Here is a 144,179-nt window from a genome sequence, read left to right on the forward strand (position 1 = left end):
TTTTTTTACCGTATCTGGGAGAGGATAAAGCGGGAAAAGATAGGATGGGATAGGTAGAGGAAGATTGAGGTGGAGTTTTTGTGTTTTTGTTTACAGTAATTGGTTATATGGGACAAATGGTTGTACTTAGTGTAGAATTTAGAAGTACACACACACACACACACACACACACACACACACACACACACACATATATATAATCATAAATACAAAAAATAATTTAAAGTGAAAATAAATTTCGAAATCGAATAAATTAAAAGTAGTTTACTTAACAAAACAGTAGAGTTAAGTTCCAAGATAAACTCTTAACCTTTTTTTTTTTTGGATTTTGGAAAAACAACATATTTGTTTTAAAATATAAAAAAAATTACAATAATTATAAAAGTTTTCTTTTTAAAATAGTTGTCTGTTTTGCATGCATTATGTCCCTTTAACAGTTAACTCCCTTGTCCGGACATTTTTCTTTTAGAGTTTCCTCTGAGTCGACACCGGCACCAGCAGTTGACCGGTGTTTCATTCCCTAGTCAGTTCCCTTTCTAGTCTCACGTGTCTCTGTCTATTATCTTCTGTTGTCCTTCGCCGTTTTAAGCCATCTCCGGTAAGAAACATTATATATCTCCTTCTTAAAGACACTTTTTAAATACTTTTAACGTTATTTTTTTAAAAATATTATTTCATCTTAACTACGAACTTTGTTTATTTTCTTTACCCACATGTCCGACCCCCTTACTTCTAGTTGTGTTGTTCATTTCCTTACGCATACGACTCCCCATTAAGTCTTTATAACTTCTTGATTCTTTTTTTTTTTTTTTTAATTTCAGTTTTAGAATATCTACTCTCAATATGCGCGTGTTAATTAAAAGGATTAAAAAAAATCGAACTTACTAGGGAAGATAATAACTTCCGGTGAATGCCGAAAAAATATCCAGTAAATAAAACGTCGTTTAGTAAATCGTTATTTGTATTTTAAACTAAATATTTTATCGTGGTTTATTTATTTTTTTGTCATTTCATTTAACTTATATGAAAATGGATAATAAACTTCAAACTATTTTTGTTTTCTGCGAACTTGCTCTTCCGTTCGTCATCTTGAATTTATATTTTAAAGGTTTATTTATTGTTTTTTTGTCATTTCATTTAACTTAATATAAAAATGGATAATAAACTTTAAAATATCAATTACTGAATGAATTTTATTATTTCCTTTTCTTTAAAAACTAAGTTTTATTTTTATGGATACATGTGTCGAGTGACACCGATATGATGACTAAAATCGCAAATTAAAAATAACACATGAATTTCTGTTTGCTTTTTTAAATAAAAATAATGCATTGGAGATGTTAAGAATTAAAAATACTTTTATTATTTCAGGAACATTACGATAAGCAGTATTCATTCAATATTTTCACAAAAAAATTATATTAAAAAATATTTAATGTGGTTTTAATGACAAAAATTATCACATAAATTTCGATTACATAGTTTAATAACCGTGTTTCTCTCAGAGTGTAACACTCTGTTCATAAAAAAATACATTTAATATTTCAGAAACATTACAATAAGTAGTTTTCATTCAATATTTTCCAAAAATAATGTAATTTTAAAATTATTTAATGTGGTTTGGATAATAAAAAAAAATCACAACACATTCATTTACATGGTTTAATGACCGTTTTTCTCTCAGAAAATATTTACATTCATTTCAAGCAACGTGTGACACTCTTTTCATTAAAATCAGTAATCATAAACTTCATGCTATTCTTACGAGATCCTCATTTAGCTAAGCCTGTATAATGAACACTCGTTACAAGAAACATTTATGTTGGAGCGATTTGAATTAATATTTCTTAACATGAAAATAAATGTTGTTATTTGGCATGAATACATTGATTTCGAGTTCTATTTCAAGTGTCGTTATTTTCTGGAGTTATTTCTATATTTTTATTTTATGTATGTAAGGATTACCTTGGTTGAAACCTTCTATTAATCGATTTAGTTAAATTTACCTTTGACGGTCCTACTTTTGACTTCAAGAGATTCCTGCAACCTCGGTCTTAAAAATTGATAGATCCCAATTATGAATGGGAAAACACAGAGTCACACATGTAGAAGTTAGTGACTCCACGGTCAGTTTTTACAAATTAACATCACTTCTATGAGTTTTATGAGGTCAGAATTAAAACAAAAATCGTAATACATTTTGTACATTCATCTTAGTTTATTTTTAATAAGTTCATATGCGTGTTACGTTTGTACAGTGGTAACGTCACCAGCTTTGGATGTTACAGTTTTGATGTTGGTTTCGATTGTAGCTGGTGACACCCAAATATGTTGTGTCGTGTTTTGGTTGTGTGAAGCTAGATCTGTTACTAAACTCTCGCTTTGGGATGAGCGGCTAATAAAGATATCTTTTTTTTATTCCATATCCTCAACTTTACTTTATTACTTATCTTTGAAGCTGCCGTGAAAACATTTTTCATTATAAACTTTTTTCATATGTAATTTTTTCCAATACAGAAATTAAGTTTCGACTTTAATCTTTCAAAGACGATAAAAAAAATAAAAATGTCTATAAAAATATGATAAGCCGGCTTTTTAAACCATGTTCACCTATCAGTTTCAACCATTAAATTGTACGTACCATGCAATTAGTTATAGAATTAATAAAGGTAAATTGTACGTACCATGCAACTAATTATAGAATTAATAAAGGTAAAACTTGTAATCTGTTATCTCTCATGTAAATATTAAAATGTTAAATAAAATAATACTAATTTTATCCGTGATATTCACCAAATAGATCGGCTCTATTTCGAAATGATTTATTTTTTATTTTTCTTCTTCAATTCTCTTTTCTGCAAACTTGCTCTTCCGTTCGTCATCTTGAATGTTAAGTTTAGCTTGTAAAGTCAATCACATTTGAAAAATCGTTTCCCTTATAAAAGCAGATAAAGTTAATCGAAAGCAAATTATAAAACAAAAACGTAAGTATTACTACATGAATTTAGTATCGATTTCTGCGCATTTGCAGAATGCATTAAAAATGTAAGGGAGATAACTACATTTACTAAACGAATACTCCTAATGAAAATGTTGATTTATTGTTGAAAATGTTTCGCTGTTGAATGTTTTTTTGTTTTCAATACTGACTTAAACATAAAAATAACTTCTTTTTTGTTTACAAAAAAATTATAAATTTTAAATGTTTTTAACTATTTCACAAGGTTTAAGTATAAAATTTGTCTTTTGTTTTTTTTTCAGCGGATTATTTTATTGTTTTTCGGGTGTGCTAAAAACGAATATATGCTTTAAAACTTGCACAGAGAATTAGTTTTCATTATATGAAGAAATTACTTTTTCAAAAAGTCGGGATCATATTTCTATATAAATTTAATGTAAAATGAGCACCCACTTTCTGGCCACATGGTGATAATTTGTTTTATTTTTTTTTTGTTAACCTGAAATTGTTAATCGTTATTTATTTTCCACCTTAACAATCACCTTTAACATTACAACGTCGATAAGTTTTCAGGTATGCTGAAAACAAATATCGCATTTAACTTTGCTGCAAACGAGTAAGTATCTGGATATTAATCAATGTAATTGTTTGTTATCAGTGGTGGCCAATTAAGTATTAACTTGCACATATAGAATTGGCTACCACCGATAACATAACGAATTACATTCCTTAATATTTGGAAAACTACTTGTTTGTGACAAATATATGTGCGCACTTACATATACAAAAATGGACATCAATGATAACATAAGGAATGATAGTGTCTGTATACAGATTATACTTTATTTTTGTTCTTTAATGTCCTCGTATCCTTATTGAAAGAGGAAATCAAAATAAAAAACAAAAAATACTTTTTGCCAAAAAAAAATAAAGGCAAAAAATGACCCCCTCTCTGCATGGCCATGAAGTAGGTGCTCATTTTAGGTTAAATTTATATTTAAATTTGATCTCTCTCTTTTTGAAATAGTAAATTTTTCATATCATAAAACTATTTCTCTGCACCATTTTTGGAGTATATATTCGTTTTTAGCACCCTCAAAAACTTATAAAAGTCGTCATTGTAAAGGGGGTTTTTTGTGGGTTCAGAAAGATTCTAAACATTAACCAAAATAACAAACCTTATAAATAGCTTTAACTTAATTAAAAAAAAAATAATCATGATCCTTAAACAAATTACAATATAATGGTTCTGATTCTATTTTTTTATTTAATTATGTATTATTTAGATGAGGAATGACTCTTTGTATTATTTAGATTATTAAGACTACTGTTCTCATCTCGAGTGTTATTTATTGGGCAAACATTGTAAAAATAACACCTGTCGCATATTTACTTGCCAGATTGTGATGGTATGTTTAAACTTTAATTCTGTTTTGAAAAGTAAAGGCGACATAAAATTAAATTATTTCGTATTTTGGGAGACATTAAGTGTGATAGATGAAAAGATTGGAATTATTATTAATAGGGTTTTCATAAGTGGATGAACTGCATTTGTCATGTGCTAAGCTTGACTTAGAAATAGCCTTTTATTTGGTAAAATCTCAAACTTGCTGATTGTTGTCATCATGCCTTTTTCTCTTCTCCTTCACGTGACATCAGCATGTGCTATTGTTATGGACTTTTATTTTTCTTGCAGTTATGACTGAAAGTAGTCTTGTGTCCATAGAAACTAAGTAAAAGTCCATGGAAATAAAGTAAGGAACTGTTATCTCCCTCTTGTTATTTGTATGAACTTTTATTTTTCTTTCGACTATGAGTAAAAGAACCTGCGTATCTATCTTTTAGATCCCTAGCCATGTGTTTATTATGAAATTTGAATACGCTTCACATGTTATCTATGATAATCATCTGGGAGGATGTAAGCAAGTAAACTTTTAATCCCATTCCTCATCTTGAGATCAGAGAGGGTAAACTCCTACTGATTGTCACAAGGAAGAGATGCGCTTGTTAGTTCTATTTGGATATAGGGCACCTTATTTACATTGGTTGCTAAAAGGACGTCAGTTCTCAGAGTAGCATGAAAAATACTGTTATTTATTACTACTGCTGTTACTCCCCCTTTGCTATTGTTATGGACTTTTATTTTTCTTCTGATTATGACTGAAGGTAACCTTTTGTCCATGGAAATAAAGTAAGGAACCGTTATGCGCCTCTTGTTATTTGTATAATCTTTTATTTTTCTTTCGCTTATGAGTAAAAGAACGTATGTATCTAACTTTTAGATCCCTAGCCATGTGTTAGTTATGAAATTTGGATACATTTCAAATGTTACCTTTGATAATTATCTGGGAGGATGTAAGCAAGTAAACCTTTCAGCCTCTTCCTCATTTTGAGGTCAGAGAGGATAAAGTCCTAGTGATTGTCACAAGTAGAGTAGAGGTGCTTGTTAGTTCTATTTAGATATAGGCACCTTACTTTTAATGGTTGCCAAAAGGACATGATTTCTCAGATTAGCATGAGAAAAAGCTGATTATTTCATAAGGAGGAGACGTGATTGTTAGTTCTATTTAGATATTTGATTTTCACATCTTGAGATCAGAGAGAATAAACTACTAGTCATTCGATTTGGATATGTTTGGGCAACTTTTATCAGTTGCTAAAAGGAACCTTTCTCAGAGTAGCATCAAAAAAGCTGATCATTTCCTGACATATTTCCCCTAAAATCATATGAAACTAACAAAAATTGCTTCTCTTCTCTACCTGCATAGGTAAAAGGGCTTTGTCGATATATGAAGAACAAGAGAAAGAAAAGACAATTAAGGATATGCAATCAAAAATCCAAATTAAACAATTCTCCTGACAATGCGTTAGGTCAATTATCTCGCAATCGAGTTACTTAACTTCCTGGAAGCTGCATAATTGGTTCTAATGATGAGGTTTTGGTTGGAGTCTAAGAGTATATGAAACGTGCTACAGGAGGAAAATGTTGGTTCACATATATTTTTTCGATTTCCCCTCTGTCTCAAGGCTTTCTAGTTCGTCATCAATTTACACTTCTTTTTTCACAATTCAACAAAACAATTATTACAATAAAAAACAAATACAATAATGAAACTTTCCAAAATCAGTATAAAAACGAAATGTATATTCTTTTTCATATCAACAAAACACAATTATTACACAAAATAACCAACAACAAACATTGTACAACATTTAAAATCAGTGTCAAAGGTATTCCATAGGTCAATTACCCTTTCAGTATGATATTTGCATATTAGTTTTTCTTTCTCCATTTTTAATTAATAATCAGAAAACTTCTGTGTGGCAAAAATATGCATATGCTTACACATACAAAAATGGTCACCACTGATAACATAAGGAATGACACATATTTGTATGCAGATTTTCTTCTTTTTCTGTTTTTTAATGTCCTCGGACTTTATTGAAAGATGAAATTAGAAAAAAAACTTTTATCTCCACTCACTAGGTTGCCATAAATTTATAATGAAAAGTGATACCCCACTTTTAAAAAAATACATTTTTCATATCATGAAAACTATTTCTCTGCACCACTGTTAAATCATATATTCAGCACCCTCGAAAATTTTAAAAGTTGTAAGCATAAAAGTTTTTTGGGGGGAAGGAGGAGGTTGAGGAAATTACGTTTTCAAAGTTCTTTCAAAAATACATTCAACAAACCTTACAAATTACTTGAACTAATTTTCAAAAAAAATAATCATGATTCTTAAAAAAATTACAATATAACGGTTCTGAATTTTTTAGATAAGGAATGATTCTTTGTATTATTTAGATTATTAAGACTGCTGTTCTCATCTTGAATGGTATTTATTGTGAAAACATTGTAAAATTAACACTTAAGATGAGAACAATAGTCTAAATAATCCAAATGATAGGAAAAAATCACGTTTTTTCTTTACATGTATTTTTTATATGTTGAAAACTTGTTTTTGTTTTTCCAGCAATAATGGAGATTCCATAATTACTGGATTGTGATATGACCCTTTAATTTTAATTCTGTTTTTAAAAGTGAAGATGACATAAAATTTTGTATTTTGGGACATTAACTTTGATATATGAAAAGGAAGTTATTATAAATGGGGCATCATTTCTCGGATTAACATGAGAAGAAGCTGATCATTTTTTGACATGTCCAAAATTATCAAAATGGTTTCTAGTTTCCTCTCAACAAAAAAAATCCCCTAAAATCATGAGAAACAAAGAAAAATTGTTTGTCTTTCCTCCCTCTGTTCACAGCCAACTTTCTGCATAGGTTAAATGGCTTTCTTCAAAAAGGAAGAACAAGAGGAGGAAAGAAAATTAAGAATATGCAATCAAAAATACAAATTGACTAATTCTCTTCTGTTCTAATTAAAATACATGACTACTTTTACAAAACGTTAAAACTGACACCCATTATAGGTATTGGTGGTCAGTCCTAGTGTGATATGATCACTGTTAAAATGGGCCAATTTTCTATGCGATATTTTATTGATATTCTTAGCCAACTCAGATCAGCTCGTATGAATGAGGAAGACTTGATTGTCGGATTTTGCAGGTTTTGAGTGTCAGTATATTTGAAAACATACTCGAGTTATACTTGAATTGACTTTAAACGTGTCATCTTGAGGAACTTGCTTTATATTAAGCTTAGGTGCACGTTATCTACGGTCTTCTCTGTGATCCGTCCAAACTGATGTCTGCCACTATCCAACTTAGAGCAGCTGTCACTTTGGGATGATAAAATGATGTGCTCACATGTTGAGGTCCTACAATGCCTTCTTCATCGATTTGTTAACATTTTTGGACCCATTGTCTGTTAACAACTGGAGGGTGCCCCGAATCTGAGGAAAATTTAATCCAACAGCAGATGAACCACTGTTTCAGCCTTCTTGTAAGGGATTGCAAAAACATCCGGCCAACCACTATACATATCAAAGAACATCACTATGTACTGTTTATGCAAAACTGTAAGGTAGAGGCCAGAAATATCCATTGCCAGTTTTGCAAAAGGAAAAGGAAGCAAATTGTACCCCTGCATTCAAGGTTTTTGCTTGTTTATATTTCTAGTTTGGCATGGAATACATGAGTCATCAACATAAATGGTTTTGGTTCCATTTTAGACGATTTACCATTCTTCATCTGCATCTTTAAATATAAAAATGTCCTTACCTGCCTCTTGTTTTCTAATTAAATCAAAACCCAATAACGTATGATGTTCGTGCGATACTGATGAACATTTAACCTTCACTTGTGCAATGCAGACTCTTTCTATTTTTGAAAAAAAAGTGCTAAAAAGCATCATTAGAATGAGAAGAAGCTGATCATTTTCTGACATGTCAAAAATAATCAAAATGGTTTCTGGTTTCCCCCCCACAAAAAAATTCCCCTGAAATCATGAGAAAGTAATAAAAATTCTTTCTCTTCCCTCACTTTTCCCACAGCCAACTTTATACATGCATATGTTAAATGGCTTACTTCAAAAAGAAAGAACAAAAGAAAGAAAAGAAAATTAATAATATGCAATCAAAAATGCAAATTGAACAATTCTCTTGCAGTCGTTCAATCATAATGAAATCGAGTTACTTTAGTGAATCAAAATGTATCGCACAAACCGAGTAATTCCTACCATCTATTTTTACCAGAGAACGTCATTGTCTCTGCTCGAATTCATGGTGCATAACAAAAGATCCACACAAATATTTTTGCTTATATAATGTAAATTATATATATATATATATATATATATATATATATATATATATATTGTGATCATATGCTAGTACATATAACCTTCACAATTGTTTGTCATCCGGTTGCAATAAGTAAACACTATCTCGGTCATCACCATAAACATTTTTGTTTCATTTTCGATGATTTACCGTTCTTCATCTGCGTCTTTAAATCTAGAAATGTCCTTATCTGCTTCTTGTTTCCTAATCAAATCAAAACCCAATAACGTATGATGTTTATGTGATACTAATGAGGATTTAACCTTCTTATTTACCATGTAATTCCTACCATCTATTTCTTCTAGGGAACGTAATAGTCTCTGCTCAAATCAACGATGCATAACAAAAGATCCACACAAACATTTTCCTTCTCTTTTTAAGCCCATCCCTGTATTTTCCTATTCTATATAGGCGAGTTTGATATTAATATTGAATAAATATTCTAGAGGTATGTGATTTTTATAGATAGTGACCTTTATACTATGAAAATATTTATTCAATTTATTATTGATTGGGATAAGCCAGTACAACAACTATCATCAATGGACCTGAGGTAATCTCGTCAGCATCAGAAAAAGCCAAACTCTTTGTCAAGAACTTTGCAGCTAATTCTACCTTTTGCGATCAAGGCCGCCAACCCCCAATATTTCCTCCTGTATCTGAAAACACACTATGTGATATACGTATATCTGTATGTGATGTTGCCAAGCTAATCAAAAACCTTGATTCCAGTAAAGCAACTGGCCCGGACGGTATTCCAATTATAGTACTCAAAAAACTTCAACCTGAACTAGCGCCCATACTTACAAAACTATTTAAACGTTGTCTTAAGGAGAATTGCTTCCCATCCCCCTGGAAAATTTCATCAGTATGCCCTGTATTTAAGAATTCAGGTGATCGCTCATCTCCCTCTTAGTACAGGCCAATAAGTCTCCTGTGCGTCATGAGTAAGTTGCTGGAATCTGTGTTAAATACAGAAGTAATCAACCATCTCAACAAAAATAACCTTCTTAGTGACACTCAATATGGTTTCCGTTCTGCTAGATCTACAGCAGATGTGCTTACAGTTATATCTCATAGGATTAGCAAATCTCTCGACAAAGGCAACCTTTCTAGGGCAATTGCTCTTGACATATCTAAGGCCTTTGATAGGGTATGGCATAAAGGTTTACTTCATAAGATCTCTAGCTATGGTATAGCTGGAAATGTCTTCTCAATTATTAAATCATTTCTTTCTGATAGGTTCATAAGAGTAGTAGTTGAGGGGCAAAAATCAGAAGCCCACAGTATTAATGCCGGTGTCCCTCAGGGGTCCATCCTGGGCCCAACTCTTTTCCTGATCTACATTAATGATCTTCCAAATCACATCCTTACATCATTTGTAGACATTTATGCTGACGACACTACCATTTATGGTAGCACATCTAAGTTAGTAAATGACCAAGTTCTCTCCAATTCTCTCTCCTCTGATCTTGAGCATGTAGTACAATGGGGAAAGGAGTGGCTGGTTACTTTTAATGCATCTAAAACCAAGCTTCTCTCTTTACATCATCAACATTCTGATCCCCATCTGGCATCAATTGAAATGAATGGCTCTCGTCTTCAGGAGGCCTCAAGTTTTGACAAGCTTCTGGGCTTGACCATTACTCCTGATCTTAAATGGAACATGTATATCAAATCTGTTGCCAAGGCCGCTGGAAAAATGGTGGGATCTTTCTATCGATCCAGTAGATATCTCACTGCTGATGCAATTCTCTATTTATATAAGAGCCAGGTACGTCCAAGGATGGAATACTGTTGCCACATCTGGGCAGGAGCTGCTAGAAAGGACTTGTCCTGCCTTGATAGAGTTCAAAATAGACTTCGTAGCCTCGTAGGAGATGTCCTTTTCTCTTCCTTGCAACCTCTATCTCACAGAAGAGATGTTGCGAGTTTGTCTCTGATGTATCGTTATTTTCATGGAAAGTGTTCGACTGAGCTTCAATCTATGGTCCCCCCTCGCAAAACTTTCACAAGAAACACTCGTCTAGCTGTAAACACTATCAATAATTCCCCCACTCTTTATCTGTGCCTAAACCTAAACGTAGATTCCATGAACAAAGCTTTTTTATTAGAACTGCACGCCTGTGGAATTGTCTTCCGTTTTCCTGCTTTCCGGCTGACTACAATATGGTTGTCTTCAAGTCTAACGTAAATAAGTTCTTGATGAGCCGTTCCATATAAGTTATCAAATTTAACAAATTTTCATTACTAATGATTATTATATTGTCCAATTTCTACTGTACACTCTTTAACCCTTATCCTTCAGTGGCCTATTGGTCTTGATAATGTGGTGATACCTATGAAAAAAAAAAGAAAAAGTCCAATGTGAACAAGTTCTAATTGAATCGTCCCCCTAAGTAATCCAAGTTACAAAATTCCCACTGTTTACTATGCTAAAATCACAATGATTAATGTATACATATTAACCTTTATCCTTGAGTGGCCTGTGGGCCTTGATAAGTGGTGACATCCATGTAAAAAAAAAAATCTGCGAGCTTGATTTTTAAGCCGACTTTTTACCCTATCGGGGATTTAATTATTTTGTTTATCAAGCATAATTACTTGAGGGGCATGGTATTCCGTTTTTGAATTGGCCTGCACAATCTCCAGACATCAATCCTATCAAAAACGTATGACATTATATCAAGCTACAGCTACATAATGATAAAATTTCAAATCGGTTAGAATTTTCGACAAAAATGAAAGAAAAATATGATACCCTTTTACCAGAGTATTACTGAAGACTAATTCAAGGAATGCCCAAAATAAAGACTCGTAATTATTTTTAATTAAATACTTGACAATAACACGCAAGATGACACCCAAGATGAGAACAGTATTCTGAAGAATCCAAATAATATGAATGATCAATCGTCATCTCTAAAATGAAGAAACGTAAAGATTTTTAATTAAATATTTGATATTAGAAGCACATTAATTTTTTGACTGACCAGTATTGCATAAAACTATACTAATTTTCTTTTTTTTGAATTTCATTAATAAAAACGTTTTGAATATTTTTAATAAAAATCAACATAATTCAAGTTAACAACATGAAATATTATTTTAAAATGTATTTTATATTTAAATAAATAAATATTTATATTTTAAATAAAATGTATTTATATTTCCAGAATTTGCGACAATGAAAAAAATGAATTTATGGACGAGAATGACATTTTCTCATTGGTGATTTACAATAATTCTTCAGATGAATTTTTGAAAGATACAAGTTACTATCATTACATTACATAGCAAACATGGGAGACAAATCGCATTCTTGTGAAGTATGTGGTTCTTCTTTTACACGGAAGTCACATTTGTTGATTCATATGAACACACATACGGGAGACAAACCACATTCTTGTGAAGTATGTGGTTCTTCTTTTGCACAGAAGTCAAATTTGTTGCGTCATATGAAAACACATACAGGAGACAAACCACATTCTTGTGAAGTATGTGGTTCTTCTTTTACACATCAGGCAAGTTTGTTGTGTCATATGAAAACACACACGGGAGAGAAACCATATTCTTGTGAAGTATGTGGTTCTTCTTTTGCACACAAATCAAATTTGTTGTGCCATATGAAAACACATACAGGAGACAACCCACATTCTTGTGAAGTATGTGGTTCTTCTTTCCCACATAAGTCAAGTTTGTTGTGTCATATAAAAACACATACAGGAGAGAAACCACATTCTTGTGAAGTATGTGATTCTTCTTTTGCACAGAAGTCAAGTTTGTTGCGTCATATGAAAACACATACGGGAGAGAAACCACATTCTTGTGAAGTATGTGGTTCCTTTTTTGCAGAGAAGTCAAATTTGTTGGATCATATAAAAACACATACAGGAGAGAAACCATATTCTTGTGAAGTCTGTGATTCTTGTTTTGTACGGAAATCACAGTTGGTTAGTCATATAAAAATACATACGGGAGACAAACCACATTCCTGTGAAGTATGTGGTTCTTCTTTTGCACGGAAGTTTACTTTGTTGAATCATATGAAAACACATACGGGAGACAAACCACATTTGTGTGGAGTATGTGATTCTTCTTTTGCACAGAAGTCGCATTTGTTGCGTCATTTGACAACACATATCGGAGACAAACCACATTCTTGTGACGTATGAGATTCTTCTTTTTCAGTCATACACTCTTCACTATGACTATGAAATTCCTATAGGTACATAACTAGAAAATATGGCTATTAATCCTGACATAGTTATATGGAACAAGAAGGGGAATGTGGCAAACTTAGTTGAAGCAAGCGTTCCTAATAATGATGATCCTAGTTGAAGTAATCATTTCTAACGATGCTGGCCTTAACAGAGCAGAGAGGGAGAAAATAACAAAATACCAATGACTTATGTACGACATAAAAAGAAACTGGAATCTTACGAATGTATCAATCATACCTGTCATTATAGGATCAACCAGCTAATGAAAAGGATTTTAAAAACTATCTGGCAAATATGCCGAGTGAACTAAGTGCAGTACAAGCAATAGAAATTTTAATATTTTGAAAAGGGTTGGTGTCAGGAAAATGATAAAATCATTTTTATGACCTTTTGTTTGTGTTGTAAGTCCAATATTTCACGAAAAATAACTTAATCAGGGTAGTTAGTTCGTAGTTTTTTGTGGGATTTTCCTTCATTTTGTTAATTTAACTCTATATATATGTATGTTAGAGAGAAAGTAAGTCCCAGAGAAGAAATGTAAAAGTGCATTCGAGCAGGAATATGAAATAAGAAAATAGTTGCACACTATTTGAAGACACTTGTTTTGAATAGAAATTTGAATATTTTGAAAACTTTAGGTGTCAGAAAAATGATAAAATCATTTTTATGTCCTTTTGTTGGTGTTGTAAGTCCAATATTTCGCTAAAAAATAGCTTCATCAGGGTAGTTAGTCAGTTCATAGGTTTTTTTCATTTTATTGTTATAGAGGAAGTAAGTACTGGAGAAGAAATTTAAAAGTGCGAGCTGTACATTTTTAACGTGTGCGTTTGCTCCAGTTTCGAGCAGGAATATGAAATAAATAATCTTAAAAACTACCTGGCAGATGTACTTAGTGAACCAAGTGCAAGAAAGATTCAAACAATTGCTCAGAAAGAGACTTAGAATCTTAAAATGATTGTTCGTTGGAAATGTATAAGATAAAGGGTGAATGCCTGGCATCCGATAGGGTATGCCATCACCAGCTTAAACAAAAACATTAAATTAAAAAACAGCTAAACAACATTCCGTTGACATATGTGGTTCTTTGCATAGAAAGAACATATAGAGTTTAATTCGAGTTTCATGTAAGAAGGCCATTGATTTCTGAGAACTTCGACTGATCAAAATTGAAACAAAAGAGAAAATTGTATGAAATATACTAACAGGTTTAATAATAAATATTAAAAAATATTTGCACACAATTTCTAGAAAACCAAAATTTTGCAATGAAGCGATAACAGGGATAACAACTGTCTATAAATATCTATATATTCTAATAAAATTACGTGTAAGTTCCAGGAGAATCTCTTCAAACTAACTAAAATGTATGGATAAACTAACTATTTATCACTTAAATTCGACACTTTGTTGTCACAACTTTGAACTCCAAAACTCGACACTTGTTTCAAAACTTCCCACTCATAAACTCAACACTCTTTCAAGTTGAGTTGTACATGTAACATGCCTTCTTTTTACACATCCATCAACATCAAAAAATTAAGTTAAAAACCATATTCTTGTTATGTGTGTTGTTATTCTTGTGGTAAAAAAACATGAGAAACGAATATGATACTTTGATTATGTAAATTTTCTTTTAAAAACAAGGTTTTTATTCTCATGTAAATCTTTAAAAAAACCCAAAAGAACTGAGGTCATGTCTTAACAGTTTTTTTACTTTTATTTTTAAATTTAATATATTTCAATAAAACATCTATTTTATATCAAGTTTTCAAGATTAAATATCTAATTCATGTTTTAAACTTTTATCATTGTTATTTTCATACAAATCTTTATTGTGCAAGATTTTTTTAAATACGATTGACGTTCAATAAGTAATGACCCTAAACAACTTCCGTTGTCTGATCTAGTAGAAATGTTGCATATGCAATGATTTATATCTCTGTGGATCATGTGGCAAAGTACAACTCTAAACAAGTTGTTCTTGATTTACAAGTGTTTGAAATCAATTAAGTGTGAAATGGAACCTGTCAAGTGTCATGCAGTGATCAGTTCTCTTTTTGCAACCAGACACACCACAGAATACACTGTAGAAAATTTGATGAAATTAAAAGAAACCATGTCACATCATATTCTTGTCAAAATGTTGACATTGTGAAATCTGTAGGAGCAGCACCTAGGTCTTATTGCCCTCCATCCGTCATTAATGAGACAACTGTTAGCCATTGTGAACCTTTTTTGAAGATCCATGCTTGACTATTTGTCAGATCGCTAAAAACTCATGACTAGTGGAGGGTCTGTGTAAATTATCTGATGGATTCATAGGTTGCTGACAAATTACCCTACTGTACTGAAGTATTAACTCTAGGTGTCTTAAACCGGTATCCACAATTTACAGGAGCTTATTACGCTTCAGTTTTCAGAAAATATATTAAAGCTATCAAAATCCAGAGCAGTGGGCAGATCAAGAAATATCTCTCCTGCAAGATATAATTCCAATCCACAACACATTGTTCGAGATCAGAATTGAAGATGTCTGTGAAATCCTCTGCGATACTCTTTGCCTCACCTTGCACGATCTAATTTTCACATTTTTATGCCTGAAAATTGTTTTTGAAAGGAACGCCTTTGCCAGATGATGCAGCTTCGTTTCTGATTTAAAAGATGCGAGAAATGTGTAACTCTCTGACGTTCTTATCTAGAAAACAAACTAATAACTGACAATTTTCGTTGTTCTACTTATATGAAAAATTAGATCACGGCATTACGGTTAATTTTATATTTTTTGCGAACATTTTTAAAGACAATTATTTTCAATCAGTAAGGATTCTTTACTAAAAGTCGTGTTTGGTACAGAAATGAAAGTAAGTAATCACAAATCCTTGTAGATGTGTGCGTCAATATGTTCATAGTGTGAATAATATGCACAAGTAAATAATATATGTATGTGAGTGCATGACAATGTGTATGTGTGTTGATTTACCTTGTTTTTTAGTTTGTGTATAGCTATGTGATGATATACACTTTTTGAGAATTTCAGCCCAACCAGCTTAAGAAATCTGAAAAAATCCGATTTTGTTTCCCAGGGTACTAGTTATATAGGCTTTTTTAATTACACTTACTGTTAAATATATAGCATTTTCCTGTTTAAAGCAGTTGTCGAAGTTTAGAAATATTTTGAGTTAACACGTTTTTGTGAGAACTAACTTCCTTTTGGAAATGACAAATAGAATCAATCACCACTACAAAGTATACGTAGGCATTATGCTAAGTTTTTAAAAAAAATCCGATTTTGTTTCCCAGGGCACTAGTTATATATGCTTTTTTAATTACACTTAATGTAGCATTTTAATATTCAACTAAACTTCGTACACAGTTTTTTCATGAACGTATGTTTTTTCTCTCTTGTGTTTTTGCCTTGAAGTGATCAAGGTCTTTGTTTTATAGTCGATTTAAATACTGTCCCTGACTTGCCGTTATATTCTCGTAGTTCTTGACCTCTGGCCCTCACTGTAGTAAAGTACAATAAATATTTGCTAGTTTTAAAGGTTTTATTTAAAAAGAAATTGTTCATGGGAGGAGAGACTAATTACTTCTTTATCAGTTTTTTGTTAGCCTTAAGGATGAGAAGTAAGAGACGCAGATAATCAGGCATTTTGCCTGTCTTGCTTGCCAATTCAGATTTCAGCCTGAAAACTTTTATCCCCTCATTTCCGTTTGCCAACACTTGCATTTCCCATGCATTTATCTGGGGAACTTCCAATTATTCAATCTGCCGCGCGGCATATTTCTATTTGCCAACATGTAATCCTGAGATGTACGACTCTAACCTCGCCAAAATTCATACAAATTAACAAAATTGTTACGGGCGTACTGTTCAAATATATAGCATTAAAAGTGATATTTTTACTGTTTAAATCAGTTGTCGAAGTTTAGAAATATTTTGAGTTAACACGTTCCTGTAAGAACTAACTTCCTTTTGGAAGTGACAAATGGAATTAATCACCCCTACAAAGTATATGTAGTTATTGTGCTAAGTTTAATCTGCAATCCTCAAATATAGCACGCTCATCAATACAGCAAATAAAATTTAATCACCGTAAGAAACTCCTTGGTAGTAATTTTGTAGTGAAATGTGATTCATGTTTATAGCTAATATATAGTTAAAACCTTCTAGCTTTCAAAAACGGCAGAACACAAACATCACTGAAATGCTACCACAAAATGATGATTCGTTTATATGCATTTTACGGCATCAGTTAAAGACGATCAATTCTTATTCAGAATTAAGCTCCTAACAATGTCAAATTAATCAAGTTGTAAAAAGACTTCTTACTACCCTCGCCATACTTCACACGATAAGTAATATAAAATTTGTGATCCGAAATAAGTTGATAATGCCTGGGATAATGAATTCATGAAACGAAACAGATACTTCACTTAATCTTCCCAGACATGTTTTTCAGTATATGGGTGAATTATGCCATCACTGCCTTAAGTTTATCAGTAGGGAGGCGGCGAGGGCGTGAGAACACAGGAGCGCTTGTGGTTTCGATGTGGTATTTTGTGGTGTGCATGGGTTTGCTTACCACAAACTTTTTGTCAACTCTAGGTAGGAGTGTAATAAGGTCTGCTGCGGGTTATTGGACGTTATTGCAATGAAGAATACAAGAATGATAGAGGGGGTGTTAGTTTTCACACCAGTGACAGAAATTTAATATTCGCATCTATCAGCTGACGTCTGTGCATATCCATTATCAGGTTGAAGTGATGCAGGAAGTCCGCACCTAGTATTGGGTAGGGTAAATCCTCTATGGTAAAGACCCATGTAAATCTCTCTGTAATTCCAAGTCGGGGGAACAAGAATATTGACCATACGGAGGAATGGAGGAGTGATTTTCCGCTAGTAGTGTGATTGGCGACATTGGTGGGTTGTTGCGGAGAGTTTCAGTGGCCATATACTGCAAGCAGCTCCAGGATCAACCAATCAATCTTGAGATAAAGTAGGCACAGTTGTGTGAGTTTTGTGGAAAGTGCGCCGTGCTCGTCCTTCCACTATTTAGTGTCCTTGGTTAGAAAACGAACAGGCCATTTTACAATTTTTTGCTTCCGCACCTAAGCGACTGTGGTAAGAGTATAGTTTCGGTTTGTTTGAGTAGCAACGGTAGCGGCTTGAAGATAATATTAAAAAAGGAATTTTGAAAAAATGATAAGAAGTAAACATTTGAAAGTGGGCCATCAATTTCCTTTATCAACTAAACGTAAAGTGAGCACTCACTTCTTAACCAGACAGCTATCAATTAGACATGTAAACGCTAACATTTTTTCAAGTTTTCTAGCAGGGAAGTTGTAGGAAGGACCAGAGGATCATGTTTGGCAGCAGGGAAGGGGTAGGAAGGAACAAAGGATCATAAGTTTGGTAGCAGGGAAGGGGTAGGAAGGAACAGAGGATCATAAGTTTGATAGCAGGGAAGTGGTAGGAAGGAACAGAGGATCATAAGTTTGATAGCAGGGAAGTGGTAGGAAGGAACAGAGGATCATAAGTTTGATAGCAGGGAAGGGGTAGGAAGGAACAGAGGATCATAAGTTTGATAGCAGGGAAGTGGTAGGAAGGAACAGAGGATCATAAGTTTGGTAGTAGGGAAGGGGTAGGAAGGAAAAGAGGATCATAAATTTAGTAGCAGGGAATGGATAGGAAGTAACAGAGGATCATAAGTAAAACATTTTTAAAACACGTAGAAACTTTTTCCACGTTTTTAAATAATGTAGCGAAGAGAGTCTATTAGAACAGATGCCCACTGGAGGTTTTTTAAACTTTGAGGGGGTGTTGCTGTTAGGTTCTTGAGGCAGATTATTCCCAAAGGCTTGTAGTCACTCTCAACTTCAAAAGAGCAGCTGTAGATATATGTTTGAAAGCGTTCACAACTAAATATGACAGTCCGGAGTTCGCGCTCGATATTGACATAGCGCGGCTCGGTTTCAGTGAGTGATTTTGTGGCAAAAGCTGTAGGTTAGCCTTCTTGTATTAGTGCGGCTCCCAACCCTCTGGACGATGCATCAATTGTATGGTAGATTATCTTGATGGGTCATAGTGTCGGAGTAGCATCTCCTTGCATATTATGTCCTTTATTTCCTGCAGTGACTTCTGGTGGTTATTGTTTCATTGGTAGTCAGCATCTTTTTTAAGAGTTTACTGAGGCTTGTGAGGTCAGAAAGCCTCGGAATGAAAGGTGCCATGTAGGTAATGATTCCTAATACCTTCTGCAGAACGGTAACATTAGTTTGACTCGGAAGTGATTTTATTTCCTCCACTTTTGGGGGATTTGGGTGTATCCCATCCTCATCAAAGTATCTGACTTGATTTTGATTTATATCACATTTGCTTCTGTTGAATGTGAGGCCAGCAGTTTTTGAAGTCTCCATTAATTTTCTCAGCTTGCGGTCGTGCTCCTCTTTGGTTCCTCCATGGATGATCACGTCATCAATTACCGATAATGCTCCAGGCCATTTTTCTATGATCATATCCATATTTTGCTGGAAAACATCCTGAGAAAGGCATCCTCTTAAAGCAATAACTTCCAAAAGGAGAGTTAAATGTCGTGAGTAGCTGTGACTCCTTTCAAGTTTGACCAGTAGCCGTTTTTGGCGTCCTGCTATGAGAAGAATTTGGCACAAGAGAGTTTGTGTGAGAGCTACTCCATGGTTGGGGTTTTGTAATGGCATTGCATTATGTTTTTGTTTAAATATTTAGGGTCTAAACATATTCGCAGTTTGCTGTTGCTCTTCCGCACATAAACGATGCTGCTTACCCAGTCAGTTGGTTCATCATTTTCCCCAGAGACGCCATTAGGTCTAGTTCCGCTTTTATCTCGTCTCTCATATTGATGGGACATTTCCTCGGTGCATGGCCTATGGGTAAGTTGTTAGGGCGAAGTACGATGTGGTACTCTCCTGGAAAGTTTGCAATCCGGTCGAATTGGTCCGGATAGGCTTCCATGAGATCTCTCGTAGCATATGGTGGTGTTTGACAGAGGATCAACTGGGGTATGTGATAGTATGAACCATTACCTCCCCTTAAAGAACTCTTCAGAACTCTAAAGAAGTCTCGGATATACCTTCACTTCCGTTTGACACGGAATTGCAGTTCAATAAAAAATGGAGACCGTATTCCGCTTCTCATAAATGAATCTCATGTTTTGGTAATCTTTCACATAATGTTTCATGGTGGCAAGCGGTGGTGTTTCCCATTTGGGAAACCTTACGAACAGGTCGTCCCTATTATATACACACGACAGTAAAAGGAATATAAAAAAATAAAATAAATGAATAAAATTGGCCACGTTCAAACCGCATGGGAAAAATTAATACTTGGCGCCAAGCTTTAAACTGTGAGTAAGCATTGTTTTTCATGTTTCGTGTTTCAAATGCAACGAAAATAAATAAATAAGTATATATATATTTATTTATTTATTTTCGTTGCATATATATATATATATATATATATACATTACTGTCATTAAAAAATACATATATTAGGAAGTATATGTATAAGTTCTCAGACGTTTAAGTCTTCCACGGAAAACACATCTACATGTACATTTGTTCTGTCAGTTTATTAAAAAAATAAAAATAAATAAACGGAAGACTGAATTTTATATCGTCTGGAACTAAACGAAATCAATAAATACAATGGCTACAAACGAACCGTCGATCAATTGGCCGTCCACAGACCTAACCGAAGAATTTCGATAATTTAAGCAACGTTGTAATCTTTACTTCTCAGTTAAAAATATTTCTTTGGAAAAACAGGTCGACCACATCCTGCTACTGTCCGGAGAAGAAGACCTTAAAAGATACAACACTTGGTCATTCGAAGACGAGGCCGACAGGAATAATCCAGAAATAATTTGGGAAAAATTCGAGGAAAGACTGCAGCCGCAATTAAAATTCCGAATCGCTCGTTTTTACCTGCGCCAGTATAATAAAAAAATCAAAGATTTTCGATGACTTTCTGGCCCGGTGTAAATCGCAGGCATTGAAATACAAGTTCCGGGATATCCAGGAAATGGAGGAACGCCTCATCGAGCAGGTTATATCAGGAACAAAGCACCCAGAACTCCAAAAGCAGCTTCTAGCGAAAGGCTAACAATTGACACTGCCGGAAGCTATAAACTGTGGTAGGACACATGAAGTTTCCATAAGCATTATGAGACAGTTGGCTGAACTAGAGCAGAATAAGAATGAAATAGATGCAATCAAGTACAAACAGTGTAACAGATACGGAGGCTCCCATTCGAGGCAAACATGTCCAGCATGGGGTACCATATGTTCCGCGTGTGGACAACAAAATCATTGGGCTAAGGTCTGCGCAAGCAAAAATAAAAATGCAGCAGGACGTTTTCCGAAACGCACAACATGCAAAGATGGAGGTAATAAACCAGGACACGGAGAAGCACAAAGGGACCAGTACAAACACTGGAAACACGGCAACCGTATTCACTCGGTAAATATCTTTCACAGGGACAATTAAAGGATTTTTAACAAGTTTGAACAAATGTCTTTCGACTCTATTCAAGAACAAGGCGCAGTCGGACAGAAGTTTTCACAGACCTTGTAATCAAGCTTCCCAACCTCCCAGACACCCATTTTCTGAAAGCTAAGGTTGACACAGGAGCCGAAGGCAACATACTTCCATTACGTACATTCCGGAAGATGTTCCCACACCTAATAAGTGCAGCAGGACAGCTACTCCCCGGTGCAACAAAGGATGAACCAGCGGTTCTAACAGCCTAAGGAATATGGAAGACCATCAAATTCTTTGTGGTGACAACAGAGGGGCCTACCATCATAGGACTACCTTCAATCAGAGACCTGAGCGTGGTAACGTTACACTGCGCAATCCAGGAAACACCAGTCTCAGTACGTTCAACACAGGATCTGGTAAATATGTACCCAAACCGTTTTGACAATATCGGCAATTTTGAGGGTGAATATCACATTGTTCTGAAACCAGACAACACCACTGTCATACATGCACAAAGAAAATGTCCTATACATATGAGGGAGGAAATCCAGACCGAATTGGAAAATATGACAAAACAACGCATCATACCGAAAGTAACCGAGCCTACACCATGGGTCAGCAGCTTGGTTTATGTGCGGAAAGGCAATGGAAAGCTCCGTCTGTGTTTAGATCCAAAAGATTTAAACAAGGCCATCATGAGATGCCATTACAAGACCCCAACAATGGAAGAACTTGCACAAAGACTCTCTGATGCCAAATATTTCTCTGAGTTGGATGCCAAGAATGGATATTAGTCCATCAAACTAGATGTAGCCTCACAACTGTTGACTACCTTCAACTCCCCTTTTGGAAGATTCTGTTTCCAGCGGATGCCTTTTGGTCTGGTGATGTCTCAGGATGTGTTTGCCCAGAGGATGGACATGATTCTGGAGAAGTGCTCTGGCACCTTAAGGCTAGTGGACGATGTCATTGTCTTTGGAAAAACCGAAGAGGAGCATGATAGGAAACTCCACAATCTAATGAGAATTTCTCAAAATAAAGGACATCAATAAGAAACAAATTTGTTTTTTTTGCGCAATCTATGATCAGAATGGTATGCACCCTGATCCCAGCAAGGTAACAAAAATAAAAATGTTACCTAGTCCAGCAAACAGTACCGACCTGCAGAGGGTGTTGGGAATCATCACATATATGGCACCTTTCATTCCACACCTGTCCGATCTCACAGCACCTTTGAGAGATCTCCTAAAGAAAGAAGTGGAATACCAGTGAGCAGAAAGTCACCAGAGATCCCTCCAGCAAATCAAGGATCTAATTTGCAAAGACATGTTGCTATCATACTTCGACCCTTTCAAGCAAATTGTTATCCAAGTAGATGCATCAAGTAAAGGACTCGGCGCCGCACACTTGCAAGGAGGTAAACCCATAGATTTTGCATCCAAGTCCTTAACAGAAACTGAACAACGCTATGCCAACATAGAGCGGGCGCTCCTTGCAGTTGTTTACGGCTGCGAACGATTTCGGACTTATATCAATGGAAGTGCGTTCCAGGTGGAAAGTGATCATAAACCCTTGGAAATGATCAACTTAAAAAATTTGGTTGCAGCTCCACCTCGCCTCCAACGCATGCTACTATGTTTGCAGGGGTATGATATGACAATTGTATATCGCCCTGGAAAAGATATGGCACTAGTAGATGGATTCTGAAGGTTACTAAATAAAAAAGCTAAAGAAGTTTTTGACTTGGATGTGAGGGTTGATTTTGTTCAATTTTCAACCCAAAAGTTAGCTCATCTAAACCAAGCTACAAGTGAAGATGTCACACTATGTGAATTGAGGGACATTTTGGCCCGACACTCTCAGAGAAATGGGCAAGAATATGAAACCTTATTGTCCCTATCGAGACGAACTTCCATTGAAAATGGCATATTATTGAAAGCTAACAGAATAATAATACCTAAATCGATGCAACAAGAGGTATTACAGAAAATACATTATGGGCACCAAGGAATGGAGAAATGTAAACTCTGAGCCAGAAGTTGCGTTTTTTGGCACAACATTAACAAAGACATCGACAACATAGTACAACAATGTACCATTTGCCAGCAGCACCAAAAAATGCAGAGTGCTGAACCCCTGATGCCCCATGAGATTCCGGTGAGGACATGGCAGATAGTGGCTACCGACTTTATGCTCATTTCGGACTATCATTCCAAGTTCCCATTTGTGCGAGTGTTGAAGGAGTTCTCCAGTCAGGAAGTTATTAAACTGACAAAGCAAATATTTGGAGAACAAGGAATTCCAGAGAGAGTTATAAGTGACAATGGCCCACACTTCAGCTCGATACATTTCAAGCAATTCGCAAAATAATGGGGTTTTGAACACCACACATCCTCACCTAAGTTTCCGCAGTCAAATGGCTTTGCTGAACGTTGTATCCAGGGAGTGAAATCTGCATTAAAAAAGCTGCCTCAAGCAGTCATGACTTGGATATGGTACTATTATGCTTGCGTTCGACTCCTTTAGATCATACCCTTCCCTCACCAGGTGAACTTATATACCAAAGGAAGTTAGCAGGGAACATCCCAGTCAAATGCACCAACCAAAACGCTAACAAGGAGAAAATAATGGAATGACTGTATCAGAAGCAAGAAAAACAGACGTACCATGATCAACATACAAAAGAGCTGCCCAGACTGCCCATCGGACAACTTGTACGTGTGTTAAATAAAGAAGCAGGTGAGTGGTCTCCTGCAGTTGTCACACAATTGGACCGAGAACCAAGGTCGTACATAGTACAGACCTCCTCCGGAAAAACTCTTCGTTGAAATCGACAGCATCTAAGAGTAATCCCTTCCAGAAGCATAGCACATCCAGAGATGCACTCCACTTAAATTCCTCAGGAACCTACCAGGGACGGTTCATCGAGTATAGACACGGACAGTACACAATGTCAACAGGCACCTTTCAAACGTACACTCCATGGCGTGTCAGACACGGGCACTTATAGCAACCATACAACAGTTCAAACTACCAGATCTGGACGTGTCGTCAGACCCCCCCCCAAAAAAAAGATTCAGAGATGACGCAGTTACTAACTGACTTTTTATTTTCTTTTTTATCTCATCATTGTAAATAAATTCCGTTTTTTCTCTTTCCATTTCAATTATTGAAAGAAGAGGGATATGATAGTATGAACCATTACCTCCCCTTAAAGAACTCTTCAGTAAAGAAGTCTCGGGTATACCTTCACTTCCGTTTGACACAGACCTGCAGTTCAATAAAAAATGGAGACTGTATTTCGCTTCTCATAAATGAATCTCATGTTTTGGTATTCCTTTACATAATGTTTCAGGGTACCTGCTGTTCTCTGTATGGAACAGTGTACCATTGCCAATTTAAAATCTTGGATGGAGGGTAATCCTTATATGCTATGACCATTTGATGTGACCACATAAATTTTACTGCTTTCCATAGACTCCTGTACCCACATTTTATATCGATGGATCTGTGCTGCGGGATATCAGAGCTGTTGTATGCTGTAAGGATTGCAGTTTCTTTGTTGGTTGTGCCTGGATGTGGATGCCTATTCTGGTCCACATGTTTGGGAAACATCTGTCGGAACGTGCGTTAAGAGAGTGTATTCCTTTCTACTTTGATTTTCACCTAATGAATGCCTTTTTTGTTTTGGAGGACGATATTCAGGTTGGCAAATGCTTCTATTCGGGAGGTGTTGTCCCCTTTCTGATTTATATGATATAGAAACATTCTTTCAACATCACCTGCCATTTCATCGTGCTGTACGTTTATACATTTCTGCTGGTTTTTAAACGTATCCCGTTCTGGTCCGAAATTTCTCTACTTGGTTAGCTTGTTTGCTTGTGGCTGCCTATTAGTGTTTTTAGTTTTTCGGGTCTGGCACCTTTTGGCCCAGTAGTTCTTACGACCACATGCTGAGCACGTATTGCCGCGAGCAGGATGATTTCCTGGTTTATGACGGAATCCACATCTTCCACAGACATCTGCACTCTCAATTCTGTGTTGATAGAGCTATTCTGGCTTTCACATTCACCCTTTATTTCGCTCATTTTTTTCATGAGATCCACTGAAGCTTTGTAGCTTTTCCACATGTTTAGAACTTCAGGCATCGCAAGTTTTTCATTATTGAATAGTAGCTGCTTTTGCACCTCTGGGAATCTAGTTCCCGCAATTATCTGGTCGATGATGGGTTTTTCTGTTTCAGTTTCGTCCCGGAACTTGCATTTTTGCGCCTGCAGCCTGCATCTGACGGAGAAGTATAACTCACACTGTTGTTTAAAGAATTTAATAGACTCCACTAAGTTGTTGGTATCCCAGCACATGTCTGGTTCCAGTGAAGGATTGGCCATTTTCTTATAAACGATAAACGATAAACGAGAATGCAAAGAAGATAGTTAGGGAAAAGAGGAAAAAATCAGTTTTACGAGTACGAATCCAATATGGCGCCTTAGTGACACACGTGTTCTCAAAAGTCTGGTAAGAAGACTGAATTTTTGTCGGGCTGTTTTCAAAGTTCTCTTTTTTATTAGTTTCTTCTTTTGTTTTTTAAATAGTACTAGCTAATAGTCGAGTTTTATCGTGCCACCATGTTGTACCTTTTTTGTAATATTATTGAAGAAGGCGAAACGAAGCGTGTTAGATTACGGCAGACATCTTTATTTTCTAAGGGAAGTAACTCGTACAGCACAAATTACATTTTCAGCACAAGGCAATGAAACGACGTCCAATATCCTCGTCGCTGGAATTTCAAAACAGGCCGAATTTTGCGCTGGGCTCTTAATGTTTATCAAGGTGCTAGCATTTCCCTTTTCTCAAATTAAAGGGAGTCTCGTACAAACCCAAAATATACGAAACTAAGAATCATAAAGGATACAGAAAATCAAATTTAAGAACTAGAAAAACAAAGAATAAATGTAAACAGGGGATGCACTATTATTGGTACAAAAAATCCAAAATTATTGCTGGTAGACATGTGTTAAAATTGGATCTTCATTCTGTGTTCTATTATTTTATATTTCCACCGAGTCATTACTTTGATTTACATGTTTTGCATGCTTGTGTTTTGAACGTATATAAATAAATGGATGTGTTGCCATTCTTTATCTGTTATTGTCTTAACAAGTTTTGGAATAAAATTACTTTTCTAATGCGTTGTCAAGTCTGTTTCGAACATATGGGGGGGTTGTCAAGTGTTCAAACAATTATTGTGACATCTGAAAACTTCCATTTTTTAATCTTTTATTGTTTTAATAAGTTATTACTTTATTTTACATCGGCATGACGTGTTTTGAACGTATATAAACATATGTCAAGCGTTCAACCAATTTTTGTGCCATCTGAAAACTGTCGGCCGAAAATTCCTCAATCACTGGCCATATTCCACAGCAGTAGGAGTGTCAGAAACAGTGATTAATTAGACTTGCTATCTTTCGAATAATGTAATTTAAACCCTATTTTTTTCATAAAAGGAGCAAAGACCAAATTTTAAAATAATAAAAGGTTTACTCGAAAAATATGCAATATTGTTTTTAACTCGTTTTTTTTAAAGATTTCTCGAAATTTAACGAATTTTAACTTATCTAAATATAATAAATATATGTAGATTTAAAAAAAATCACCTACCTATATAAATACTAATCAATGGGTGCTTCCATTCTTCATTTATAAGAATTTGTTCATACTTATATATTATAATACATGAACTTTTTAAATAAAATAAATTTTAAGCAACCATTTGAAAACACCGCCATTCTGTAAGTGATTACCCAGTGTAAACTAACCGGTTTTTCCTTTCTTTCTTGCAGTTGTCAAATACGGATGCCTAAAACATTCATAATTATTTCAAAAACGTAAAAACACCACATATGCATGAGCCATCGTGCCTTGTGCGTTGAAAATATTATTAAAAAATGATCACATTTCACTTATCAGTTTTTGTCGTCTAAACGCAATTCACTTAACCAATTTTCCATTTTTTTATTCTCTTAAAGAAATACATGAGCTTTTGATTTAATATATTTTATTTCTTCTTTATGCAGCTATTTTTTTTAAATATAAAAAACATTGAATGAAACAGAAAAAAATGTTGTAGGCGTTCAATTTTCTTAGGACAATATTCTACGAATGTGAGGTTTTACTTAAAAAAATAAACGTGGTTTTAAAAAAGATTGTAAACTTTTGACTTTACAGGTAAATTTATACAAAACTGTTCTTTTTTGTTTTCAATTAGATTTTTTTATTGATCTTGAAATATTATTTATTGCTCTTGTATTTTCATTTTTTATATATAAATCTGAGCTGAGAAAATTAATTAGTTTCATTTTAATAAACATTTCAAAAGGGGAAATAAAAAACGTTTGTCTAAAATGTTATATTCAATTTATTAGAAAAAGCATAAAATTTTACCGTAAAACTGCAAATATTGAAAAAAATGAACAAATAGAAAATTTTTGATAGATTTTTAAATTGAAAAAATTGAAAAAAATTTAGCAGGTAAAATTCAATTAATTTCATTACGTAGAAAAAATGGCTGCATGAGCGCGCAGGCACTTTGAAAACATTATTTTTTAAAAAAAATTACAAAATAATATATCTAAAAAACTTTAAAAGTTTATTTTGGAAGTATATTTCATAAAGTAATTGAACAAACCACTTTAAAAAGAAAAATTACGAGTTTTGTTTATTTTATTCGCAGTTTTGTGCTAATGGTTTCAAAGATTCCCCTCAAATTCTGACACATATAGCGTAGTGTGTTCTGTCTTTTTTGAAAGCTAGAATGTTTTAACTATATATTAGTTATAAACGATGAATCACATTCCGCAAAAAAATTATTACAAATGATTTTTTTTGGGTGATTAAATTTATTTGATGTATGAGATGGGCATGCTATATTTGAGGATTGAAGAAGAAACTTAGCATACTACGTACGTATACTTTGTAGTGGTGATAAATTTCTATCGTCATTTCCAAAACAAGTTCTCGAAAGAACGTGTTAACTCACAATATTCATAACCTTCGACAATTGTTTTAAACGAGAAAAATTACACTATAATTGTTATATATTGCAACCGTACCTCCGTAACAATTTTGTTAATTTGTATACATTTTAGCAAAGGTTTGAGTCATACAAGTCAGAATAATAACCTGTCGACAAATATGCTATGCTGTAGGTAGCGTGATTTAAAAGTTTCGTTCCCTAGATAAACGCATAAGAAATGCAATTGTCATATGATATGGCAAATAAATATCTTTCGTCTTTGAGGATAGAAGAGTGTCTCCAGGCAGTCTGAATTGGGAGGGGAGACAGGCAAGATGTCTGGCCGTCTGCATCTCTCAATTTCCATTTTTAAGAATAACTTAGAAAAACTGAATATGAATTAATTAGTTAATTAGACATTGGTCTTTTCTCCCATGAACAATTTTTGTTTAAATAAAACCTTTTAAATCAGTAGATCTTTATTGTGCTTTACTACACGTGTTGTTTTTGTTTGTTAACTAAATCTAATTACATGAGCGTCAGGAGGAAAAATCCTGGGATTATGACGGCAAGTGAGGCACAATAATCAAATCGACTATAAGACAAAAATCTTGATCGCTAAAAGGTGAAAACGCAAGAGATAAAAAACATTCCTTTATGAAAAGACCGTTTACAAACTTTTGTTGAACACTAAAATGTTACATTAAGTTAAATTAACCAAGCCTATATAACTAGTACCTTGGGTAAGAAAATCAGATTTCTGCAAATTTCTCAAGCTTGTTGGACCGAAATGTTATATAGGCAGGTGTATGAATATGTATATACATAGTTCTATAACGACATACATGTTTAATAGTTTGGTTTTATATTTTATCTGCATATTCATGTACGTGTAAATGCATGTATGCATACACGCCATATCATTTAGTTGATCGTCTAGTGTGTATATTTTAACATTTATGCAACAGTTCTAACAAGGAACGATTAATGTGAACGTATCGAAACTGTTGTAGACGAACAGCTTTGTTAAAACGTTTTATTGAGATGCGTTACATTTAAACATTTTTAAAAACTGTTAGAACGTTTTATTAAGATGTCTTACATTAAAAAAATTTAAAAACTATTAAAAGTTTTATTGAGATGTGTTACATTTAAAGAAAAAATTAAAAACTATTAAAACGTTTTATTGAGATGTGTTACATTAAAAAAATGTAAAACTGTTGAAACGTTTTATTGAGATGTGTTACATTAAAAAGAAATTAAAAACGGTTCAAACGTTTTATTAAGATGTGTTACATTTTAAAAAAATTAAAAACTGTTAAAATGTTTTATTGAGATGTGTTACATGAAAAATTAAAAACTGTTAAAACATTTTATTGAGATGTGTTGCATAAAAAATTAAAAACTGTTAAAATATTTTATTGAGATGTGTTACATTTAAAAATTTTCTTAAACTGTTAAAACGTTTTATTGAGATGTGTTACATTTAAAAAATGTTAAACTGTAAAAACGTTTTATTGAGATGTGTTACATTAAAAAAAATTAAACTGTTAAAACGTTTTATTGAGATGTGTTACATTAAAAAAAATTTTTTAACTGTTAAAACGTTTTATTGAGATATGTTTTTTTATCAAGGCCCAATGTCCACTCAGGGATAAGGGTTATTGTGTTTACAGTAATCAAAGGGATAGTGTAACAATAGTATTGAAGAATTGGTAAGGTGTCATTAATTAGGGGGGCGGTTCACCAGGAATTTGTTTGTGTTGGACTTGAAGACATTCAGGTTGAAGTCGGGAGGGAAACAGGCAAGCGGAACAGAGTTCCACAGGTGTGCAGAAGCTTTGTTCAAAGTCTCAGACAGCATAGATATAGCACTCTCCCTCGATACTAGCCCACAAATACATGTATTTGGTGACTTCAATGTCCACCACAGTAACTGGCTAGGATTCTCTAATCACACAGACGTAGCTGGTAGCGCAACACATAGCTTCTCTATATCCCATTCCCTATCTCAGTTGGTTACATTTCCGACACGGTTTCCAGACCAGCACGATCAACATGCCTCACTTCTAGATCTCTTTCTGACAACGGTTCCCAATGACTGTACAACACATGCCCACAGCCCACTCGGGAATGCTGATCACGCTGTGATAATGGTAGAAATCAGCCTAAATTCTCGCCCTAAAACTGAAGACCCACTACTCAAAACAACGAGGTATTACAAAAAGGCTGATTGGGAAACCATAAGGGAGCTCATCAGAGATGCCCCATGGCAAAATATCTTTACTCTTCCAGCGGAACAGTGTGCAAATGAGACAACTGAATGGTTCAAAACTGCTATTGAACCACATATTCCCGCACGGAAATTCTATAGCAAGCCCCACTCTCCCCAATGGTTTACTTCTGCTTGTGCAGCTGCCATTTGTCAAAGGCAGCATGCGTTCCGCAGATTCAACCGGCTAGAAATAATTGTAAGAGAGTGATAGAGACAGCTAAGACAGATTACTCTGAAACCATCAGAAAGCGCATCGAAGCACAGAAATTAGGAACTCGGGATTTTTGGAAAATCTACAACAGCGTAGTTAATAATGGACAGTCAACTATTCCCCCACTAACAAACAATCATGAGGTTGCTTGCACGGCAACTGCTTGCCAGTCGGTTTGCCTCAAACTCCACACTGAACTCGTTACACCACTCACTCCCTGATTTTTCTCTGCGAACAGACGCCACACTTGACGATTTGAAAATCACCCCTTCTCAGGTACATGCTATTATAAAAAACCTAGACACTTCAAAAGCATGTGGACCAGATCTCATCCCGGCTGTGCTATTAAAAAAATGCTCTGCCGAGGTTGCTCCAGTTCTGTCCAAACTTTACAATAAATGCCTTAACGAATCTTGTTTTCCCGACTGCTGGAAAACCGCCTCTGTGGTACCAGTCTTCAAGAATTCTGGTGAAAGAACTGACCCACTAAATTATCGCCCCATTAGCCACCTCCCGCTTTTCGCCAAAATATTTAAGTCCTTAGTTAATCAAGCCCTAGTCCAGCACCCAACAGCTGCTAAACTCTTGACTGACAAACAATATGGATTCAAGCAAGCCCGTTCAACAGCAGATATCTTAACTGTAATTTCTGAACGTATATACCGTTCATTGGATAAAACAGGGGAGGGTAGAGCGGTGGCCCTTGATATATCTAAGGCTTTTGACAGGGTATGGCACGATGGTATTCTAAGGAAAATTAGATCATATGGAATCACTGGAAGAATTCATAATGTAATTAAATCCTTCTTAAGTAATAAAAAAAATCAAAGTTGTCCTCGACGGTCGTACATCCAAACAATATGACATAAATGCGGGAGTACCTTAGGAGTCTATCCTTGGACCTCTATTATTCCTGATATTCATAAATGACCTCCCTGATAAAATTGTTTCGGAGATGGGTATATTTGCCGATGACACCACTCTCTATAACAGATATGAGGGGAAAACAAATGAACACATATCCAAGGAAATGGCAGAAACACTAGAGGATGACCTCCAATCCGTAGTGGAATGGGGACAAAAATGGTTGGTCACATTCAATGCTGCTAAGACTAAGCTTGTTTCCTTTCAATAACTACAAGAAACCTTCTCTATCACCAATAGCAATGGCCAAAAACACATTGCCTGAAAGTACTTCTTTTAAACTCCTCGGCCTAACGTTTACAGGGAATATGAACTGGAATAGATACATTGAGAGCATTGCCAAGGCTGCTGCAAGGAAGGTTGGCTCCCTCTACCGTGCTAGAAAACTACTTACGCCTGACAGTATCCTATACCTCTATAAGGCCACCATTCGCCCATGTATGGAGTACTGTTGTCACATCTGGGCTGGTGCATCTGCTGCTTGTCTCTCGCTCCTGGACAGGGTTCAAAAGAGAGTCGCCAACCTGATAGATCCTGAACTGTCATCTAGGCTTCAGCCTCTGTCCCATCGACGAGATGTTGCATCCCTCTGACTGTTCTACAAATACTTTAATGGTGAATGCTCTGACGAACTGCAAATACTTGTACTTCCCCGACGTAACTACCCCCGACAAACCCGACAAGCTACTAAGTCTCATCCCTTTACAGTAGAGATCCCTAGGTGCAAGAAAGCCTTTTACTCCAATAGTTTCTTCCCCAGAACTGCGGGTCTTTGGAACTCCCTTCCGGGATTCTGCTTTCCCAACTGCAATGATATGCAGAAGTTCAAGTGTAATGTAAACAAACATCTTTCTACTCTTCTCCCTTCATAATGACCCCGCTAATTAAGTCCCTAATAGTAGCCCCCTGCTTCAAAGTGGCACTGTGCCTTGTTTGGGGTGAAAATTGAATTTAAAAAAAATCTACTTTTTGATTTAGGCACAGATAGGGAGTGGGGAAATTATTGATGGTGGTTTCAGCTAGTCGAGTGTTTTTTGAGAAAGATTGGCGAGGGGGGACCAGAGAATGGAGCTCAGACGAGCACCTGCCATGGAAATAACGATAGAACAATGACAGCTACGTCTCTTCTGTGGGAAAGAGGTTGCAGGGTAGAGAAAAGGGCATCCCCCACTAAGCCACGAAGTCTATTTTGTACTCTGTCAAGGCAGGATAGACAGTTTTTAGCAGCCCCCGCCCAGATGTGACAGCAATACTGCATCTTTGGACGTACCTGGCTCTTATATAGATAGAGAATTGCATCATTAGTGAGATATCTTCTGGAGCGGTAGAAGGATCCCACCATTTTCCCAGCGACCTTGGCCACAGACTTGATGTATGTGTTCTATTTAAGATCAGGTGTAAAGGTCAAACCCAGGAGCTTATCAAAGCCTGGGGCCTCCCTTAGACGAGAGCCATCCATTTCAATTGATGCCAGATGGGCATCAGAGCGTTTATGATGTAGAGATAGGAGCTTGGTCTTAGATGCATTAAAGGTAACCAGCCACCTCTTTCCCCACTGTACCACGCGCTCAAGATCAGAGGAGAGAGAATCAGAGAGAACATCATCATTTACGGCCTTTGATGTGTTGCCATAGATTGTCGTGTCATCAGCATAGATGTCAACGAAAGATTTTAGTATGTGTTTTGGGAGATCATTGATGTAGATCAGGAAGAGAGTTGGGCCCAGTATGGACCCCTGAGGGACTCCAGCATTAATACGGTGGGCCTCTGATTTCTGCCCATCAACAACTACTCTTATGAGCCTATCTGAGAGAAATGACTTAATGATAGAGAAAACATTTCCAGTTATACCGTAGCTGGAAATCTTGTGAAGTAGACCCTTATGCCAAACCTTATCGAAGGCCTTTGATATGTCGAGAGCAATTGCTCTAGAAATGAAGCCGTTGTCGAGAGATTCACTAATCCTATGAGATATAACCGTTACCACATCTGCTGTAGATCTAGCAGAACGGAAACCATATTGTGTGTCGCTAAGAAGGTTATTCCTGCTGAGGTGGTTGACTACTTCTCTATTTATTGTGGATTCCAGCAACTTACTCATGACACACAGGAGATTTATTGGTCTGTACTGAGAGAGGGATGACTTATCACCTGAATTCTTAAATACAGGGCATACTGATGAGGTTTTCCAGGGTATTGGGAAGCACTTCTCCTTAAGGCAACGCTTAAACAGTTTGGAAAGTATGGGGGCAAGATCTGGTTTAAGCTTTTTTAACACTATAATGGGAATACCGTCGGGACCAGTTGCTTTACCGGAATCAAGGTTCTTGATTAGCTTGGCGACCTCACGCAGAGATATTTGTATGTTGCATCGCGTGTTGTCTGTTATAGGAGGAAATATGGGGAGTTGATGGCCTTCATCACACCGTGTAGAATTTGCCGCAAAGTTTTTGGCAAATAGTTTGGCCTTGTCAGATGCTGTCGACATTGATAATGGTTGGGATAGAACGCACGTTTCTGTTCAAGATCCTATTTGCTATTTACCAGAACTGGTGGTAACCAAGCCGCTGCTCAGCTACTTTGCGCTTAACGGATTGCGCATATAGTTCTCTTGCATTTTTTATTACTCTTTTACAGTGGTTGCTGGCGGTTCTGAAAGCAGCTTTGGTTTCAGTGCGTCTATTACGTTGGTAGCTATGAAAAAACTGATTTCTGTGTGCGATGGCAGCAGCACATTCTGGAGAGAACTATGGCTGGCTGTTAGGTTTTTGTTGGAATTTTTTGGATGGTATGAATTGGTCTATGTCTACAAGTAACCATTCGGTCAGGTCTGATACTATAGAGGACACGTCCTTTTTAAACATGAAATGGAGAGGGAGATCAGATATAAATGTACGAAAGCTATCCCAGTCCGCCATAGAGTATCGATATACAGTACGGTGGAGAGGTACGTCTGTAGATTTATTATATTTCATTTTTATCTTAACTGATACGACGCAGTGGTCGAAGGACCTCAGAGGAGATAGAACGGAACATGAGCATAGTTCAGGGGAAGTGGATAGAAAAAGGTCTAGGAGGCTTGCGAACTGATCGGTACTATCGGGCACACGGGTGGGTTCGCAGACAATCTGAGTGAGGTCATAGGCAATGGCAAAATCATGACAGAACCTCCCCTCATCATCAGTCTTATTTGAGTGGGTCAGCCATTCCACATTATGGACATTGAGATCACCGCAAATGTGAATGTTAGCCAAGGGATGAGCAGACAGGATGTGGTCAATTTTTTCTGATATACTCTTAAAGACACTAACTCCACTGTTGTGGGGACGATAGAGGGCAAATATAAATGCGGTGGTGTAAGCAAGTGCAACCCGGAAGCATATATAAGGTAGATTGGGGTCTTCTCTGGAGATATCCCTGCCACATGGGAAGCCATCTTTAATGTAGGCACATATTCCATGCCCATGGCGATCTTGGGGTCAGATTTAGCTGTTAGGTTAGAGTATCCTTTAATTATGAACTCATCTAGGGAGGTGATCGGCCCTATTCCAGTTTCGCTTAGAAATAATATGTCAGGTTTCGTCTCCTGTAATGGTTTCAACCTCTGGAAAGTTAGAATGTAGACCACTGATGTTGGAGCAGGAGACATGGTAGTAGGGGTCTACGTAGGAGGATAGGGTTCTAGGTTTATTCGTGTTTTCTTTTTTGAGATATTTCATGTTGAGGATTTGGGGGTTTGTGGAACAGGTCAGCATACTTGGTTAGAGCAGAACAGAGAGGGAAAGTAAGAGAGGAAAGACAGGAAATTTTTTGTAGCACATGTTACATTAAAAAATTAAAAACTGTTCAAACGTTTTATTGAGATGTGTTACATTTATAAAAAATAAAAACTGTTAAAACGTTTTATGGAGATGTGTTATATTTAAAAAAACACACGTATAACAATAATACCAACACACATACACATATAACAAGAATACCAACACACACGTATAACAATTATACCAACACACACATATAACAATAATACCAACGCACATATATAACAAGAATACCAACACACACACATAACAATAATACCAACGCACACATATAACAATAATACCAACACACATATAACAATAATATCAACACACACATATAACGATAATACCAACACACACATATAACAATAATACCAACACATACATATAATAAGAATACAAACAGACACATATGACAAGAAGACAAACGCACACATATAACAATAATACCAACACACACATATAACAAGAATACCAACACACACATATATAACAAGAATACCAAAATATGGTTTTTAACTTTCTCAAAATGTTATCATTTGTGAATAGAACGTACTACCAGATGCCAGACATTCACAAAATCTCAAAACAGTACAATTGTGTGTTCACATGTTTGTCTAAAGCTGATTTCATATAAACAGAAGAGCTATATTACAAAAATTATTTTCAGTTTTTCTTATTTTACTTTGTAGGGAGAATCGAACTTACTTAGCTTGCATGTGTGCATGATTCAAATGGTCAGTTGTGTAACAAAAATATAGAAAAAAAGCTAAAAATGGTTACATCCGATTGATTTTATGGATAACCGACATGACCGTGATTCAGAATGTCGCCAAAAAAACAGGTGAATTTAAGAAATACGCGTACAGAATAGAGGACGAGTTAAAAATATGTGCTGCGTATGTAGGCATGTCCAAGAAAATTTGAAATGTGTTGATTTTTTGAGTTAATAGTTTTGACAACAGAATGTCGAGTTGTGATGTTAATAGTTTTGACAAAATGGTGTCTTGTGGATTTGGACGATTTGAAAACAAAGTGTAAAGTTTTGGAGTAGCAAGTTTTGATAACAGAATGTAAATATTTTGAATTGGAAGTTTTTAAAAGTGTATTATTAACCTGATAAGTCAAAGTACTCAGAAATCAAAGGGCTTCCTATCTGTGGCTCACACTCTATATGAGATACATAGATATTTGTATGTTCTATTAAAATTCTTTTGATTCAGTATATTTTTGCATATGACACAACAAGTTCCTTTTATGCCAATCTCTCTTGTACTTGGTTCACCAAGTACAAGAAATATTTGGCTGGCAGTTTTGTCTAATAAAACTTCCTGATAATACAGATTTTCTAAAGATTAGTTTCATACATAAAACCCTGGTGGTTCATTATATTTTTTCTCACTCTGTTTAACCAAATTAACTTCTAACGTTGATCCTTTCTAATTCTTGTCTCATTTTATTATATCAGCTTTAATAGTTCCGTTTTCCAAGCACGTAGCTGTAGGAATCGTAGAGTCATAGTCGATGGTGTATGATATGTCCAACTGTTGTTCCCATGACTTGCTGCAGCATTCAATATTCAACATTTTACAGATGATATGGATATATTTACACAATCCATTGTATTTCATTGTATAGTAGCCATCCTATAGCAAATGCCAAATGGTTCAAACTAACTTCTCTGTTGCACAAATTACACTTGTCCTACTGAGATCCTTCATCTTATTAGAAGCATTGGACATAAAACCTTGATCATGAGCAGTCATTATAATTCTGTCCTTATAATAGTGGCGCTATCCTCTTTTAAACCAGTCTATAAAACCTTCCTTATTCGTAAACTCCTGGATGAACAAATCCAGAAAAGATTTGTCATGCTATTGTTTGGCTCATTTGTTCAATTTTATGTAATGAAAGTTCTGGAGTATTTTTAAAGATTCATTTTGGTGATTTCTGTAGCAGACATGTCATATTTGTAAAATGGTCTTGTGCAAAATAGTTGGCTGATGACTATGTGATAGAGGTTGTACTACTGGCTCTTGCTTCATGATGCTGGTATACAATTTTGAGGTATGGAATTTGGAAGATCATCAGATATTGTTTCCCCGTATGTGTTAGCATATGATGCAATAAATCTGACTTCTGTCCAAAGGAACCACGTACTTCACAAAAATATGGTTTGTCTCTTTTGTTTTAATTTTTTATCACTTTGTTTTTTCTGGGGATGGGGCATTCTACCGAATGCCAAATATAATCCCATTAGTTTAGTTACTCCAACCAAGAGATCTTTTAAAGATTATAACCGTCCCTTTAAGTGCTATTATTTGTATTTCTTTTGCACTTGGTTCACCAGGTATATTCGCCAGATAGTTTTTGAAATTCCATCCCATTAGCCCGATTGCTCCTACAATGACTGGTATGAGTGATATCTTCTTAAAATTCCATTTTCTTTTCATGTCGTACATAAGTCCTTGGTATTTTGTTATTTTTCCCTCTGTGATCTGTTAAGGCGAACATAATTAGAGACGCTTACTTCCACTAGGGGTGACACTTTCTCCCTCTTGTCCAATATCACTGTCAGTCTTCCGTATGTTTTTTCATATGACGTACCAAACTTGACTTGTGTGCAAAAGAGGAATCACATACGTCACAAGTATTTGGTTTCTCTCCCGTATGTGTTCTCATATGAGTCAATAAATTTGACTTACATGCAAAAGGAGAACCACATACTTCACAAGTATATGGTTTCTCTCTTGTATGTGTTTTTGCATGTCTAAACAAACCTGACTTCCGTGCAAAAGAAGAACCACATACTTCACAAGAATGTGGTTTGTCTCCCGTGTGTGTTTTCATATGATTCAACAAACTTGATTTCCATGCAAAAAAAAGACCACATACTTCACAAAAATGTGGTTTTTCTCCCGTATGTGTTTTCATATGACTCAACAAACTTGACTTCCATGCAAAAGAAAAACCACATACTTCACAAAAATGTGGTTTCTCTCCCGTATGTGTTTTCATATGACTCAACAAAGTTGACTTCCGTGCAAAAGAAGAACCACATACTTCACAAGACTGTGACTTGTTTTCCGTATGTCTTTTCATATGACTCAACAAAGTTGACTTCTCTGCAAAAGAAGAACAACATACTTCACAAGAATGTGGTTTGTCTCCTGTATGTCTGTTAATATGAGTCATTAAATTTGACTTCCATGCAAAAGAAGAACCACATACTTCACAAGAATGTGGTTTTTCTCCCGTATGTATTTTCATATGACTCAACAAATGTGACTTACGGGCAAATGAATAATCACATCTTTCACAAGAATGAGGTTTGTCTCCCATGTTTGCTCGAACCAAATTCCAGAAAAATGATATGCAATGGAACGTATGATAAGATATGCTAATAAATTTCGACTTTAGAAAATTTATATGAATAAATTATATTATTATAAACTTATTTACGTCACCAATGATGTAAGATCCTTCATTTTCATTAATATATTTCTTTTCAGTGTTGCAAATTCTGAAAATAAATAATAAATTTGGAAGAAATAGCGTTTAGTTTAATTGAATTTATTATGTTTATTTTTATAAATATAAATTTATTATTAATAAAATACAAAATAAAATAAGTATACTTTTAATCAATACTGGTTTGTTAAGAAAATGGGTTCTTTTTTTCAAATATTTAATAAAAATTTTACATTCATTTATTGTAGAGATGAGGATTGATTATTCATATTATTTGAATTCTTCAGAATACTGTTCTCATCTTAGGTGTTAGTTTCAAAACGTTTCTATGTTACCTCTGAATATCTTATTTGGATGTATTTTCTCGAACTTGGGAATCTTTCTAAGGAACAAATATATACAAAATTCTGATGTTTGTTTGTTTAACCAGCATATCAACATTCTTTGGGTCAATTAATTATGTTAAAAAATTTTGATACTTCTGGAGTCGATTTTCGCTGGGTATATTCAGGTAATGTTTTGGAATACTTTGTTTTTTGATCGCATTTATATTTTATAGTAAAAGCTTGCACTTTTTAGAAAATTTACAATGGTTTAAGAGTTTTCTTTATCGAAGAGTTCTTTTAAGTTTGGGGCATTGTAGTAGTGTTGCCGGCTTTGAGTGTTATTTTCCCAACGTTTCTATGTTACCTGCGATTTTATTCAGGTGTATTTTGTCGGAATCTTTCTCTTCAACGCACTAATCTATACAAAATTCTTATGTTTATTTGTGTGTTTGACCAGCATATCGACCGTCTTTAGGTCATTTAATGCTGTCTATGAGGTTTTAAACTTTTTGAGACTCTCAGAGTCGATTTTCGCTGGATATATTCGGGTAATGTTTTGGAATAGTTTATTTGATGGCATTTATATTTTATGGTAAAGGTTTGTTCTTTTTAAGAAATTTTGAATAGTTTTTTCTCATAAGTTTGTGGCCTTGTAGTAGTATTCATGACGTTTTATAAATTAAAGATTCTTTCAATTTTTTCTGACAACTCCTTCATGTATGGTGTACAAACTGTTATCCACATAACATGACAGCAACATTCAGGAGTGATTTTTGATATGCATTGTTATTAGTACATATTGCTTTTGTTCAGTGTTGTAGGAAACAGATTGTTACTTTCTTTACATAATATACATTGTGAGAATTGAAGTTTTGATACTGGTTACATATTTGAAGATATTATATATTATTATTGTTGTGTTATGAGAGTCTTTTAATGACTCTCTTGCACTTTGGGCAAATGGAAATTAGGAAGATAAAAAAGGAACAGCAGCTGTTTGACACCGGTTGAAAGAATGCCATTGATTGGATAAAGAAATTATGACGTCATTACTATGAAATATTGATAAAAATTGAAATTGTTGAAAAAGAATTGGAAAAGAATTTAATAACTAAGTATTAAAAAATTTATAGTATTTTTTAGAATTTAAAAGAAAATTTAAGTTAAGATAGAATTTAAGAATTGAAATTATTGTAAAAGAATTTAATAAGAATTTAATAATAGTATAAAAATAATTAATGTAGAAGTATTTTTAAAAGTTAGTCATTTAAGTTTAAGTAACGATTCGATCGCTGATTTATAGTGAACTATTTTATTTTTATTTTAAATTTAAAAAAACGTTAATTAGCTCTCCAGTGAAAAGAATTTTTTAAAGTTCAGATAGAATTTAAGAATTGAAAGTATTGTAAATAAGTATTTAAAATAATTATTTATTTAAAATAATTAATGTAGAAGCAATTCGATCGCTGACTTATAGTGAACTATTTTACTTTTATTTTAAATTATATTGTGTATTAAATTAAATATTTCCGCGTATAATAATATGCATCAGAGAACAATATCAGTTATAATTATCTTTGGTTGGTTAAAAAAAATGTTTTATACTAAATAAAAAAAGTACTTTTGTATCATGCATGTATTTATTCATTTCTAAAACTATCATTTATTTTTTAAAAAATTGTTTTCTAATACTGTCAATTTCAATATCGTAATGACAGCTGGTAGCAAATGCACTGAACGATGGGTTCAGGTTGTCAGAATTGGTATTGTCAGTGGTGTACAATTTTTTTTATGGCTGACGAAAAATCCACGGCACATTAGCTTCTTGGTGCCGTTTTTCAAAAAAATTTTTTTTTTTGACTAGTTATTCTAACAAAGAAGAAAGAAGCCTGGATGAACAAATGATAAAGAAAGGCCATGTTAAGTTGTTCGAAAACAATAAGGTAATATTCTACTCTTTTTACGCTAAAAACTCTTTTTACGCTCTTTTACGTGTGTGTGTGTGTGTGTGTGTGTGAAAATATTGAATGAATACTACTTATTGTAATGTTCCTGAAATATTAAAAGAATTTTTAATTGTTAACATCAACAATTCATGCGTTAATTTTTATCTAAACGGACCATAATTTGCGATTTTAGTCATCATATCGGTGTCACTGGACACATGTATCCATAAAAATAAAACCGAGTCTTTAAAGAAAAGGGAATAATAAAATCCATTCAATAATTGATATTTTAAAGTTTATTATCCATTTTCATATTAAGTTAAATATTTTCATTTTCATATTAAGTTAAATAAATAAATAAACCACGATAAAATATTTAGTTTAAAATAAAAATAACGATTTATTAAACGACTTTTTATTTACTGGATATTTTTCGGCATTCACCGGAAGTTATTATTTCCCCTAGAAAGTTCGATGTGTTTATATTTTTAACACTATTAATTAACACACGCATATTAAGAGTAGATATGATAAAAAAAAAAAACTGAAAGAAAAAACAAACAAAAGAAATAAATGTTGAGAACACAAATTGAAAAAATAAGAATCGAGAAGTTATAAAAGGCTGAATGGGGAGTCGTATGCGTAATGAAATGAACAACACAACTAGAAGGAAGGGGGTCGGACATGTGGGTAAAGAAAATAAACAAAGTTCGTAGTTAAGATGAAATAATATTTTAAAAAATAACGTTAAAAATATTATAATGTGTCTTTAAGAAGGAGAATGTTTCTTACCGTAGATGGCTTTAAACGGCGAAGGACAACAGAAGATAAAAGACAGAGACAATGAGAGACATGTGTGGATAAAAAGGCTGCTGACTACAATTAAGGAACAAAAACACCGGTCAACCTGCCGGTGTCGAGTCAGAGGAAACTCCGCAAGAAACATGTCTGGCCAAGGGAAATAACTGTTAAAGGAATTAATATATATATATATATATATATATATATATATATATATATATATATATATATATATATATATATATATATACTAGCAAAAGCGAATTTGGGGAATTTGGGGGTATCAAAACCAAAGCAAAATATGATGAAAGTAAAAATAAAATAGATAAAGTCCATAATTTATTATACCATACCTGTTCACACTGAAACACTTATCACAATATACTGTGGATCTATATTAAAAAAAAAACCTTGTTAAACTTTGTGACATATTTTCATTCTATGGAGGTCAGGTGCAAACGAACTCCCCATAATTTTATTATACCATATTTCTTCAAAGTGAAACATAAATATCAAAGTATACTTACGCAGATAGATATGAAAAGTCTTTATTAAAGTTTGTGCCTATTTCCATTCTATGGAGGTCAGGCGTGAACGCAGACCCCACAATTTTTTTTTACACCATCCCTATTTAAGTTGAAACATACTTATCAAAGTATTCTTATGTACATCTTTATCAAAAACACTTGTAAACATTTTTTTTTTTCATTTTTCAATTTCTTATTTCCATACTTTGTGGACCAGGCGCGAATGCAGACCCCACAATTTTAATGAAACCCGTTCTGCCAGATCAAATATACCCATTTCTGTGTCGCGATACATCTTCTATCATTATATGTAATCAGTTTTTTTTAAATAGTAAACCATATAGGGGCCTATTCGTGACCAGGCACGCACACACACACACACACACACACACACACACAGGCATTCAGCTTTATATATATATATATATATATATATATATATATATATATATATATATATATATATATATACATATATATATATATATATATTCTTTTTATTACCGTATTTTTCTGTTAAGTTACATTATTGTTTCAGCTACCCAGCCGATTTTTTGGCCGTCTGTAGCATCTTCAGACTTTTACAGAAATGTTCGCATTTGGAATGTTCCCTGAATGAAAGAGTGGATGAATGATGTCAGGGAAGGAGTGCGAGAAAAGCGGAAAAAAGAAGGAGGGAACAAGGGGGAAGGTGGTAGGAGGATGCTTGGTATGTCAGTAATGTTTTAGTTTTGGGGTTTAAAGGCGTTTTGTGGTTGTGGGGGGTCTGGGGAGTTCATTTCTTGTGTGGCTGAGGGCATAGGGATATATGGAGGGGGAGGGGGATATGTGGGCGTATGAGGAGGGGGGTTACTTTAAGATTCTAGTTTTAATGTTTAATTTGTTTGGTGTCTCGTTGGTGAGATGATTTCTTGGTAAATATGTCTTGACCTGTTGGGTGTTCGCGTTGGTTAGGAGGCGGGGGGAGGGCTATGATTCGGTTTATTTATTTTGTTTTTTATTTTTTATTTATTTGTTGTTAAGTGCTTGGAGAGGGTTAGCTAGCGGCCCCACATATGCGTACATACACATATCTACATTCATCTCCGCTCTGGCGTGTAAGTACGTACACATAGGCGTGCATGCATGTATATACACCCGCACTGCTCTTGCTGACCCAAATTTTCCTTAAGGTGGTAAATTGAGTATGTGTTCGTAAGCATGGATCCATACATACATAGATACATACACATCGACAACACCCAGGCAGGCGCATCTATGGGCTTACATGCACATATTGATTCAGGTATATTTGCATCCCTACGTATACATGCAAGCACACGCGCACATACAGATATTAATACTCATGAATACATATATCGACATATACACGGCTGCATGCTCCCACAGGCAGCGGGCACATATACTCTCACATCTACACACGTATACATAGGTACATATGTGTGTACATTGGTGCCCGATGCATACACGGATACAGACATGGATGCACATGTGCGCGCATACAAACACATACATACCAAGACATACAGACAGTTGTTTGTATAGACATATTCGTCTATGTAGATGTTAATCTAAGTTCATTTGTAGGTACATAGATGTAGTCTTTTCGTTCGATGTGGACATGATTATACATAGGTTTGAGCATAAACTCATTCCGAGGCTCATATACTTAATATTTTCATTATGGGGTTTTAATGGTTAGATGTTGGTGTACACAGGAGCGCCGACGGATACTCCTGTGAGTATATACATAGCAACAGATGCACGTTCCCACACGTATGCATGCACACAGATATGCATGCATACACGCACACAGATATGCATGCATACACGCACACACGTGCGCACACATACATGCACTCATATATACATCTGCAGAGATACACAGCCACACTCACTTACGTACCAATATCCGCGCATGCAGTACATACAGATATGTAGCGTGATGTGCCTTAAATATGGGCACAGGTTCCGCACAAATATATTAACATTCGCATGCGTACCTGGGATAGTGATCCTAGGTAGTCATGCTTATAGATTTTTGGTGAGGAGTTTAAGGTAGTTTATATGGGGATTAAGTACTGTAGTTATTGTTCTCAGTTGGGGTATTTGGTTATTTAGGGTATTATTGATCAGTTTAGGTGGAAGGCTATATTTGGCGTGTTATATTCTAAGATATGCGTATATATATATATATATATATATATATATATATATATATATATATATATATATATATATATATATGAATTTAGGAAAACCCGCCCCCTTTTGCTAAATAGGAAAACTGGTCCCTTATTGAATGAATATCGATTGAAAACACATTTTATGACCATTCTTGAATGAGATATTGTTTTTACAAGAGAATACACATCCCATAATATTTTTAAAAATATTTTTATTTGTTTACTGTTGTTTTAAAAAAATTAAATTATTTTTTCTAAGTTTTCATTTTCTACCTAGCTTTGAAAGTTTTTGGTCTTTCCACTTATTTTAAAGAGTTTATTTAGTTTAAAAAATGTCGAGTGTTACTTTTGAACAAAAAATGTCCGACATAAGAGGATCACGTCTTAGTGGTCTCGATAATTGCTCAAAAATGATGTGATACGTAGGGTGAAGAACATAGGCGAAGATGGGTTAGGAGGGAACAGAACACGTGTGTTTTATTCAGGATAATTACATAGAGAGTAAAGCTATTATTAGTTTCGTACTAAGTTTGTTTGCATGTAGTTGGTGTTAGTTTCGTATCATAACATACTCTCTGTCTAGTTATGTGTTAGTATGTGTGTTTTTTTGTTTTGTTTAGTCCTTGAACCTTGTTGGGGTTTTTATGACTCGTCCAGATCGATTATGGGTTGAACTTTCTTGGACTGGTTCTTCCTGTGTGCCTTTTGTATTGTTGCAGTGTACGTTAGTGTGTTTTTGTCCATTGTCTACATGGGTTTGTGCCGTGTTCTGCATTGTTGTTGTGCTGGGTCGTCAAAGCGGACTCTCTTCATTGTCGTCCATATTGGTACAGCAGGAAGGTGGGCTCTGTTGCGGTGGAGTCTGGTCCCGTTTGGAGTCTTTACAATGTAACTCTTTGGGTTATCCTCATCCTTCCGAACAATTTTCCCGGGGTACGATAGCTTGTCATCTTGGTTTGCTATCGTCACATGATGACCTGGGTATAGTGGTGGTGGGTCTCTGGTTTGCATCATACCGTCGTGGTTTCTCTTCATTTCATCTGACCTTGCTTCTAGTTGCTGCTGGTGCTCTTCCTTTCTTGGCTCTACTCAGCTGGGGAGTGTCGTGGGTATAGCTCTTCTGAATAGTAGTTCAGCGGGTGATGGTAGGTTGCTATCTATTGGGGTTGCTCTGATATGCAGTAGTGCTAGTTGTATGTCACCCTTGCCTTTAAGGCATTTTTTCGTTACTGATTTGACATGTCGCACATGTCTCTCAATAAATCCGTTGCTTCTAGCGAAGCGTGGTGAGCTGGTGATATGTTTAATACCCAACGATGTATTGAAGTTCTGGAAGGCTTGCCCGGTGAATTGTGGGCCATTGTCCGTCATGATTTAGTCAGGTCGCCCGAATAGGGATGTATAGCTCTTGATTTTGTTAGCTACTGCTTTGCTGGTAATGGGTGTGGGCATTTCGTCAACCACTGGGTATTTTGAGTACCTGTTCACGGTGATGAGATATTGCCGTCCATTTATTCCGAACATGTCCGATGTAATGTATTGCCACGGTTGTGATGGAATGTTGTGTGGCTTGAGTGGTTCCCGTCTGTTGCATCCTGGTGTTCCTGGCAGAGTGAGCTCGACTGGTACATTTTTTCGACGTCCTTGTTGATGTTAGGCCAGTATATGCTCTCTCTCTCTCTCTCTCTCTCGTCTGGCGACGAGTTTTTCCTATGCCTTGATGGGCCTTGTGGATGAAACAAAAATGTCGTAGGCAAAAAAAAATAAATAAATAAATGTTCTGTCAGCAACAGTACAACTTCAAAATAGTCAATATCGCCCACCTCCAGAAGAGAGGGAATTCCTGTCCGTGATAACCGTGGTAAAAGAAGACACACTCCAATCGCCAGAAACACTCACACACACAGTTTGCAGGACACTGCCGACTCGTCTCTAGCCTCCTGCTTTTATAGTGGCCGGGAATTATCCATTTGCATAATCACATGAGACAGAAACGTGATTTTCCGAGAGTTGCATGGGGTAAATGCTAATAAAAACCCCCGGACGCCATCTTGGAATTCTCTTTTTCCCCCCAACTGGTGACACAACAGACGTACCCGAGGTAAGCTCTTTTCCCCCTCATTTTAGTTATTGCTACTTCTGCTACACTCCCCCCTGATCTCATGATCACAAATGGGGCAGGGGGGCAGTCGTCTCTGTCTGGTACTTCTCCGAAGAACCGGAGGCAGCACTTCCTCCCTGCCATCCTCCTCATCGCCATTATTGCCACCAGTCTGCTCCATAGGCGGTGTTTCACAATCAGGGCGGGGGGCAGTATTCGTTTCTGTCGGGTACTCCTTCGTAGAGGCAAGACGGGTGGTCCTTCCTCCGTTTCTTCAGTATGTACATTATATGGCTCAAAATCCTCTTCGTCGTCCTGCATCATACTCTCTGTATTTTCAGAAGACATCATACTGTCTGAGTCTCCCTCTTCCTCCGATGTAACAACATAATGGCGAGGGCGCAAATCCTTCACGTGACGAGGCACACCGTCCACCAAAATCGACTGAGGGCTGATCACCTTGGTCACCTCACCCTTGCCGAACCTCGTGGTACATCGATTTTGCGGTCTTATGACCCATACGCGATCTCCAACCTGGTAAAAGCTGTTCTTGGGACCTGGGGACGCAGTTGCGAGATTGGTCTCCTTTACTCGAACTTCGTATTGATAAATCCTGTTGGCAGGCGCAGTGGAGGGAGATGTGTCGTCTCTTGGTGTGATGTTATACCAGTAGACAGCTTCCTGTATGGGACAACACATTCTAGCCGCTATTCGTTTCACTGTACGATGACATCGCTCCGCTATGCCATTCCCGGCTGGAGCGTATGCACAACGGAATCGCAAGTGAACTCCCCATTTACATGCAAATGCTTGGAACATATTGCTGCAGAAAGCTGTGTCATTGTCTAAAAGGAGTTCATGCGGCGCGCCACGCTCGAGGAACACTGCCTCCAACTGATGAATCACGCTTGCCGAGTCCTGCCTTGCCAATTTCCTCCAAATGGAGAAACGCGATGGACCACAGTCTGTTAAAGTTAAAAAATGGAAGGTGCCATAATGCGTGATATCCATTCCAATTCTCTGCCAATTCTCGTTAACTTCCAGCTTTCCCTTTTCCCACCTGACTGGCGCTGGGTCAATGGACTGACATTCCTCGCATTTCTGTATGACCGTTCTGACAGTTGCTTTTGTCGTGGTTGGACATCTTCTCCTGACAAAGTAGGTAGTGGGTCGCACCCCCGGATGTCCACTATCTTTGTGAATAGCCATGATTTGACTCTCATCCAGCTCGTCTGTGTGGACCGCGCCTATCACTGGGTCAAGACCGTTTTTCTTTTTCATTGCCTCAAACCACCGCTGTGGCACTCGTGTCAGTCGGTCAGCAATGTTTCGTGCTGATGGAACCAGCGTCACATCCACTGTCAGCCCGTACTCTTTCACAAGCTCCTTAAGAGTGCTTAATCGCCTCCTAATAAGCATCTCGCTTGCTGCTTTGGTGCGTACTCGCGCCTTTCCAGTTAGCGTGTCCGAGACCCAATGGTATACGCAAACAGAATCTGTCTTTATGTGTAGCACCTTGCTCTGCCACTGGAGAGCCAAATTGATGCCTTTCAATACGGCATCCAGTTCAGCCAAGTTGATATGTTGAGAGTCATCTTCAGGTCGCAGCCAACATGCATCTTCCAGCACAGTTTCACACATCTCCAAGGCTGCCCCAATTGCTAGGGAGCTAGCATCGACCCATACATTCAGTTCTTTGCCGTCCACACACCAATTTCCCTGTGCCGGATCGTTCTGCTGTGCAGATTTTAAGGTTTCGAACATCATACGATGTAGTACGGCATCCCTTGCTTCATCATCCCAGCCCTTCGTTACCGAACTTACTCTCCTTCTGAGTATTCCGCAAGCCACACGAAGCCAACCGCACACCAGAAAGTGCCCGACAAGTCGACCACACAGGGAAAAGATTGTTCGTCGCGTAACAATACTGGGAGCCTCCGGAATTGCATTTCCTCGCTTCCACCGCAGTTCATTGCGTTCCATCCTGACTGCCAATACCAGCACCCGTGCACCGTCCTTCAACTGCTCCGGGTTCTTGCACTCCAACCCGAACTGTGCGAGGTGTTCTCTCACACGGGTCGCGGGCACCACGTCTTCATTGACAAAAATGTCATCGATGTAAGCAGATGCTGCGCGGCTTATAACTTCTTCCTGAGATAGTACTTCGCTGACAATTGCTCTCATTATCAAGGGAGCCACATTCAAACCAAACCCCAGACGGGTCAGATAGTATTTTTTCCCATCGATTTCCACAGTCTGGTATGGCCACAGTGTCTCATGGACTCGGACTTGTAGGTATGCTCTTCTGAGGTCCAGTAGAGACACGTTAGCACCTTTTTGTCTCCACTCACGCAGCTTAGCCGCACAAACATCTGCGTTGGCCGTAAATGCGTCTGCGTAATGATTTAGCTCCCGGTAGTACATTACCGGGCGCACTTTGGCTTTGTTCTGCTGTATCACAGCCATCAGGGGAATTAGACCTTTGGGGGGTCCCAATTTATCCTCTGGGTATGGCACGAGCCAACCATTATCTATCCAGGTGTGGAGCTCCTGCGTGTATTCTTCACGAATTTCTGCTGGCACTGGGTACTCTGACACTCGATTATGCAGCCTTTCAGTGGAGTGGTCCACAGACCATTTCCACGATGCGGTCCACGTTCGGTTTTGATGGTCAAAGGTAGCAGTGAAATCTGGTTCATCGATAGAAATGGCTGCGCATTTAATACTTTTCCTGGCGCCCAGCCGCACTGATCCTGTAGGCTTGACAACGACACCTCCTAGAGCTTTTATGGCGTCGATCCCTAGAAGCAAGTCAAATCCCAGTGGCTTGCCATGCACCACCAACACATCGACTCTGGCAGACACACCTTCATCAGTGGATACAGAGACCGTTCCAACACCGCAGCACGCATGGGACATTCCACCAATTGTGTTGACATTTACGTTTGTTTTTCTCCAAGACCGGCACCGGTCTGCATGTAAAATTGTCCTGGAGCATCCTGTATCAATAAGCGCCAAACATCGCGTCCCGTCAACATGGATGCTTATCACCGGGAGCGTCGTGTTCACATCTTAGTTGGGAAGGAGACTGGCGCTTATGCGTCCTCCCCTTGCTCGTTTCCCGAGCAGTTCCGAGCCCAGTGTCCACTCTCACCGCAACGATAACACCGTGTTCCACGTTTTCGACAGTCCCTTGCAAGGTGGCCTTTAACATTGCATTTGAAACAGGTCACGTTAACAGGATTATTCTGGGCCCTGTTGTTGGGTGAACGTGTGGCCGCAACCACATCCTGATTTTGGTCGCCAGTCGTCGTCAAAATTCTCGCTCTCGACATTAGCTCCCCCATGGTCAGGGCTTTGATGTTCGGCACCTGTTGAAGAGCAATTGAGATGGTGTCAGGGAATCCAGTGACAAAAATTAATTTTGTGAGTCCCTCTGAGCTTTCTCCTGTGAATCCGGCCAATCCAACCAACTGCCTGATCTTGTTGGCGTACACATCCACACGTTCACCAGCCCATCTAACCATAGTTATTTTTCTATATGCTGCAAACGCGTCATCAGTAAATGCCTCCTTTAATCGAGCCTCACTCTGGTCTATTTTCTTTTGATCGTCCTCCTCCATTTCCATGTAGAGGGCCAGCGCATCGCCTTCCAGGTATAAAGGTAGCAGACTCGCTACGTCATCCACCTGCTGAAGTTGTGCGACAAGTCTCACTTTTTTCAGCCACGCTACAACGTCTCCCTCGCCAGAGAACGGCTTGATAATATCACTGCTTATCCGCACCTTTGCCATATTCGGGCCGAAATAGCTTGAAACAAAAATGTCGTAGGCAAAAAAATAAATAAATAAATAAATGTTCTGTCAGCAACAGTACAACTTCAAAATAGTCAATATCGCCCACCTCCAGAAGAGAGGGAATTCCTGTCCGTGATAACCGTGGTAAAAGAAGACACACTCCAATCGCCAGAAACACTCACACACACAGTTTGCAGGACACTGCCGACTCGTCTCTAGCCTCCTGCTTTTATAGTGGCCGGGAATTATCCATTTGCATAATCACATGAGAAAGAAACGTGATTTTCCGAGAGTTGCATGGGGTAAATGCTAATAAAAAACCCCGGACGCCATCTTGGAATTCTCTTTTTCCCCCCAACTGGTGACACAACAGACGTACCCGAGGTAAGCTCTTTTCCCCCTCATTTTAGTTATTGCTACTTCTGCTACAGTGGAGTTGGCACAGGATGCCACTTCTTATAGATTCTGAGATCAGAACCTGCCTTCCTTTAAGAGTATTCCTCCCTCGAGGGCTAGTTCTTCACGGAATGACCAGTATATTCTGATGTCAGTTGGGACATCCCGGATAGTTTCTGGCCTTCCCTGGAATACGATCTCTTTCAGAAGGTTTAGAGTTCTGTCCCTTGTCTCGCTACAGAGCAAGGCTCTCTTCTCCGCCGAGAAATTGATGGTTGCAATGGTGAGGTGTCCATCATCGACTTCTGTGTCTATGCCATCAATTTTTTCATATAGTTCGACGACACTGTTGTTTTCTGGGTTGGGCAGTCGGCTAACTGTGTCTGCAAGGATCATGTCTTTGCCTGGGCGGTAGACTACCCTGAAGTTGTAGCCTTGTATCTTTAAAAGCATACGTTGTAGACACGGTGGTGCTGAGTATAGTGGCTTTGAACATATAGTGACTAATGGTTTGTGGTCGGTCACTACGGTGAACATACTTGCATAAAGGTACATATGATAACGCTGGATACCGTGCACAATTGCGAGCATTTTGCGCTCGATGTTGCTGTATCTGGATTGGCATTCGGTCAGCGTTTTAGAACCAAATGCGATTGGCTTGTCTTCCTGTGTCAGTGCTACCCCCAGACCCTTCTGCGATGCATCCAGTAGGATAAAAGGGCGTCGGTGGTGATCATTTGTTTTAGGTCATCATAGCATTTTTGGTGGTCTGGATCCCATCTCCAGGGTGTTTGTGATCTCAGGAGATTGCGCAGAGGGTGTGCTTTCTCAGCAAAGTTTGGTCTATATTGGGAAAGATAGTTCTACATTCCTAAGAAGCGCTGTAATTCGTCCTTGTTTTGCGGCTGTGGCATCTGTTGGATGTCATGTATTTGGTAGGGGTTGGCTTGATGCCGGTGGGTGTGTATATGTTTCCGAAAAATGTGATGATGCTTTTTCTGATGGCACATTTCTTACTGTTAAACACAAGCCAAGTTTTAGCTGCTCTTTCCATTAGGTTTCGCAGATTTCTGTCATGTTTCTCGTCACCTTCTCCATATACTGTCACATCGTCAGCTATGCTAGCTACACCTTCCAACCCTTCAAGGATCTGGTCCATCTTTGTTTGGAATATGTCTTGCGAGACACTTACACCAAATGGTAATCGTTTCCAACAGACCCTTCCAAATGGTGTCCTACAAGTTGTCAGTAGCTGGGATTGTTCATCCAGGTGAATCGACCGATATCGTGCTTTGGCATCTAGCTTACTGAATATTTTGCTTTCGCAAATTTCGGGTTCAGTTCTTCAACCGTGGGTATTTTGAACGGATACCTTTTAAAACTTGAGTTAAGTTTCTGAGGGTCGATGCATATCCCGAGACATCCATCCTTTTTTGTGCTAAAAGCCAGGCTGGAACACCAGTGCTCCTCTACTTTTCTTAGCACATCCTCTTATATCAATCTCTCAATTTCTTGTTTGATTTGTCCTTGAGATGGATGCTGCATTTACAAGGAGGGTCAATGAATGTCTCTGCATCATTTTTTAGCAAGAGTTTAGCCATTCCGCTGAAGTTTCGATTCTGGGTATTTTCCTTAAGTTGCACGACATCACTCTTTATAGCGTCAACATTTATCGTGATGAGGTTGAGCTGTTCACTTATAGGCAGGCCTTGGAAAATCTACCACATCGAATATGGTGTTTATCCATTTGAAATTCTTGTGTCGGCATGGAATGTTGATGGTTCCTGCGCAGGTGATTGTGTCGCCGCTATAAGATGTGAGTCTTATGTGTGGTGATGGTCATAGCATGTTTAGGGCGGCTTTGTGTGTTCTGTACATTTGTCGGAACGTTCTCATTGGGAGAGTGTCCTTAATGCTCCAGAGTTAATCTTCAACCGGAGTGTATGTGGTGAGTTGGGAATGTAGGGAGGCTTGATGGTTAGGGTTGTGTATGCCTCATTCCTGGGTTCCTTGCCGATGCCTTCCATACATTTGTCACTGATCGTGATCGCATAAAAGTGTTTGTGATAGTTGTCACTTTCACTATCAATGTCTATGTTGTCCACATTTTTGTTTCTTTTCCACGTTCCGGTCTTCTTTTCTGATTATGATGCCGGTAATCGTGAGGTTGCCTTTCCTGGCCTCTCTGTGCTGTTTTGTGGACATACAGCATTTGGCCCAGTGACCCTTGTTCCCACATGCGGAACATTCATCGTGATATGCAGGGCACTACCGTGGTTTGTGGCATGTGTCACAGTTCTTGCACATTTCCTGTCCATGTGTATGCTATGGATATTCTCTTTTTGCGACTCGCGGATTTGTTGAAGTTGGTCGTTTCCGGCTGTGAGGGCTTTGAATTTTCTGCCTTTGGTGAGGACATCAGCGATCCTGTGTCCTTTGGGTTTGCTGTATATGTAATGTGCATCCAGGAGACAAGTGCCCGTGTGTTTGTGTGTTGTGTGAGTGCGTAAGAGAGACGGACAAAAAGGAAAGACTTACCTCAGGACCGGCTCGGCATCGCTGACCGAAAATAGATAAAGAAAGGTCAAGATGGCGGCCGCCGTCTTTTGTAAAGGATGATATCTCGCAAAGTCACACGAATTCTCGCAATATGCAAATTTAGCCGGCCTACAAAAGCCATAAAAGCGGGTGATTGAAAGACGTTGGGAGAGCGATGATTGACTTGGTCGGGAATCGTGTTGCTGTTGCTTTTCGTGTCGTGTGAGGATATCTTACCGTTGTTTGGTCCGGTCTGAGTAACTGTTCGCGTCCGTCTAGGCACCTTGCTAGTTGGATTCTGTGCAGAACCATTGTTTACTGGTTATTGAATTGCTCTATGTTGCTGCAACATTATACATCTACAGAGGGCGCAGTTCTTTTAAAGGATTTTCCTTATACATCTACAGAGGGCGCAGTAATTCTTTTTAAAGGACTTTCCTTACACATTTTTCTACAAGCTATCTCGGCTATTTGGCCTCTGGGACTATGAAATTCGACTTAAAGCTCATACCCGAGTTTGACGGGTCCACGTCCATTGTCGACTGGGTTGAAAGGGTCGAGCTAACGTGCGACCTTTGTGAGGTAAAAAGGGTACACACTGTGATTCCCCTGAGATTGGCTGGGGGTGCCTTGAGTGTATATCAGCAACTCAGTGCTGCCGAAAAGGAAGATGTCACCGCAATTAAAGCTGCGCTGTACAAGGCATTCGCCATGGATCCTTGTACGGCCTATGAAAAATTTGCTTCCCGAAAACTTCTACCGGAGGAAAGCGTGGACGTTTTCTTCGCGGAGTTAAAGAAACTCGCAGTCCTATTCGGTGGAGGGGTGTCGGAGCGGACGCTCGCGGACGCGTTTGTGGCGGGCCTTCCCACTCGGGTGAAGCAGCTACTGAGAGCCTCAACCAGCGTTTCAACAACGACCATGGAACACTTGATGGAACGTGCTCGAGCCATCATCAAAGATGAGGAGGACCTGGGGGAACCAGTTGTGATGGCGACACAGACAGGCCAGATTGGCGCCCGGGAGATTCCGAATCAGAACCCTGCAAGCAATGGGAAATATTTTCGCTGCGGCCGACGCGGACATTTTGCAAGGAATTGTACCAACAGGGGGCGTGTGCGCTGTTTTAATTGTGCGGGAAACGTATCAGGGCAGAGGACGTCAGCACCACCCTGCTCCCCGAGCAAAATTTGAACAAGGCGCAACCAGCGATGACTGTCTACGTAAACAGGATACCCTGCTCAGCACTTCTTGACTCAGGCTGTTCGCATACTATAGTGAGCGCCAGGCTGTGTCCAAGTTGGACGAAGAGAAAGATCAAAGTCACCACGATAGGAGGCGAGACCCAGACATGCTGTGGAGCTGGAACTGTCGAGATCTATACGGACACCGGTGCAGCCACTAAGATCAATGTGCTTGTGAGCCAAGGAAATCTCCTGGGGTTTGACCTGTTGCTCAGACACGATGCCATCAAGGCGCTGGGGGGAGTCGCAATTCATCAGGATGGAAAAGTGCGATTCTTGGAGGCCCCAGTGTGTGCAGCGCTCCAAATCCATCAGCCGGATTTTACAGTGGACTACAACTCTCGCAAGAGGGCCTAGATTGCATCTTGGAAGTGAACCGAGGGAATGGCACCGGCTAAACTCAAGAATGGGGTTCCAGACTACCCTATACCCAGTGAGGCCCGAGCAGAATACGAAAGGGAACTAAAGGCGTGGATCCAAGTTTGCTGGTTAATCCCCTACCCTGAGGACAAGCTTGGGCCTCCCAAGGGTCTAATACCCTTGATGGCAGTAGTCTAGCATAACAAGTCGAAAGTACGGACCGTGCTGGACTATAGGGAGCTTAACAAGCATATTGAAGCCTACACTGCCGATGCTGACGTATGCGCCAGCAAGTTGAGGGAATGGCGTCAGAAAGGCACTAATGTCTCGATATTGGATTTGCAAAAAGCCTATTTACAGATGCGAGTTGATGAGACGTTGTGGCCGTTCCAGACAGTTTGGTTCCAGGGGCAGAGGTACTGCCTTACACGCCTCGGCTTTGGCCTAAATGTGGCACCACAGATCAGGAAGACTATTGTCCCAAGAAAAGCCCATGAGGGACTCAACGTCAGCTTACATTGATGACGTATACGTCAATGAAGATGTGCAGTTTGTGTCGTGTGTCAAAGAAAAGTTGGCTCAGTTTGGTCTGGAATGCAAGAATCCCGAACGTTTGAGGGAAGGAGCACGTGTATTGGGATTGGATGTTTATGAAGAAGATGGCACCCTAAAATGGAAGCGTGGCAGTGAAATTCCAAGCATCCCCAACATCGTTACAAGGCGGACCGTTTTTTCTTGGTGTGGAAAACTTGTTGGTCACTTACCGGTCTGTGGCTGGCTCCGCGCAGCTGTTGGTGTAATTAAACGCAGAGCAAATTTAACAACCACAGGTTGGGATGACATATCCGATGATGTCCTACTAACTCTGATGATTAAAGAGACACTGAAGATAGTGAACAAGAAGGACCCTGCCTGTGGGCGGTGGTGTGTTAACGGAGACAACGTAGGTGTGTGGGTTGATGCCAGTTCTTTGGCCTTGGGAGTATCGTTGGAGCAAGGAGGAAATGTGTTCAAGGATGCATGTTGGCTGCGGCCCGTAACAGATTCTCAGCATATCAATCTGGCAGAGCTAGACGCTGTTGTAAAGGGGATAAATCTGGCCCTGCAGTGGCAGTCTAAGAAGTTGACCTTGTACACAGATTCTCTCTGTGTATACCACTGGGTGTCTGACACACTTTCAGGACAGACACGAATCCGTACCAAGGCAGCAAGCGAAATGTTAATATGGAGAAGGCTAGACACGCTAAAAAACCTGGTATCTGAGTATGGGCTATCACTGAGCGTCACTCTGGTGCCATCACGTTGTAATCGTGCTGACCAACTGACCCGAGTACCTCACAAATGGTATGAAGCCGCGAAGATGGGAATAGAGATTACTGCTCGATCTTGTGCAGTTGCAATCGACCCATGTCAAATACAAAAAATTCATGCACAGAGCGGACATCCGGGTATCAAAAGGACCCTTTATTTTGTGAGGCGTGTATACCCAGCAGTGACCAAGATGGATGTCAGACAGATCATCAGAAATTGTGAGGCTTGCCAGTCTATTGATCCTGCACCAGAGCGATGGCAGAAGGGTCGATTGGAAGTTGAGAGTGTGTGGCAGTGGCTGGCCATGGATATTACCCATTACAGTGGCAAGCCCTTTCTAACTCTCATTGATACGAGATTTGCGGTGTGGCGGCAGATGACCAGACAGGACTCAGCAAATGTTGTTCGCCACCTATCATCCATTTTTTCTGAGCAAGGTGCGCCGGAAGAGCTCCTTACTGACAATGATGCAACGTTTTGTAGCCAGCAAGTCCGGCAGTTGTTAGATGAGTGGGGCGTCTGACTACGGTTGCGATGTGCGCATGTGCCATCAGGAAATGGCATTGCTGAAAGAAGCCATCGCAGCATCAAGAGAATTGCTGCCAGGAAGCGATGTACTATTACGGAAGCCACATATTGGTACAACATTACGCCAAAGGACGGGACGTCTCCTTCAACCGCACCTGTGAATGCTATTTACAAGTACCGAGTCGGAGTAAAAGGAATTAACACTACGCAGCCAGCCGACAAGGGAACATGTAACAGATATGAAGTGGGTGATCCAGTGTGGGTGCGGCCCCCAGGAAATCGGTTCACCGACAAGTTTAAGCGAGGACAAATATCTGGAGTGATTAGCCAGCAGTCTGTTTTGGTCGATGGAACCCCACGACATGTGCGAGATCTTCGCCCAGCTAACTAGGTGCGTCACACAACTACAGAAGAAAGCAGTGAAGCGTCTAGTGATGAGCTGCCGATGCACGGATTCAGTGAGCCCCCTCCAGAGACTGATAGCGATACTTCATCTGATGAGGCAGAACCAGATCCAGAGCCCGAATCTGAAACAGTGAATGTACCTCTTTGCAGAAGCACATGCACTAAAAGGCCACCCCACAGTGCTCTCTATGTGATCATCAGATCAAAGGGGAGTGTAATGTGCATCCAGGAGACAAGCGCCCGCGTGTTTGTGTGTTGTGTGGGTGCGTAAGAGAGACGGACGAAAAGGAAAGACTTACCTCGGGACCGGCTCGGCATCGCCGACTGAAAATAGATAAAGAAAGATCAAGATGGTGGCCGCCGTCTTTTGTAAAGGATGATATCTCGCAAAGTCACACGAATTCTCGCAATATGCAAATTTAGCTGGCCTACAATGGCCATAAAAGCGGGTGATTGAAAGACGTTGGGAGAGCGATGATTGACTTGGTCGGGAATCGTGTTGTTGTTGCTTTTCGTGTCGTGTGAGGATATCTTACCGTTGTTTGGTCCGGTCTGAGTAACCGTTCGCATCCGTCTAGGCACCTTGCTAGTTGGATTCTGTGCAGAACCGGTGTTTACTGGTTATTGAATTGCTCTATGTTGCTGCAACATTATACATCTACAGAGGGCGCAGTACTTTTAAAGGATTTTCCTTATACATCTACAGAGGGCGCAGTAATTCTTTTTAAAGGACTTTCCTTACACATTTAAATGCAGTCTGTGTATTCGGAAGTGCACGTTAGTGTTTACTTGTGCTTCATAAAACTTCCATATTTTTTTTTGGTGTCCGTTTTTCTTCGTCTGTCAAACCACTGGTGTTGAGCCGTTTCAGACCCTCGTCGTCTATGCCACGACAGATTTTTCTGGCTTGCTTCACTGTGTCCGTTATTTCCTCGTCCTCTAAATATAACGTCATTTTTTGTTTAAATAGTGATAATGCTTCACTAAGGTCAGGGCAGTCCATTGCATTTCAGGTAGACGGGTTGCCATTTTGTTAAGGTTTTTTTTTTTTTGTGTGGTAGTTTAACTTTTCTAAGCATGAGGCTTTCTTGTTGTAGTACCGTGTAATAGACGGGGGGGGGGATTACGCTTGGTCTGATATATAAAAAGTTTAAAAATTCCTGTCGTCAACAGAAAACTATCCAGTAGACAGTACATATTTGAAATATTGTTAATATCAGTAGTGTAAATTTTTGTACTCATGAAAGAAAAGCATTTGGTTGCAAGGGACAGTTATGGCTGACTGACGTTCGTTGTCATAGTTTTTTTTTCGTGTTAGTTTAATTTTGTTTTCTCTTCCGTACGGAGTTTTGTCCAGGCTTTTTAGTGTGTACGGTACGGGGTCTATCTTTGTTCGTGGTTGTTTTACCGCCTGCCACCATGATGTGATAGGTAGGGTTAAGAACATAGACGAAGACGGGTTGGGAGGGAACGGAATACGTATATTTTATTCAGGATAATTACATAGAGAGTAAAGCTATCATTAGTTTCGTACTAAGTTTGTTTGCATGTAGTTGGTGTTAGTTTCGTATCATAACTAAATTAATTATTAAAAATAATTTGAATATTTCAGAAACATTACAATAAGCAGTATTCATTCAATATTTTCACAAAAAATAATATAATTGTAAAAATATTTAATGTCGTTTTAATGATAAAAGTTATCACAAACATTTAAAATGTAATATAATAATATTTTTCTTGCGTGGATGATGGTGTAAACATCAGCGCAAGAAGAATCTTTTTTATAATCCTGAAAACAAAAACAACAAAAAAAGAAGAATTTAAAGTCAGGACCATTAAGAAAAATAAATGAAAAATGGTAATAGTTTTAATAAGGAGTGATTTATTATTTTTTTTAATTACTGATTTAGAGAAATACGGATGCGTTGATTGATTGTACTAACAGGGGGGTGTCTAATTATTATTATTATTTTTTTTTTTTTTGCCTAAACAAGATGTATTTTTTAACCAATATTTTAAGACTTTACTTATTATCTCTGAAATAGTCCCAAAAAACTAATATTAATCTTCCAAGTTAAGTTTAAGTTTCTAACAACGCCGTAAAAACATTCACGTATATATATATTAACAATGGTTCTTTTTCAATGTATTTTCTTTTTTTCTCGTATATATATTAAGTACGTTTTTTTTAAATATCTTCATTTTTAATGTGTTTAGTAAACTGCACAAGCATCAAATTAAATTTAAGCTTAAATGTTTCAAACATAATTAATAAAAAAAGCAGGAATCTAAAAAATAAATAAATAAATAAAAATACGAAAAGACGACTTAAAAAACTATCGGTTTCCGCCATTAAATTGTACGTGCAACGAATTAGAGAATTAATAAAGATGAAACTTGTAATCTGTTCTCTCTCATGTAAATATTAAATAAAATAATACAAATTTTATCCGTGATATTCACCAAATTGATCGGCTCTATTTCGAAATGATTTCTTTTTTTATTTTTCCTCATCAATTTTGTTTTCTGCGAACTTGCTCTTTCGTTCGTCATCTTGAATGTTATGTTGAGCTTGTAAAGGCAATCACATTTGTAAAATCGTTTCCTTTATAAAAGCAGATAAAGTTAATCGAAAGCAGATTATAAAACAAAAACGTAAGTATTACTACATGAATTTTGTATCGATTTTTGCGCATTTGCAGAATACGTTAAAAATGTAAGGGAGATAACTACATTTACTAAACGAATAATCCTAATGAAAATGTTGATTTATTGTTGAAAGTTTTTCGCTGTTGATTGTTTTTTTGTTTTCAATATTTACTTGAACATAAGAAATAACTTCTTTATCGTTTACTAAAGAAAAATTAATTTTATAATTTTTAAATAGTTTTAACTAATGTTTTTTTTTGTTTACTAAAGAAAAAATAATTTTATAATTTACTGCAGTTTTTTTACCACTTATTCTAACAAATATTAAGGGAGCCTGGACGAATTGTAAGCATACGACAAAGAAGAGTCCTGTAAGCTTGAGGAAAGCAAAAAAAATAAAACAATAATTTCTTACCCCTCCTGTTTCTGCTCGAAAAAAACAACAAATATAAATATTAAATGTTTTTCCTTGTTTCAGTGGATTATTATCATTAATCTGTTATTTTATTTTCAATACTTAAACAAAAAACAACGATAAAAAAAAAATCCAAAAAATCTTTACAATAAAAACTTTTATAGTTTTTCGGATGTGCCGAAAACGAATATATGCTTCAAAAGTGAATTAGATTTCATGATATGAGGAAATTACTTTTTCCAAAAGTGGGGCTCACTTTTTTCTATATATAAATTTAATGTAAAATGAGCGGTACTAGTGCACTTATTGGTCCATGCTGAAATAATGTTATTTTTAGAAAGCCATTCTTAACATGGGGAGAGGAGGGTGTCTTGTACCTATGCTGTAATTTAACATTACAATTTAATAAAAACAGATATCATAAAACTTTAATTAAACTTGGAAATACTATTTAAAAAATAGTGCAGATCAGTAAGTGCACTAGCACCAAATAGCACCCACTTTCAGGCCACACGGTGATAATTTTTTTGTGGGGGGTGCTGCCTGAAAGCTGTTTTTTTTCATTTTTACTTACTTTCCACGACTTGTTTGCGATAAAGTTTTTACTTACTTTCGACCTTAACAATTACCTTTAACATGAAGACTTCTATTGTTTTTTTGTATGCTGAAAACGAATATCCCATTAAACTTTATCGCAAACAAGTCGTTTTTCGAATATTTCACAATGTAAACAATTGGCCACTAATGATAACATAAGAAATAACACTGCCTGATCAGAAAACTACTTTGTGCAAAAATATGCATATGCTTGCACATACAGAAATGGTCACCACTAATAACATAAGGAATGACACATATCTCTATACATATTTTTCTTTTTTTTCTGTTCTTTAATCTACTCGGGCTTTATTAAAATATGAAATTAGAAAAATAACTTTTACCTCAACTCACTAGGTGGCCATAAAATGGGTGCTTATTTTGCGTTAAATTTTTAATGAAAAGTGATATCGTACTTTTTAAAAAAAGTACATTTTTCATATTATTTTTCTGTGCCACTGTTAAAGCATGTATTCGGTTTCATCACCCCCCCCCCCGAAAACTTATAAAATGGTAATCATAAATCTTAAATGTTTTTCATTGTTTAATGGTTTTTGTTTTCATCTTTTTTCTATTTTCTCAGTGAATTATTGTCATTAATCTGTTATTTTATTTTCAATACTACAACACAAAAAACAACGATAAAAAAAATCCAAAAAATCTTTACAATAAAAACTTTTGTAGTTTTTCGGATGTGCTGAAAACGAATATATAATTCAAAAGTGAATTAGATTTCATGATATGAGGAAATTACTTTTTCCAAAAGTGGGGATCACTTTTTTTATATATAAATGTAATGTAAAATGAGCGGTACTAGTGCACTTATTAGGTCCATGCTGAAATAATGTTATTTTTAGAAAGCCATTCTTAACATGGGGAGAGGAGGGTGTTTTTTTACCTATTATGTAATTTAACATTACAATTTAATAAAAACAGATATCATAAAACTTTAATTAAACTTGGAAATACTATTTAAAAAATAGTGCAGATCAATAAGTGCACTAGCATCAAATAGCACTCACAGGCCACACGATGATAATTTTTTTGTTTGGGTGCTGCCTGGAAGCCGTTTTTTTTACATTTTTACTTACTTTCAACCTTAACAATTACCTTTAACATGAAGACTTCTATTGTTTTTTTGTATGCTGAAAACGAATATCCCATTAAACTTTATCGCAAACAAGTCGTTTTTCGAATATTTCACAATGTAAACAATTGGCCACTAATGATAACATAAGAAATAACACTGCCTGATCAGGAAACTACTTTGTGCAAAAATATGCATATGCTTGCACATACAGAAATGGTCACCACTAATAACATAAGGAATGACACATATCTCTATACATATTTTTCTTTTTTTTCTGTTCTTTAATCTACTCGGGCTTTATTAAAATATGAAATTAGAAAAATAACTTTTACCTCAACTCACTAGGTGGCCATAAAATGGGTGCTTATTTTGCGTTAAATTTTTAATGAAAAGTGATACCGTACTTTTTAAAAAAAGTACATTTTTCATATTATTTTTCTGTGCCACTGTTAAAGCATATATTCGGTTTCATCACCCCCCCCGAAAACCTATAAAATGGTAATCATAAAAGTTTTTTTGAGGGGGGAGGAAAGGTTGGGGAGGGTTTGAAAGATTCTAGACATTGCCCAGTACAACTTCTTTATGGTTTACAATGAAAAAAAAATTATGAATTTTAAATGATTTTCACTGGTCTAAAGTAAAAAACAAAACGCTCGACACATGCATGGAAGTAGTATGCTCCTGTGTACTTGTCACTAATCAACCAGATAATCCCCCCAAAATTCAATACTTACAATTTTTAAGTTGTGCTCTGATTCTAATACAAAGTTCTAGTAAATCGATCCCCCATTTTGGAAACATCGACTTTTTCAGCCAATTTTGAGAATGTAGCCTTTTTAGCTTTTTTTATATTAATTTTCATTTTTTCCTTTCTTTAAATGTTTTTATTCTCGCCTAGTAGTTTCAATAAGAGGGATCGATGTATTAAAAACTGTGTACATTCGAATCTCTTGTAGAGTGATCTCGTGTTATTATGTACTGACAATATCATGTATCTATTGGAGAGCCTGATGAGAATTTCGTAATTTCACTCACATTGAATCTGACAACCGCCAACATTTAGTTAATGTATATATCCCATGAGAGTTCATTGTTCCCAACTTTTCACTAAAACGTTCTACTTTGCCGTTAGTTTGGGGTGATAAAATGATGTGCTCAAATGATGTATGTTGAGGTCCATCAATGCCTTCTTCATCAATTTGTTTACGTTTTCTGTTAACAACTAAAGTGGTGCCCCGAATCTGGGAAAAATTTCACCCAACAGCAGATAAACCACTGTTTCAGCCTTCTTGTAAAAGATTGAAAAAACCTCCCGCAAACCACTATACATATCGATGAACATCAATATATATTGTTACGCAAAACTGTAAGGTAGGGGCCGGAAATATCCATTGCCAGTTTTGCAAAAGGAAAATGAAGCAAATTCATTCAAGGTTTTTGCTTGTTTATATTTCTAGTTTGGCATGGAATACATTTGCCTACATATTCATAAACACGGTCAGAAATATTTTTGCTTATGTAATGTAAATTATATATATATATATATATATATATATATATATATGTTTTGTGACCATATGCTGTGGTACATATAACGTTAACAATTGTTCATCATCGGGTTGCAATAAGTAATAAACTATCTTTTAGACATAAACGTTTTTGTTTCATTTTTGACGATTTACCATTCATCATCTGCATCTTAAAATCTAAAAATTTCCTTATCTGCCTCTTATTCTCTAATTAAATCAAAACCCAATAACGTATGATGTTCGTGCGATACTGATGAGCCTTTAACCTTCTTATATGATGCAAATTCTATTGATCTTAGTTTATCTGAGTAGGGAACGTCATCGTCTCTGCTCAAATCCATGGTGCATAACAAGAGATCCACACAAACATTTTCCTTCTCCTTCAAAGCCCACCTCTGTATTGTACTATTCTAGATGGTGACCTTCATATTATGAAAACATTCATTCAACTTATTAAGACCATTGTGTAATTATTAAGTGTATTGTGTATGCTATTTTTTGTATAGTCGGTAATCTTGTCTGCATATCATTAAGTTTATGGCATAAGAAGTAAATTGGTTTTAAAACCTCTATACTGCCTCTGATCGTGTACAGTCTGTAGCCTTTCTCAGGATTGGGATAAGCCAGTATAACAATATCTGCAAGCTTCATTTTTAAGCTGCCTACCCTCTCGGGGATTTAATTCTTTTGTTCATCAAGCATGATAATCACAGTAATTTTGCAAGATACTCTACACTTAGCGATTTGGCAACCCGTTCTCAATGTGACTCGTTGGTATTTTTTATCTTATGTGCATCACATATATTTATATATATATATATATATATATTTGTTGTTTTTTTCGAGCAGAAACAGGAGGGGTAAGAAATTATTGTTTTATTTTTTGCTTTACTCAAGCTTACAGAACTCTTCTTTGTCGTATGCTTACAATTCGTCCAGGCTCCCTTAATATTTGTTAGAATAAGTGTTAAAAAAACTGCAGTAAATGAAATATATGTTCCGCTGTCATTGGCTATATGTAGGATCTGCTTTTTGTGATCACCCTCGACTGTAATGCGTGCGTTTGCATGTGTGCACCTTCACGCTGTATCAAGAATTAAATTCTTTTCTCTTTTACTTTTCAAGTCATGTGATGCCACGTGAGGTTAACATCATAAAAAGACTTTCATAACAGCCAAATATTTTTAATATATTTAAGTATGTAGCCAGTCAATTCTCACAATCTATTTAATCTAAACAATGTAATAGTTTATTTCCTACAACATCAAGCAAAATCAATCTGCATTAATAACAATACATATCAAAATGAGCTGGAAAATTTAAGAGAACCGTTCCACCAGAGAGCTAGATATGAGAGTATTCAAGGGTGATTTGAGTCTCCAGGAATATGTTCATGTACAGATGCTTATGGAAAATCATGACTAAGTGATTCCATGTAAATGTGGAACATTATAAAAATGTGAGCCATGTCATTCACTAAGAATAAGGTTAGAAAAATATTGAAAAGCTGTAATATGTGGAAAGATTATACCAAACAGAAAGAAATAATTACTGTAAAGAACAGAAAGTGCCGTTGGATTCTGTCAGATGCATTGAAGATCATGACACTTCATATCATTCGATAGTGATTTTTAGCAATGAACGAAAATCCAATATGCAAGGCACTGATTAAAGACACTACGTCAGTTGAAGAGAGAATGAAGAATTTAATCCTAGGTGCACATTTCCAACGCTACAAGGTCGTTGAGGTTCAGTATTAGTGCCAATAGTTCGCCTTGCAAGGTTGAATTCATTCGACCAAATACATTAATTGTTGACTGAGCATTTTCTACCCTACTTTAGCCGAAAGTTGGATGATAATCCAAAATTTATGTAGGATAATGCTTCCATTCATGCAACTCACAGTGAAATGCGATGCTTTTACAATGGAGTTTCTGCTGAAGACTAATTCAAGGAATGCCCAAAAGATTGCAGTTGTCAAATTGCAGAAGGGCTATACCACTAAATATTAACTAGTTCATTGTGTTCATGATGTATTTGTGTTGCAGTAATATTCTAAAATTATATTAAATACAATTTTCTATAGTGCAGAGTTTCTTTATGCCTTCTTAATTTGAAGTTATTTTTTAAATTGATGTGAACACTAGGATACTTCAGTAAAAAATCAAATATGAACAGGTAAGGTTATAGAGGAGTAAAAGATGACTCAAATGAGGTATTGGACTTTTAAACTGTTACATTGAATTTAGTTGTAATTTGCAGCATTTGAAAAAATGATAAGTGCGAACTCTTTTATGCCATTATATATATATATATATATATATATATATATATATATATATATATATATAGTCCTGGTCAAAATCATAAGACCACTTAAGAAAGTAATGTTTGTTTTTTAAAAAATAATTATTAGATCAGGGTTAAGGGTTCGAATGAAGCAGATTTCTTTATTTTTCTATCATATTTTCCTTTTTGGAAAATGTTTTCAACCATTTGTTGGATTAAAAATTCGATATGTGTAAACGCTTTTTTTCTCAAGTGGGCTTAGGATTTTGACCAGGACTATATATATATATATATATATATATATATATATATATAGTAATTTATAAAATATATATGGCGATTAAGCTACACTGAATATTCCGTGTTTCATCCAGATGACGAATCCTATAGTTGGATGAAACGCGGAATATTCAGTGTAGCTTAATCGCCATATATATTTTATAAATTACTAACTAGCTCTACCTACGTATTGAGCACTTTTGAAGTAAATACTTAAAGTTTATGCATAAATCTATACTTTCATATATTAAATTTATGCGAATAAATGAAGTAGTTATATATATATATATATATATATACATATATATATATATATAATAAATTCCACAGCCAAACAACATCGAAGCCCACAATAGCCATGAAAGTCAACGAAACAGAAGTCCAAGACTCGAGCAGGCTGCACTCATGTACTAAATAAAGGGTTCCATTGAGAATTCTGTACATATTTCTTAGTTCAAGAGAAAGGTTCCCAGGTTCGACAAAATGCACCTAAGCGAGATCGGAAGTAAGATAGAAACGTTGTGAAAATAACACCCAAGATGAGAACAGTATTCTGAAGAATCCAAATAATATGAAAAATTAATTTTAATCTCTAAATTGAGGAAACGTAAAAAATTTTAATTAAATATTTGATATAAAAACGCATTAATTTTGTTAACTGACCAGTATCGCATAAAACTATACTAATTTTCTATTTTTAATTTCATTAATAATAGATATTTTGGATATGTTTAATAAAAATCAACATGAGAAATTCAAGTTTACCACATGAAATATAATGTATCAAATTTATTTTATATTTTCAGACTTTGCAACAATGAAAAGAAATTAATGGATAAGAAAGAGCTTTCTTCATTGGTGATTTAAATTTATAATTATACGTTTCTTTACATAAATTTTCTAAAGTAAAAATATAACAGCTTGGTTATCATCATACACTACATTACATATATATTTTATGGAATATATCTAACATGGCTGACAAACAACATTCATGTGAAGTATGTGGTTCCTCTTTTGCACAGAAGTCAACTTTGTTGAATCATATAAAAACACATACAGGATTAAAACCACATTCTTGTGAAGTATGTGGTTCTTCTTTTGCACAGAAATCATATTTGTTGTATCATATGAAAACACATACAGGAAATAAACCACATTATTGTGAAGTATGTGGATCTATTTTTGCATGGAAGTCAAATTTGCTGAGTCATATGAAAACACATACGGGAGAGAAACCACATTCATGTGAAGTATGTGGTTCTTCTTTTGCATTGAAGTCAAATTTGTTGCGTCATATGAAAATACATACGGGAGAGAAACCACATTCATGTGAAGCATGTGGTTCTTCTTTTGCACAGAAGTCATATTTGATAAGTCATATGACAAGACATACGGGATTAAAACCACATTCTTGTAAAGTATGTGGTTCGTCTTTTGCACAGAAGTCAACTTTGTTGAGTCATATGAAAACACATACCGGGGACAAACCACATTCTTGTGAAGTATGTGGTTCTACTTTTGCACAGAAGTCATACTTGTTGAGTCATATGAAAACACATACAGGAGAGAAACCACATACGTGTGAAGTATGTGGTTCTTCTTTTGCATGGAAATCAGCTTTGTTGCGTCATGTGAAAACACATACAGGAGAGAAACCACATTCTTGTGAAGTATGTGGTTATTTTTTTGTACAGAAGTCAACTTTGTTGAATCATATGAAAACACATACAGGAGAGAAACCACATTCTTGTGAAGTATGTGGTTCTTCTTTTGCACAGAAGTCATGCTTGTTGAATCATATGAAAACACATACAGGAGAGAAACCACATTTTTGTGAAGTATGTGGTTCTTCTTTTGCATGGAAGGCAGCTTTGTTGCGTCATGTGAAAATACATACGGGAGAGAGATCACATCCTTGTGAAGTATGTGGTTCTTCTTTTGCACAGAAGTCACATTTGTTGAATCATATGAAAACACATACAGGAGAGAAACCACATTATTGTGAAGTATGTGGTTATTTTTTTGCACAGAAGTCAACTTTGTTTAATCATATAAAAACGCATACAGGAGAGAAACCACATTCTTGTGAAGTATGTGGATCTTCTTTTGCACAGAAGTCATACTTGTCGAGTCATATGAAAACACATACAGGAGAGAAACCACATTCTTGTGAAGTATGTGGTTCTTCTTTTGCATGGAAGTCAGCTTTGTTGCGTCATGTGAAAATACATATGAAAGAGAGATCACATTCTTGTGAAGTATGTGGTTCTTCTTTTGCACAGAAGTCAACTTTGTTGATTCACATGAATACACACACGGTATAAAAATATCTCCACTAGAAAAACTATAAAATCCTTAATATCTAATGCAGTAGCAAAAACAGTTTGAAATAAGTCATACACCATCCACTATTAGTACGAACGTCCTACATAGCTAGAAAATGTGGCTATTTAGCCAGACATAGTGATATGGGACAAGAAGAAGAATATGGCAACCTTAGTTGAAGAATGCATTACTAATGATGCTGGTCTTAACAGAACGGAGAAGGAGAAAATAACAAAATACCAAGAATTTATGTACGAAATAAAAGAAACTGCAATCTTATGAATGTAGCAGTCATACCTTTCACCCAAGCTAATGAAAAATTTTCAAAAACTATCTGGCAAACATACTCAGTGAACCCCTTGCAAAATAAATACAAACATCTTAAAAGATGTTCCGGTTGGAGCAACTTAATTAATAGGAGAATGTGTGGCATCCAGTAGAATGCTGCATCCCCAGAAAAAACAAAGTGATAAGAAAATTAAAACAGAAAAAAACACATTCTTGTTAATTATATGTTTCTTCTTTTGAAGGGAGGTAAAATTTATAGCATGGATGCTAAAAAGATAAGAAAATTGTTTGCACAGATGTGAGATTTGATGCATTATATGAAAACACATACAAGAAACAGTATCTGATGATCTTCCAATATCCATATCTCAACATTGTATTGCAGCATTATGAAACGAGCCAGAAGAACAACCTCTTTTACGCAAGTGGCCAACTATTTTAATCCGGTCTACTTTACAAAAACTATATAAGTTTTAAATACACAGAAATATTGAGGATGAGCGATTTGCTATCGAGCTGTTAGGTTCTTCAAGAGGATGGCTATTATACAATGGAATGTGTAAATATATCCACATGACGATCTATAACATGTTGAATATTGAATGCTGCAGCAAGTCATGGGAACAGCAGTTGGACATGTTATACACCATCCGCTATGACTCTGATTCCTAAAGCTATGTGCCTTGAAACGGAGCTGTTAAACCTGACATAACTAGATGAGACAAGAAGTCACACCCTTAGAAGTTAATGTCTTCAACAACACTGGGTTAAAAAGAGTAAGAATAAAAATAACATAATACCAGGTTTATGTACGACGTGAAACACAGTGAAATTTTTCAACAATCTCTATTTCAGTAATTATAGGAGCAACTGAAATTAAACAAAAAAATTAAAAACTACCTAACAAATATATCTGGTGAACCAAGTGCAAGAGAGATTCAAACAATTGCTCAAAAACTGAGTTAGAATCTTAAAATGATTGTTTGCTGAAAATGTATGAGACAAAGGCATCCAGTAGGGTGCGATATCACCAGCTTAAATGAAAAATTTTAATTAAAATTAGCCAAACCACATTCTTTTTACGTATGTGGTTCTTTGCATAGAAGGAACATTTGTTGTGCCATATGCAAAAACATACAGAAGACAAAAGAACTTTAAAAGAACATTCAATATCTATGCATTTCATATAGAGTTAAATGTGAGACCCATGTAGGGAGCCCGTTGATTTCTGAGAACTTCGACTGATGAAAATTGAAAGAAAGGGGAAAATGTATGACATATACTAACTGGTTTAATGAAAAATCCTAAGGAATATTTACACAATTTCTAGAATAGCGAACGTTTGCAATGAAGCGATAACTGTCTATCAATGGATAATAACTGTCTATAAATATCTATATATTCTAAAAAAATTATGTGAGGATCTCTTCAGACTAACTAAAATGTAAGATAAATATTTATCAGATAAATTCGACAATTTGTTGCCAAAATTTCCAATTCCAAAACTCGACACTTGTTTCCAAACTTCAAACTCAAAAACTCAACACTCTTTCAAGTTGAGTTGCACACGACTACATATATAGCATGCTTTCTTCTTACACGTCCATCCACAGTGAGAACTAAAATGATAAAATGTTGAAAAAGTTAAAAACCATATTCTTGTTACGTGTGTTTTTATTCTTAAAAAACTGTTATTCACTCACGCAAAAACATGAGAAACAAATATGATACTTTGATTTTGTTAATAATTTTCTTAAAAAAAGTTTTATTCTCATGTAAATCTTTAAAACCACCCAAAATAACTTAGGTCATGTCTTACTAGTTTTTTACCTTTATTTTTTAATTAATATATTTCAATAAAACGTCTATTTTATACCAAGTTTTCATGTTTAAATAATTCATGTTTTAACCTTTTATCATTGTTAATTTCATACAAATCTTTATCGTGAAAGATTTTTTTGAATATGATTAACGTTCAATAAGTAATGCCCCTTACTCACTTTTGTTTGATCTAGTAGAAATGTTGCATATGCAATGATTTATATTTCTGTTCAGAGTTGTACTTTGCCACATATGGCAAAGTACAACTCTGAACTAGTTGTTCCTGATTTACAAGTGTTTGAAATTAAGTGTGAAATGGAGCATGTCAAGTGTCATGCAGTGATCAGTTCTCTTTTTGCAATCAGACACACCACAGTACATACTATAGAAAATTTGATGAAATTAAAAGAAACCATGTCACATCATATTCTTGTAAAACGTTGACATTGTGAATTCCAATATGTCATGAAATCTGTAACAGCAGTACCTAGGTATTATTGTCCTCCATCTGTCATTAATGAGACAACTGTTAGCCATTGTGAACCTTTTTTGAAGATATATGCTGGACTATTTGTCAGATCGCTAAAAAGCTTATGACTAGTGCAGGGTCTGTGGAAATTATTTGATGGATTCATAGGTTTCTGACAACTTTCCAAAAGCAAGGCCACGTTGATTATCATACTGTACTGAAGAAGTATTAACTCTATGTGTCTTAAACCGGTATTTACAATTTACAGGAGCTTATTACGCTTCAAATTTCAGAGTCAGGGCCAGATCAGGAAATATATCCCCTGCAAGATATGACTCCAATCCACAACACACATTGTTCGAGATCAGAAGTGCAGATGTCTATGAAATCCTCTGCCATACACTTTGCCTCACCTTGCCCCATCCGATTTTCACATTTTGAAGTCTGAAAGTTGTTTTTGAAAGGAACGCCTTTGCCAGATGATGCAGCTTGATTTCTGATTTAAAAGATGCAAGAAATGTGTAACTATGATTTTCTTATCTAGAAAACAAACTAACAACTGTGCCAGTTTTCGTTGTTTTACTTATATGAAAAATTAGACCACGGCATTACGTACTGAGCGCCTGTTATAACAATTTTATATTTTTGCGAACATTTTTAAGGACAATTATTTTCAATCAGTAAGGATTCTTTATTAAAAGTCGTGTTTGGTACAGAATTGAAAGTAAGTAATCACAAAGCTTGAGAGATGTATAAGTCAATATGTTCATCGTGTGAAAAATATGCACATGTAAGTAATATATGTATATGAGTGCATGGCACTGTGTATGTGTGTTGATTTACCTTGTTTTTTAGTTTGTGTATAGCTATGTTATGATATACAATTTTTAGGTAATTTCAGCCCAACCAGATTTGAAAAAATCCGATTTTGTTTTCCAGGGCACTAGTTGTGTATACTTTTTTAATTACACTTAATGTAACATTTTACTATTCAACCAAACTTCGTACACAGTCTTTTCATGAACGTATGTTTTATTTTTCTCTCTTGCGTTTTTGCCTTGAAGTCATCAAGATCTTTGTTTTATAGTCGATTTAAATACTGTCCCTGACTTGCCGTTATATTCTCGTGGTTCTGGACCTCTGGCCCTCACTGTAGTATAGTACAATAAATATTTGCTAGTTTTAAAAATTTTATTTAAAAGAAAATTGTTCATGAGAGGAAAGACTTATATATAATTAAGTAATTACTTCTTAATCAGTTTTTCTTTGTTAGTCTTAAGGATGATAAGTAAGAGACGCAGACAACCAGACATTTTGCCTGTCTTGCTTGCCAATTTAGATTTCAGCCTGAAAACTTTTATCCCCTCATTTCCGGTTGCCGACACTTGCATTTCTCATGCATTTATCTAGGGAACAGAACTTCCAATTATTCAATCTGCAGCATGGCATATTTCTATTTGCCGACATGTAATCCTGAGATGTACGACTCTAACCCCCGCCAAAATTCATACAAATAAACAAAATTGTTACGGGCGTACTGTTCAAATATATAGCATTAAGGGTGATATTTTTCCTTTTTAAAGCAGTTGTCGAAGTTTAGAAATATTTTGAGTTAACACGTTCCTGTGAGAACTAACTTCCTTTTGGAAATGACAAATGGAATTAATCAACCCTACAAAGTATATGTAGGTACTGTGCTAAGTTTATTCTGCAATCCTCAAATATAGCACGCTCATCCATACAGCAAATAAATTTAATCACCGTAAGAGACTCCTTGCTAATAATTTTGTAGTAAAATGTGATTCATGTTTATAGCTAATATATAGTTAAAACCTTCTAGCTTTCAAAAACGATGAAACACACACTACACTGAAATACTACCACAAAATGATGATTTGTTTATATGCATTTATTCAGAATTAAGCTCCTAACAATGTCAAATTAATCCAGCGGTAAAAAGACTTCTTACTACCCTCGCCATACTTCACGCAATAAGTAATATAACATTTGTTATCCGGAATAAGTTGATAATGCCTGGGATAGTGGATTAATGAAACGAAACATATACTTGACTTTGACCTTCCCAGGCATGTTTTTCAGTATATCGTTGAATTCTACCTTTACTGCCTTAAGGTTATCAGCAGGAAAGCGGTGAGGGCGTCAGAACACAAGTGCACATGTGGTTTTGATGCGGTGTGTGTGGGTTTGCTTACCACACAATTTTTGTCAACTCTCGGTAGGAGTATAATAAGGTCTAGTTAATAAGGATATAGTAAAAACCTAGCTTTCAACAACAACTGAGGACACACTACACTGAAATGCTACCACAAAATGATGATTTGTTTATATGCATTCTACGGCATAAATTAAACACGAGCAATTTTTATTCAGAATTAAGCTCCTAACAATGTCAAATTAATCAAGTTGTAAAAAGACTTCTTACTACCCTCGCTATATTTCACACAATAAGTAATATAAATTTTGTGATCCGAAATAAGTTGGTAATGCCTGGGATAATGAATTCATGAAACGAAACATATACTTCACTTAATCTTCCCAGACATTTTTTCAGTATATGGTTGAATTCTGCCTTCACTGCCTTAAGTTTATCATCAGAGAGGCGCCGAGGGTGTGAGAAATGTAAAGACCCATGTAAAGTCTCTCTGTAATTCCAAGTCGAGAGAACAAGAATATTGACCGTCCGAAGGAATGGAGGAGTGATTTTCCGCTTGTAGTGTGATTAGCGACATTGGTGGGTTCTTGCGGAGGAGTTTCAGTGGCCATATACTGCAAGCAGCTCCAGGATCAACCAAGCAATCTTGAGATAGAGAGGCTTTAATAAAGTAGGCACAGTTGTGTGAGTTTTCAGGAAAGTGCGCCGTGCTCGTCCTTCCACTATTTAGTGTCTTGGTAAGAAAACGAACAGGCCATTTTACATTTTTTTGCTTCCGCACCTAAGCGACTGTGGTAAGAGTATAGTTTCACTATCAGGTTGAAGTGATGCAGGAAGTCCGCACCTAGTATTGGGTAGGGTAAATCCTCTATGGTAAAGACCCATGTAAAGTCTCTCTGTAATTCCAAGTCGAGGGAACAAGAATATTGACCGTCCGAAGGAATGGAGGAGTGATTTTCCGCTTGTAGTGTGATTAGCGACATTGGTGGGTTCTTGCGGCGGAGTTTCAGTGGCCATATACTGCAAGCAGCTCCAGGATCAACCAAGCAATCTTGAGATAGAGAGGCTTTAATAAAGTAGGCACATGTGATAAGAGCACAGTTTCGGTTTGTTTGATTGGCAACGTTAGACATGAAATCGTTAACATTTTTTTTCAAGTTTGGAAGCAGGAAAGGTGTAGGAAGGAACAGAGGATCATAAGTTTGATAGCAGGGAAAGGGGTATGGTGGAACAGAGGATCATAAGTTTGAAAGCAGGGAAGGGGGAGAAGGAGCAGAGGATCATAAGTTCGGTAGCAGGGAAGGGGTAGGAAGGAACAGAGGATCATGAGTTTGTTAACAGGGAAGGGGGAGGAAGGAACAGAGGATCATAAGTAAAAACATTTTTAAAATACGTAGAAACACTTTTCACGTTTTTAAATAAGATTTGCCCTGAAAAGCTGTTAACAAAAAATAGGGTGGACATTCTTTGTAGCAGAGAGAGTTTATTAGAGCAGATGCTCCACTGGAGGTTTTTTAAACTATAGGCCAATTTGATTATCTGTCAACAATGACTAAGTAGTGGATAACTTTGTAGCGAAAGAAGTCAGTATATACAAACTGAAAGGCGGTGCTGAACTGGCGTAGGAGGGCGCCATCTGGTTGCAGTGATTGCAGTTGTTTCGAGTGGCCATGAGAGCCGAGGTGACTCTACATCATAGATTGGTGTTCAGAATGACGTCCTATCTCAGAGGAGCACCGGTTGTATGGTGAGAAATTACATCTGCTGAATGATAGATGGATTGCCTTGATACTGAACAGGCGACTTTGACAACCAGTATCCGCCATGTCAATTACACCAGCCGTTTTAGCCATTGAGAGTTGGGCCAAAGCCGAGTTGTTCATAGTTTTCATGGGTGACTTTTGTTGTGAAGTTGATAAATAGTTGTGATCGTGAGGTTTGTTTGGTTCACACGTCGGACAGTTGGTTGTAGAGATGGTGGTACAGGGTCAAATTTGCATGCGTTGCGGCATCCGAATATAGCTGGATTCCACACACAGGATGTCAAAAACGCATGATTTTGACGATATTTCTGGTTGCCGATTCTTTCTGTCTTTGTTGCAGCACACACTTTTATAGTGATCTTTACGGACACATCTTTTGCATTCATGACCATAGGGTGGGACATTTCTTTCTTCAAATACTTGAAAAAGACTTTCTACCATGTCAAAGTCCAGCTGAATTTCTGTGTCTTTAAGGCCAAGACATCTTGAAGGATGGTCTCTGTGTAGTTCTCCTCGTTGCAATTCGAACACTTGATGATAAATTGGCACACTCCAGCTTGGCCCCGAAGATGAGCACGAAAAGAACTGGTTATTTTGTATTCACAGTCTGCGATAGAGCATTGTACCACAAGCATAGTGTGATTGGTATACTGTTTGATGCGAAAGTGGTTGTAGGATAATTATGCATTTAGAAGCAGCCCAAGTCAATCTTCATCATAAATAAGTATACAGTATTTTACATTATTTCAGGATGACATCACAAATGATGAAGATCTGAAATACACAGATTGGTAGAACACAGTAAACGGAATAGTTACAGCCACATAACAAGTATAGCTGTGGTAAATATTTCTCTAATATTAATAAAACATCAATATATATATATATATATATATATATATATATATATATATATATATATCAATTATGACAAAAAATGGAACCTTTATAAAGTATATTGTTCACTTAAAATTCTATAAAAATGTCATATTGATGAGATAATTACTTGCTTTAAAAAAAGACTCCATCAAAACAAACTTAGCCCCCCCTTTTGTCCGTCGCTGAACTAAATAGATTTAAAAGAAAATCTAATAATATGTGTACATTTTCACCGTTCCTTCATTATTATGAGTATTCGCTTCATAAATGTACTTATCTCCTTTGTATTTTTAAGTATTCATCAAAACATGCCCTTTGTTTTAGTTTTTTTTGTAAGTTTCATTTGTCAGTTTCATTTGTGATTGTTACATATGGTTTGTTTGTACTGGACTGTGTGATATGTGCAAGACTATGTGTTTCGGCAGATGGCGTGAAGATGCTTGCATGCGTATTGGGAGTTTCTGCAGGATATGAGACTGGTACATTGGGTGGTGTGACTTGAGTATGACGCGAGGGTGTATTACGTGTAATTGATTGTGTCGTATTGGATGTGTGGGCAACTTTCTTGAGATGGCTGCGGTTTCTGCGATGAATCTGTCCTGATGACGTTGTAGCAAGCTGCTACTACTACGAGACTAGGCTGTATGCTTAGTTCTCTTTTTCTCCCTACTCTTTTCTCTTTTCCTTCCTTTCTTCTTATACGTCATCAGAGGTTCCAGTCAATGAAAAGCGAGAACGGTTTACGTGGGGCATTCGAGTGAAGGAAACATCCTTACTTCCACGGCGACTAGAGACAAAACACACGCTTCACTCCTCAGCTCCCGTTAGGTAGCCAAGAGGAGCATTGAACATTAATACAGACTTTACAAAATGCACTGTCTTTCTTTGTAACCCGAGTTTCAGGAAAACACACATATATATTGGATATATAAAACCTCATGAATTCATAACAAAGTCGCGTTACACGTCCTCATTTTTATAAGAACACAATGTCTTCTTTTACCAGTATTTCTTTCTATTTCAGCGCTCCAGTTCTCCCTGTTATCGGAGGCGCCTCGAAGTGGGAGCCTACCGAAATGGTGACCTCTAATTAGTACCCCTGTTAATGTATGGTAATAATACCATAATATGGTGAACCCCGTGCCCGTATATACACGCAATCGTCCAGAAAAAAACAGGAGAAAGGAACGGAGTGAAAAAAGTAAAAAAAGAAAGAAAAAAACGAACTTTCGAGGACAACAGTAAAAACATAAAATAAAGTATATATGAATCCGCTTCCTAAGAAATGCCAGTCATATATATATATATATATATATATATATATATATATATATATATATATATATATATATATATATATATATTTATATTTTTGTGAAACGGTTTTACACTAAAAAAAGTCATTTTACGTGATTTTCATCAGATAAATTGCTAAATTAGAACCAGGTCTAAAAACTATTCTCTGGCGAAATGTCAAATTAATCAAGTTCTTACTACCCTCGCTATACTTCACACAATAAGTAATATAAAATTTGTGATCCGAAACAAGTTGATAATGCCTGGGATAATGAATTCATGAAACGAAACATATACTTCACTTAATCTTCCCAGACATGTTTTTCAGTATATGGTTGAATTCTGCCTTCACTGCCTTAAGTTTATCATCAGAGAGGCGCCGAGGGTGTGAGAACACAGGAGCGCTTGTGGTTTCGATGTGGTATTTTGTGGTGTGCATGGGTTTGCTTACCACAAACTTTTGTCAACTCTCGGTAGATGTCTAATAAGGTCTGGTGCGGGTTATTAGACGCTGCAATGAAGAATACAAGAATGAGAGAGGGGGTGTTAGTTTCCACACCAGTGACAGAAAGTTCTGTATTCGCATCTATCAGCTGACGTCTGTGCATATCCACTATAAGGTTGAAGTGATGCAGGAAGTCCGCACCTAGTATTGGGTAGGGTAAATCCTCTATGGTAAAGACCCATGTAAAGTCTCTCTGTAATTCCAAGTCGAGGGAACAAGAATATTGACCATACGGAGGAATGGAGGAGTGATTTTCCGCTTGTAGTATAATTAGCGACATTGGTGGGTTCTTGCGGAGGAGTTTCAGTGGCCATATACTGCAAGCAGCTCCAGGATCTACCAAGCAATCTTGAGATAGAGAGGCATTAATAAAGTAGGCACAGTTGTGTGAGTTTTCAGGAAAGTGCGCCGTGCTCGTCCTTCCACTATTTAGTGTCCTTGGTTACTAAACGAACATGGCATTTTATATGCACCTAAGCGACTGTGATAAGAGCACAGTTTCGGTTTGTTTGATTGGCAACGTTAGACATGAAATCGTTAACATTTTTTTCAAGTTTGGTAGCAGGGAAGGGGTAGGAAGGAACAGAGGATCATGAGTTTGATAGCATGGAAGGGGTAGGAAGGAACAGACGATCATAAGTTTTGTAGCAGGGAAAGGGGTAGGAAGGAACAGAGGATCATAAGTTTGGTAGCAGGGAAGGGGTAGGAAGGAACAGAGGATCATAAGTTTGGTTGCAGGAAAGGAGTAGGAAGGAACAGAGGATCATAGGTTTGGTAGCAGGGAAGGGATAGGAAGGAACAGAGGATCATAAGTAAAAACATTTTTAAAACACGTAGAAACACTTTCTACGTTTTTAAATAAGATTTGCCTTGAAAAGCTGTTAACAAAAAATAGGGTGGACATTCTTTGTAGCAGAGAGAGTTTATTAGAGCAGATGCTCCACTGGAAGTTTTTTAAACTATGGGCCAATTGGAGTATCTGTCAACAATGATTAAGTAGTTGATAACTTTGTAGCGGAAGAAGTCAGTACATACAAACTGAAAGGCGGTGCTGAACTGGATTAGGAGGGCGCCATCTGGTTGCAGTGATTGCAGTTGTTTCGAGTGGCCATGACAGCCGAGGTGACTCAATATCATAGATTGGTGTGCAGAATGACGTCCTGTCTCAAAGAATAATAATATGCTGCTTGTATACAACAACAGTGTCAACCATGTACTGTTGGTCGCAACCCAAACTCTGTCCGAAATGATATACTGTATCTTGTTGATGGATGATAGAGCGACTCTTGCACATTGGTGTCGTATGGAGGAAAGGATGATGCGGCTGAGACTAGAGAATGGTGGCAGATGAGGAATGTGTTCGTCATGCCTGGAAACTGATGTGATATTGTCAACCAACAGCATCCTTTGGGGTTGAGGAGCACCGGTTGTATGGTGAGAAATTACATCTGCTGAATGATAGATGGATTGCCTTGATACTGAACAGGCGACTTTGACAACCAGTATCCGCCATGTCAATTACACCAGCCGTTTTAATCATTGAGAGTTGGGCCAAAGCCGAGTTGTTCATAGTCCTCATGGGTGACTTTTGTTGTGAAGTTGATAAATAGTTGTGATCGTGAGGTTTGTTTGGTTCACACGTCAGACAACTGGTTGTAGAGATGGTGGTACAGGGTCAAATTTGCATGCGTTGCGGTATCCGAATATAGCTTGATTCCACACACAGGATGTCAAAAACGCATGATTTTGACGATGTTTCTGGTTGCCGATTCTTTCTGTCTTTGTTGCAGCACACACTTTTATAGTGATCTTTACGGACCCATCTTTTGCATTCATGACCATAGGGTGGGACATTTCTTTCTTCAAACACTTGAAAAAGACTTTCTACCATGTCAAAGTCCAACTGAATTTCTGTGTCTTCAAAATCAAGACATCTTGAAGGATGGTTTCCGTGTAGTTCTCCTCGTTGCAATTCGAACACTTGATGATAAATTGGCACACTCCAGCTTGGCCCCGAAGATGAGCACCAAAAGAACTTGTTATTCGGCCATTTTATATTCACAATCTTCGATAGAGCATTGTACCAGTCACATAACTCAATATAACATAACATAACGTAACATGTATTCATGACCATAGCTGGGATATTTCTTTCTTCAGACACTTGCAAAAAACTTTCTACCATATCAAAGTCCAGCTGAATTTCTGTGTCCTCAAGGCCAATACATCTTGAGGGATGGTTTCCGTGTAGTTTTCATTACAATTCGAACACTTGATGATAAATTTACACACTCCAGCTTGACCCCGAAGATGAGCACCAAAAGAACTGGTTATTCATATTCACAGTCTGCGATAGAGCATTGTATCACAAGTATAGTGTGATTGGTATACTGTTTGATGCGAAAGTGGTTATAGGATGATTTTGCATTTAGAATCAGCCCAAGTCAATCTTCATCATAAATAAGTATACAGTATTTTACATTATTTCAGGATGACATCACAAATGATGAAGATCTGAAATACATAGATTGGTAGAACAAAGTAAACGGAATAGTTACAGCCACATAACAAGTATAGCTATGGTAAATATTTCTCTAATATTAATAAACCATCAACATATATATATATATATATATCAATTATGACAAAAAATGGAACCTTTATAAAGTATATTGTTCACTTAAAATTCTATAAAAATGTCATATTGATGAGATAATTACTTGCTTTAAAAATAGACTCCGTCCAAACAAACTTATCCCCCCCATTTTGTCCGTCGCTGAACTAAATAGATTTAAAAGAAAATCTAATAATTTGTGTACATTTTCACCGTTCCTTATTTCTCTTCATTATTATGAGTATTCGCTTCGTAAATGTAATTATCTCCTTTGTATTTTTAAGTATTCATCAAAACATGCCCTTTGTTTCAGTTTTTTTTTGTCAGTTTCATTTGTCAGTTTCATTTGTGATTGTTACATATGGTTTATTTGTACTGGACTGTGTGATATGTGCAAGACTATGTGTTTCGGCAGATGGCAACAGTAAAACCATAAAAAAATAATGTCTTCTTTTACCAGTATTTCTTTCTATTTCAGCGCTCCAGTTCTCCCTGTTATCGGAGGCGCCCCGATGTGGGGAGCCTACCGAAATTACCTCTAATTAGTACCCCTGTTAATGTATGGTAATAATACCATAACGTCTCTACAATGTAGGAACGTGGTTCAGTGCAGGCTTGTCTAACAGTCGCTGGAGTCCATCTTCTCGTCTCTTGTACTTGTACTGTTTCTGTAACAGACGATTCTGGATTTCCTCCCTATGGACATTTTGGTTCGTACATTTTGTGGGAAGATTGCTAACTAGTTTGCGATTAAAAAGTATTTCACCCGGGGATGTGATATTATGATCCATCGGTGTTGATTGCAGACACAAGAGGCCCATGTTTATGTCCCGATTGCTCAACATGGCTTTCTTCATGACTGCTTTGACAGTCTGAATGCAGCGTTCTGCCATGCCGTTAGATTCGGGATATCTAGGAGAGCTGGTAATATGCTCAAAGTCCCAGGCTTTAGCAAATTCTTTGAATTGCTGACAGCTAAAATGTGAGCCATTATCGGCATGAGGGTTTCAGCGTGTTGGGATTCTGAAGCTCTTGGCATACGGCACATTGTTGTGTTATGGTGTCAATGTCATTGTTGATTCCACCCAAGAAAACACAAGTTTTAGCTCTTAATTTACACTTGTCACTTCCTTGGTGTCCATAGTGTATTTTCTAGACTACGTCTGCGTACATTGCTTGAGGTATCAGAATTCTTTTGCCTTTGAGCAGAATCTTATTTTCAATAGAGAGCTTATCCCGACAAGACCAGTATGGTTGAAGGTCTTTGTGTAGTTTCCTGTGAGAGTCTAGCCAACAATTTAGGATCCGCATCTTCAGCTCACGAAAAATGGGGTCGTCATCCGTTGCTTGACGAATGAGTATAAGTTTCTCAGTAGAAAACTGCACAAAGTCCACTTTGATGTCTAGGTTTATGGCGTCTTTGTTCCTTTCGTTGGGTAGCCTAGATAATCCATCAGCTAGTAGCATTTCGTTGCCCGGTCGATATTTTATGATCTTGTCATATTCCTGTCTCTCAGAAGCATCCGTTGACGTCGAGGGAGTGCTGCTGTTTGGTTCTTGAGGCAGATTATTCCCAAGGGCTTATAATCACTCTCGAGCAGCCGTAAATATATATTTGAAAGCGTTCACAGCTAAATATGACAGTCAGGAGTTCACGTTCGATATTGGCATAGTGCTGCTCGGTTTCAGTGAGTGATTTTGAGGCAAAAGTTATAGGTTAGCTTTCTTGTATTAGTGCGGCTCCCAACCTTCTGGACGATGTATCAACTTGTATGGTAGATTATCTTGATGGGTCATAGTGTCGGAGTAGCATCTCCTTGTATATTATGTCCTTTATTTCCTGCAGTGACTTCTGGTGGCTATTGTTCCATTGGTAGTTAGCATCTTTTTTAAGAGATCCCTGAGGCTTGCTGTGAGGTCTGAAAGCCTCGGAATGAAAGGTGACGTGTAGGTAATGATCCCTAGTACCTTCTGCAGATCGGTAACATTAGTTGGACTCGGAAGTGATTTTATTTCCTCCACTTTTGGGGGATCTGGGTGTATCCCATCCTTATCAAAGATAGCACCAAAGAATCTGACTTGTTCTTGATTTATAGCACATTTGCTGCTGCTGAATGTGAGGCCAGCATTTTTTAAGTCTCCATTAACTTTCTCATTTACGGTTGTGCTCCTCTTTGGTTTTTCCATGGATGATCACGTCATCAATTAACGCTAATGCTCCAAGTCACTTTTCTATGGTCATATCCATTTTTGCTGGAAAACATCCTGAGACATAACCAACCCAAAGGGCATTCGCTTGAAGCAATATATTCCAGAGGAGAGTTAAATGTCGTGAGTAGCTGTGACTACTTGTCAAGTTTGATTGACCAGTAGCCGTTTTTGGCGTCCTGCTTTGAGAAGAATTTGGCACCAGAAAGTTTGTGTGAGAGCTCCTTCATGGTTGGGGTTTTGTAATGGCATCGCATTATGTTTTTGTTTAAATCTTTAGAGTCTAAACATATTCGCAGTTTGTCGTTTTTCTTCCGTACATAAACGATGCTGCTTACCCAGTCAGTTGGGGTTTTTTTATTCCCAGAGAGACCATTAGGTCTAGTCCCGCCTTTATGTCGTCCCTCATCTTGATGGGACATTTCCTCAGTGCATGGACTATGAGTAAGTTGTTAGGTCGAAGTGTGATGTGTTACTCTCCTGGAAAGTTTCCAATCCAATCGAATTGGTCTGGATAGGCTTCCATGAGATCTCTCGTAGAATTTATGGTGGTGTTTGACAGAGGATCGACTGGGGTACATGCGGTTCTCTGTATGGAACAGTGTAGCGTTGCGAATTTCAAATCTTGGATGGAGGGTAATCCTAATATGGTATGTCCATTTGATGTGACTACATAAAATTTTATTGCTTTCCATAAACCCTTGTATCCACATTTTATATCGATGGATCCATGCTACGTGATATCAGAGCTGTTGTACGCTGTAAGGATTGCAGTTTCTTTGTTGGTTGTGCCTGGATGTGGATGCCCATTCTGGTCCACATGTTTGGAAAACATCTGTCGGAACGTGCGTAAAGAGAGTGTATTCCTTTCTGCGCCTGTGTCCACTTTGACCTTCAGCTCATGAATGCCTTTTCTGTTTGGGAGGACAAGGTTGGCAAATACTTCTGTTCGGGAGGTGTTGTCCACTTTCTTATTTACTGGATATAAAACATATTTTCAACATCACCTGCCATTTCATCTTGCTGTACGTTTATACATTTCTGCCGGTTTTTAAGCGTATCCCGTTCTGCTCCGAAATTTCTCTGTTTTGTTAGTTTGTTTGCTTGTGACTGTTTTTAGTTTTTCCGGTGTGGCACGTTTTGGCCCAGTGGTTTTTACGACCACATGCAGAACACGTACTGCTGCGAGCAGGACAATTTCCTGGTTTATGACTGAGTCCACATCTCTCACAGACGTCTGCGCTCTCCATTTTATGCTTGATAGCGATTATTTGGCTTTCACATTCACCCTTTATTTCACCCATTTTTTTTCATGTGATCTACTGAAGCTTCGTAGCTTCTGCACATGTTTAGAACTTCAAGCATCGCCAGATTTTCATTTTTGCATGGTAACTGCTTTAGCATATCTGGGAATCAAGTCCCCGCAATTATCTGGTCTATGATGCGTTCTTCTGTTTCGGTTTCATCTCTGAACTTGCATTTTTGTGCCTGCAGCGTGCATCTCGCGAGAAAGTCATCGATATTTTTTGTATTGGTCTGCGAGTATTTCTGTAAAAAGAAGCGTGCAATTCTGAAGTTGATTTGAGGCTCTATTTGTTCGTGGAATTTGTTCCAAATCAATACACGGTTGCTCTTGTCGCCCTCGTTTTCAAATGACCATGAGTTAAATCTTCTTAACCTTCTTTCCTCGATAATAATAGTGGTTCACTTGTTTGGTTATGTCAATGTTCCTGGCGGAGAAATATAACTCACACTGTTGTTTAAAGAATTTAAAAGACTCCACTAAGTTGTCGGTATCACAGCACATGTGTAGTTCCATTGAATGATTGACCATTTTCTTATAAACGATACACGGGAATGCAAAGAAAATAATCAGGGAAAAGAGGAAAAAACGACACACAGCTTTACGAGTACGAATCCAATACATCGCCTTCATGACGCACGTGTTCTCGAAAGACCGGTAAGAAGATTGCATACTTGTCGGGCTGTTTTCAAAGTTCTCTTTTTTTTTTAGTTTTTTTTTTTAAACATTACTGGCTCATAGCTGTAGTCGAGTTTTATCGCTGCCACCATGTACATTTTTTGTAATATTATTAGTATGAATGTGTAATATTAAGGAGGCGAAACGAAGCGTGTTAGGTTACGGGAGACATCTTTATTTGCTAAGGGAAGTAACTCGTACAGCATGAAATATAGACAACAAGGAAAGATAATATATACGTTGACAAGGGCGGGGGTCAAAATTTGTATACATTTTGAGCATCAGCATTCATTTTACCCGTACTTATATATTGCGTATGTTTTTCTTATTTAAAACTATTTACATAGTAACACACCGATGATTAACGAAATTTGAGTCCTATTTTATCAGGGTTAGAGAGTATTTTGCCAATCTTGTCTATAGGAATATATATAATCAGAAATTAACGATAATGTTTTTTTTTTAAGAAAATTGAAAATAAATTTCGAAACAGATCAAATTAAAAGTATCGTTTAATTACCCCAAATAGTAAATTTATATATATATATATATATATATATATATATATATATATATATATATATATATGAAGTTCGAATCGATTTCACTAAAAGTAGTTTACTTAACAGAACAGCAGTAAAGTTCAAAGATTAACTTTTAAACCGTCTTTTAAATATAAAAAAATACTTTTAAAAATATAAATAAATTACATTATAAAAGTTTTTTTTTTTAAATATTTGTCTATTTTGCGTGTAGTTTGGGCCTTTCAAGAGTTATCTCCCTTGGCCGGACATTTTTCTTTTAGAGTTTCCCCCTGACTTGACACCGGCAGGTTGACCGGTGTTTTGTTCCCTAATTGTAGTCTGCAACCGTTTTAGCCCCACATGGCTCTGTCTTTTATCCTCTGTTGTCTTTTACCGTTTTAAGCCATCTCCGGTAAGAAACATTATATATCTCCTTCTTAAAGACACTTTTTAATAATTTTGATGTTATTTTTTATATTCTTTCATCTTAACTACGAACTTTGTTTATTTTATTTACCCACATGTCCGACCCGGCGACCCCCATATTTCTAGCTGTGTTGTTCAATTACTTACGCATACGACTCCCCATTTCAGCCCTTTAAAACTTCTCGATTTATAACTCGTTTTGTGTGTTTTTTCTTTCGTTTTATTTATTTTTATTTTTATTTACCGTTTGGACTCTCAATATGCGTGTTAATTAATTAATTAATTTTTTCACTTAATACATATTTGAAAATATTTAACACACGTATATATATATATATATATATATATATATATATATATATATATATATATATATATATATATATATGCGTGTGTTAATTATAAGGATTAAAAATATAAACAAATCGAACTTACTAAGGGAGATAATAACTTCCGGTGAATGCCGAAAAAATATCCAGTAAATAAAACGTCATTTAGTAAATCGTTATTTGTATTTTAAACTAAATATTTTATCGTGTTTTTTTATTTATTTATTTATTTTATTTTATTTGTCATTTTATTTAACTTAATACGAAAATGGATAATAAACTTTAAAATATCAATTATTGAATGGATTTTATTATTTCCTTTTCTTTAAAAACTCAGTTCTATTTTTATGGATACAAGTTCAGTGACACCGATATAGTGACTGAAATCGCAAATTATTGTCTCTTTAAATTAAAAATAACGCATGAATTTCTGTTTGCTTTTTAATATAAAAACTAGCAAGGCCACCTGGCGTTGATCAAGACCATATAAGACAATGAGAAAAATTTTGAACATACCTGTTATTTTTAGGATAGAGGAATTTTGGATGCCTATGTATCATTTGCCATCTAGAGCAAAAGCATATTTTACCTACCATAGGACGGGTATTATATGTATGAAATAATTGTACCTTCCCTAGGACAGGAAATTTACAACACGTATATGGATAAAAATTCCCTACCTAGGACGGGTAATATACAACACATATTTAAAATAATTTAAATAATTTTCTGTTGTGCTAACGTTTCTGTGTGTCACAGGTAAAAGTTTGTTTTTACATCAGAGTGCTATAGTGAAGAAGCTCCTTATGTCTTTTATAAATGTCATACTACTCGAATGTATTACATGATTTTCGGTTTTGATAATGTATGTAGGTCACAGGTATGATGTTCTTTGGTTTTCATATGGGTACTATACTGTTCAAGTACCTTATTTCCTTTTAAAATGAAAGAACTCGATACTTTTAAGAAATTTTCTGTTGTGCTGAATTTTCTGTGCGCCAAGATTAAGAATTTGTTTTATTTTTTCATCTGTATGCTGTAGTGAAGAAGCACCTTATTTTTCATTTAAAAGTCATACTACACAAATATATAACGTGATTTTCGGTTTTAATAACTTTTATGCATGTCACAGGTAGGATTTTCTTTGTTTTTTCATATGAGTACTATACTGCACAAGTACCTTATTTCTTGGGTAGGATAATGTACAAGTACGTCATTTCTAAGATATAGCTGAAACTACTCGATAATTTTACATAATTTCTGTTGTGCTAACTTTTCCGTATGTCACCTGGTAAGAGTTTGTTTTTACATCAGAGTGCTATAGTAAAGAAGGACCTTATTGCTTATATAAATGAAATACTACTCAAATATATTGTAGGAACATTACGATAAGCAGTATTCATTCAATATTTTCACAAAAATATATTAAAAAATATTTAATGTGGTTTTAATGATAAAAATTATCACAAAAATTTCGATTACATCGTTTAATGACCGTTTTTCTCTCAGAAAATATTTCATTCATTTCAAGTCACATGCGACACTTTGTTCATAAAAATCAGTAATCTTGAACTTCACGCTATTCTCACAAGATCTTAATTTAGCTAAGCCTGCATAATGAACACCCATTACAAGAAAACTTGTGAATTAATATTTTGTTGCAAAGAAAAAAGAGTACAAAAACCTCAGCTCACTGCAGCAGCGTCATCCATCGGTACTTTCCGTAGACTCGTTTTCACGTCTGTCCCATCTGCTCGAGTGGCCTGTTTTTATTAAAGATAAAGTCCTTCAAATTTGCATATAAGCGTGAGAGCACATGGGATTCTGCGAGACTGCATTGTTATATAAGGTTGCAGGTGCCATCTCGTACCCTTTTGAGCATCATGATGCTGAATCTGCAAAGCACACATCGAGGCTGTTTAAGAGGTAAGCCTGCGTTCCTACAATTTTTTGCCACACTCCTCCCTGATATCATCATCATAGAGAGGGAAGAGACACATTGGCCTTTTTCTTCGGAGAGGGGCACCGGGGGCTTCATCCTCACCTGTGCTTTTGTCCTTGGTTTCAAGGTCAGTGAACCTAAAGCTGCTAATTTCATGGTTGCTGTCCGATGAAGTCGGCATAAACCAGAATGATGGTTCCCTGGTCTTGGATCCAGTCTCGCTCTCATCGCCGAGTGGCGGGTGTGCTTGTGATGTCGATCAAAGATCCTTGATGTGACGGGGCACTCTGTCAACCAGCACAGATTGCAGGCTGATCAATTCAGTAACAGGCCCGGTTCCATAGCATGTGGTGCATTTGCCATAGGGGTTCTTAACCTAGACGACATCCTCCTCTTTGATACTCTCTCTCGTCGCTTCCAGCTCGGCCAATGGGCTGGTCTCCATGCTTCTCACCCTGACATGGTACCTGTGCAGTGCTTTGGCTGGCGTGGTAGACATTGCTCCACATTGTCCTTCAGGATGTTTCAGGCTCTAGCCAACAACTCCAACCCAAGCTCATTGAGCTTTGATGACGCCAGTTGGCTGTTGCATGCGTCATCTTAGAGTCCAGACAAAAAGGCGCCTGTCAATATTCGGTCACTTGCACCGCGAAAGGGAGCAGCAAGCTTCTTCAGGTCGGTCGGCCAGGTAGATGTTCACAGTCTCCCCTGACCCAAACCGACATTCTGAGAATTGACTATAGACAACAAAACGGTCCGCAACGAATGCTCTGTACAATGCTCGTTTTATCTGCTCTATTATTGCCTCATCCTCGAGCTGCTGGTACCTCAATGGGATGACCATAGCTGGATCCTTAATTTTGTGCAACTGGCAAACGTGCTTGGCCTTCTCCAGCCATTCAACCACCGAAGAACTAGCCTGTAAAACTCTGGTATCAGCTTCAGGTTGAATCTGTCCATGGTAAAAATGTACGCTGAGATAGCCATTGTCCGTGAACTGGAAAGTGTCTTTCTTGAGCATAGTTCCCCCTTCTGAGATACTGACCGACAATGGCATTGACATTGTTAGCAAGCAGTCTGAACAGTTTGCAGATGGTTAGGGTATACGTCTATGATTTCGGTGCGCCCATGTGCCTAGCAGGAACGGAATTACTGAGAAAAACCACAGGACTGTCAAGACAATCACAGTTAGGAAGGGGTGTACGGTGCCGAGGCAGTCTATTGGTATAACGTCAGTTCTAAAGATGACATTTCACCCTTTACCGTGGAAGCTGAAGCACTGTGCAAGTACCACGTCAGGGTGAGAGGCATGTAGACCGGTCAATCCCAAGCCAGAGGTGACAAGAGAGAGTATCAAAGAGGTGGGATGTTGTCTGAGTTAAGAATCTCCAGGCCAAGTGTACCACATGCTATGAAACTGGGCATGTAACTGAGGTGATAAGCCCGCAATAAGTGTGGGTTGACAAGGTTCCTCAGCACATCAAGGATCTTTGGATCCAGTCTCTATCGACATCACAAGTGCAGCTGCCTTTCGGCAATGAGTGTGAGACCAGTGAACCATCATTCTGGTTTACGCTGACTTCGTCGGACACTGACCCTGAGATTAGCAGCCTTAGGTTCACCGACCCTGAAACCACAGACAAAAGCACATGCGAGGACAAAGACCCCTGTCCCCCTCTCCAAAGAAGCAACCAAACAAAAAGGTCAATGCATCCCTGCCCTATCTGTGATAATGATATCAGGGGGGAGTGTGGTGAAAATTGATAGAGGGCACCTTACTTTCATCGGTTGGCAAAAAGACATCATTTCTCAGATTAACATGAGAAAAAGCTGATCATTTCACAAGGAGGAGACGTGCTTGTTAGTTCTATTTAGATATTTGATTGTCCCATCTTGAGGTCAGAGAAGATAAATTCCTAATCATTCAGTTTAGATATAGGGCAACTTACTTTCATCAGTTGCTAAAAGGACGTCATTTCAGAGTTGCATAAAAAAGCTTATTTCTTGACATATTTCCCCTACAATCATGAAACTAATCAAAATCCCTTCTCTTCTCTACCTGCATAGGTAAAACTCTCCTCTGTCTATATAGGAAGAACAAGAGAAAGAAGTTTTAAGATATGCAATCAAAAATCCAAATTGAACAATTCTCCTGACCATGATTCGTCCTAGTGATGAGGTTTTTATTTTAGTCTAAGAGTATATGAAACGTGCTACAGGAGTAAAGTGTTGGTTCCTTTCATATTTCACCTCTCTTATCCATCCTCCAAATTATGTGATTAAAAACAAGAAAATACATTTAGACGGTTCTAATTAAAATACATAACTACTTTTAAAAAAACTTTTAAATTGACATCCACTGTTGGTATCTGTGATCAGTCCTGGAGTCATATGATCACTGTTAAAATGGGCCAATATTCTATGATATGTTATGGATATTCTTAACTAGTATGGATTGAGCCACACATGTACGATGTTAATTGTCGGCTGAGTGTACGCTTCTTTCTTCCTTTGCCTTTTCCTCTGGGCTATATATGTGACCTGCTTTTTGCAAGTGCGCTCATTTTCAACAGCTGCATGCGACCTTTCTACCCCTGACGATGTCAATACTGACAACCTAACCCCATCGTCTCATGCATTTGCTACAAATTGTCGTGTGGCTTTTTGTGTGTGTGCATGTTCAACAAACGACATCCCTCCCCTCTCTATATTAAAAAAAATATTCACATATATGTTTTTTTTATATTCTCCCTCCATCTGAACACTCTCTTGTGTCTCTTCAATTTACACTTCTTTTTTTCACAATTCAATTATTACAATACAAAACATAAAATAATGAATCAGAATCAGTATAAAATATATATATATGTATATACATATTCTTTTTCAAATTAACAAAACACAATTATAACACAAAATAACAAACAATAAACATTCTACACCATTTAAAATCAGTGTCGAATGTATTCCATAGGTCACTTATCCTTTCAATATATGTGAAAATTTTTTTCTTTTTTTTCATTTTTGTCTTTATTCTTTTTTTATTTACATCAACATAACTACAGTGCCAGCAAAAAGAAAGTCCTAACTTGCAATTTTTTCCAAAACTGCAAATTAAAGCTAAATTTAATGAACGTGTTTATTTTTGTAAATTGACGTGAACACTAGAATATTTCAATTAAAAGTCAAATGTGAACAGATAAAATTAGAGAAGTATAAAACCCCAATCAACTGAGGTATACTTTGTTTTAACAATTACATTAAATTTAGTTTAAATTTGCAGTTTTTGAAAAAATTACAAGTGCGACCTTTCTTTTTGCCGTCTGTGTATATTCATAAATTCCTTCTTGAAAAAAGATCTCTGTTTTTCTGTCTTTATGAATATTAATCGTATAAACAATTTTCGGAGTCATTTCTATCTTGTTAATTGAAGTCATTACAGTTTTTTTATTAATTTTTTTTTCTTTCTAAAATATTTTTTCCTTTTGTTTAACCCTTTGGTCGGTCCTGTCAGTTTGGGGGCCAAAAGTATTGAATTCTGTTACTTATCATAAAAATGCTTTAAGATACGAAAATAAAATGAAATAATCCCATTTAATCTCTAGGAAACTGTTTGTCCTCCACTTATAGAAGCCCTATATGTCTTCATTCATTATAAATGGTATGTCTGAAAGCATTCTTTTAAACATAGTCTGACTCCACATTCAAAACACCAAGTTGTAATCCTTGTGCGTTTGAAGCTTTTGTCTCAGTTCTTCCCCTAAGTTAGCCTAACGACACTAATGTTTCCTATTGTCTTAGCAGTGTAACATGTTTTACCATGTGCTTCATTTATGTGTATGTAACTAACATACCCACTGAAAAATGATATGGTCTGGTGATTTATTGATGAGTGAAGTAGCTATCCTTGTCGCTGGGGAAGTAGTTGGTATTGGAGTCACGGTTAGTCCACAGTGGGCAGTGAATTTTCGTCCACAGTGTTAACGTCAGCTTAATCATCCATCAATAATGTAACTGGACTGTATCATTCTTCAGTGGGGGTGTTAGTTACATACAAATCAATGAAGTACCTGGTAAAACAACATTTATTTCATTACACCACTGAGACGATAGATGACAACCGACCTAAGGATTAATGTTTTAATACGGGAGACATAACATGACACACGATTATTTCCATGCGTGTTTACTGCTCGAGTTAATAAAAAATTCATTTCTTTTGTCTCATAATCTTTTTTTCACAACTCAATCTTAATGATTTGCATAATCATCGGTCAAAGTCTCATACATGAAATGAATCCCGAGGAATATTCAATACTCTTGCATAATTTGACCCGGATTCTCAGGAATTCCCATCATGCATGGATTGGGCAAAACCAACAATCATTGGCTTAAGCCAAGCGTTGTAACCGAAACAGACTAATTTCAAAATGAACAAACCGGAAACTGGCTTTAGAAAAACAGTGCATGCATAGAATATGGAGTAATAAATAATGAATTTTGAAGTTTCAATCCTCATTGAGATTGAAAATATCATTTCAAATTATGTACAACTTTTAATCAGTCATCGCTAACAACACACAGCATGCTACTCTAATGTACTAAATAAATTCAATTTTAAGTTACTCCTGAATGTTGAAGTTTCAATCCTCTGTGAGATTGGAAATAGAATTTAAAATTATGTAGAACTTTTAAATGGAACCTTTGTTTAGTACATGAGAGTATCATGCACTTGTGTTTTAAGCAGTGACTAGAACAATTGCCAAAACTACAAACTCTTCCAAAGTATACCTATACTAAAAAAACCTACTAAATCCCAGAAAATCATGCTTAGTATACCATGTCACAACTTTATACAGTGAAACACTTTTTACTTGCCTGCTTTGATATCACACAAATTCATCAACACTACTACAAGGCCAGAAACTTATATTTGAAAATAGAAACAAATTTTGTTGAAAAACCAGTATTGATAAAAACTATTCTCATTTTATTTTGAATTTTATTTATAATAAATTTACATTTATAAAAATAAACATGAATTCAATTTAATTAAATTGTTTTATATTTTCAGAATTTTCAACACTTAAAAGAAAGATATTAATGAAGGAGAAGGAACTTACATCATTGGTAACTTAAAAATAAGTTTATAATAATATAATTTCTTCATATAAATTTTTCACAGTCGAAATTTATTAGCCTATCTTATCATACATTCCATTGTATATAATTTTTGTGGAATTAGATGCGAGCAAACATGGGAGACAAACCTCATTCTTGTGAAAGATGTGATTATTCATTTGCACATAAGTCACAATTGTTGAGTCATATGAAAACACATACGGGAGAGAAACCACATTCTTGTGAAGTATGTGGTTCTTCTTTTGCATGGGAGTCAAGTTTGATAAGTCATGTGAAAACACATACGGGAGAGAAACCACATTCTTGCAAAGTATGTGGTTCTTCTTTTGCAGATAAGTCAAATTTAATGACTCATATGAGAACACATACGGGAGACAAACCACATTCTTGTGAAGTATGTGGCTCCTCTTTTGCACAACTGTCAACTTTATTGAATCATATGAAAACACATACGGGAGAGAAACCATATACTTGTGACGTATGTGGTTCTTGTTTTACATGGAAGGCAAATTTATTGACTCATATGAGAACACATACGGGAGAGAAACCACATTCATGTGACGTATGTGGGTCGTCTTTTGCACAGCTGTCACATATGTTGAGTCATATGAAAACACATACGGGAGAAAAACCACATTCATGTGAAGTATGTGGTTCTTCTTTTGCACGGAAATCACATTTAATGACTCATGTGCAAAGACATACGGGAGAGAAACCACATTCTTGTGAAGTGTGTGGTTCTTCTTTTGCACGTAAGTCAAGTTTGTTGAGGCATGCAAAAACACATACGGGAGAGAAACCATATACTTGTGACGTATGTGGTTCCTCTTTTGCAAACAAGTCAAGTTTGTCACGTCATATGAACACACATATGTAAACCTTATATGGGATAAGAAGGAGAAAGTGGCAGCCATAGTTAAAGTAAGCGTCCCTTATGATGTTGGCCTTAACTGAGCAGAAAGGTAGAAAATAACAAAATACCAAGGAACTATGATATGAAAAGAAACTGGAATCTTAAGGCGTCAATTATACCAGTCATTATAATTTCAAAAACTATCTGGTGAATATACCTGGTAAACCAAGTGTCAAAACTATTAACTCAACAACTCGACATTCTGTTGTCAAAACTATTAATTCAACAACTCGACATTCTGTTGTCAAAACTATTAACTCAACAACTCGACATTCTGTTGTCAAAACCATTAACTCAACAACTCGACATTCTGTTGTCAAAACGTCCAACTCAACAACTCGACATTCTGTTGTCAAAACCATTAACTCAACACATTTCAAGTTTACTTGCACATGCCTAAATATGCAGCACATTTTTTTCTTTTAACTATTCTGTATGTGTCTTTTGTTAATTCACTTTTGTTTCTTTTGCAAACATTCTGCATCACGGTCATGTCCGTTACCCATAAAATCTTTAAGCTTTCTTTTTTATGTAAATCTATGTAAACATACAAACTTTTATGCAGAGGTCATGTCTTTACAGTTTTTTTTATAAAATCAGCTTTAGACAAACATGCGACCATTTTAGTCTTGTTTATATATTTTTGTTACACAACTGACCCTTTGAAGCACGCACACATGCAAGCCAAGTAAGTTTTGATTTTTCCTAGAAAGTAAAATAAGAAAAAATGAAAATATTTCTTTTAATTTTCATGTTTTTCACTGTTTCAAAAGTTTCAAATAATTGCTCGGCACACGTATAGAAGTGGTAAACCCCCTTGTTGTATTTTTTTATTTTCGACTTTTTTTTTCATTTTTTTTTCATTGGATTATTATCGAATGATCACTAATCTATTAGATTTTGTTTTCAATACTGACTATACAAAAAAAACAATGGTCAATGTCCAGAATCTTTCCAACTTCAAAAATACCTTTACAATGACAACTTTTATAGGTTTTGGGTGGTGCTAAAAACGAATAAATTCCTCAAAAGTTGTGCAAAGAATTAGTTTTTATGCTATGATAAAATTACTTTTTCAAACACATTTTTGTAAATGTTTTTCTTTCCTCCTTAACAATCATTTTCTTTTCATGAAAACTAGTTCTCTGTACCACTTTTGAAGTATATATTCGTTCTTAACACCCAAACTTATAAAAGTCATCATTTAAAAACAAATTCTTTACCTTTACTAAAGAAAAGATTTATAAATTTTCAATGTTTTTCACTCTTTCTAAAATTTCTTTATTTTCATCTGTTTCTCATTTTTTAGCTGATTATACCAAAGAGTTTTCCTGATAATTTATTTGCAAATGCAGTTATCAAGTTTTCCTGATAATTTATTTGCAAATGCAGTTATCAAGTTTTCCGTTCGTTTAAAGAATACTGATAACAAAAGAAACTTATGTGGTATTTTCAAGTTCTCTCAAAAATACGTTAACCAAATCTTACAAATATCTTTGACTAAATTTTCAAAAATAATCATATTATGTGGTATTTTCAAGTTCTCTCAAAAATACGTTCACCAAACCTTACAAATATCTTTGACTAAATTTTCAAAAATAATCATATTATGTGGTATTTTCAAGTTCTCTCAAAAATACGTTCACCAAACCTTACAAATATCTTTGACTAAATTTTCAAAAATAATCATATTATTATTTTAAGTTCTCTCAAAAATACGTTCACCAAACCTTACAAATATCTTTGACTAAATTTTCAAAAATAATCATAATTTTTAAACAAATTAAAATGTTACGGTTCTGAATTTTTTAGATGAGGAACGATTCTTTATATTATTTAGATTATCAAGACTACTGTTCTCATTTTGAGTTATTTATTGTGCAAACCTTGTACAAATAACGCTTGTCAAAAACTTTTGTTTTTCATCGCAGTAATGGAAATTCCATATTTTCTTACTGGATTGTGATATTACACTTTAACTTTAATTGTGATTTGAAAACAGACAACATAAAATCAAACTATTTTGCATTTTGAGGGATGTTAAACGGTTATAGTTGAAAAGATTGGAGTAATTATTTATGCTTTCATAAGTGAATGTTTTGAATTTGTGTACAGAAAATCCTAACTTAATTTGGCTAGCATGGGTTGGATTAAAAAATCATTCTAACGTTTCAAAACAACTTTATTAATTATAACTAACTGAATAATAAAATTACTAAATACTTTCACTTACCAAAAATAAAATGTAAATGTGATTAATCCCTCATGGTTAATAGTAGGAACTGTATCATTACGTTTGAAGAACTCAGACCTGCACATTGTCTGGTACAATTGCAGAAACAAAATGCATTATATTAGAAGAACATGTGTTTTTCGATAGTTGAATTATAGATGCAGCATTTAAATGAAATTTGAGTATTATATCTCCTTTAGTTCATAATTTATTTCAGCTGGTAATACCCTTCTGGTAAGTTGTTTAATCCAGGGATTTTGAAAGTTGTTTTAGAAAAAAAACGAGATTATTTTAGTTTTCCAATAAGTGTGATTAATTATAAATTTGGCTTGGTGTTGGATTGTATGTTTTATTGTTAATTCTTTTTGCTACTGCTGTTACTTTCCCTTGGACTTTTATTTTTCTTTGCGTTATGACTGAAGGTAGCCTTGTGTCCATGGAAATTAAGTAATGAGCCATTATGCCCCTCTTGTTATTTGCATGAATTTTTATTGGGTGGGGGATATGAGTAAAATAACCTGTGTATCTAACTTTTAGATCCCTAGCCATGTGTTTGTTATGAAATTTGGATACGTTTCAAATGTTACCTATGATAATTATCTGGGAGGATGTAAACAAGTAAACTTTTAATCCTTATCTTGAGGTGAAAGAGGATAAACTATTTGAGATTGTCACAAGAGTGAGATGTGCTTGTTAGTTCTATTTGGATAAAAAGCACCTTACTTTCATTGACTGCTAAAAGGACATCATTTTTGAGAGTAACATTTGAAAAAGCTGAGTTTTTTGCTGACATGTAAAAGATTTCAACTGCAAAATCATCAATATTGTTTCTGCCTCCCCCAAATATTTCCCCTCCAATCATGATTAACAAAGATTTCTTCTCTTCCCTCCCTCTTTTCACAGCCAACTTTATGCTTGCATAGATAAAAGGGCTTTGTTCATAAACTAATTAAAAAAATTAAGAGAAAATTAAGGATATTCAATCAAAAATGTAACTTGAACAATTCTCCTTACCATGCAGAAGGTCAATCATCTTGCGATCTAATTACTCACTGAACGTCCTGAAGGAGCATAAATAGTCCTAGTGGTGAGATTATGGTTGGAGTCTAAGCGTATATGAAACATGTTATATGAGGCAAATATAGATTCCTTTCATATTTCACCTTTCTTAGCCATCATCACAATTATGTGATTAAAAACAAGAAAATACATTAAGACGGTTCTAATTAAAATACATGACTAATTTTACAAAACTTTAAAATTGACATCCAATGTGGGTATTGGTGGTCAGTTCTATAATTATAGGATAACTGTTAAAATGGGCAATAGTTTATGGGATATGCTATTGATATTGTTAATCAACTCAATAGCATTCAGATTAGCTGAGTAAGGCGTATTTGTCTGCTTTTGCAGGTTTTGAGTGTCAGTGTATTAAGTTAAACAAGAATGATGGAAGACAGAAAAGATGTATTCAATTTGATATTCGTTCAAAATGACTGAGTAGTGTGTTAGGAGAAAACAGCCAATCCTTTATTATCATTATCATGCATTACTACAGGATGCATCTAGCATTAGATGACAGTTGAGAGCTGTCTTTTTTGAACGTGGTGCCCGACTGGAAATTCTAACTGATAACGCCACTACGTTTCGATGTCAAGAATTTCAGAAATTTATGCAGGAATGGGGTGCATATTTTCCAGAAGATAACAGTATAGCAGAGCGGTGTCACCGCACCATTAAAAAAATTGCGGCCAGGACACAGTGTTCTATTCCAGAAGCTGTGTACTGATATAATGTGACACCAAAGGACGATGCAACACCAGAAACTGCACTAGCTAATGGTATTTACCGCTATGAACAGCGTATAAAAGGAATTGATGTCACACCATCAGTGGTTAGCGTTGTCAATACACCATATAAAGTGGGAGACTGTGTTTGGGTAAAACCCTCAAATGCTGGGTGCACTGTAAAATTTTGCAGAGGAAACATAGACAAAATCATAAATCCGCAGACCATGTTGATTAATGGTGTACCACGTCATGTAAAAGATATCCACCCCTGTTATACCTCTTCTGATTCTGAGGATAATGAGGAAGATCACATACAGTTCAGGGATGATCCTGGTCGCCTACTGCCCCTAGAGGTGAGCATAGAAACACTACCTACAGACCCAGATGAGGGAATGATGGAACATACTGGTGGCAATAGTGATTAGAACGATGGACATGAGGAATACCACCAGTTCCTCATCGAAGTACCCGAGAAAGACGAATACTGCCCACCCGCCATGATTGTGAAACACCGCCTATAGCACCACAAGAAGGAATGATGGAACATAGCAAGGAAGTGATGCCTCCGATTCTTTGAAGGAGTACATAACAAAGACGGATACTGCCCCCTTGCCCTGATTGTGAAACACCGCATAGGGAACCACAAGAGGGGATAATGGAACAGACTGGTGGTAATGAGGAAGTGCTTCCCCCGATTCTTCGAAGAAGTACCTGATAAAGACGACTGCCCCCTGCCCTGTGTGTGATCATGAGATCAGGGGGGAGTGTAGGGAAACGTGCGACTTACCTAACTAGCATGTGTGCATATTTTAATGGGTCAGTTGTCGAATGAAATGAATGAAGAAGAAAGAAACAAAAATGAATTAGCAGAAGTTCGTTTGGAGTTGAGAGAAGGTGCGTTACGTATACAGAAGTTTGGAAGTTTGAACAGTGTCAACCTTACCCAGGAAATTATTGGTGTGACGGGCGGAAGAAATAACACTCATGTTATTGACTTATTATATATATATATATATATATATATATATATATATATATATATATATATATATATATATAGTAAAAAGTAGAGTTAACGTCTAGAAACAAAAATGTTCCTAAATTTCATACACTGATTGCTGTTAGGACCTACGGTTAGAGTATTTGTTAAAATTCAGTTGTAAGTTACAAGCATTATAGATTTTTTTACTCAGTAATTGTTAACAACACAAGAGCATGCTTCTCTCATTAAATAAAGGGTTTCATTCAGGATTCTGAACAGATTTCTAATTATTCGGCAAAATAAGATTTCTAATTACCAAGTTCGACAAAATAAGATCAGAGGTAACTTAGAAACTTTTCAAAAATGACACCCAAGATGAAAACAGTATTCTGAAGAATCCATATAATATGAATAATCAATCCTAAAATGAAGATTTTAAAGTAAATATCTGAAAATAGAAACACATTAAGTTTGTTAACAAACCAGTATTGCATAAAAGTATAGTCTTTTCTTTTTGTGAATTTCATTAATAATAGATGTCTTGGATATTTTTAATAAAAAGCAATATAAGAAATTCAGTTTTACCACATGAATTGTATTTTTTTTAATTTATTTTATATTTCCAGGATATGACACAATGAAAATTTGGTGATTTGAAAAGGTTTTAAATAATTATAAATTTCTTCATATAAAGTTTCTAAAAATTTACAAGCCTTCCTTTCATCATACACTGCACTGCATGTAATTTGTTGAATAAAATGCAATCAAACATGACTGACAAACGATATTCTTGTGAAGTATGCGCTTCTTCTTTTGCATGTAAGTCAAGTTTGTTGAGTCATATGAAAACACATACGGGAGAAAAACCACATTCTTGCGAAGTATGTGAATATTCTTCTGCATGGAAGTCAAATTTGTTGTCTCATTTGAAAACACATACATTCTTGTGAAATATGTGGTTTTTCTTTTACATGGAAGTCACATTTGTTGGATCATATGGCAACACATACGGGAGACAAACCACATTCTTGTGAAGTATGTGGCTCTTCATTTGTACGGAAGTCAGCTTTGTTGAGACATATGCGAACACATACAGGAGACAAACCACATTTTTGTGAAGTATGTGGTTTTTCTTTCACACGGAAGTCATATTTGTTGAATTATATGGCAACACACATAGGAGACAAACCACATTCTTGTGAAGTATGTGATTCTTCTTTTGTGCAGAAGTACAATTTGTTGCGTCATATGAAAACACATACAGGAGAAAACCCACATTCTTGTGAAGTATGTGGTTCTCCTTTTGCACAGAAGTACAATTTCTTGCGTCATATGAAAACACATGGGAGAAAAACCACATAATTAAGAAATATGTGGTTCTTTTGGATAGAAATCAGATTTTTTTATCATATGCTAAAACTTACAGGAAACACTATCTGATTATCTTCCAAAATCCATACCTCCACATTGTATATCAGCCTCATGAATCAAGAACAGAACGATCTCTATAACCAAGGACTAACATAAAGAAAATGAGCCAAACAATATCGTTAAGTATTTATCGGATTGATTCATCAAGAGCTATATAAGTAAGGTAGGCTTTAATAACTGGCTTCAAAGAGAATGTCCCAAGTATGATTAGGACAGAATTATAATGACTTCTTACGATCAAATTTTATGACAAATACTTCTAAGAAGATGAGTGATCTCAGCAATTACAAGTGCACTTTTTACCACACAATGGAATGTGTAAATATATGACGATCTTAAACATGCGGAATATTGAATGCCACAGCAATCCTGGGAACAATACTTGCACATGTCATACACCATCCACTATGACTCTCTACAATTTCTACAGAAATGGAGCTGTTAAACCTGAGATCATTATATGAAACAAGAAGGGCACATCAGCAACCTCAGAAGTTAATGTCTTCAATAATACTGGGTTAAAAAGTGAAAGAAAAAATGACAAAATACCAGGGTTTATGTACAACTGTGATTTTCTCACACAAAAACTTGCAAAAAGAATATGCTACTTTGATTATGTATATATTCTTGTGTAAATTTTTAAAACCACATGAAAGAAGATTTTTATGCTGAGGTCACGTCTTAAGATTATTTTACTTTTTTAAAATTTTATACATCTCAATAATTGCAAACAATTTTAATCTTTTTATTGTTTGTTATCTGACTAACCCTTTGAAACACACATAAATTTTGATATTCCTTAGAAAGTAAAATAATAAAAAAGACTGGCAATATTTTTGTAATACATGAAATCAGCTTTATACAAACATATAAACACAAAATTGTACTGCTCTGGCATTTTGTGAATGTCTGGCATCTGGTAGTATGTTCCATTCACAAACGATAAAATTTTGGAAAAGTTAAAAACCATATTTTTGTTATGTGTGTATTGGTATTGTTATATGTGTATGTTGGTATTATTGTTATATGTGTATGTTGGTATTATTGTTATATGTGTGTGTTGGTATTATTGTTATATGTGTGTGTTGGTATTATTGTTATATGTGTGTGTTGGTATTATTGTCATATGTGTGTGTTGGTATTATTGTTATATGTGTGTGTTGGTAATATTGTTATATATGTGTATTGGTATTGTTGTTTTTCTCACACAAAATCCCACGATCGAAAAAAATATGATCCTTTGATTATGTTAATTATTGTCTTAAAAGCACCCGAAAAATGTAATATATTTCAATAAATGTCTTATATCGAATATCCAGGTCTAAATAATGACCCTGCCCCACAGTCGTTTGTCTGATAGAGTAGAAATATTGCATATGCAATGATTTACATCTCTATGGGTCATATGGCAAATTGAACTCTGACTTAATTGTTGCTCCTGATTTACAAGTGTGAAATGGATCCGGTCAAGTGTCATGCAGTGATCAGTTGTCTTATTTGAAATCAAGCACACCATGGGAAACTCTTGATAAAATTACAAGAAACGATGTCACATCATATTCTTGTAAAACGTTGTCATTGTGAATTTCAATATGTCATGAAATTTGTAGCAGCAACACCTAGATCTGGTTGTCCTCCATTTGTCATTGGTGAGGCAACTCTCAGCTATGTGGAGGCTACATTTTTAGAAGATCCATGATTGACTATTCGCCAAATCACTAAAAGGTCATGATTACTGCAGGGTCTGTTGAAACTATTTGATGGATTCCTAGGTTGCTGACAACTTTTACCGAAGCAAAAACGCATTGATTACTGTACTGTACCGAAGCAAGATTTACTATAGATGTGTTAAACCAGCTTCCACAATTTATAGGAGCTTATTATGCTTTAATTTTCAGGAAATTAAATAAAGTTATCAAAATCAAGAGATGGGTGCTGATCAGCAAATATCCCCCTGAATTTCGCTCAACATCACACAATGTGTGAGACCAGAAGCGCAGACGTCCATGAAATTTTCTCCCATGTAGTTTTGCCATCCCTTGTGTCATCTGATTTTTACCTCCACAAGCCAGAAATTTGTTTTTGAAAGCGGTTTCCAAATGATACATCTTGATTTATGAATTTCCACATCATCTACAAAAAATTCAGAGATGCATTGAACTATGCTAGAAATATGAAACTCTGTGATGTTCGTATCTGGAAAAAACTGATAATTTTCGTTGTTCTACTTATGTGAGAAATTAGACCAGGGCATTACAACATCAGCAAAACCGTTTCTTAACCTCTTCCTTTTCTTAAAAGAACGAAAACATGAAATACACAAAATGTTAGAAAAGACGTTTTCGTTAAGTAAACTTTGGATTAAATAGTTTTTTCTGCATTTTCCCCCATGTACACACGTAATTTGGCATTAAAAATTGTGTTTATCTTTTCAATTACTATTGTAGATTCGTTAAGGAAGAATACATTGTGACGTGCATATTTACTATAAAGGAAATAAATTAAACATTAATGCATATTACAGTAACCATTTAGTAAGTACTAATTAATACATAAACAATTTAAAGGAAAATTGAAGAAACCAAAATTTTATAACAAAACATGTTTATATCTACAAGTTTATAAGGATATAATAGTTATTTTCAATCAGTAACGGTTCTTTATTAAAAATCGTGGTTTTTACAGAAAACGAAGTAATCACAAAGCTTATAGATGGGTGAGTCAATATGTACATAGTGTTAATAAAATGCACATGTAAGTAATATATGTATGTGAGTGCATGTCACTGTATATGTGTGTTGATTTACCTTGTTATTTTTAGTTCGTGTATAGCTGTTTGTTGCAATTGTTTCTGATCCCCCAAACTCTTACTAATCTATAAGAATATGTGCGTGATATGAAGATATGTATGTGAGTTATTGAAGATTCATTTTCGCCTCTTTACCTCCTCCGGCCAAGTACAAAGTTGTTGTTTGGCACAGATTCTTAGGTATTTAGGCCTAATAAACTTGAGAAATTTGCAGAAATCTGATTTTGTTACCCAGGAAATAAATAGATGATATTGCAAAAGCTGCTGCAAAGAACTTGGGTTCTCTCTATCGAACTAGAAGACTACTCACCCGATAGTATCCTGTACATCTACAAGGCCACTATTTCCCATGCATGGAGTATTGCTGCCACATCTCGGCTGATGCACCTACCACTAGTCTCTCCCTCTTAGATAGGCTCCAAAAAAGAGTTGTTAATCTAATCGGCCCCACTTTATCAACTAAGCTCCAGCCCCTGTCTCATCGCCGCAATGTTGCATCACTGTGCCTATTTTACAAATATTTTAATGGAATGTGTTCTCATGAACTCGTTGCACTTGTATCCCCTCGACATACATATCCCCGACAAACTCACTTAGCAATAAGATCTCACTCCTTCACTGTTGATGCCCCTAAATGCCAGAAAGCTTTCTATTTTATTAGTTTCTTCCCTCGAATAGCTAGACTTTGTAATTCCCTTTCAGCTGCCTGCTTCCCTGTCTGTACTGATATGCATAAGTTTCATTGTAACATAAACAAATATCTTGTTAATCTTTCCTAGAATGCCCCCACATAGTGGCCCCTTACGTCCAAGTGGCGATATGCCTTGTAAGGGGTTGACGTGAGTAAAAAACAAGGGTGTGCTAGTTTTTTCGTTAATGCATAGTTTTTTCTCACTTGCGTTTTCGCCTTCAAGCTCTCAAGAGTTTTGTTTTATAGTTGATTTGATTATTGTCCCTGACTTGCCATTATATTCTCGTGGCCCTCATGTAACTAAAATAAGTTATCAAACAAAAACTACACGTGTAGTAAAGTACAATAAAAATTTGCTGGTTTTAAAGGTTTTATTTAATGAGAAATCATTTGTGGAAGTAAAGACCAATATATAATTAACTAATTACTTCTTAATCAGTTTTACTAAGTTAGTCTTAATGACAGGAACTGAGAGACGCAGACAGCCAAACATTTTGCCTGTCTCGCTTCCTGATTCAGACTGCCTGGAAACGTTTCTATCTTCAAACACGCGTGATACCTCTTTGCCATATCATGTGAAAATTGCATTTTATGCGTTTATCTAGCGAACGAAACTTTAAATCTCGTCACCTGCAGCATGACATATTTCGTTTGTCGATAGGTTACCCTCGCTAAAATGTATAAATTAACAACATTTTTATGGATGTACGGTTCCAAAATATAACAATTAGAGTATAATTTTTCTAGTTTAAAAAATTATCAAAGATTGTGAATATTTGAGTTATCACGTTCTTGTAAGAATTAACTTGTTTTGGAAATGACGATAGGAATTTATCACCAGCAAAAAGTATACGTAGGTAGTATGCCAAGTTTATTGTTCAATACTCAAATATAGCACGCTCATCCATACACCAAATAAACTTTAATCACCCTAAAATACTCATTGGTAATAATTTTATGGTGGAATGTGATTCCTCGTTTATAATTAATATATAGTTAAAAGTTTAAGCTTTCAAAAAGAGAAATGCATTTGTGTGTATGTGTGTTCATCACATATGAAAAAGTAGTTAAAAAACATTGTCGAAAAGAGGATTTAAATTCCCGTTCGATGTGGTAATTTTCCATCGTTAGAATTTAAAAATCATGTGCTTGGCGCACAAATTCAAGATGGTGAATTTTAAATTTAATTTCCAAGCACAGTTATTTTTAGAACAAGTCCCGGGGAAGACAAGGAAATGAATTGTACAAAACTAAATTGATTGGATTTTCTCGAAGATTCCATTTCTATCTGCGGAAATACAGTATAGTTCTTTATTTAATTTGTGTTTGCTCTATCACTATGTGTACGGGTGACTAATTTATGACATTGTGTCTTTGCACTTAATGATACATATGAACGTTGAAACGATGCTATGAAAAAGTCTCTGCTGAATATTTGTTCCAACCGCATGTATCTATTGCTCCATGATTCTCCTCCTAAAACAAAAATCCATATAAAAAAGAATACAACAAATAGTAAAAATAAAAAAAGAATACAAAATTTCACAGGGTAAAATATATAGCAAAACAAAGTGGACTCTCTGTGCCTGCCAGATTGGCTGGAAGTTACGGCACCAGGAAATATAGTAGTAGTTAACGAATTTCATGAGTTTTTTTTTTTGCATCCGTATCACTGTTTTCGAAAAATGCTTTTTTCAGTTGATTAACGTTGATGAAGACATGTTTGCCATTCTTATCACGAAATGTTTCGGATATCTTCTAAGCATTTTGTAATTTTGCCGGAGTAGGGTAGCATGAATACTGCGTCATTTATTACAAAAACACGTGTGAATGTCTTGAGAATTGAGTTAAATTTTAGTTTTGAGACCCTTATTCAACATGTAATGGTCTCGGCATGTACTTATTCCAGCAAAATATATAGCTAGGCGGGTCTAGTGTGCAATCATACTTCTTTGCCATATCATGTGAAAATTGCATTTTTTATGCGTTTATCGAGAGAAATAAACTTTTAATCTCGCCACTTTCAGCATGACATATATGGCCTGGGTATTTATGAGAAGGATTAGGGAGAGGAAAGGATGCCATAGAGGCCAGAACCAAGAATACCTGAAATGAATAACGTTGGAAGTGTGTAGATTCTGACTCCATATAAAGACAGACAAATATTGAAGGTTAAGAACCGATTTTATTACTACCAACAATTTGTATTAGGAGGGCAAAGTGTTCGTAGGATAGAATATGATTTAACAAAGGAAATGAATGTTTGTAGAATGTTTGTAGGTATGTGGGAATTGACAAGGAATGAATGTTCGTAAAATGTTTGTATGTATTTGTGAATTGACAAGGAATGAATCTCGCCACCTGCAGCATGACATATTTCGTTTCCCGACAGGTTACCCTCAGTAAAATGTATAAATTAACAAAATTGTTATGGAGGCACGGTTCCAAAATATAACAATTAGAGTGTAATTTTTCTAGTTAAAAGAATTATCAAAGATTGTGAATATTTGAGTTAACACGTTCATGTAAGAACTAACTTGTTTTGGAAATGACGATATGGATTTATCACCAGCACAAAGTATAAGTAGGTAGTATGCCAAGTTTATTGATCAATCCTCAATTATAGCACGCTCATCCATACACCAAATAAACTTTAATCACCCTAAAAAACTCATTGGTAATTGTTAAGTTTGTAGGTTGAAACAAGTAACGTAGAAAGCAATACAAATGACGACTCAACAAACAAAGGTAGATTAAATAAGAAGTGTATTAGGAAAAGGTATATTTACAGGATATTTACATAATGGTGGCAAATAAGAGAGTCTTTGCTGGAGAAACATATCTGCTCTCGGCGGCCTTCGGTGGCTTCTGGTGAACACACACTAAGACTAACTGAGTCTTCCTATTTATGTGTACTTACTATCCACATATGCAAATGAATGTGTGCCACCACAACACCCTCCTCCCAAGATTTGAAGTCGCACAGATTTCAATATCTTTTTCTCTTGGGATTTAACATTAATGGTTCATTAAAATTTCTGGGTTTGGACGTCGCCCATGTTTTTTTATTATATGTCCAAGATACTTAATTTCGCTCATACAAAATTCGCATTTATTTTCTTTTACTTTAAACCATAATGTAGCAGAAGTAGCAATAACTAAAATGAGGGGAAAAGGAGCTTACCTCGGGTACGTCTGTTGTGTCACCAGTTGGGGGGAAAAAGAGAATTCCAAGATGGCGTCCGGGGGTTTTTATTAGCATTTACCCCATGCAACTCTCGGAAAATCACGTTTCTGTCTCATGTGATTATGCAAATGGATAATTTCCGGCCACTATAAAAGCAGGAGGCTAGAGACGAGTCGGCAGTGTCCTGCAAACTGTGTGTGTGGGTGTTTCTGGCGATTGGAGTGTGTCTTCTTTTACCACGGTTATCACGGACAGGAATTCCCTCTCTTCTGGAGGTGGGCGATATTGACTATTTTGAAGTTGTACTGTTGCTGACAGAACATTTATTTATTTATTTATTTATTTTTTGCCTACTACATTTTTGTTTCACATAATTCTTGTATTCGAGTGAATACTTGTTTTAAATGCTCCTTATGTTCTTCTAGGGATTTGCTCCTGATAACAATGTCGTCCAGGTATGCACATGCGCACTCAATACCACTTAGCATGGTATCCATTGCTTGTTGAAAAATGGCAGGCGCTACTTTGATGCCAAAGGGCAACCGGTTATTCTTTATTAATCTTTTCCACCCCAGCGAACGGAACGTTTCGCTTTTTTCTAAAAATTGGGCTGGTGTTTTCTTTAAGTTCGAACGAGGCCTTAAATTTATTGCAACGACCTAATTTAGTCATGAATACATCAGGGAATAATTTTTTAAGTCCTCTTTTATATTTTCTGTTGTTGGAGTAGTACATTCTATTTTTTTACAGAATGTATTAATTGGCTTATCCCAGAGTCCAAATTTCTCAATTAAATCTATTCCAAACAGGTTTTCGCTATTTTTCAATACGAACATTTTTAATTTCTTCGTAATCCCTTTCAATTTTATCGGAAGGATAGCTTCTCCTTCAAATTTTATCTCACCATCAGTTACTGTCCGAGCTGATTTACTTGTTTTCATCATGGTTGGTTTACCCAACTTTTTCCATGTATTCAAGTTTATTATAGAAATATCGGATCCTGAATCCAGTTGTAATTTTATTGCCGTTTTAAATATTTCCGCTTTTATGTATTTTCGCCGATTTTTGTCTAATTTTCATTTGATTTTGTTTGCTGTACTCTCTTTCTGGTGAAATCTTTATATCTGCAACAATCGCTTTTGTGTCCGACTTTCTTGCAAATGTAGCATTTTTTCTTCTTATAAGGGCAATCCGATTCCCAATGTCTTTCTGCGCATCTCTTACAGTTATATCTAGGAAGAGACTTGTTATATTCTTTACTATAATTATAATTATTATATTTGGAATATCTCGTTCCGTTTTGACTGCTTTTATTTGTATAGTTCTTGGTTGGTGTGTATGGTTTTCTAACCTTTCTTACATATGCCACTCCGGATTCTTCTATCTTTTTAAATCCATTTTAGTGTAATGGCCCTTTCACAATCCTCTGCTAATTTCTGAAGTGTTAAATCTTGCTCAGATTTCAGCTTAGACAACACTCGTCTGCGTATTTCTGCATTTTTCGTGGAGACTAACCCTTGTGCGAAGATTAGGTATTTGAAATCTTCTACTGTTAGTTCCGCTAGCTATAAATTATCACAGTTTTTATTGACAACTGATGCGTATGTCAAATAATCTTGGTTGTCCATCTTCCTTAGATTCATACACAACCATCTCTTATGAAAAAGAGATATATTCGGATTAAATAATTCTTTTAGTAATTTTACAGCTTCCATGGAATCTAATTCCGTAGTTTTTTTTAGGTAGTATATAATCTACGAACTTGCTGTGTTCTTTTACACCCAACTTCCTGAATAAAAGGCTCACTTTCTGGCTATTTGGCCAACTTTTGCAGTCCAGTTGAAAAACATCCTCGTATCTTGTACAGTATGCTTCAAAAGTCTTTTCTTCCTCAGGCACATAATTAAATGTGTCCATGCCATTAAATATAGTTGTATACTGTCGACATTTTCTCTATTAGTCTTTAATAGTTCCAGTATTTTAGCAAAACGTTCATTTTGCCTTTCTTCATATTCAAATTGTAATTTCTTCTGCCTTTCTTCTTGTTCAAGTTGTAATTTCTTCTGCCTTTCTTCTTGTTCCATTTGCCATTTCAATAATTTCTCCTCTCTACGTGCTTCTAGCTCGGATTGCGCCTTTTGTTGTGTCTACAAAAATTGCATTAACATTCTAGATAAATCTTCCATTTTTTTGCGTGACGTTTTACTGTCTTATATCCGTTATCCAGTGACAACTTTAGTTTAAAAAAAATTTATCCTTGATTTTAGTTTAACTGTGGTATATTTTTTTTAAATACCGAAGAGAAAAATTTGGTTTACCAAAAAGTCTTTAGTTGGTATTTACAGCAATTTAGGAAATCCACTGGTGAACTTTTTTTTTCTTCGTATGTTACTTCCTTGTAATTTAGTAATACGAATCTGTTCTTCGTAATTTAGTAATACGAATCTGTTCTTCGTAATTTAGTAATACGAATCTGTTTGTCATTTTACCAAAATTCACTTTTACAGTTTGATATTTTTTAAGGTGGATTCCACGGAAAACGGCGTAAATCGTCGCTTTTTTTGCCACGTTCGAGTTTTTTTTTCTTTGAGACTGCAATTAAAGGTTTTGGTTTGTCTCTTTTTTTCCGACTAGTATTTTAGTAAATAAAATACTATTAATCGGGGTTACTTTTTTTTAACCTGCGTGTAGTTTTTGTTCTTAGAATTTGGGAAACAACCGTTTCTTTCTTTTAGTGCTGTACTTCGCGAGGAAAATATTTTACAGTTTTCCAATGTTCGCTGAATTATTCATTTTTTCCGCTTGAGTCGAACTTCTCTTTGGCATAACATCCGTTTTTACGACTATTTCGTTCGTCAAAACTTGTATTTTGCAGAAAGGTCAACCGTTGCGCTGTACTTTTTTTAGTGAGTTCTTTCATTTTCTTTGTTAAACTGTTATATTTGACGTTCATCCTCGTCGTCACTGTTAAGTTTGCAGGTTGAAACAAGTAACGTAGAAAGCAATACAAATGACGACTCAACAAACAAAGGTAGACTAAATAAGAAGTGTATTAGGAAAAGGTATATTTACAGGATATTCACATAATGGTGGCAAATAAGAGAGTCTTTGCTGGAGAAACATATCTGCTCTCGGCGGCCTTCGGTGGCTTCTGGTGAACACACACTCAGACTAACTGAGTCTTCCTATTTATGTGTACTTACGATCCACATATGCAAATGAATGTGTGCCACCACAACCGTAATAATTTTATGGTGGAATGTGATTCATCGTTTATAATTAATATATAGTTAAAACGTTTAAGCTTTCAAAAGTACAGAATACACACTACACTGAAATGCTACCACAAAAGTCTGATTTATCGGCACTCCCTTAAACCTGACAGCAACTAAGACCATAAGACGTAAAGACATCCATTCTCCAAAAGAAGGATGAATTATACGGTACAAGTAAAACACAAGGTCAATTCATATTCAGAATTAAGGTTTCTAAAATTAAGCTCTTAAAAATATAAAATTAATTATCAGCTGCAAACAGCTTTCTTAATTTTATCGCCATATTTCACGCAATAAGTAATATAATATCTGTGATCCGAAATAAGTTGATAATGCCTGGAATAGTGGATTAACGAAGCGAAACATATAATTAACCTTCATCAATCGGTTATTATAATTATTGCTAATACCCTGAGAAACCTCTACCATGGAATGCGGATGGGGCTTCCCATGTATGTTTTGCCATTTGGGCGCTGACTCTTGAAATCCCTCTTTTTAACTCACATGTCTCATTAACCCGCCGTGTGAAAGAGGCTAAGATGACGGCTTCAGTTCAGTTTCTCTCACTGTCACAAGCATTTTCATTGGTCAAGCACTATGTACCAACAAATGAAGTCTCAGTCTTTTATCTATGTACGCTTAGCCACACATAAGACTTAGAGATGATAAAACATCTGTCCGTGGAGATCTAACAGAATAAAGACATTTAATCGAAAGGAAAAGACAAATTCCATTAAAATATAACTGCTACAGATGAATTCCTATCTTTCATCCTAGTAAATTTATTAGTTAGAAATGTTTTTTCTCTTAATACAATTACTGGTTTTGATTTTCTAATTATTATTTTTATAATCTTATTCAATTTATATTTTGATCTATGAATATGAGAATTGTCAATTTCACACAATTATGTTGTCAGAGCCTGGATGGTTCTATCGGCACTCCCTTAAACCTGACAGCAACTAAGACCATAAGACGTAAAGACATCCACTCTCCAAAAGAAGGATGCAATACTCGCAAGTAAAGCCCATACGCCATTATCTAAAGCAAGATTAAAACGGTCATTTTACAAAATGAATTAATTCTATTCAAAAACTTTTTAAGACAATCTATATAAATAAAACAGTAGACGTGTGTGTGTGTATGTAAATATCTAACAGGTAAACTCTTAAACTATTGGCCACATAGCACTGAAATTCTCATGAAATACTATTCAAGCATCAAGGGTTGTTTATAGCGAATAATATTTTTGCTTACATGCATGTATATCGCATACAGACATTGGCAAATTTACATTTAAAATGTTCACTAAACTGTAGAACTGACCTGAGTCGCCCCCAAAAGCCATGAAATAGGACGAAAATAATGCCATTCCCTTAAAATAATAGTTTCCTAGCCCCTCTCTTTCTCCTTCTCATAAACCTAACACAAACCAAGAACTACTATCCAGAGTCCCTCATCATCTCTCACCTTCTCTCTCTTTCGCTCTTTCTTCTTAACCAAGCCCTAGCAAGCATAACAGACAAGTAGCCAGTACACTCTTAGCCACCGAACCAACAAGACATTCGTTGCCGGCGAACATTATTAACAAGAGGTGTAGGTGTACTGTCTCCAAAATGTAAAAAGGCAAATAAAGTTCTTTCTTTTTAAAAGTTAACATTGGTATTACTTTTATCATTCCAACTAATAAAGACAATGTCATCCAGTGTTACAAAACATTAGCTGACATTTTGTTTTTGTATGCGCATGTACGTGTATTCGTTTTTTTCTCAGACTGGAAGGCTATTTTTTATCAATTTTTTTCAATTCTAATTGATGACACCAACTCAGTTTTTTATGTTTTTGTATTAAAAAAAAATGTAATCATACTTAAATTTTACTCGTGGAAGTAAATGTGTAAATATGAAAACAAACATATTGTTGCGGGATTAACGTGTGTCGGTTTTAGTCCCGCAAACTAAAAAATACAAAATTAAGTGTAAAATGGTGGTGGCAATCAAACAAAGATGAAGCGAATGAATAAATTAAATATAATTTTTTTTAAATGAATAAATTAAAATAATTTTTTAAATGAATAAATTAAATACAATTTTTTTTAAATGAATAAATGAAAATAATTTTTTTAAATGAATAAATTAAAATAATTTTTTTTAAATGAATAAATTAAAATAATTTTTTTTAAATGAATAAATTAAAATAATTTTTTTAAATGAATAAATTAAAATAATTTTTGTTTTAATGAATAAATTAAATACAATTTTTTTAAAATGAATAAATTAAAATAATTTTTTTAAATGAATAAATTAAAATATTGTTTTTAAATGAATAAATTAAAATAATTTTTTTTTGAATAAATAAATTAATTTTTTTTTTAAATGAATAAATTAAATACAATTTTTTTTAAATGAATAAATTAAAATATTTTTTTTCATTGCAAATGAATTAAAAGAGATGATAAGAAAGCTTCTTCTTAATTGAAAATCTCTTCCTGCAGCTGAGGTAATTAAATTTTTTGAAGGAGAAAAGTAAAGTTCTCAGTTAGAAATAGCCAGTTTTTTAGGAAGAAATGAACAATATAATATTCCCTCGCTTACATTAGCAGAGAGATAGAAAAGAGTAAAAAGTCCATTAGGGTGAATAGTCCATGTGGAGGATTAATTATCGAGCGTGCGCGCGTTTAATATCCACGTGGATGGAGATCGACATTGATATTATATACAGCATGCTGACATGAGGTCGATTTTTTATAGATCCAAACTGGCTCCACGAAGACCGTAAAAAAACATACACATTTTGTAAAATTTGTTTTCTTCGTAAATCGATTGATTGAACAGAATAACATCTGTGTGATGTAAAATGCTTTCGACTACGTCCGTATGAACAGGCAAAGTTTAGTTTATTTGCCCGTAGAAAGACGATATGCATGCAGCTGAGGTAATCTTTATACAGTTGCGTGCAAAATTGGGTTTTACATTTGGGGTTATGCACCATTATTCTGTTTGAGTAGTCTCGACACAGCGTCAGGGCTACAATACTATATATCTTTTTTACGATTGCATATTTACTTTATTCTGTACATATTTTTAAGTTGGGGAAGGACACACGGAATACAGGCCACGCTTAAATATTAATGTTATTATTTAGAAAGCCATTCCTAATATGGAGAGGGGAAGGTATTATTCAAACTGTTCTGTACTTTCACACAAAAAGTTTCTTAAATAAGAAACTGACATGTATTATCTCTATCTTTGTTTAGTATTAATTAAAATTAAGTATCCGTTTCTCAATCCAATTTCTGATTAGTTTATTGCAAAGCAAGTGTTGCCTAATCACTAACTGCACTTTGAAATATTATTTTTTTATTAGCGTTAATTTTAAATAAGGTGCTTCTACACTGAAGTAACCATATTAAAAAATACAAACAATTTATAATGAAATCATGTATTTCTAAAAAATGTTGAATCATTTTCAGAAAGTAACGTCATGTGTTGATGATGGTGGGGGGATAAGTACGATTATGTTGCTTTTACAAGTACTCTGGAGGCTGCCAGGTATTACGAAACCTTCTTTTTAATGTAAGGCTGGGTTGTGGTGAATTAATACCTGTTCATTCTCCCAAGCATTACCACAACTTTTTCTGTTCATGAAGAGGGACCAGTGGATGATTTTGCTGAAATGCTGTGTCAGAATAGATACTACACTTTCATCTTAGCCAAAAGGCCAAGTAAGTGTAATATAGTTTTCTACCAGGCATTACCTCCTTCTTAAAAATACAAAATATCTAACACAGCATATATTTTAAAAGGTGGGAAGGGGAATATGGAGAAAGTTCTGGAAATGGCTGAAGCATTTATGGTCTCAAAAATACTTTATTTATATATATTTTTAAAAGAAGTGAGGATACTGAGTCAGGTCCGGAATGGGCTGAAGCAGTTTACGATCTCAAAATTACTTTATTTCACATATTCCACAAAAACTCCTAATCTGATAATTCATAACAGAAAAACAAAAATGAATCCGTCAAATGGAAATGAAGATTTGACATGATTAAAATCCGAAAATTGGAAGAGAACCTTTAATAGGTTTCCATTACTCCATTTCCTTTGGACGGATTGATTGTTGCTATTTCTACTGACGAGTTAATAGCATATTAAATTCACTGATTGATATGATAATTAAGTGATTGATTGTTGCTATTTCTACTGACGAGTTAATAGCATATTAGATTCACTGATTGATATGATATTGTTGCTATTTCTACTGACGAGTAAATAGCATATTAGATTCACTGATTGATATGATAATTAAGTGATTGATTGTTGCTATTTCTACTGACGAGTTAATAGCATATTAGATTCACTGATTGATATGATAATTAAGTGATTGATTGTTGCTATTTCTACTGACGAGTTAATAGCATATTAGATTCACTGATTGATATGATAATTAAGTGATTGATTGTTGCTATTTCTACTGACGAGTTAATAGCATATTATATTCACTGACTGATATGATAATTAAGTGATTGATTTTCAGATAAGAAACAGATACTGTCAAGAATTGCAAAAGTCAACTGAATGAAACCAATAAATTATAAGATGGTCAACATCATGAATTCTGGAATATAGTTTTTTTCCCTAATTTATTATCTCTCTCTCTCTCTCTCTCTCTCTCTCTCTCTCTCTCTCTCTCTCTCTCTCTCTCTCTATATATATATATATATATATATATATATATATATATATATATATATATATATATATATATATATATATATAAGTATTTATCCATTTATTTAGTGTTTCCTTTTTAAAATTAAATGTTTTAAACTCTTTTTCAAATTGTTTTTAACATGTTTTATCAAGTACTTGTTCTTATATATTTTTCTAATACTATTAAGTATCCGACCCCTATATACACCCCTTATATATATATATATATATATATATATATATATATATATATATATATATATATATATATATATATATATATATATATATATATATATAAAGTAGATGGAATATATGGGGTGTCGGGCACTTAGTAGTATTAGTGAATGCGTAGATGGAGGATTGAATTGTATTTAGGATAGAATAATATAATTGGTGAAGTAAATTTAATTAAATGGAACAACGGACATATGACAGCGGATAATGTTATGGTGGATAAATAGGGTTAAATGGGATTAAAATTAAATTTAAGATATAAGTTATTCTGTGAGGAGGAGGGAGAGGATAAAGTAGTAAAAGATGGGATAGGGTAGAGGAAAATTGAGGTGGAGGGTGTTTTGTTTGTAGATGTTACAGTAATTACAGTATATATATATATATATATATATATATATATATATATATATATATATATATATATATATAATCATAAACATACGAATATTTTTTAAGTGAAAATAAATTTCGAAATCGAATAAATTAAAAGTAGTTAACTTAACAAAACAGTACAGTTAAAGACTTAAGTTCCAAGATTAATTCTTAAACCTTCAACATATTTTTTTTAAAAAATATAAATTAATTACAAATAAACAATTATAAAAGTTGTTTTCTTTTTAAAATAGTTGTCTATTTTCCATGCATTATGTTCCTTCAACAGTTATCTCCCTTGGCCGACATTTTTCTTTTTGAATTTCCCCTATCTCGACACCGGCAGATTGACCAGTGTTTTACTGTTTTATTCCGTAATTGTAGTCAGCGGTCTTTTATCTTGTGTTATCCTTCGCCGTTTTCTCCGGTAAGAAACTTTATATATCTCCTTCTTAAAGATACTTTTTAATACTTTTAACGTTATTTTTTTAATATTATTTCATTTTAACTACAAACTTTGTTTATTTTGTTTACCCACATGTCCGACCCCCTTACTTTTAGTTGTGTTGTTTATTTCCTTACGCATACGACTCTTATCATTTCAGCTTTTTATAACTGCTCAACATTTTTTTTTGTTTTGTTTCTTTTATTTTTACCGTAGCTACTCTCAATATACGTTTCTTAAGTAAAAAGGATTAAAAATATAAAAAAATCGAACTTACTAAGAAAGAGAATAACTTCCGGGGAATGCCGGAAAAATATCCAGTAAATAAAACGTCGTTTAGTAAATCGTTATTTGTATTTTAAACTAAATATTTTATCGTGATTTATTATTTTTTTTTTTTTTTTTGTGCGTGTGTGTCATTTCATTTAACTTAATATGAAAATGGATAATAAATTTTGAAATATCAATTATTGAACGGATTTTATTATTTCCTTTTCTTTAAAAACTCAGTTTTATTTTTATGGATACATGTGTCCAGTGACATCGATATGACGACTAAAATCGCAATTTTTTTTTTTTAATTAAAAATAACGCATGTATTTCTGCTTGCTTTTTTATATAAAAATAAAGCATTGTAGATATTAACAATTACAAATATTTTCCGGATTTAAGGAATAGTACGATAAGCAGTATTCATTTAATATTTTCACAAAAAATAATATAATTAAAAAATATTTTATGTGATTTTAATGATAAAACATTGGAGATGTTAGCAAAAATATTCACCGAATAGATCGGTTCGATTTCGAAATTTCTTTTATATTTTTCCTCTTGAATTTTGTTTTCTGCGAACTTGCTCTTCCGTTCGTCATCTTGAATGTTAACTTGAGCTTGTAAAGTCAATCACATTTGAAAAATCGTTTCCTTTATAAAAGCAGATAAAGTTAATCGAAAGCAGATTATAAAACAAAAATGTAAGTATTACTGGGTTTGTATTACTGTACACATAGATTCGAAAAAGTTGTCAAAAAACAAATATAGAACAAATAAATGTTATCCAAGGCAAGATAAGTTACTTTTCTACCTAACTGGATATATTTTTTGTGTTTTTATTCAGTGTAACATGTTTATTCAGCTCGAAAAACATGCAGTGTTTACCGATGTATTGGAAAATTCAAAATGGCAGCCGACTCTCTCTCGGAGAGGGTACATTTGGGAAAAGGTATTATAAATAATAAACTAGACAAAATACTGTTAGAAAACAACCGAATATATGTCAACTTATGTCACGGTAACATATATTGAGCGAATTTCTAACAGTATTTTGTCTAGTTTATTATTTATAATACCTTTCCCAAATGTACCCTCTCCGAGAGAGAGTCGGCTGCCATTTTGAATTTTCCAATACTGCATGTTACACTGAATAAAAACACAAAAAATATATCCAGTTAGGTAGAAAAGTAACTTATCTTGCCTTGGATAACATTTATTTGTTCTATATTTGTTTTTTGACAACTTTTTCGAATCTATGTGTACAGTAATACAAACCCCGAGTCTCTTATTACTACATGGCGCAAGGGAGATAACTACATTTACTAAGCGAATAATCCTAATGAAAATGTTGATTTATTGTTGAACGTTTTTCGCTGTCGATTGTTTTTTTGTTTTCAATCGATTTTAAATGTTAGGTATGGGCAAAAATGGACGAGTTAACGAGTTCAGCTAAATTTTGAAGTTACATAAATCCATTGTAAAAATCCTTTAAAAGATTAATATTAGTTTCCTGGGTCTATTTCAAAGATAATTAGTAAAGTAAAACCCTAAGATATTGAATTAAATTTAAAAAAAAAACACCTTGTTTGCGCAAAAAATAATTTAACTAGCCCTCAAAAGGCAATTAATTCTATGGTTTGCCAAAAACACAACAAATGAAGGTTTGTAAACACGATTATACGAAACCCCAAAATTATAACCAATCGAAACGCTGTTTCAAAATGAAGTCATGATAGTAAAAGGAGGTAGGGGTTTCAGATTTCTTTTTTTCCCCCTAGACGTGCATCCATACATTCCTATTCTGAACGTTTGTATCATTTTTTTATTTCATTTTTTTTGTTCCTGTTTTTAAATTATTTTTTAAAAATTATTGTTCGAGATTATATAAAAATTATGCCGAAAGTTTCACATTCTTGCAAGCAAGGAAATTATTAAAATCTTGCATATAAAAATTATGCGAAATCTGTAGTTTAAAAAAAAAAGTAGAAATGTTTCTGCTATTATAATTTTTTTTTGTGTGTGAAAATATTAAATAAACAATGCCTAATTAAATGGTACTATCGGTAGTTCAAGAAATTCATTTTTCTCTACCCATACTTCAGATCTAAGTGTAGGAAGTATTTGGCCGACCCAAGTGGAGTTAATATGTCATCAATGACTTATAACACTCAGGCATACTTCTTCGTGAGTTTATTTAAAGCCCTAAAATCTATGAAAAATCTTGTATTACTGTTAAGTTTTGAGACATTATGTTGAACAAGATGGCAGTAGTAAATCAAGTCGCAAAGAATCAATGCAGTCATGATCTCAAGTGTTGAGTATTTCTTAATAACAAAGCTTGTTCCTTTTAGATAATGAAGGACTTGTTTTGCATGAATTAAGTCCTTAATTGTCAGTTTTGATAAGTTTTTGGATAGCTTTGTTACAGTGTAAAATATATCAGGCCTAGTGATGGTCATCAAATGAATTAGACTTTCAATAAGTTCTCGTATAATCGATTGCCTGTTAATTTAGTTTCGATCTCTATATTCTTATTTATATCAATCTCAATGGTGGTGGTTGGCAATCTCACATTCCAAACTTCAGCAGGATTTTTTTAATGTACCATGAGTGGTTCATTGTTATAGTTTCATTTTCACAGGTAAACTTTATACCGACGAACTATGACAATTGTCGAAGATTATTCATTTCAAATTTTTTGTTTAACATCTTTTAAAGTGTTGTCTCAACATTGTTGTAATATATCGTCAATCCAAAAAACCAAAATGAAGTATTTATTACACATAATTTTTGTATGCATGCGCACGTCTATGGGGCACTTCATGAATTCTGGTTCTATAAAAAAATTATGGAATGTTAAATTTTAATTGTTAAATTTTAATTGTTAAATTTTAATTGTAAGCGCTTTCTTTTAGATTATACATTTACAATTTTTATTTTTCATTTTAAATCCCTCTGGAGGGAATATATATCTAAAAGTCAATCAGAGCATTTAAATAAGCATTTTTTATATTCATTTGATGTATTTTTAAATTATATTGAGCGGCAAGTTTCAATAAAATTCTAATTCTCGTTAAAGCTTGTTTCCTTCAATAACTACAAGAAACCTTCTCTACCACCAATAGCAATGGCCAAGAACACATTGCCTAAAAGTACTTCTTTTAAACTCCTCGGTCTAACGTTTATGTGAACAAACATCTTTCTACTCATCTCCCTTCATAATGCCCCTGCAAATTATGTCCCTGATAGTAGCCCCCTACTTCAAAGTGGCACTGTGCCTTGTTTGAGGGTGAAAATTGAATAAAAAATTGTCATTGGTGAGAATTTGGCAAAATATTTGATTTAAGAGTTTTAATGCATTGGCTGAGTTTTCCGCCCTTTTAACATAGTAATCGTCTCGTCTTCCATACGTTTTAGAGATGTTAGTTGTATATGAAGATATCATTTTTGGTTTCCCTTTTGATAAATAATTTCTCTTAATATGTTCAACGATCCAAGGCATCTCTTATAATCAGATAGACTTCTGTCGCCTAAGCATTGAATCAGTTCTGCAAAAACAGTTACATACTTTTTGATAAATTCAGTGTCATCAGGATTCTCGTGTGAAGATTGAATAGGTTTGTGTAGTTTTCGTATCTTAAATACCTCAGGAATTTCACCTGCCACAATTCAAATTTAGATCCGCCAAAGCAAAGTCGATGGCACATAACCTGTTAAGTGTTGAAACATTGACTACATTGATTCTTTGCCGATTTTATTTACTACCGCCATCTTTGTTCAACATAATGTTTCAACACTTAACAACTACCATCCTTCTTTTCTACTTACACAATCAGAATACCCCATGAGCTATTCAATCTTTCAATTACATCTGCCTGCATCATTTCAGCTGATCGAAGTATATCCTCACCCCATTTTTCTTAAGTACTCGCAGTTTTTATCACACTTATGTTGAGATTCTCTACAACAAACAAGTCATGGTGGAAAGACTGACTTTCTATCTCTACTCTTAATCGAGTAAGTCCTTCTACAATTAATGGGGCCTATTAGCTGTTCTTAAATTTGTTATCACATAATTCAGGTTCCTGTCAAAGTGCTTTAAAAAGACTGCTACTTATTACTGACAACTCTGAGCCTCTATCCACCGGACTTCTATAATTCTTTCCCTCAATTCTAATCAAAACAGAATATGATGCACCCATGTTATCAACTATGACATCGGTATACCCTTGTTCAGCTGGGTGGCATTGCATGAATGAAGCTCTCCTGGTTTCCCTGGATATGGTTCTTGCAGAATTTCTGTATGTTGCCCACCTCAACAAAATAGTAACACCTAATTATCTGCCTCTTTCCTTCTCTCTAGTTTTAAATCCTAGTCCCCTACTCTGTACTTGGTTTCCTCTTTTATGTCTGTCTCCATATCTTCAGGAACTGGCTAGACCCATAGCCTCAACTAGTATCTTCTACAAACCTCCATGGGATAGTTTTTATACTCATTGTATGCATTAGGCCAGATTCTCCATTTAACTTCTTCTAAGGCTTTCTGATAAGCCACTTGAAGATCATTTGGCTTGTGTCTCATCACAAGCATCTCCACCTTCCGATCCTTGAGACCCTCTATACAGAATCCCAGTACCTGTTATTTAACTAGTCTGCGTCTCTGGTCTATCGTACTATAAACGCCTTATTCTAATCTAACTATCCTGTGCATATAGTCATGTACCCCTTCTAACCTACCCTGTCTCACGTTTGCTAATTCGACTTTGTTAGGGTTTGTGACAATTCCATAGTAGTTCTCTAAAGACCTCTTCAAATCAACCCATGTTAAACTTTCATCGTTTAAGATGAGTCATGAATTGTTCGATCAGGCGCCATGTGGTTAAGAGAGCTATCCGATATTTTTCCTCATCCAGTGCTCTGGTCACCTTTAAATACTGCTCTACATGCCCTCCCCCCTGTAGCCACCGTTTTTTTCTATTTTCCAACAGCATTGTTTTCCTTAGAAAAGATTTCTCTCTTATCAATCTTCTTACTGACCACACTGCCTTTTTCAATTCTCTATATCATCCATCCACCTCCTGTAACAACCGTCTTATCTATTTGAAAATAGCTGCTACTCCATTATAACAATAGCAAATGCTACTGATGAAAGAATAAGATAACAATACAACTTACAATCAATTTTTGTTAAGATGGAGAGTGTGGACTGCGATGTTGATTTGTTTTTGTATAAAAATATAAATAATTTTATTTTCTCTTTCTCATACTGCATCATATGTGTGTGCCGAGCTAAAGATGAAGAGTGTGAACCGGGAGGTTGGTAGAGTAAACAATGCTTGTGCAATGCTCATTCCTCGCTGACTGTAGGCCTCTCATCCTTTTTCTATGGTTTATATATGTGACATGCGTTTTGCAGGTGCTCTCACCTTCATTTTTTTTTTTTTGCTCAACGCATACACACCTACAAACACCCGGATAACGCTCGTTACCCAGGCTAGTTATGTGATAAAGAAGAAATTATAGATGGAGGTGAACAATGAAGCGTAATATGCTATAGGGAACAGTGCATATTCCGGGTGATGATCAACTACTAAGCGTACCTAGTATAGTATTTAACACGATATAGGAACCATTAATTATAAATAATGATAATATATATATATATATATATATATATATATATATATATATATGTATATATATATATAATGAGTAATAAAAAGTGTCTAGAAACAAAATAGTTCTGCAAATTCATACTAGGATTTTCTGCTAGGACCATAGTGCTATTGTTAGAGTTCTAGGTAAATTCAGTTGTAAGTTACATACTCCTGAATGTTGAAGTTTCAATCCTCAGTGAGATTTAAAATAGAATTTAAAATTACTTCGGAATTTTCACCCAGTCATTATTAACTATGCTAGAGCATGCTAATCCCATATACTAAATAAAGGGTTTGATTCAGAATTATGTAAAGATGTCTTAGTTCAAGAGAAAGGTTCCCAAGTTCGACAAAACACCTGAATAAGATCGGAGGTAATATAGAAACGTTTTGAAAATAACACTCAAGATGAGAACAGTATTCTGAAAAATCCAAATAATATGAATAATCAAACTTCACCTAAAAAATGAAAAGAAAAAGTAATTATTTTTAGTTAAATTAAAAACAAAAATTTTGTTAACTAACCAGTATTTAATAAAACTATACTCATTTGTTTTTTAATTCATTAACAATAAATGTTTTGGATAATTTTAATAAAAATCAACATAATATAATTTTACCACATGAAATGTACTTTTAAAAATTCATTTTATATTTCCAGAATTTACAACAATGAAAAGATATTCATTAATTTTTTAGTTAAATTAAATAACCAATTACAAATAAATGTTTTGGATAATTTTAATAAAAATCAACATAATACAATTTTACAATATGAAATGTATTTTTAAAAATTCATTTTATATTTCCAGAATTTACAACAATGAAAAGATATTCATTAATTATTTAGTTAAATTAAATAACCAATTACAAATAAATGTTTTGGATATTTTTAATAAAAATCAACATAATACAATTTTACCACATGAAATGTATTTTTACAAATTCATTTTATATTTCCAGAACTTACAACAATGAAAAGCAATCCATTAATGGATAAGAAGAACTTGTCTGCATTGGTGATTTAAAAAGGTTTTAAATAATTATAAATTTCTTCATTAATTTTTTTTAAGTTAAAATTTATTAGCGTGCCTATCATCATACACTTCATTGCATTTTTACTTTTTGTGGAATCAGATGCAAGCAAACATGAGAGACAAACTACATTCTTGTGAAGTATGTGGTTCTTCCTTTGCACAGAAATCACATTTGTTGCGTCATATGAAAATACATACAGGAGATAAACCACATTCTTGTGAAGTATGTGGTTCTTCTTTTGCACGGAAGTCACATTTGTTGACTCATATGAAAACACATACGGGAGAGAAACCACATTCTTGTGAAATATGTGGTTCTTCTTTTGCACAGAGGTCACATTTGTTGCGTCATATAAAAACACATACAGGGGAGAAACCACATTCTTGTGAAATATGTGGTTCTTCTTTTGCACGGACGTCATATTTGTGGAGTCATATGAAAACACATACGGGAGAGAAACCACATTCGTGTGAAATATGTGGTTCTTCTTTTGCACATAAGTCACATTTGTTGCGTCATATGAAAACACATACAGGAGAGGAACCACATTCTTGTGAAGTATGTGGTTCTTCTTTTGCACAGAAGTCAACTTTGTTGCGTCATATGAAAATACATACGGGAGATAGGCCACATTCTTGTGAAGTATGTGGTTCTTCTTTTGCACGGAAGTCACATTTGGTGAGGCATATGAAAATACATACGGGAGAGAAACAATTGCACTTAAAGGGACGGTTAGAATCTTAAAAAGATCTCTCGGTTGGAGTGTCTAAAATAGCAGGTGTATGTTTGGCATCTGGTAGGATGCCCCATCCCTGGCTTAAACAAAATGATAAGAAAAATGAAAAAATAGAGAGAAACCACGTTCTGTGGTTCTTTTTTTGCATGGACGGCAACTTTGTTGAATCATATGAAAACACATACGAGGCGTCCTTAGTAGTGCTAACAAGATTACAAAATAGCAAGGACGTATGTACGACATAAACGTAAGAAGATATCAATCATTCCAGTCGTTATAGAAGCAACCGTGCTAATAAAAAAGAATTTCATAAACTATCTAGTGATTAGACGTTGTGAACTAAGTACAAGAAATTAAATAAATTGATCCTTAAGGGACAGTTAGAATCTTTAAAAGATCCATCGGTTGGAGTAACTTAATTAATGGGAGAATGTTTGACATCTAGCAGAATACCCTATCCCATCAACATCATAAATAAAATTAAAATAGACAAACATAATTATTGTTGAGTATGTGTTTTTTTTTGCATGGAATTCTCCTTTATTTCGTGAAAACACATACAGGAGAGAAAAATATTCTTGTTTAATATTTGGTTCGTTTGTATCAAATCAGATTTGTTGTATAATAAGAAAACATGCAGGAGACAATCATACTAGTTATAGGTGCCACAGGGCTTATGAAGAAGAACATGAAGTCCTACCTAAGTAATATTCTGGGTGAACCAAGCGCAATAGAGATCCAGACAATAGCACTTAAGGGAACAACGAGGATACTAAAAAGAGCTTTAGGTTGTTTTCAATAAAAAGTAGTGCAATGTTGGCAGCTGGTATGTAAGTACCTCCACTGGACCATCTGTAAAAAAAAAACATGCAGTGTAGCAGCAAGTTCTGGTAACATCAACCTGAAAGAACAGTTGGAAATACCATACATTACGACGATGTAATCCCTACAGCCATCTACCTTGAAAATGCTGTTTTCATACCTTACATAGTTATACGGAATAAGTCAGAGAGTGACAACCTTGGTTGAAGTGAGTGTCATTAATGATGGAGATCTGAACAGAGCTGAAAGGGAGAAACAAACCAAATACCAATGTCTCATGTATGATATGAAAAGAAACTGGAATCTTAGGGAGATATCAATCATACCATTTATTATAGGTGCCATAGGGCTTATGAAGAAGAACCTTAAGTCCTACCTAGCTAATCTTCCTGGTGAACCAAGTGCAAAATATATCCAGACAATTACACTTAAGGGAACAAAGAGGATATCAAAAAGAACACCCGGTTCGTTTCAATAAAAAGGAGGGAAATGTTGGCGGCTGGTTTACAATCTTCAAAGAAGGAAAATTTTTAAAAAATGGGGACAAACCATATACTTGCGAAGTATGTGGTTCTTTTGCACGGGAGTCACATTTGTTGAGTCATATGAAAACATACGAGAGACAGCACATTCACGTGTTGTATGTGGTTCTTCTTTTGCAGTGATTTACAGGAGACAAACCATGTTCTTGTGAAGTGACTTTTTTTGCTGTGAAGTCATATTGGAAACTGACCAACCATTTTGCACATGGCTTTCTTAAAAATATTACAGAATCAGAAGACAAATTTGCTACAAAAATCACACAGAAACTAGTTAAAAATACTTCACAAATTGCATTTCAGAAAAATGAGCCAAACAAGAGTATGACCAGTCTTTTATGGATTTATTATTATAAAGATAAAATAATAATAATAATAATATTAATAATAATAATAATAATAATCTTTTATGGATTGATTATTATAAGAAGACAAAGAAGACTTTATAGACTGACTTTAAAGAGGATGTCTTCACTATGATCAAGACAGAATTCTAATGACTGCTCACTATCAAAATTTGATTATCAATGCTTCTAAGTAGATATAAAAGAAGCTGGAATTTTTGGGAAATCTCTATTCCAGTAATCATAGGAGCAACTAAAATTAGTTTTAAAAATTTAAGAAAGTACCTGATAAATATATCTGGTGAACCAAGTGCAAGAGAGACGGTTAGAATCTTAAAACTTCCAACTCCCAAACTTGACACGCTCTTGTCAAAATTTCCAACTCCCAAACTTGACACTATGTTGTCAAAATTTCCAATTCCAAAACTTGACATTCTGTTGTCAAAACGTCCAAATCTAAAAAAAAATGACACTATTTCAAGTTTACCTGCAGACAACTACGTATGTAGCACGTCTTCTTCTAACTTGTCTTCTGTTTACGTCTATTTTTATTCACCTTTTTATCATTTGCATTGTGATCGCCTATGATAAAACAAACTTGGTAACTATTTTAGTCTTTTTTCTTTTTTGTTACAAGACCTTTTAAAGCATTCACACATGTTAGCGATTTTTCCTACAAAGTAAGATAAAAACTAGAACGCCATATTTTTGCAATGTATGCGGCACTTTTCTAAAAAGAGAAAATAATATAATCCTTTGATTATGTTGATAACTTTATTTACATTAAAAAAAGTGTTGATTCTCAAGTAAATATTTAAAACGAAAGAACATACAACTTTTATGCCAAGGTCACATCTTAACATTTTTTTTTACTTTTTAAATTTACTACATCTCAATAAAACGTCTATTTCATATCGAGTATTCATGTTTAAATATCTATTTAAGCGTTTTGTCTTTTTTTTTCATTATTGTTTTCATAAAAATGTTTATGGTGCAAGATTTTTAAGTACGAACAGCGTTCAATAATGATCAGAATGAAGATGAGAGATTTCCTGGCAATCTTTAACTCAATTACAGGAGTTATTGTACTTTATTTTATAGGAAAATAAATAAAGTTATCAGCATTAAGAGGCTAAGTCAGATCAGCAAATATCTCTCTGTAAAATAGCACTCTAATAATCAGATGATGGAGCTTGATTTCTGAATTTCTGTCTCCAGAGATGCATTAAACGATGCAAGAAATGTGTAACTCTGTGATGTTTTTATCTAAAAAACGAACTAATAACTGTGGCAATTTTTGTTTTTCTACTTATATTAGACATTAGACATTGGCATCATTTACTGGCGTAAATAGTAAGTTGTGTAGAAGTTATAGTTTGTGGGGCTGTTGAAAAGCAAAAGGTCACATAACGGTGAAAACATACTGGTGTATATAAGCAAAAGAATGGTGAAAACATACTGAATGCAGATTTATTCACATAAATTTAGATGAGAAATATTAAGAATATAGATAGAAAGAATAAAAGTTTATTGAGAGATGAGTAACGTTTCTTGCGATTGATGGGAGGCTGAACGGTTAATCAGATAAGTGACTCTTCATTACATGTTGACTGGGAAAAAGTTCAGCGGAAAAGAGGAAGAGAAAAGAAAGAAACAAGAAGTCACATGGCTGTGTCGCTCTCAGGTTATCAGAGTTAAAGGGCGACAATTGAGTTAGCCTGGGAATTCCCATTCCCACAATACTCCCTTCCTACTTAGCTGGAAGCTAGAGAAAAGAAAAGATAATTGGAGAAAAACATGCATATATATGTGTGTCAACTGTATAGGGAACGAGAAATACATTTTATTTATTAAGTACCAAGGTGAAAAGAAGAAGTTGCAACATTAAACGATATCAGGAAAAAGTGTTCAAAACTTGTACAACTGTGAGATGTAAGTTTGAGTGTGAGTGTTGCGGTAATAGACTGTATTGTAACAGAGTCTATGAAGCATGTGTAAGGGTTAGCATGGTGGATTGAAGTTGTTTTGCATTAGCTGCGAATGTGTCGACTATGTGCTTACGGTCACAAGTGGGTCTGCAAGGAAATTGGTCTGTCCGTAAAGAGCTGTGTCAACGTTGTTCAGGTGATCGTCATACTCAGTGGGTCAGTATGGTCTGAACGTTCAGGGATGAGTGTATCAGTGTGCATGATGCAGCTTATGTTAACTGGGAACTTCAGTGAGGTGAGGTAAGTCTTTGTGCGATCCAGAAGTGTACAATGTTTATTGAACATCTTTGAGTTGGGTGTCGCATTTGTTGCTAAAAAAGGTTGTAAGGTGTTGCTGGAAATGGTTGATATGCCATGGAGAAATCCATATATAAAACGCGTGATGGAATGTTTGTTAGACTTCGTCATCCACAGCAAAATTCATATATATTCATATAATTTCTGGCGTTGAAAATACGTTGAGATTGATATTAAAGTTGTTTGGATTCTCGTTCAAATAAAGAACATGTTCGTTGTAGCGGTGGACGTATGTCACTGGAATTACGTCTGTGTCGTAGTGTGATGTTAATTTGTTGCAGGTGCTCGTTTCACATGTGCGTAATCATGTCTTGTTCGGGCAAAGTGTTTCCTGGCTGAAGTAAACAAGAACTGGTCCTCAGAAAATAGCTTAGTTCAACAAACTGGTTTATAAGAAGGAATGCAACAGATCAAATTGACCTTTCAGGTTCGCGAGGTCATATTTTGCTTCGATTATGATGGAGAACAGAATAAAAAAGTTTGAGTTAAACGACGAGAGATAAAAAAACGTATAAGAATTTGTTTGCGAGGTCATATTTGGCTTTGGTTATGATGATGAACAGAATAAAGAAAGTTTGAGTTAAATGGCCAGAAAACGACAGGTAAGAATATTTCAGAGTGCACGTTGTATTCAGGACGTAATTAAAATTATTTTCTTGTTTGGATTGTAACGGCGAAGTGCTTCGATAACGATAAAAATCGAAATGTTCGTAAAGATAGTAGTCCCTTGGTATCGTTGAAGCTTTTAACGGACATCGTTGTTCAAAGATACGCTTCATGAATCAAATGTTAAGAGAATAAAATGTCTACATTTTTTATATGTGCGTGAATATAGATAAAACTTTTTGTTCTTTTTATTTTTATAATTATTTAGGCTGCGACCGAATTTTTTTTTCTTCGGACGTTGATTTTTTTTATTGCGTTTTTTATTTGTTCTTTCTTTCTTTTTTTATATATTTTGCTGATTATTTAACAATATATCGGTATGTGTTTCATCGGCGACAGTAAGAACGTTTGAAAATGTTGTTTTGGAACGTAGAATATTCAGCGTTAATGAGAAATGTTCGCTAGGTCAACATTCTTGAAAAATCAAGTCAGGGTCACCACTTTGTAGAGGGGAGCGGATGGTCTGCTTGTGTTATCGACGATCCCATCCCCATGTGTGTAGTTAAATGAATTGAATGGTAGAAAGATATAAAAGAAAAAGGTGGCATAATGACGACGGAAACACACTGGCATATATCAGTGAAAGATTGTAGATTTATTTACATGAGAAATATTAAGAATACAGAAAGAATAAGAGTTCGTTGAGAATAAGAGTTCGTTACTTGCAATTGATAGCTGCGAGAAGCTGACAGGATAGTCAGGAGCGCTGTTGGTGGCATCGGCCAACCAACAGGAGCGACTTTTCATTACATGTTGACTGCTCGAGAGTTCGGCGGAAAAGAGGGAGAAATATGAGAGACAGGAAGTCACGTGGCTGTCGCTTTTCATTTATCTAAGGTAAAGGGCGACAATCGAGTTAGCCTTGGAATTTCCATTCCTACACGTCTGTTTTTATTCACATGTATTATTTGAATTAATTGCAACAATACTGACCTTTTGAAGCACACACACATGCTAAGAAAAACTGAAACGCACTTTAACTTGGTCGACCTTCGTCTGTCATTGATGAGGCAACTGTCGGTCATGATGAGGCAACTTTTTTTTTTAAGATCCATGCTTGACTATTTGCCAAATCGTCTAAAAAGACATGATAAGTGCAGAGTCTGTAAAAACTATCTGATGGATTCTAAGGTTGCTGAAAAAGTTTTCAGAAGCAAAAATGTGTCGATTACCATACTGTACCGAAGCACTCTCTGTTCTAGATGTGTTTAACTGGATTCAGTTGAAACAGAAAAGTTCATGGTATTATGAAATTACCAAGTCTCCCATTGTATGTATATCCCCACCAGAGGAAATGATAACATTAGGTTTTGGCAAATCTTGAGATGCAACGTGATTATGACATGTATGAGTCGATTGCACTAGGATGAATTTGGAGATGTACTAAGAATATGAGTCAAAAGTTTTCAAAACACTGATTACATATGATGAAACCTGGTTCTATCACTGCGATTCAGAGACTAAAACCCAGTTGATGCATTGGAAGCGCGTAGATTGAACACATCTAAAAATGTAAGGTTGCAGCCATTGTTGTCAACGTCAGCTCGCATTTTTCAGAATGGAGATGAGAGATTTCCTGGCAAAGTTTACCAAAATTACAGCAGCTTATTATGCTTTAATTTTTAGAAAATGGAATAAAGCTATCCAAATCAAGATGTGATGCTAAATCAGCAAATATCCTCCTGATCCATAGATGATGCAGCTTTTAAATGTCCGCATCGTCTCCAGAGATGCATTAAATGATGGGAGAAATGTATCATTCTGTGAAGTTCTCATCTAGAAAAAAACAATAATTGTGTCAATTGTCGTTTTTCTACTTATACGAGAAATTAGACGAGGACATTACGTATTGTCGTAATATTAATTTTACATTTTTACTGACAGATTCTCCGCCCAATCATACGATAAAGCAAGAGCGTTGAACGACATTCGATTATGATTTACTGTTGCAACATCAGGATATCGAGAAAAATTCAACAATTATAAACTGATTAGCCATATACAGAATCGATGCAGATAGTAAGTTGTGTTGCAGTTATATTTTGTGGAGTTGTTTTATATTTATGTGAACGGATCTTTCTACTTAGAATAATTGATGTATTATTATCGGATGAAAATACTTTATGTGAGGTGTGATTCTACTGAACTACTTCTCTTGTGTCGAAATAAGTTGGCTTGAAAATATCTACAAAACTGATCGTGTCTAAATCAATTGGCTTGCAAACATTAACAACAACGGCCGTGTAAAGTTCCCATCCAAATCACAAGCACTATGACATAACAACATTTTTGTACTTCTGTCTTAGAGGAGCGAAAACGTGAAATATATTTTTTTTAAGTTAGAATAGACATTTTCATTAATTTAATTTTGGATTAAATAGTTTTATTCTCCATTATTTTTTTCATGTAGACACGTAATTTGGCATTAGAAATTGTGTATATTTTCCAATAACTATGATTAGATTAGTTAAGGAAGAATACATTGTGAAGTGTTTATTTATTATAAAGGAAATAAATTAAACACTAATGGATATTATGGTCACCAGTTAGCAAGTGCTAATTAAAACATAAACATAATTTTTTAATGAAAAATCGAGGAAAACGAAATTTTACAACAAAACATGTTTATATCTACAATTTTATAAGAAAACATGTTTATATCTACAATTTTATAAGAAAACATGTTTATATCTATAATTTTCTAAGGTACAGAAAGCAAAGTAATCTCAAAGCTTACAGATGTGTGAGTAAATGTGTTCATAGCGTGAATAGTATGCACATGTACATAATATATGTATGTGAATGCATGGCACTGTGTATGTGTGTTGATTTACCTTGTTTTTTTTTAGTTTGTGTATAGTTGTGTGTAGCATTAGCAATTCATATCTGTTCACCGAGGCAGGGAGAGGGTTGTTGTTTGGCACAAATTCTTGGGTATTTTGGTCCAACCAGCTTCGGAAATGTAAAGAAATCTTATTTTCCTTCCCAATCTCATAGGCTTGGTTAATTATGTAACATTTTAATGTTCAACAAAAGTTCATTTCATAAACGCATAGATTCTTATTCCAGAAATAAAGGTCGTGTGTCTTTGTCCTCCCATCTAATCCAATACAAAGAAGATTCTCCACATTTTCATTTTGTTTTTCATAGAATTTCTTTTTATTTTAGCTTTTGCTATATCAATTTTACATTTATCCATATAGATATTTTTATACCTATATTAGGTATAAGACGACACAAATCCAAGAGGAAAGGATTGGCAAGTCTGGTTGCAAGATTATATGATTTATCCATATAGATTGTAGCGGACTGGTGGATATATTATATACAGTCATACAAAATAGGAAAAATGAATTGAGTTGAGAAAGAAATGAACAACGCATTTATTGAAATAAACGAACAAGAATTTATTTCGTGAAGAAACAAATGAAAGAAAGGGTACATCACGTGTTTAGTTTGGCGTGCATCTCTCGCTGTTAGCTGGTAAGAGGGAAAGTCTATTGTTGTAGAGAGAGAGAGAGAGAGAGAGAGAAAGAGAGAGAGTGAGAAAGTCAATTCAGGCCATGGAGAGAGTAAGCGTGTAAGGTGTACGTACTATCTGTTAGATCTTGCCCCACATATAGTAGCAGGGGACTTGAAGCACGCGGACACACGCCCAAAATGGGAGCGGTTAGTCCATCGACCGCTCAGCTCGGGAGCTGAATCGAAAAGAAGGAAACAGCTCAGGTCTCTTGCTTTTGTAGTTGTCTCCGGTGTTCTTTGCGCATTTGTGGATTTTCTTTAAGGGGAAGTGATGTTGCCCATGTGTGCGTACATGTGTGCGTATGTGTGCATACATGTGTGTGCATTAGCATATGGGTGTGTATGCACATGAATGAGAGTGTATGTACGTGAATGTGAATATATGTACGTGTGTGTACATGCGCATGTATGTTTGTGTATGACAAGAAAAGTGGCTTGAGATGTGAACGCGTGTTTTTGTGTGAGACTAGAAAAGGCTCGTACAAGATTTTTTTTAGATCTATATTAGGTATAAGAAGACACATAACCCTCAAATCCAAGAGCATTGGAAAGACCCTAAGATTAGATGACATATCATCCCTGACTACTTCAAGAAAATACTTTGGAATTTTTGTTAAATTATGAAGTCATTTTGGAAGACCATTTGACTGTTTATAATTTTCTTCTTCATCAGTTGAAATAGAGGATTAGGAATGGAAAAAACATCATCCTGAACATATGATGTTGAAGTTATTGGTGATGAAATCTTCATATTCTTTTGTTGGTTCAATCTCTCTCCTTTTCTACATTGTTGTCTTTTAAATAATCACGGTTTTCCACAGAACCTGAAATATCAAATTTTATTAATATCAAAACACAGTTTAACAGATTAAATTAAAAATTATTTTACATGCCAAATAAAATGAAAAAATGGTTTTCAAAATTAATTTTAATGTAGAAATTAATTTCTTTCAACATATGTACAATTTAGATATTATGTTTGTCCCTTTTCACAATAAAAAATAACTTATTTTCTGTTTCAGATGGCAAATGCAGATGATGTGTTTAGTCTGGCAATTTTCTTTTGTTGCATTTTACATTAGTATTGTCACAGCTTAAAATGGGCAGCTTGCATGAACATGATGAAATTTCAAATAATGTATTCAACTTTTCCTTCCAGATTTTTTAACCATCAGGGAGAGATTTTCTATTTATTTGTTTTCTAAAAGCATATAATTTTCACAAATTGTTAACAATACTAATTTCATTTAACAAAGGCAAACAAGGATTGACAGTTTTAAGCAAAAGGAAAAGATTTTTTCCATTAAAATCAAGTCAGAAAATTGTAAAAATGTGCCAAACAATATTTTTGTGATGATTGTTTTCTGGATTTCTTCAACCGTGACTGTAAGGAAGGCTTTATAGACTGGCTAAAAAGAGGATGTCTTCACTATTATCATGACATTATTTTGTCAGTATCCTAAAATCATAAGTCGTCTTAGAACATTGGGTAAAATAGTTTCCAAATTACCTTTTCGCTTTATTCGTGTTTCAGGTTCGAGTCTGCCTACTTGGCCATTTTTTGTCACTTGGGTACTCGCTGCTATTTTAATTGAAACAAAAGTTTTTATTTTTTGAGGGGGGACTTATATTTCGAGCGCACGGGTAACAAAAAGTGCTCATTATCCGGAGAATAGTTTCTTCTCTTTGTATTTGTGAACCTATCACATACTTCTTATTTTGGGCGATTACATTTACATGTTTTTATCCGTTCTTTTATTTATTAAATTGTTGTGCGGGGTATCGACGTTGCCCATGATGAAAATGATTAATATCCTTTGTTTAGCAGGTTCCAAACGGAACTTCATGTCAACCCAGGCAACGCCGGGTACCATGCTAGTGTAAGTATTATATGTAAGTGCATGGAAATGTATGTATTTATTTTTTCATTTTAAGTTTTATTTTGTAACAATTCGTTTCTGTTTCCTGGACTCTTGCGTGTGGAAAAAAGATTCCTCTGTCAGACAAGAGTTCTTTAGTTTATAGTCCAAATATGGTTATGTTGTGACCTTTCGTTGCATGAAATAGATTACCTCCAAATGTCTCAAACAGAAGAATAGTGATCGGTTTCATCGAGGGAAGAAATTAACAAATCCAAATAACAATAACAGAAGAAAACTGGCACCAAAACCAACTGCTGTCTGGCACACGTTCTTGGGTATTTCGGCCCAACCAGTTTGAGAAATTTGAAGAAACCTTATTTTTTACTCAGGGTACTAGTTATATAGGCTTGGTTAATTTTACTTAATATGATATTTATTTTCTCAGGTGACACCTTATGTGCATTCATTCAACCAATGAGAGTGGTCGCTATACAAAAACAATTTATTATATTACAGGAAGGAAATCATAGGTAAATTTCCCTTCTCCCAACTGTGGGAAAGTCTTTTTTAATAATTTCCAACACGTTAAATTATAAGAATATGAGCGTGCGATAAAGACAAGTATGTTAGTTATGGATGGTTGCTTTTCGTCTCTTTTTCTCTTCCGGAAAAAAGACAGAGAGAGGGTTGTTTGGCACACGTTCTTGGGTATTTCGGCCCAACCAGTTTGAGAAATTTGAAGAAATCTGATTTTTTACTCAGGGTACTAGTTATATAGGCTTGGTTAATTTTACTTAATATGATATTTATTTTCTCAGGTGACACCTTATGTGCATTCATTCAACCAATGAGAGTGGTCGCTATACAAAAACAATTTATTATATTACAGGAAGGAAATCATAGGTAAATTTCCCTTCTCCCAACTGCGCGAAAGTCTTTTTTAATAATTTCCAACACGTTAAATTATAAGAATATGAGCGTGAGATAAAGACAAATATGTGAGTTATGGATGGTTGCTTTTCGTCTCTTTTTCTCTTCAGAGTACTAGTTATATAGGCTTGGTTAATTTTACTTAATATGACATTTTAATGTTCAACAAAATTTATTAGATACAATATTTTCATGAATTCATTGTTTTTCTAACTTGTGTTTTTGCCTTCAAACGATCAGCCTCTTTTTTGTCGATTTAATTATTGTCCATGAATTGCGAATGGATCTTTTCGTGAGTGTTGACCCATGGTCCTCATCTTAATTTTACAAACAAAATTTACACATGTAGTAGAACACAATGAAGATTTGCTGGTTTATATTTAAAGAGAAATTTTTAATATGAAACTTGCAATTCTTATGCATTTATCTTGGTAACAAAACTTTAAATGTGCAGCACGGCATATTTCTGTTTGTAGACAGATTATCCTAAGTTGTACGACTCTAACTTTCGCCAAAATTCATACAAATTTACAAATTTGTTAGCGGCGTACCGTTCATATATATAACATTAAGAGTGTTACTTTTCCAGTTTATTACAATTGTCCAATGTTAGAAATATTCAGAGTTAACACGTTCTTGTGAGAACTAACTTGCTTTTGGAAATGACGATAAGAATTTATAACCACTACAAAGTATATGTAGGTAGTATAATAAGTTCTGCAATCCTAAAATATAGTACGCCCATCCGTACACAAAAAATAATCGCTCCAAAAAACTCATTGGTAATAATTTTGTCGTGGAATGTGATATATAGTTAACACCTAGCTTTCCATAAAACGGAACAAATGCTGCGATAGAAGAGAAACATTCGCCCTTTGACAGCAGGAAGTTTTACCTACGAGCAGATCCTACTGGACAGAACAAACACACACTGAAATACTACCACGGAAGTTTTATTTGCTTATATGCTTTCTAGTGCATAAGTTAGACACAAGGTCAATTTATATTCGGAAATAAGCTCTTAAATGTTAAATTAATCCAGCTGTCTTAGTACCCTCTCCCTGCTTAACGCAATAATTATTTGTGATTCGAAAAAAGTAGATAATGCCTGGGATAATGGACTCATGAAACAAAACATATTTTACCTTCACCAAAATTGTAGTATGGTTGCGCCAAGGATGTTGATAGTTTTATTGTTGGCAGCGTGAATCCGCACAGTGACAGAAATGAGGTCATACTTTCTCAGTCCCATGGATCACCTTGATACTGGCTATGGAACTTTGACAACCAGATCAGCTATGGCAGCAACAACAGCCGTTTTAGGCATGAGAGTTGGGTCAAAACCGAGTTGTTACGTTGTCCAATATAACTGGATTTCACACACAGGATGTCAAAAACGGTTGCTTCATGTTTAGTGCATGATTTTGACGATGTTTGTGGTTGACGTTTCTTTCTGTTTTTGTTGTGGCACACACTTTCGTAGTAATTTTTACGAACGCATCCTTTGCATACGTGACCATAGGCGGGCAGGGCACTCCTTTCTTCGGACTTTCTGCCATGTCCAGTCTTTCCACAGTTTCAGAGCTGTCTGTCGTATTAGTGTTACGAATATCATTGTACTGGCATGAAGTTGGGATGCTGAGCATTTTCCGGCTATGTTAGCTTCGGCGAATTTAAAAACATGCTCTAGAGACTAACTTGGTTTTTGTCACCAAAGAGGTCCAGCTGAATACCTGTGTTCTCAATGCCACGAATGAGTACATCTTGAAGGTTTCTGTGTAGTTCACCTCTTTGTTGACATTAAAACACTTGATGATAAATTTGCACATTCCAGCTTGTCCCCGGTGACGAGCACCAAAGGAGCACATTGTTTCATCACGATTCTGATGCACGTTGTGTATAGTAACACGTGACACCATGGTGTTCTCCTCTGACTATGAGGACTCGTATTGCTTTCAGCACATCTGCTTCTGGTTTGTTAGTTACTGAGCCGCTTGCAGTGCGAGTCAGAACCTTGCGTAGGGATTCATCGCAGCATTCTAACAGTTGCATGATGACATCCTTTCCTGCAATTTTGGTTGCAGCGATATAATCTCCCGATCTACTGATAAGGTAGGGCCAGTCTTCACTTTAACCAGCAAGGGATACAGTAGGTCGCTTCACTTTCTCGACTCTGGCAACAACCATGTCGATGATGGCTGCTGCATTGCTGTGCTGTGAAAAGTTGTAAATGTCATCATCAGGAGTGTTGCAACAATAAAAACATCCAAGTCAGCCATTTTATTCACAGTCTGCGATAGGACATTGTACCACAACCATTGTGTACACTGGTGGATACATAAGGTGGTTGTCGGGTGGTTTTGTGCTTCAATATTTCTCGTAGATAAGTATAAACTATTTTGATATTATTTCAGGATGACATCACAAATGATGAAGTTTTAGAAGAAACTTATTTTGTCCATCGCTGAACAAAATAGATTTAAATAAAAAAAATCTAATAAGTTATGTACGTTTTCAGCGTCCCAAATTCTCTTCATTATTATGAGTATTCGCTTAGTAAATGTACTTATCTCCTTTGTATTTTTAAGTATTTATCAACATATATCCTTTGTTTTTAGTGTTCTTGTTATTTTACTAGTGGCGCAACTGAACCATTATATATGTAGCAATTGCTTGCTCGGTGAAGTGTTTGTGGGATAGGGGAGCTATGAAAAGAATGTGGAAAAATGGAGAGAACTTTATTGGCAGAAAACTGTAATCCGATGGTGGGATCAGATTAGTTAAACTCAGGTACAGGCAAAATGAATGGCCGATCATCCCCAAAATGCATAAACATTTTGACCCCCTCCCTTCATTTAAACATTAATAATTAATGAAATTTTCAGTATTTATTAATCAGCACAGAATAAACTGAAATTATTATTATTATTTAAAATTTTAGTGAAAATGTATTGCACTTCTACAGTATACGGACGGTGGCCACTTTTTTGTAAATTTCACTAAACTGTTGCCAGGCGGCACTTCTCGGTCAGAAAACAGGGGTCAATAACTCGTATCTTTTGTCGACCCTTCAATGTTGTTTGAATTTGAAAATAAATATTTCATTTAAATTATTTATTTTTTCGAAAAAGCAAAAAAAATTACTTTATAAAAATCCTATGTTGCTTTCGTTATAAAATTGTCGCATTAAAATTATATTTCTTACGCAGAATTAAAAAAAAATATTGATACATTTTTATACAATAAATGTTTTGCTTTTCAATATATATATATATATATATATATATATATATATATATATATATATATATATATATATATATATATATATATATATATATATATATATTGAAAACTTTCTGTCCGGAAAAAAATTGTTTGTTACTTATTTGTCGTTTTAGAAATTGGAGTTTTCGCCTGCTAACAATGGCCGCCGTCTGTATACTCCAGAAGTGCAACTTTTTGTAAACAAAAACACCTCTGCCAAAGAATTTTTTATAATCCTGAAAAAATTTTTTTTTTTTTAAATGACTACGTAAAATAATTGAAAAGAAATTGTATTATTTTTAATAATGACCAATTCAGACAAATACGGATGATGCGCCATTTTGTAAAAAAAAAGGAAACAGACAAGATATGCATCTCAATCGAAATATTTAATTTAATTATTAAAAAAATTGGTTTTGGTTATTTTTTTAATAAATAAATTGTAACCAGTGATTTTAATTGACTTTTTTTTTTCACATTTAAAATGCACTTTTACTTTCAGGATTAATTTAATTTATCGTTACAGAAAGTTTGAGAATAAATCGAGTCATCGTGTAAAAACGTAAGTAATTAAAAAGAACAAGAAAATAAAATTACATAATTTTAAAAAATACAGCATAAATAATGGTTCAATTGTTTTATAAATTTTAAAATAAAATTACATAATTTTAAAAAATACAGCATAAATAATGGTTCAATTATTTTATAAATTTTAAAATAAAATGGAATTTTTGACATTTTGGGGCTTCTGCAGAAATTGTATCTTGTTGTGCGAAACTAAATCTGTCGCCAAGGGAGAGAGCGTAATTCAGTTGTTTCTTTTTTAAGAAAAATATATCTTTTCAAAGTTGTATCAAAAGGCGGAACTTGATGTAAGAACGAAAACATGAAATCTTCTTCTGCGGGAACGAAATGAAACTGCTTCCATTTTTTTCAATTACTGCAATAATTAGTTTTAATTATTTTCTTCTGCATTGTGAAATTTTCACTCACAAGGTTTTGCCCCTGGCAGAATTGAAGAAAACCAAAGAGAAATTACAGAAATTACAATAAGCTCGTCTTAAGACTTCAACGTAAATCTTATTAAAATAAAATAGGTCAATGTTGCAAAAGATGTGTCATCTTCAACTATCTGCCACTATGGGCTGGTAACATTCCCGAAGGGAATAATAGTTTATTTTCGATAAAGGCTGGGTTGAATTACCGCTGACAAAGTAGTGCACAGGTTGGAGAAGTTGAGGTGACTTCCAAGCTGGATACTGCTAGCTGGGCATCCACGATACGTCCTGTAGAGTTAGTTCAATGGCCGACAAGGCAGATCAAAGCGTAGACCTTAATTTCGTTTTGACAGACAGTAAATTGTGGCACCAGCGTGCAAATATAAATTCGTCCTACTTAAAATGATAATATTCTGCTCAACGTTTGGGCATTTTAAACGTCTTGAAACAGCAAAGTATTTTCGTTGCCTCGATTCGAATGAGAATCCATGTGTTTCCAATGCTGCGTCTTCTCGGATGCTGATCTGAAAAGGGAATTTGGTTGCTTTTCTCGGCAGTTAGTTATAACATGCAATTTGATTGGTTAAAATAATTCTGTGGGCAGAGAAACCGTCCAATAAAAAGTTTGCTTATTTCTACAAAATTTCTTACAGTATCTTCAGTTTGGAGGGGGTAAATATAGCACGATTTATTGGTTTCGGAGGTCCACCAAAATAAAAACAAATAAAACTGTTTGGTTTCATTTCGATAATAATTATCACTCAGAAAAAAACAAAACAAAACAAAACAAATAAAATGAGGTAAAGGTACAGTATCTTCAACCCTCAAAAAAATCCTTTCAAATTACCATTAAAACATAAAAACGCAAATAAGATTTAAAATTCAAGGAAACAAATAGTTTCTAAGGTATGAAGAAATTATAGTTTCAAAAAGTGGGGGACCACTTTTCTATAATTATTTAACTAAGAATGAACACACACATTATGGCCACGTTTTCGGCGGGGGTTCTGGAAATTTTTGGAGGGGGGTGTTATTTCGTAATTGTAACCTGGTAGACCAACACAAAACCTAGTTTCAAAAACTTGTTTTCTGGGGTTTTCATCTTTTATACATTTTATAAATAAGGAGACAACACAGTTCGAACTATCGAAGCCTTATAATGGATACATTTTCTCTTAAATCAAATACTTTTTCGCATGTTTCATGCTTCATAGGCGATTTTTGTACCGAATAAAAATTCATTAAAATACATAACTGATCCAGGTAGGTGGAAGAGTAGCTTATCGAACCGAATAAAAGCATTAAAATACATAACTTATCCAGGTAGGTAGAAGAGTAACTTATCGAACTGAATAAAAGCATTAAAATACATAACTTATCCAGGTAGGTAGAAGAGTAACTTATCGAACCGAATAAAAACATTAAAATACATAACTTATCCAGGTAGGTAGAAGAGTAACTTATCAAACCGAATAAAAACATTAAAATACATAACTTATCCAGGTAGGTGGAAGAGTAGCTTATCGAACTGAATAAAAACATTAAAATACATAACTTATCTAGGTAGGTAGAAGAGTAACTTATCAAACCGAATAAAAACATTAAAATACATAACTTATCCAGGTAGGTAGGAGAATAACTTATCGAACTGAATAAAAACATTAAAATACATAACATATCCAGGTAGGTAGAAGAATAACTTATCGAACCGAATAAAAGCATTAAAATATGTAACTTATCCAGGTAGGTAGAAGAGTAGCTTATCGAACTGAATAAAAGCATTAAAATATGTAACTTATCCAGGTAGGTAGAAGAGTAGCTTATCTAAACGAATAAAAACATTAAAATGCATAACTTATCCAGGTAGGTAGAAGAGTAACTTATCTTGCTGTGTCACTTTTTTTTGTTTGTTTGTTAGCAACAAAACTCCCCAAAACAGTGAATTGTTATTTTTAATTATTTTGAATGCAACTAGTAATTTTTTTTATTACAAAATATTTTTCTACTTTATTTTTTGTTACGGTGAAAAGTGAAGATACAGAAGAAAAAAAAAAACGGAAGACGTTTTGTGTCGTTTCGTTTCCATGGGATATGATTTCATGTTTTTGTTGTTACTTCAAGTTCTGCTTCTACTGTATTTTTTTTGTTGTGGTGAAAAGTGGAGATACAGAATATCAAACTAATTATTGAAGTATTTAAAATAAATAAATAAATAAATAAATAAATAAATAAATAAATAAATAAATAAATAAATAAAACGGAAGAAGTTTCGTTTCGTTTCGTTTCCGAAGGATAGGATTTCATGTTTTTGTTGTTACTTCAAGTTCTGCTTCTTGATAAAACTTTTAGACGAACTATATTACCTTTTATTTTACTAATTATCTTTGAAATAGTCACAGAAAACTAATATTTATTTTACAAGGGATTTTTTTGTTTTACGAGGAATGTATTTAACTTCTTAATTTAGATGAATTTGTCAGTTTTTTCCAACGTGATTACAGTTTCCATTCTAATTTTTTCTTCACCTGAATTTTTTTACATTTAATCTCTTTAATTAATTTTTTCTCGTATAGATTAACTTTAGATTAATCTTTTAAACACAATTAAAAAATAATCGGAAATCGATACAAAAACAAAATAAATAAAAATACGAAAAGGCGGCTTTCAAAACTATCAGTTTCCGCAATTAAATTGCACGTGAAACGAATTAGGGAATTATTAAAAAGATGAAGCTTGTAATCTGTTCTCTCTCATGTAAATATTAAAATGTTAAATAAAATAATACTAATTTATCTGTGATATTCACCGAATAGTCTATTCGGCGAATAGATCAGCTCTATTTCGAAATGATTTCTTTTTATTTTTCATCTTCAATTTTGTTCTCTGCGAACTTGCTCATCATCTTGAATGTTAAGTTGAACTTGTAAAGTCAATCACATTTGAAAAATCGTTTCCCTTATAAAACAGATAATCGAAAGCAGATCATAAAACAAAAACGTAAGTATTAATACATGAATTTAGTATCAATTTTTGCGCATTTGCAGAATACGTTAAGAATGTAAGGGAGATAACTACATTTACTAAACGAATAATCCTAATGAAAATGTTGATTCATTGTTGAAATTTTTTTCGCTGTTGATTGTTTTTTGTTTTCAATGTTGACTTAAATGTAAAAAAACAAAACAAAACAACTTCTTTATTTTTTACGAAAGAAAAAAGTAACTTTATTAATTTTAAATATTTTAAACTAATGTTTTTTTTTTTGTTTTTTTTTTTTTTACCAAAGGAAAAAAAAAATAAATCTCTTGGTTTTTGTCTTCATCCTTTTTTTTTTTTCGATTCTCTTAGTGGATTATTATCATTAATCTATTATTTTATTTTCAATACTTAAACATAAAAAAAAACAACGACGATCAATGTCTAGAATCTGACGTAAAAAAAAAAATCTTTACAATATAACCTTTTTATAGTTTTTCGAGTGTGCTGAAAACAATTATATACTTCAAAATATGAGAAAATAACTTTTTTCCAAAAGTGGGAATCACTTCCTTTTTTTTATATATTAATTTAATGTAAAATGAGCGGTACTAGTACACTTATTGATCCATGCTGAAATAATAATGTTATTTTTAGAAAGCCATTCTTAACATGGGGAGAAGAAGGTGTTTTTGCACCTATTCTGTAATTTAATAGAAAACGATATCAAACTGTAATTTAATTTTAAAAAAAAGATATAAAACTGTAATTTAATTAAAAAAAAAAAGATATAAAACTTTATTTAAACTTGAAAATACTATTTTAAAAATAGCGTGGATCAATAAGTGCACTAGCACTAAATAAGCACACACTTTCAGGCCACCCGATGATAATTTTTTTTTTTTTGGGGGGGGGGCTGCCTGAGCCGTTTTGGTAAATTGTCACTTACTTTTGACCTTAATAATCACCTTTAACATTACGATTTCTATAGTTTTTTTTTGTTTGTATGCTGAAAACAAATATCCCATTAAAATTTGTCACAAACAAGTCGTTTTCCGAATATTATACAATGTAAAGAATTGGTCACCAATGATAACATCAGGAATTACACTGTTTAATAATCAAAAAACTACTCTGCAGCAAAAATATACATATGTTTACACATGTAGAAATGGTCACCACTGATAACATAAGGAATGACACATATTTGTATGCAGATTTTTCTCTTTTTTCTGTTCTTTAATTTCCTCGGGCTTTATTGAAAGATGAAATTTAAAAAAAAAACGTTTATCTCCACTCACTACGTTGCCATAAAGTGGGTGTTCATTTTGCGTTAAATTTATAATGAAAAGTAATATACCATTTTTTAATAACATTTACACTTTTCATATCATGAAAATTATTTCTCTGTGCCACTGTTAAAGCATATATTCGTTTTGTGCACCCCTGAAAACTTATAAAAGTGGTAATCATAAAATACTTTTTTGGAGGGAGGGTTGAAAGATTCTAGACATTGACCAGTACAACTTCTTTATAGTTTACAATAAAAAATACGAATTTTAAATAATTTTCACTGGTTTAAAGTAAAAAACAAAATGTTCGACGCATGCATGGAAGTTGCATGCTCCTGTGTACTTGTCACTAATCACCAAGATTTAAAAAAAAAAATCACCGTGGCGCCATTATTTACAATTTTGAAGTTGTGCTCTGTTTCTAATTCAAAGTTCTAGTAAATCGATCCCCCATTTTGAAAACATCGACTGTTCAGCCACTTTTATGAATTTCGATTTTTTAAAACTTTTTTATATTAGTTGTCGTTTCTCCTATCTTTAATTAAATGTTTGTATTCTCGTCTAGTGGGTTTAATATGCGGGATCAATTTATTAGAAATTGTGTATACACGTAAGTATACCAAAGAGTTTTCCAGCTAATTTATTTGGAAATGCAGTTATCAAATTTTCTGTTCGTTTGTTTAAAGAATGCCGATAATTAAAGAAACTTATTATGTTGTATATTTAAGTTTTCTCAAA

At 35.1% G+C, this 144,179-nt stretch overlaps 1 long non-coding RNA gene across 1 annotated transcript; it reads left to right on the forward strand.

Moving 5' to 3' along the window:
* Positions 1-489: 489 nt before the first annotated feature.
* On the forward strand, positions 490-94,938 carry LOC145270844 (uncharacterized). The gene is made up of 3 exons (XR_013865595.1): positions 490-598; positions 4,656-4,713; positions 93,090-94,938. It is a non-coding gene; the product is annotated as an uncharacterized LOC145270844 (long non-coding RNA).
* Positions 94,939-144,179: the final 49,241 nt, after the last annotated feature.

The sequence above is a fragment of the Euprymna scolopes genome, chromosome 46, assembly GCF_053919585.1.
Source record: "Euprymna scolopes isolate OS-2025 chromosome 46, ASM5391958v1, whole genome shotgun sequence".
NCBI classification, from domain to species: Eukaryota; Metazoa; Mollusca; class Cephalopoda; order Sepiida; family Sepiolidae; genus Euprymna; species Euprymna scolopes.